Source organism: Varanus komodoensis, unplaced genomic scaffold (assembly GCF_004798865.1).
Source record: "Varanus komodoensis strain SLA01 unplaced genomic scaffold, ASM479886v1 scaffold8, whole genome shotgun sequence".
In the NCBI taxonomy this organism is placed as follows: Eukaryota; Metazoa; Chordata; class Lepidosauria; order Squamata; family Varanidae; genus Varanus; species Varanus komodoensis.
The window spans coordinates 36,064,264-36,208,302 of NW_025336481.1; the positions used below are offsets into that span (position 1 = coordinate 36,064,264).

At 43.7% G+C, this 144,039-nt stretch overlaps 3 protein-coding genes and 1 long non-coding RNA gene across 5 annotated transcripts in view; 3 read left to right on the forward strand and 1 right to left on the reverse strand.

Moving 5' to 3' along the window:
* Nucleotides 1–31,208: 31,208 nt before the first annotated feature.
* Nucleotides 31,209–96,010, forward strand: NEDD9 (neural precursor cell expressed, developmentally down-regulated 9). Its single transcript, XM_044454835.1, has 7 exons — nucleotides 31,209–31,400; nucleotides 59,768–60,214; nucleotides 84,376–84,477; nucleotides 87,632–87,733; nucleotides 88,867–90,093; nucleotides 93,650–93,739; nucleotides 94,966–96,010. Exons 1-7 carry the CDS (start codon nucleotides 31,389–31,391, stop codon nucleotides 95,473–95,475), a joined length of 2,490 nt encoding a protein of 829 aa, XP_044310770.1. The 5' UTR covers nucleotides 31,209–31,388; the 3' UTR covers nucleotides 95,476–96,010.
* LOC123036025 lies at nucleotides 73,910–81,228 on the forward strand. The gene is made up of 3 exons (XR_006417070.1): nucleotides 73,910–73,921; nucleotides 75,579–75,584; nucleotides 81,024–81,228. It is a non-coding gene; the product is annotated as an uncharacterized LOC123036025 (long non-coding RNA).
* Nucleotides 96,011–112,300: 16,290 nt separating the features above from the next.
* SMIM13 (small integral membrane protein 13) lies at nucleotides 112,301–120,553 on the reverse strand. Its single transcript, XM_044455806.1, has 2 exons — nucleotides 120,148–120,553; nucleotides 112,301–117,503 (listed from the first exon to the last, which is right to left on the reverse strand). Exons 1-2 carry the CDS (start codon nucleotides 120,221–120,223, stop codon nucleotides 117,310–117,312), a joined length of 270 nt encoding a protein of 89 aa, XP_044311741.1. The 5' UTR covers nucleotides 120,224–120,553; the 3' UTR covers nucleotides 112,301–117,309.
* An 11,307-nt stretch (nucleotides 120,554–131,860) lies between these two features.
* The window catches only part of ELOVL2 (ELOVL fatty acid elongase 2), a 44,009-nt gene continuing 31,830 nt past the window's right edge, over nucleotides 131,861–144,039 (forward strand). For both annotated transcript variants that reach the window (XM_044455811.1, XM_044455812.1), the window contains exon 1: nucleotides 131,861–132,001. Coding sequence is in view for 1 of the 2 variants with exons in the window: in XM_044455812.1 (XP_044311747.1) it covers nucleotides 131,999–132,001 (3 nt within the window). In the remaining variant the exon portion in view is untranslated. The remainder of the gene's footprint in view (nucleotides 132,002–144,039) is intronic.

Here is a 144,039-nt window from a genome sequence, read left to right on the forward strand (position 1 = left end):
GAAAGTGAAGGACAGGAGATCCTGGAGGAATGTTGTCCATGGGGTCATGATGGGTTGGGCACGACTTCGCGACTAACAACAACAATAAATGTATAACAGAACCATCTTGGCAGCAAGGTGTGATTGAAAGAGGCTAGCAGAAATAAGGGATCAAGAAAACTCCCCAGTGGTGGTGACCTGCAACAGCAGTGCAGTCTTTGTTTTCCTGCCTGAGGGCAACATGGCCTAAACATGCAACAGGTACAAGCTAGCAGCCCTGTTAGAAGAAAAGGTGAAAGCACTGAAGCAGCGAGTGTCCACCTTCAAGGTAATAAAAGATGAAGAGTTTTTAGATAGAGCAGTGGAAGTGCAACAGCTAAGAGTAGTACTGAAACTAGGAGTGCAACAGCAAGAGGCAGAAGAGGAAAATCCCAAAGGAAGGGAAAATGAGGAGGAAACTCCCTGGAAAAGGGTGACAGTTATGTGCAGAAGGGCTAGAAGACATTCTGCACTGGTGGAATCAGTGGAACTCTCAAACCTCTGAGGGCATTGGCTGTGGAAGAGCTGCAAGTCACCCAGCGCAACACTGAACAGGAGGCTAAAGGTCAACCAAGTAGCAGCAATGTTCCAAGGCTTACAAGTCCAAGAAGAGAAGGGTGTTAGTTGTGGGATGGAAATGCATGTATATCAGGAAGATCCATGGACTCATCAGGTGTGCTGTCTCCCTGGAAGACAGATTAGTGATATAACTGGAAGACTGCCAAGCCTCATACAGCCTGCTGACATATCTGCCTTCCTTCTTATACATGTAGGAACAAATGACACTGCCAAGCAGAGCTTTGAAGAAATCATGTCAGACTGAAGCCTGAGGGAGGAAAGTCAAGAAATTTGGAGCCCAGAATAGTTTTCTCTTCAACCTTCCAGAGGAATGGACAGGGAAAGAAAAATGCTCCAAGAGAATGCCTGGCTACGAAGGTGGTGCTGATGTGAGAGATTTGGATTCTGGGACCAGAGGCTACACTTCCTGGAAGATGGGCTGCTGGCAAGGTATGAGTTGCGCTCACAAGAATGGCATGAAGAAATGTATCAGAAGGGCTTCAAATGGAACAAACAGCATGAACTCTTAATACAGGAGGGTGAATATGACCCAGTAGGCATCAGTGAAATTTTGTGGGAGGACTCCCACAACTGGAATTCAACAACTGAAGAAAAAAATCTGTTTAAGAAGAGCAGAAGGAGCAGAAAGAGCAGAAAGAGAGGCAGAGTGTCACTATATGTTAAAGATACTTATATCTGCACAGAAATACAGGAGGAGGAGATTTGTAGCCCATCAAAAGCATCTGGATTCATATTAATGGAGCAAGGAATAAAAAAACACACACACAATGGTTGGAATATTTTGCTGACCACCCAGTCAAGGAGAAGACGAAGATGAAACTTTTGAAAAGCAAACTGCCAGTGTTTCAAGGAGGCATGATGTTGTCATTATGGGGGAATTCAATTTCCTGATATCTGTTGGGAGACAAATTCTGCCAAACATGGCCCTTGAAAGAGATCCCTAACATGTGTTGCTGATAACTTCCTCCAATGAAAAGTAGAGAAAAGAACACAAGGAGCAGCTCTCCTTGACTTGATACTAACCAAGAAGGGAAAACTTGTAACCAAAGTGGTAGCTATGGGAACTCCGGGGGAAAGTGACCATGCCATACTTGAATTCTTGACTCTAAAGGAAGGCAAATGTAGCAAAATGTGACAAAGCTTCTGACAGAGTGCCCCATGATATTCTGATTGGCAAACTAGCAAAAAGTGGGCTAGATAGATCAGGTGGATCTACAGTTGGCTACAGAATCAGACTCAAAGAGTGCTCATCAATGGCACCCTCTCAAACTGGGGAGAGGTAACAAGTGGGGTACCACGAGGTTCGGTCTGCGCTTTTCAACATTTTTTGAATGACCTGGATGAGGAAGTACAGGGAACAATTAAATCTGCAGATAACACAAAATGGAATGGAAAGTTAATACCCTGGAAGACAGGAAGGAGATTCAAAGTGATCTTGATAGGTTGGAGCACTGGGCCTAAAAGAACAGAATGAAATTCAAAAGAGGCAAATGCTAAGTTCTGCAACTAGGAAAAAGAAACCAAATGCTTTGCTATAGGATGAGGAACATAGAAACAGAGCGAGTCAGAAGGTACCTCCTGGGCCATCTAGTCTGACCCCCGGCTCCAGCCGGCTCCGCTCACGACATGTCCACCATGTGCATGTCCAGCCTATCTTTGAATACTCTCACCAATGGGGCCTCAACCACCTCCTGTGGAAGCCCATTCCATACCCTCGGGGTCCTAACTGTCAGGAAGTACTTCCTGGCATCTAAATTGAACCTTGGTATACCTGACTCAACAACACTGCAAGTGAGAAGGATCTTGGAATTGCTGTAAATCACTAGCTGAATATGAGTCAACAATGTGATGTGGCTGCAAAAAGGACAAATGGTATTTTAGGCTATGTTCATAGAAGTATCACTTCTATCACACTAAAACTGGAGCAGTGGCCACAACTGAGGAGCAGGTACTCCAGATCCAAAAGGATCTGGACAGACTATGGAAGTGGGCAGGAGACAACAGGATGGTGTTCAATGTGGATAAGTGCAAGGTCTTGCACTTGGGGCATAGGAATAGGTGTCATAAGTACAGGTTAGGTGACAAGTGGCTGGAGAGCAGCCCTTGTGAAAGGGACCTCAGGGTGCTGGTTGACTGCAGGCTAAACATGAGTCAGCAGTGTGATGCAGTGGTCAAGTGGGTGAATGCCACCCTTGGTTGCCTAGCCAGAAGTGTGGCTTCTAGATCAAGAGAGGTATTACTACCACTCTACACGGCTCTGGTGCGCCCGCAACTGGAGTATTGTGTTCAGTTTGGGGCCCCTCATTACAGAAGGGATATAGCCAGGTTGGAGTCAGTGCAGCATAGGGCCACAAGGTTGGTGGCCGGTTTGCAGGGGATGGGGTGTGAGGTGAGACTGAGGGAACTGGTTCTCTTCAGCCTGGAGAAGAGGAGACTCAGAGGGGATATGTTGGCGACATACAGGTATGGGAGGGGATGTCACATGGAGATGGGTAGAGACCTGTTCTCCCCTGCAGAGGAAGGCAGGACACGCTCCAACGGAGCAAAGCTCAGGGAGTCAAGGTACCATTTAGATGCCAGGAAGCACTTCCTGACAGTTAGAACCCCGAGGGTGTGGAATGGGCTTCCACGAGAGGTTGTTGAGGCCCCATCGGTGAGGGTGTTCAAAGATAGGCTGGACGTGCACAAGGTGGGCATGTCGTGAGTGGAGCTGGCTGGAGCCAGAGGTCAGACTAGATGGCCCGAGAGACCCCTTCTGACTCGCTCTGTTTCTATGTTTCTAAATCCCATGAAATACTAGTTTCCCTTTACTCAGCACTGGTTAGGCCTCACCTGGAGTCCTGTGTCCAATTCTGGGAACCACAGTTTAAGAAAGATGGAGACAAGCTGGAAAGTGTTCAGAGTAAGGCAACAAGGATGATCTGGGGACTGGACACAAAGCCCTGTGAGGAGAGATTGAAAGAACTGGGCATGGTTAGCCTCAGGAAGAGAAGGCTGAGGGGAGTGATGATAGCACTCTATGTGGCTGTCACAAAGAGGAAGGAACTCTTCTCAATCATCACAGAGTGCAGGACATGGAATAATGGGCTCAAGTTATAGTAAACCTTATTCTGGCTAGAAATCTGGAAAAATTCCCTGTTAGAGTAGTATGGGAATGGAGCCAGTGACCTAGGAAGGTTATGGGCTCTCCTGGACTAGAGGCATTCAAGATGCAATTGGACAGCCATCTGAGACAGATGGTTTAACTTGGTGTCCTGCAGTGAGCAGGGGGTGGACCTGATGGCCTTCTGACCCCTTCCATCTTTACTATTCTATGATTCTAATGCAAGAGGATATGTTTGCCAAGTGATCTGATGTTAAAGAGAATTCCACAACCACACAGCCAATACCAATAGCTGGAACATACTTCACATCAAGGGTCAGTCCCTGTGCAGCTGGACAAATTGCAAGAAGAAACAAACACCTGGCAAAGACTGCCTGGTGAGCGAGCATCCCCAGTAGATCAAGCACCTGGGCCTCTGCCATGGTTTGTGCAAATGTCTCATTAAAGGGCATAGGCAACCCTTTCTTTCTTTGGAACCATTGTCCAGAAGAAATGGACTCAAATGGATAATAGTCATTGTGTTTTCTTGCTTATTGGCTTGCTTCCTGGCATTTAGGCACTCCAAACATGGGAGAAAGACCTTGGTGGAATTGCTCCAGGCTGCAAAGGGACTATACAACAAGGTGTAGCCCCATGAAGTGTTTATGAGATTTTTTATCAGAACTCACACAACCATCTTTGCTTCTCATAAGTCATGTAAACAAAGAGGTGCTGGATGAAGGAACAGGGGAATAATATTGATTTGTTGACTACACAGGTATTTTAAATGGATGGAGACCTAATCCAGGTAGTTGACCGGATCCTTCCCAAATGTTCTCTGCTGTAGAACTCATATGGCTCCATGGTACACACTGGTGCTTAGAGTGATGAAACAAAACAGGAAACAGCTTGAGTGCAGATGGAGGAAAATTCCTAGTGGATGCAATTAATATTTGCCCGTAATCAGGTATACTTAGGGGAAGTGAGGGTGGCAGAGAAACAACATCTCACCACCTCTAAGTGTCTGTCAGCCACCCAGTGGAGCTTTTTAGGGTCTTCTGGGTCCTACTATAGACTGGGCCTAAGGACAATGTAAACTCATCTCTGGTCTGCTGTCACATACTTGTACTTCCAGAACAAGATTTCCTGCAACTACTGGGACTTAGACAGTCGTGTTATAGCAGCTGAAGGAGGTAAGGTCTTCAGAGCATCCTTGAGCTGCAGTTCATGCAGCTCAAGGATGTTAACAAGGTGCTTGGACAGGTTCATGCAACCTCCTCTATACCTCTTGGCTTACAAAAGCCAGCAGAGAGAGGATAGCAGCTTGGCCAGGGAAGTGATTAGTCCTCATGCAGTTGATTGGAGCAGACAGGCGCTGCTTTAGCACATCTGTAGCTGAATTACGATGTAAAGAAGAAACAGAGCTGTATGGCATTGTCATATTGTTAGCAGTGCATGCCTTAATTCCAGAGGCCCCCACTCAATGGTTTCATATAGATGTTAAATAGCATGGGAGACAAGACAACCCATCCCTGTGCAGAATAATTCACGAGGCCAGGCGATATTTTCCAGGAAGCTCTCTCTGGTGCTGAACAACCAAAAAGGAAAAGAACCACCTCAGGGCAGTACTCCCCACTCCCAGCCAGACAGTCAACCCAGAATGATACTGTGGTCAGTGCTATCAAAGCCACCAAGAGATGCAGGAGTATCAAGAGGATCACCTTCCTTGTCTCACTCCTGACATAGGCCATTGTACAAGGCAACCAAAGCTTGCCTGAATCCAAATTCCAGCCTGAGTCCCCTAATCGTATAATCATAGAATAGTAGAGTTGGAAGGGGCCATGAAGACCATTGGGTCCAACCCCCTGCTGTTGCAAGACACCACATTACACCATCCCAATCAAGGAATGGCCATCATGTTGGATCACTCACCTTGCATGCCAAAGGGCCCAGGTTCAGTCCCTGGCATTTCCAGGTAGGATAGGAAGAGGCTGCCATCTGAAAACCTGGACAGCCACTGCCAGTGAATATATACTACTATCTAAGGATGATGAGAGTAGTAAACCAAAGCATCTGAAATGCTTTGTTGTTACCTGATATGCTAAGTAGGCCATCATTGGTGTATAGCTATTCTTTCTGCTGCCACAATGGTGGTAGAAAAAGTTTTTGAACTTGTTCCGTGTTCCTCTCCTCTTCTCTTTCTTCTTACATTCTGGGTTCTCTTTTGCCATTGAGAACAAATTATGAGGCAAAGCCTTGGCATTGTTAACTAGCTTACATTTGGTTCACAAAAAGAATTGCCCAGCGGTGAGGTAAATAGTCTCTACTATTACTCTTATTTGGGATATTTATTTACCATTAGCCTTTAGATATCATGAGAATTGTTGAAAAAAAACCCCACAAATTATTTCTGAACCACTAGTATGGTACTCACATGATAATCATACTTGCATGAGGTAAATATATTTACCACATCATGCAAATGTAAGCTGTGACAAAATTTGCATTTGATAACTCTTTTGCTGCTTTGCTGTCAGCCAGATTCATTCCTGATACCTTTGGTGTTTGTTGGTTATTTGGTATTCTTGAATGTCCTTTCCATATAGCTGCTGCTTTAGTTTTATGCATGTTTCTACTAACAATAACAATTCTCTTCTTTCTGGGCTTTCACTGCTTTCATTCACATAAGCTCACATCCACTTTACCAAGCATTCCAGTTTATCCATTTTGTGAAGTACTCCAGTTACAGTGCCAGCCAGCTAGACATGCCCTTTTTGGGTGTGTGTCCCATTCCAGCATGGCTTTTCTTATGTCCCACGTTCCGTCCCCTGCTGGTTTTTACCTCACCTACCCCAGTGGTTTATATTCCATGGCTATGGCCATGCTCCTCTTTGGCCTGTTCTAGTTCTCTCCCTTTGTCCACCCAGCTTAAGTTTTTCTTTCCCCTAAAGATTTTTTGTACTTTTGCAAGTCCTGCCATTATGGCTAGATAAGGACCAGTACTGAGAGAATGAACTTTACCGATAGTATGAATGATTTCTACTGGACCATGTTGAAGAAGGGTGATGATCAGCATTTCACGTTATGAGGAAACAGTGTCTGTGTTTGCAAAGTGTTAAAATAAATGGGAATAGGCTTCTTGATTTTATTTTACGTTATTATTTTTGGGTCTCTCATCAACAGAACTTCAAAGGGATATAAGTTTTGGCATTCTGAAACATTCTCTTGTAAGTGTGTTTTATGGATTTTCCACTCTGTGATACTTCGAAAGTGAGATCAGGCCACCTAATAGGCTCTGGGAATTGGCAGTATTTGATGCAAGAAACAGACCAAAATGAACTTCAAAGGAGAAAGATGCTGTGGGCTTTTTTTGCTTTGTTTTTGCCTTTTTCTGTGTTTGTAAAAGGACATTGCCTGCATTGTACAGCATTAGCATTGATTTGACCCCTGCTTATAAATCAGAAATTATGCACCATCTTGATAATGGAGGAAACAGGGATGCTTTTCTTCATTTTTTAAATATCCAGAATCCACAATAAAAGGCAATATGTGTCTGTCTATCAGTTTCAGCACTTCAAGACCATGAAGCCAAAACATGTGAAACTTGGCGTGCCTACTAAGGGGACCCTAGGGGTGTGGACATCAGGGCTATTGGAATTTTAATGCCGTAATTTATTTTAATAAATTTTAATGTGAAATTTGCAGTACCTTCTCCAGTCAATAGGTAACAGGCTTCACTAACCAGAGAATAGCTTTGCAGTGGACTGTCTGAAGGGCTATATGGCTGCCCCCTCCCCTGCTGCTGCCCATGGGCAGACCCCTCCCTTGAGGGTGTTCACATTCACCTGGGCAGGTACAGGGACCATGGCTTCACTCGGCAGCCTTCACTAGAGGTGTAACAGCTGTCGCTTCATTCAGAGAGGGTGTGCACAGTGTGTCCAGCTCTGACAGCTAACTAATTTCCCTTCAGGATTTCTCAACATCAAATGAAGGGCTATTCCAGTGTGTGAATGGTAGCCCACCATAATAGGAAAGCCAAGACATTTCAATTATTTCTATACACACATAAACACTCTCAGTACATTCCGGTTTATGCACTTCAGATCAAGCAATAATCTACACATGGAAAGTCTCCCTGCTTATACTTAATCTCCTGTCTTGAGTAGGTCTCTCCCTCCCTATTTACTTCTCCAGCAGACTCAGATGAACCTTTAGAAGCACAGTGTTTTTGTTAAAACTTGACTGGTTGCAATCATTATTTGTTTTTTGGCGCCAGGCAAAGATCTTTTTATTCAAACGTTATTTTAATTGTTAATACTATTTATTTATTTATTTATTTATTTATTTATTTATTTATTTATTTATTTTAGGCCAAGTCGACTCAAATTATATTGTTTTAATATTGTGTTTATTTATTTATTATTGTGAGCCGCCCCGAGGCTTCGGCGAATGGGGCGGCATAGAATCCCCCTAAATAAATAAATAAATAAATAAAATCAAAGTAGCCTTCTCCTTGAGATTTAAGAGAAACATCTGCCCATGGAGGTGGATCTAAAACAGGAACTTTCCCTCCTTCCCCCTCTTTCAGGTAGTTTCAGACTCCACCCTCAGGGAGCTAGATGGTAGGAAGCGGAGGCACTTTGCAATTGGTCTGCTCACTTTGACAGTGTCCCTGACTGGGTCAAGGAGCTCCTTCTCCATCATCCCCTCCACCAGCCCTGAAATGTCTCCTTCCTTTTCCAAGGTGAGCTGGTTGTCCCACTCTGCCTAAGACCCCTCACTAGGTAACCTTGAAGCTGCCAAGGCATCTGCCCACCTTTGCCCACCTACCTCCTCCTCGGAACTGGACAAATCTATCTGAGCAGACTGCAATGTGCAAGAGCTGGGCTCCATCTCTACATCTCCATCACACCTCTTAAAACTTAAATCTCCTTCGATATAATTATATGATGATTCACCACTTGGCTTTGGGTCATGATTGCTTTCCAGGCCCTCAAGGATAACTTGTTGAAAATCACACTGTTTTATTTCTTGCTTTGTCTAGATTATTCACTATATGTGTACATTTTGATATATACATTTTAATGTAAGCAACAACTCTAGATATAGATGGGAAATGTCATTGTGATTGCAACAATTGTGGCATAAATGCTTGTTACTGTAAAATGGGCCTCTGTGACTAGTCTAACTTTGTTAAGAAGCTGAGTGATGAGAAGGATTCATTCTGCAGTTCTTAAAACCTTCTGCATTAGTACAGAAGTGAATCAAGGACCAGATGTGGTACCTAAGTTGCAGAAAGAAGATCAAGGACCAGATGGGAATAGCCAGCTTCTCTGTAGGCTTCCTGATCTGATGTTCTCCAGATAGGATAAATCATCACTCCCATTGACTGTGCTGACTGGGGATGATGGGGATTGCAGTCCAGTACATCAGGGAGGCACCAGGTTCCAGGAAGCTGCTCCTTTGGCTCTTGTTCTACTTGATCTCTCTGTGTGAACTGCCCCCCAGTTTTGCAGTAGTGGAGTTATATTATGTTGGTAGCAAAATATTTGAATACATATCTTGTTGATATGTATCCACAAGATCCTGGATACATGCAGTTGCTTGCTTATTCAAACAAAGGTCCATCTGAATTGGCTTCTATTTCCTGCAATTGTCAGTCAGATGCCTAAAGATAAAGGAATCTTCCTACCCTGCATTAAGAACTCAATATGTTTTTAAGTATATTCTTTCGTTGTTCTTTTACTTTCCACTGCTCTAAGAGCTCCATACCGAAACAAGGCACTATATCACCATCATGCTTTTCTATACCTTCATAATTCCAAAGAATCTCACAAGTGCCTTGTGAATGAGTACATAAATAGTCAATCCAAGGTTCCTGGATAAGGACGGTCAACTCTATGCACCAGGGAGCCTTCTAGACGTGCTCGCGAGATTCCACAGTGCTGCAGTCGGTGTTCTTCAGGAGCACTGGCACAGAATTGCTTCTTCAGATCCTGGCTTTCCCAGATATAAAGGATGCCATTGTATGTTAAGCCTCTCTGTGGGAACATGGCAGTTCTGCCCAATTCTCCTAGTTTGTTTTGAGTGGTTAAGCATCCATTCATGAATGGGTAGGAAAGCCTCAGGCTACAGATTATCGTGATGTTTTCTAATTAGGGCCAAGCAAAAATAGGTCTAAATCCCTCAAGCAGACAAAATATGTTCTCATACTTAGTGCTGGATAATAATTACGACTTCTCATAAAAGCAGCTAATGACAGCTTGCTATTCTGTGACCTCAGGCAGCATCTACTTTTATTTGTTTCATGCAGATTGTCTAAGTGTTTAAAGGAAACCACCAGAACTCTGCGCTGCCTCATGGCCCAGAAAAGTCCTCCCCACTTCTCCTGCTAGCCACTGCCATCTCTGCTTGCTGGACTCTCTTCTCCACCTTCAAATCCTTCCTCCAGTGAACCTAACGGGGTCACTTCATATGGTCCCAGAGCAGTGGAGAACACATTTCTGATCCGGAATGGATCCCAAGTCCCTTCACTGATGCCTGTAGAAAGGAGTGGCATAGATTGGATGACCAACCTGATTCCTTCTCATGCCAGCTGGGTAAGTCCAATGGGGTTTGTGGGAAGGAATCAAACCATGCTATCCACCCAGGCTGCTTGTGTCCTTCCTACAAACATTTACTGGCACAATAAGGAATTCCACTCCTAAAACCGTGGCTCACCATGTATTGTGGGATTAAGGCTTCCGGATATCTGACTATTGGTCATGCTAACTGAGGTGATGAAACTCTCATTCTATCAGCATCTGGGGACCTGAGTTTGGGGGCTGTTGCAAAGGTAGCTCTGACATGGCTCAGTTATCATATTGTTAAGCTCACGCCATTTCCCTGAGGAGGACAAAGTCTGGAGGAAGAGAGCTGTAGTGAAAAATGGCTCCGTTGCCACAAGCTTCCATGAGGGAGGGATCATGAGCATGCAATAAATACCTTGATGATGCTGCAAAGATAAAGATTAAAGGAGTCTCTCCAGGTTGCAGCTTAGCCAAGTTGCTGGTTCATGCTCAGCCCCATGCAATTTCTGTGCACAGGGCAGTTTTCAAATGCTGTGTAGGGATGTTTGTAATATCCCTTTGGCATCATCCTAGCACCAGCAAAAGTTTGAAAGAGCTAAATGTGTGGCTACAGTATCACATGACTTTATTGCCAGTTGCTGATTTATTTTAGACTTTTTTATCATTCAGGAAGCTGCACAATTTTCACTTGGGCGGCTGGGTGGGGAGATACAGTTCTCCAGTACAGTATCTTTGTGTGGGTGGATCCTGTGGCTATAAACAGAAGTAATGAAACGTCTCTTATTTTCTCTCACCAGCATGTTTATTGTCAAATCATGTAGCCGAAAAAATCAATGAGGTACAGAGGACTTTCCTGAAAATAGGAATAGTTGAACTTTGAATTAAATCATGCAAAACATGGATACCTTAACCCCTTACCTTCCCAGTAGGGATTCTGAGAGAATAGGTGAAGTTTATTGCAATGTAGTCCTGATATACTCAAAAGTGGGTCCTTGAATCATGCTGCGTCCTGACACTGCAACCTTTTCTCCCTTCTAATCCAGAATGGCACCCATGAGGTCCAATGGGCACCCTAACCTCCAACCCTGTACTGAGAACATCTCCTGTCCTTTTGCACCACTAACGTTATTCCAGCAAGCAATGCCCAAAAGCCAAAAGTAAAGGGATCAACATAACAGAAGTTTTATTCAGTGAAAGACAATTCTTCGCAGGATAGGAGACTGGCATATGTTGAACAAAAAGAATAAACAGCATTTGGTGTATTTTGGTAAGTAAATCAGTTTATCTTGGAGGGATGTGACTGTTTCTACATAGTGTATATACTTGGAGTCTTTAGATTTTGAAGTGTTCGTATCTTTGTATTATGATGAGAATCATATTTTACTGATGTGGTATATACCATTGAGCACAAGGAATATTTAATGCCAATAAATGCCATATAATGTTTTTGAGATTTCTCCAAGGAAGGATCTCCATACAGTCTGAAATACATTGGGCCCTATTTCTTTCATTGAATCAAGTGTCCTTTTGGTCTGCCCCTTTGCTTTTGGCATCCCTTGTGTGGGTCTTTTTGTTGGCATTTGATCACACAAGCAAACATCTTACAGTGGACAGTGCTGAAAGCTCAGAGTTTCCCACAAGACTCATGGTTTGCTTTTAAGAGAAAAAAAATGATTTATTCCCTAAGATGCCTTGCTTGCCCCCCTATTTACTTTGGTTTGTTTCTTCTGTAATCCCAAAGAAACCTAGATCAAAATTCTTTCTATATGATTCGAAAGTAAAACACCAGAATCAGACCGCCAAGTCCAGAGGGCATGGACTCCATTAAGCTCTGCCAAGGTCATGCTTTCATAGCATCTCTAACTTCCTTTCACAGTACAATACCAATGTAATTGGAGGGATGTTTTTGTTATTATTTTGCTATATTCCTGCCCCTCCACCTCCTGCCTCTCCCTGTGTATGTACGTTTGTAGCTACAGCATAACATAGTAAGGTATACAAACTATTTACACAAAGAAAGTTAGAAATCTGTTTCCCCCATTGCTATCTTTGAACTCTGCTTGTCCATAAAAAGAATGTACACTTCAGAAGTTCAGGGAAAGGGTCAGCAGATACTTCTAAGGCTGAACTGCTTCTTTGCCCTGAATTACTTTTTGCCTGATTTTTTTGTCTCTTGTGGGAGAGAAAAACAGGAAATTGTCTCTGTTGAAGATAAGAAAGGGCATTTTACCAGCCTTGTAATGCCTGGCTTACTGGCATGTCCCAAACCATCCTCTTCACACTATTTCTGCCATTATATTCCAGATTTCGTGAGTCTATGTGCCATGCCTTTTTGTGTGTTGTGCTTTTTTCTGGCATATATATTTCAGTGTGTGCTAAAGTGTAGTTTGTTCTAGGGGGGAAAGCATAAAAACCAGGCTTCAGTGGTCAGGTAGGCTGAGCGGGAGCAGCACAGTAAAAGAAGTGCTCCGTTGTGGTTTGGACTTTGACAAAGAAGCAGGAAATCTGAAACGGTCAGCATGGAAGACCAACCAGCCTTCCACTGCTTTCCCGCCTCCCTTGCCATTCCTCTGCCATACCTGCTCTTGCACACAGACTCTCTGATTTGCCCACTCACCTGGGGGGAAATGCAGTGCTTCTCCCCCACTCCCTCAAAAAATAACTACTTGGAAGTGAGACGTGTTGATTCACCTGTGCTAAGTCAGCCCAGGAGGAGGGCAGCATTTGCTTTTGGGAATTGCTTTGGGGAAGAAGAAAAGGGATGGTGTTTTGCCTGCCAGCATCACCCCCACCCCAGTGTAGGTTTCCTCTTGGTTGTAAGGGGGAAGTAAATTGGGAGGACACATAAGGTGCCTTGCATTAGATCACATGGACTCATAAGCAGAAGTCAGGGTAGGTTTGAGAACTGGCTAGATAAAAGTTCACATCTTCCTTCCAGTAGGATGCTCACCAAGTAACATTGGCCTAGCCACCATCTTTCAGCCTACTTTACTTTGCAAGGTTGTTGTGCAGATAAATGGAGATAAGGGGGAGGTGGAATGTAAATGTGATTCATAATAATATAAAATTTAGCAACATATGGCTTCTATTCATCTTTTTTATACTGGCCAAAAGGAGTTTACTGTGATGAACCTAATCCAACAGATGTTTATTTTGATAATGGTGATTATATAATGCTATATATACAAATGATGTGCATAACATAATTATAATACAATTATTCACTATAATAATGATGCGCTACAAAACAAAACAAAAATACCTAAGCAAATGCAATGAACATGAAACCATGTAGGAGAAGCAGTTTAAAATTCTGAAAGATGCTAAACGCAAGAGATGAGAGAAGAAGCTGCATTGCTTCAGATGTCTTCGGTTGTACTATGAAAAAGGCCGCAAGGGTAAGCCATTGGGCTACCCTTATTATTCCCTGGAACTCTTTGGTGAAGTGACTGTGATAAATAGCATAACTGGATTCCCAGACTGCATTCTGTGGGCAGTTCCCAAAGGACTCTCCTTCTACACAGTGAAACTACTGGGATGGGGGCATTATCAGACAATGGTGGAGGTCAGCCAAGGAAGCTGCAGGAGGTATTGTTTGGCAGATGAATGATTGCCACTATAAATGTATGAATGGGAAGCAAAGAGAAAGCCAAGCCTGACCCTCCAGTGAGACCTGGAAGTAGCTGCAAAAATTATAGTCACTGCAGCAAAAGCGGGGAGAAGAAATCATATCACAGACAGCATTGTTACTACCAGAACATCAAAAAGGAGAAGGAATCACTACCAAAAAAGTGCTTAAAATGACTCTTCTCTACCAAATAGAACTGGCTCAGAAAGGCAACTCCAGTAAGAACAAGGATGGGATGGCCAAGGAAGAACTTCCTGACTGTGAGATCAATATGACCATGGAACCAACTGCCTAGGCCCTCCCACACTGGAGGCATTCAACAGGCAGCTGCACAGCCATCTGGGAAGGATGGTTTACCTAGGAGTCCTGCACTGAGCCATGGGTTGGACACGATAGCCTTCTGACTCCTTCCAACTCTCCCAAGTCACATGATTCTGTGACTAAGGCTAATCATGACTGAAAATGGCTCCGCTTCTTCACCATGGCAACCTGCTTCTTCACTGGCCTCTCCATTGGCCCACATAAGGCTGGTGATGACAAGGTGGAGCAGGAGATGCCACTGGCCATTGGCCCCCTGACCCCCTGCCTGTCAGGCAAACAGGTGGCAGCCATGATGCCAAAGAGGTTGAGGAGCAAGGTCGCTGGTGGTGATGGAGGGAAGGCAGACTCACTGAGGGAGCCCATTGAGGGTGTATCACCAAGGCCCCTCAAAAACATGGAGTTGACATGGGAGGCATTCTCCTCAGGCATCTCTTATGACCTTCAAAGATGTCCCCCCAGGACATTGTTGCTGCTGTGAAAATGGAGGCATACTGGTAGCCCCGTCACATGCAAAGAACCCTAGAGGATGCCCCCAAGGTCCAGCCTGTTAGCATGCCATGATGGTATGTTCATGCCTTGTCAAAGTAAATCTTGAACTCTAGAATTGATACAGATTTTGGCATACATAGAGCAGACACACAAAAATCAATAGGGGTTAAGTTAGTTTTGACTTAAATCCAATTGATTTCAATAGGCCTGCTCTAAGCATGAATAAATCTAAATTCAACCTCTGAACAATTGCCTGCCGCACACCATTCCTGCCTTCCATGACTGTTCTGAAGACAGAGACAGAAAATGTTTACAACTTTACTATGAATTTGTTGTACAAGTCCCAATCTACAACCATGTACTATGCAAACACCTTGACCTTCTGATTCCTTCCTTCCTTCCTTCCCTTCTTAGGCTTTTCATTATAGCAGGGATGGGCAATCTGTGTATCTCCAGATGTTTTAGCCTGCAACGCCCATGAGCCCCCACCTTTGGCAATCCTGGATAGCACTGATAGAAGTTGTGGGCCAAACCACTGTAGGACTACAAGTTGCCCAGCCCTGCTTTCCAGAGTGAAACTGCTTTTCTTTTCTGTTTGCCCTTGTACTTATTCATTACTGCCTTGCAGGTATACTAAATGAATTTGGCAGAAAGTTTGCAGTTAACATGCTCAGTTACAAGATAGCTTTTGGTCAAGGTTCCTTCTGCCATGCAGTCTGCCAACTGCCACCCACATCTCATTGTCTGCAGTTCTGTTTAGGCTGCAGAGAGAGACATCATAGGGGTGTATTATATTTTGCAAAGCCTGCAGAGGAAGGACACACAGGAACATTTTATCTTTCCCTCATAATTCAAGAACAAAAGATGCTAATTTATATCAGGACCTAATTAGTTTACAGAATACAAAACTACAAGATGGGACAACAGCTAATCATTCAGGAAGCTTTTAGACGAATTAGACAAATGTATGGAGGCTGGTCTCCTAAGAGCCACTATATATGAGTGGATCTTCAATGCACCAATGTTGCCTATCTGGAGAATATGACACATTTATTCACATCCTGTTTATAAGCTCACAGATAAGTTTTGTTCATTGCTGTGAAAAACAGAGTATAACTTTTCATCTAATCCAGTAGAGAAGTTCTTGTACTTCTATTTTTACTCACTCTGCCCACAAAAAAGTCCTTGAAGCAACCACTGTTTCCAAGGTATGCATTTGTCTGTTTTTAGATAGGGAACATTGATAAAGTACCACAAGTGGAGATTTTGTGCAATGTATCAGGCAGACCGAGAAGACACAAAAGTTTGTCTTGCCTACAGACACCATTCACCTATTGTGAGAGCCTGTTAATTCCTGGACTACAGAATTTGTGGGGATTGTAGCCATTCCCAGATGGATGGCCATGTTCGTCTTTCGCAGCAAATGCAGCAGAGTCCTGTGATTTTCTTGAAAAACTAGGGCAAAACCCAGCCTCGCACAAGCAGTCTTCTGTGTGTCCTGCGGGACTTCCTTCTCCTTCCTTGTCCTCTCAGTGACACCCTCCACCATCCACTCAAATCTGCTCCAGATGGACCAGTGCAGATAGTGAGGAGCAGATGTAGGAAAGATGGAGAATCACCCCTCCCTGTCCTGCTGATGGAAGCCAAGCCTTCAGTGGGAAAGACTACTTGGACAAAATCACTATTGGATCCAAACTTAGTCATACTTTGAGCAGAGCCATTGAAATCAATGGAACTTAAGTTAGTCCTGACTTAAGTGCTACTCCAAGTTTGCACAAGCCTGGCAAACTTTTCTTGCAGCATACGTTTTCATGAACTATTGCAACAAAATTGACTCTGCAATTGTCATTTGAGAAAATTGCGGGGTTAAGAACATAGTATGTTCATCACTCTTTTTAATCACACTCTCTTTTGAAGGGAAAGCTGCTGTGCCTGATCCAGTCCAGTAGCCTTTCTGGTTTCCTGCTGATCCCTCCCAGCAATCACAATGGGGCAGACAGTTGCTGGGGTGGGTTAGGCAGGTCCCTGATCACAATCTGTGAGGCTGGATCAGGAACTCATAGAAGCTTTCCTTCAGAATAAAAGTGTCAGCATTAAACACACCTTTACAATCCATGATTGAGGTAACACACTGTTTTAGCCCTGGGGAATTATCTTTTCCAGATCCATAACTATTCTCAAAACAACAGTTCCTAGGTCTGCTGGGAAGTGATTGAATGACTATTAAACTGGCCAAAGCCTGTAATACAGCCTTAGGTTACTGTGATTATATCCTAAGAAGGAGTACATAGAAGTTATGCTCCAAGGATAATTTAACTTACTATTACATTTCTATACTATGCAATAAGCCAATGCTATTAAATGATATTAAATGTGCTTACTCAGTTTCTATTCTTTAAAGGTATCATGGATAAGAAAAGCAGTGTACAGGAGCAAAAAGTTTTAAATTTAGATTTTATAACGCTTCAGTGAGCAAGAGCTGTATTCTTGCTTTCTGCGGGGTTAGGAAAAGGAACCTCTTTTTGGCCCCATTTTTCTTATATTCCATCTTCAGTTGCTTAAGAATGCTGGAAAAGATTCAGCAATACTGAAAGCCCTGCTTTGAATAAAGATCTTAACAACCAGTTGGCAACAACTTAGGATCTTTTCTGAGGGGCAAATTCTGATTAATCCACAGTCATCACACCTAGTAAAACTTCAGAAACTTGGAAAAAACTTCTGATCCTCTCTTGGGATTTAGAAAGCTGTTCCCTTTGCTTTTGCCCTTACCAATTCCCCCAAACACCTTTTCATACTGACATTTTAGAAATGCTTAAAATGTGTTCTGACAGAAAACTAGAATCTGGGTGAATTTCTTCCAGAAATATTTTTAAGAAAAATGCAGTAGTTTAGCATTTTGAGTTTAAGCTAAGTTGTAGGACACGGTCCTACACATCTTTGCATAAGAACATAAGAAAAGCCCTGCTGGGTCAGACCAAGGGTCCAGCTAGTCCAGCACTCTGCACACACAGTGGCAAACCAGCTGCCCACGGGATCCCTCAAGCAAGATGGATGCAAGACCTCCTCCTGCACAGCTGTTCAGCAACTGGCGTGTGCAGGCAGGTCAAGGAGGTAGCACAGAGCCAGCAAGGCTAGTAGCCACTGATGAATCTGTCCCTTCCCTTTTTAAAGTAGTCAAGGTTGGAGACCATCGCTACTTCCCATGGCAAAGGATTCCATAGTTCAACCACACGTTGCTAAAGAAGTACCTCTTGTCTGTCTTAAACCTTTCCCCAGTAGGATCCCAGATTTGAGTGTCATGGGAGATGAAGAAGAATGCCTCCCTCTCCATTTTTTTTCATTCGGTGCACAATTTTAAATGTCTCTGTTGTGTCTCGTCTTACCTTTGTTGTGGCTGCTCCTCATAGGGAAGATGTTCCAACCCCCTCATCACTTCCATTGCCCTTCTCTGTACTTTTCCCAGTTCAACAACATCCTTATTCAGGTGAGACAACCAGAACTGGACACAATATTCTATGCGGTCATACCAAGGATTTGTATGAGGGTGGGGGGGGGTGAGATCTTGGAAGTTCTATTTCCTAATCCATTCCTAATTTTGTCTAGCAAGAAGTTATTCACAGCGACAGTGCACTGGGCCAACATTTTCACTGAGCTGTTCACCACTACCTCAAGATCCCTTTCATGCTCAGTCATCGCTAGCTCCGATCTTGTCAGTGTATAGTTGTAGTAGGGGCTTTTTGCTCCAACATGCATACTTTACACTTACTAATATTGAGCTTCATTTGCCATTGTGATGCACATTCTCCAAGCAGGGTGAGTTCTCTTTGGAGTGCCTCACAATCCCTTGTAGTTTTGGCCTTCCTAAATAGTTTGATGTCCACAGCAAATGGGGCCGGTTCACTGCTTACTCCTCACCCTTAAACCAGCTTCTTCTTCTGTGTGATGTCGGGGGTTGGAGTGCTTTTGTGTGATATATATTTAAGTTAGTGGTACTTCATAGCAAGCCCTTTGCTTAAATATTTGCCTTGAAAAATGTAGCCTGCACTTGAAAAAGTGGTTTGGCACGTTTTTCAATATCCGTTTACCAGATGGATCAACTTGCTCGATGCAACAGAAGAAGTTAGTAAACTGTGTGGAATGCTCTTAAAATACATTGCATTGTTTACTAGATTCCTTCCTGACTGTATGTCTTTTGGAATTTTATAATGAAGCATTCTTTTCTTTTTCTTTTTTCTTTTTAAAGCTTGCTTATAATATTTCCTAACAATAACAAAAAACGAGAGCTGCAAATGCATTTCTACAATATCATGATGGGAAAATGTGGTAAAGTATTTCCATAAATCAAATGTAGCGCTTTGGCATTAGCTGTGAGGCAGTAAATTTAGAAAATTAGGACCAGATGAGTTTAAAATAAAAACTTACATAACGTTTTGCTGAGATACTTTTCAAAAAATCTTTTGAGTGTGTGTGCGTGCGTGTGTGCATGCGTGCGTGCAAGTGTACATTTGGGTGAATTCATGTGTGCTTAGAATTAATCAAATTTTACTTTCACAAAAGTTCTTGGGTAACTGCCTAGATGCAGTTTTGATATTTAGGGAGATTGCACTAAGATTTCTTAGTTGCACTCACTCGCGAGAATATCATGCTTAAACAATTCATTTAAGATACATTTAGGTGTTGGGAAACCACCCAAAGCTGGGAGTTGTAGGTCTTATTTCTCTTGTTCAAGCCTGAAAATTTATTTTCTGAACAAATAAGAAGTGGACAAGCCTTGGAAAGAAAGAAAAATTCTCCTCTAACCTTGGCTGCTATTCTACTGTTTTCAATGGTGGAAGATTGATCTGAATGACTGAGGCATGGCCGGTCTTGACACTTGAATGCCTGCTTTTGAACTCTGCTCTGTCAGTTTCCTGGAAACATCAGGTCAAAGTGCACATCTGAATGGCTAGGGCAAGAAACAAAAACAATACTCCGTTTCCTTTTCAACACACCAAGTGGCTACCATTCCAGTTAAAGGAGATCTGAGGATCTTCAGGTTGCTGCCTGTACTTGACGAACCATGGTCTTCTAAGGCACATGCGGGAAACCTCAGACTTCCAGCATTCCCCTGAAGGACAGGCCCCCTTTCCCTGACCTAGCTCCTTCCCCTTAGCACTGATCTCTCAGCTTTTGTGGTCTCCTGGTGGTTTCCTGGATTTTGTGCAGTTTCCCCCACCATTTTATACCACTGAAATGCCTCTCCTAGGCTAAGAGCTAAAAGCTAAGGAAGGTGGGCAGGGTGGTCCCATCTACCACCAAAATGCAGCCCCGAGGGTGGAATTTGGTCCTCACGTTGAAAAGAAGTTCCCCACCAGTGCGGTAATGTGACACAACTCTATATCGTGATTTGCTTCCAGTTCTTTTGGTCTCTCACAATTTCATGACAAAGTGGACCAAGGTGACTCTCTAGTGGAAAAATAGGTAGTTGGACCCATATCCTCCTGGAAGTGATAATATGGTTCTGGACAAGGGTGGACCTCAAGACTTGCTAAAGGTGGTCAGACTAGCTACCCATGTCTGGCAGGCCATGTGTTCCTAAGCTGATGAAATAGTTTGCTAAGTGCTTTAAACATTTTATTTAATTATTAAGTAAAACTGCTGCCCAACTGGAAAATGCCCTTGGCATGGGCTAAAATCTTTTTTTTTAACCCAAAGCTCAATGAAACAACAATAAATGCAAGAAAGAAAATATTGAAACATTGAAAATATTAAAGAGCCACCAGATCACGTTAATCGTCAGAGCAACAGATTAAAAATTAAATGCTTACCGGAATAAGAAGACCATATCCAGGTGTTTAAGTGTTTACAGTGAAGATGCCAAATGGCTCTCCCTGTGGAGGGCATTCCATACATGAGGGCCACTACAGAAAGGCTTTCCTGATAGCACCTGTTCCCCCATTGTGGTCCATAGCATCCAGAGAACAGCCTTGATGTCTCCTGGTTCGGGAAGATTTGGCATCTATTTTGAGCAGGAAAACCTGTTAGAGAAGGAAGCAGGCTTCCCCGTCTTCCAGGAGGGGACACGGTTATCTAGGTGCCAGTGTTTGAAGAAAGATAAAGCTTTGACTCAGGATGAGGATGAGGAAGAGACAGAGCTGAGTCTGTGATCTGCAGACATCTTGAGGTTCTAGTCTACCTGTAGTGATATAGCGCAGGAGCAGCAGACTTCGGCCATCTGAGTGTTTAAAGCTGTGCATCTGTAGCTAAACACATAAATTCCCCAGTGAAACTCCAGGGACCTTATATCAAAGACCCCAAACCCAGGTAAATGCTGTACACCTGGTACTCCTTTCCACTTGGAGAAGTGGCTGCACATAAGAATACCCTTCAGCCTGTGCATATGTTTCAGGGAACTTTTTCTTATGGACTACTTATACATCTTCCAGACTTCAAAAATAATACTAGAAACAAGTTCCAAGTCTAGCATTTGGCTGGCGCTGATGGATCACTCTATCCCCAGCCATTAGCCAGGACAACTAAATGGGCCTTTTGCTTTCATAAATAGAGCAGCTCAGCATATCAAATTTGGGGGCAACAATGGTGATAACTGTCACACAGCTAATAAACATCTAGAACTATCTGGCTAGCAGATGATGGGTACTGGTTGCTTTTCACCTTTAGAATGCAATTCTATTCATGTTTAAATGGAAAAGTTTCCCACTGTTCCCAGCATTTTCCAGCAGGCCAGGCTGGATGGGAATACTGGGAATGGTAGGGATTTTTCATTCTAAGCATGCATAGAATTGACCATAATTGACTTTTACTGGCATTTATCCTTACATGTTGGATTTAGTTTTTCATCATTGTCATCTTTTTTATCTTAGTTTTTGGATTGCTTAAAGAATTGCATTTATAAGGAAACCAACCAATATAATAAACAAGTCTTCTAATTAATTCCTGTGTGGTGTTCTGCTTAAAAGAAAAAAAAATCCTGTGGGTGTTTTCAGAAAATGCAGAAAAAAGAAAAAGGAGGGGGCGCATTGGATAAAGCCTGAATACACCATTGAGTCTTTCCCTGCATTGTTCTCCAAGAGGACTCTGACATAGTAATGCCATTGTTCTAGCTTCAATTATTTGGGCGGATCCTGTAGAAAATCAGGAAATGACGGCAGGCAGGAGGGAAATGGCAAAGAGACTAAGAGACTTTTGGTGCATCCAAGACACCTGCCTTCGGTGACACTATGCAAGTGCCGCACATTTGCAAGGGTGTAAGCACTGGATCTCGGTGGCAAGATTACTCCAATTGCATTGCAAGCCAAAGTATTGCTGTGTCTTTGCTTTTTGGCACCAGTGGGAGGCTCAAGACGCTCCATTATATTGCTGGCACATGGCTCTGTATTAAAGTGGGCGCTGCCAAAAGAGCGGGCCTGGGTGGGGAAGGAGTTTGAAAAGAAATGAGCATTCAGTGCCGAAGAAGATGGCTGTTGGGCTTTGTTTCAGAATTGAAAGAATCTTTGAAAGCATCACAGAACCAATAAACAAGAGCACGCCACATCCGTGCATTCCATTCCTGCTGCTCTCTTCCCCACATAGCTCAGATTCTTCAGTTTGTTCCCCACCATTCTGGCTTGAGGCTGAGCGGGCCAGGCTGAGAACTGAAGTGCAGCCGTCACTGGCCTCCGTCTAGCAGAGGGTAAGAAACCTCTTGCAGCCCAGGGCCCAGATCCAATTTTGGAGATACTCCCAGGGACTGTATGTGAAGGGCAGACGGGATGGGGCCAAAAATACATTCCCATCCACCAAATACTTGCCTATGAGAGGCTAAAGCCCTTCCTGCCAATAGCAAAGTTTTAAGAGAAACATTTCTGCCTTTAAAGCAGAGAAAATAGTGTGCCGAAGCTGTGGAAGCAGGAAACAATCGGTAGTTGGAGAGAAGTCCATCTGGGGGACCCTGGTGGGCCAGGACTTTGCTGCAGGGATTTTAGTAGGAGTGCACTGGTACAGACAGAGGAGCATGGAAGGAGCAGAAGGCCACATTTCTGTTCATTCATTCCTGAACCAAATCTACTGCATCAACATTGCATCAAAAGTTTTCTTGCAGTTTTGCACACACATTTAGCCAGGCAGCCAATAAGGAGTGTGTGGACTGCATGACTGTAGCATTTCATACTTATAAACTGGCTCACTGCTAGGTACCGTTTATGGATCTCTGTGCTGCCTTGGAATAGGAATGGGAGAATCTTATGCACACATACACACACCTGCCTTCCATTCAGTAGGAGCTAAGTTAGGTTAGTAAATTGCAGTAAAAGTGTGAGTCTGCCTATTTGGTAGTCAGTTGCATTAGGTTCAACAACATTAGGTTTACTTCCTCAGTATTGTTCAGTCAGCAGCCTAAGAAGCAATTGATAAACCGTGGCTATAAGCAGGTGCAAGAAGTAATCCAGCAATGCAGTTTAACAGAGGGGTGGGCCATGTGGGCCATCCATAACAAAAGAAAGCCAGCATGGCTTTAAACTTTGTTGTTTCAGTCTGAAGCCTTAACTACTGTGAGTGGGATTGTTAACTGTGTTTAGATTATGCAACTGATTGCTTTGTGTTTTTTTTAATCAGTTTGCATTTTTAATGATCTTTCAGGATTGCCCTGAAAGGGAAACATGTCAGTACAGTGCAATCCTATGCAAATTTATGCAGAAGTAAGTACCTGGGACTAACCCCCTCTTTTACTGAGGCTTCTTTTCTGTTTTCATTACAGGAGGAAAAAAGAATCTTTTACATCAGGGGTCTCAAACTCGCGGCCCGCGGGCCAATTGCGGCCTGTGGGACGATATTTTGTGGCCCCCACTTGATATCAAAGTTTAGTGATAGTGCGGCCTGCGCGTTTTTCTCACACGCACCTGCGTGAGTCGTTACCCTGGGTGCAATGTTCCCTCTAAGCTGCGCGCCAGAACGGGGGGCATGGGAGAGGGGCCCTGCGGCCTTCAAAGCGCCGGCGGCGCCCGGGTCGGCCTCCGGGAGCGACACGGGATGAGCGGCCCACCACCACCGCTTGATGCGGCCCAGCCTCACCCAGCCTCTACTTCCAGCGGCCCCCAGGTAAGTTGAGTTTGAGACCCCTGTTTTACATGGTCCCCCTGCCCCAAGATTTTGTGTTTCTCTGCCTTTATTTATATATTCTATAAACACAAAGTGGTGCTGAGGCATAGTTATGCTATAACAGACTTGCCACTTCTCATATGGCTTTTGTTCTGGTTTAAAATCTAAAATTTAAATTTCCTTACTCAAAAATTTACTTGCTCAAAAAACAAAAGCAAAAAACAAACAAACAAAAAGCAAAAAAACAAAAACAAAAAACAAACAAAAAGCAAAAAAACAAAAACAAAGAGCAAAAAACAGAAAACAAAGAAGAACAAAACAAAACAAAAACCAGCTTGCTAAAACAGCCTGGAAAACATGGAAGAGGACAAAGATGCCATAAAAAGAGCTTGAAAACTTCTGGGAGGGATCATGAGAGCACAATAAATGCCTCTTGAAGAGAAGTCTTTATTCCCAGGAACATACATATAGCGTTGCACAGCAGTGACATAAATAACTGGAAAATCTCAGATCCCCTGGCCAGAGAATAGGAGCCATTTCATTGCATGGACCTTGAAAGACTATTGTCAGTATGCTTGAATTAAAAAGCCTAAAAAGCAGATCTGGCGGTACCAATCTACCACCCCCATTTCATGTAGCCTTTTCTTTACAGTTTTATTGCCTAGCTAAGTCAGAGAGACTTAATTTTCCGAAAGGGACCTGTAACTTAATATCAGGCTGTAAAACCATTAACATCTACAAAGTCGTTAAGAAATTTTTAGTTGTTGTATTAACCACAAATATGCCCTTTATGGAGTTTGTTTTACTTTGTCATTAATGTGTAAAGATCATAGTTTCTCATTCTCCGATGTCCCTTTCAAGCCGTTTCCAGTTTCTGATATTTTTAAAGTCTTGGGAAACATTGTGAATCCTGTAAAAGTGATTGCATTAAGCTGGAGTCTTTTATCCCAGAGGAAAGCAAAAATAATTTCAAAGACAACCTCAAGAGTAGTGTGATACTTTAAATATGGCTGGGCTTGACAAGTTGATCTCTAAATGTGCTGTGCTCCCAAGCTTAAACCATTCTATGTGATATTTAGGTGAGTTATATCTAACTAATGCTTTTACAAATACATTTATGTCAACAAGAGCCTTCTAGGAACACACTGCCAATATTATTTATTTGCAATTCTTTTCATCCATTTTTTCTTAACAACAAACTCGCATGGTCCAGAAACTCAAACAGATCAGAGAATCACTAGCAAAGAATTAGCATCCAAGTGAGAAAGTGTCCACTTAGGAATTGCCAAAAAGACAAACGAGGACATGCATTTGCATATAATTTCCATATGCTAGTGTGTGTGTGTGTGTGTGTGTGTGTGTGTGTCGATGCAAATTTGGAAATAGTTATGTTTATTGAAAATGTAAAGCAATGTCCAGGGGACTATTATTTATTTAATTTATTTAAAACTTTTATATGCCATCCCTTCTGTTGCAGAAGAAAGCAGCAATGAGCCTTGTGTTACTTTAAAGATGGACATTTTTATTCTAGGACGAGCTTCTGTGACATTGTGCAGCTCATCAGCCCCACCAGGGCAGCATTCACAGAAGCTTATGGCCAGAAAGTACATCTCACTGGGGTGTGGAAGCCGTGACCAGGTGACCAGCGCTTCAGCCTGTTCAGTCTGCCGTCCAGGTGGGAATGGATAACTTTACGGTCCCTGTACTAACGGTGCTTTGTCCTTCAACAGACTTGGACTAGACAGCCTTTCAAAGAGAGGATGGCCCCCCGAGCAAGCATGGCATGGAGGATGTCCCAGAAGACAGGATGGGCAACAATCCTGTGCCTCCTTTGTTACTGATACTGCCAGTGGCTTTTCCTTAATGCCAGCAAGGTGCGTCTCACTGCCCCACAGACCTGTGTGTGTGCAAACTATGGGAGAACCAGAGGAAACCTTAGCAAGCAAATGCATTTACCTGTTTCATTTCAGCTGGAAATGAAAAGATAGGCAGCAATCCTAACCACCTGATCCACTGGCTGGACGGATTGCGATGGGATAGACGTGCCCCTTCCTCAGTGCTGCAGAGTCCACTAGAAAAGCGAAAATGCACCAGTATGGCCCCCACAGTAACAGCTGTCAGTGGTGGGCGCTGAAACTGGGTGTTCAAAGGGCAGGTCAGAGGTGGCTTTGGAACTGCTGGATTGAATGTTTGTTTTCCTGAGAAAGCCAAGGATCAGGCCCGTTACCTTACGCTTTGTGGAATAAACCCACCCATCCTTGCTTGGGGTGACCTGCCAATCTTTGGATGTGGCAGTTTGTCCGCCACTTCACCCTTGCCAGCCAGCCTGGAGTCAGCCCCACTGTGCCCAGCAAGACCACAGAGTGGGACTGCTTCTTGTAGCAGTTAAGAAGCTAGACCCCTGTCCTCCATAGCTCCCCATGGCTATGGGGCAGAACTGCAGCACCACCTTCTTCAAACAGCCTCCTAGGAATGAGCCGAGCCCCAGCAGGACAGGCTGCGCTGCACCATCACAGATATTGTTTTTGCAAACTGCCTTGGAGGGGTGGGCTCATTACATAAATTAGTTAATAAAAATGCAGGTACCTCCTTCAGGGCCATCAAAGGTCCAGCTGCATCTGCTGTGAAATGGAATCCTCATAGAAGAACCTGGTAACAGAATGCAGCCTACTGTTCAGTTTTAGACCACTGGAAGCCATCCGAGTGCATCTGTGACTTAAAAATGCTGGTGCAGGTCCAAGTTGGTCAGAATAAGAGAAACAAATGTGGAACTCTCACCAGCAGAATGCTCGGAGACTCAGGCGGGGAGTTGTATTTTTTTTAAATTTGTCCAACTCATCTTGTCTGGCTGGAGTTCCTCCCAGTCAAGATAGAGAATGTCTGGCCAGAAATCATCTAAACCTAATAAAAGAGGCCCACTTCTAAAGTAGGGCAACAGCACTGCACATTTGATTCATCTCTGCCTTGGCCCCAAGTGAACTTAGATGGCTTTTTTTTAAAACTAGGTTATCCTTTTAAAAATGTCAGCCATCAGAGAGCAATGTAAATTTGTGCTGAGTTTTGCAGACAGTTAGATGTCATTTGTTTTCTCATCTGCTCATTGACAAAATCAATTTTTGTTTGTTTGTTACAGAATTTCATCCTGTTTGCATGCATCTGTATTAACACTAATTTAATTATAAATAAATAGTTAGTAACCCATTCAGAGAGCCTTTTTTGGCTAGTGGGTGGGATAGAAATCTAATAAATAAATAAATTGCAATCGGACTAATGCAGGCTTGCAGAAATTCACACTTGTGCTAATGCGAATTAGCACAAATCACATTTCCGTGTAATCCGGTCTGCTGAGGAATCTCCAGGTCGGATTCATGGAAACCAAAACTCATTTGAGTCCATTGAGGATTTCTTTGACATCCCTACCATGAAACATCTACATTTTAAGCCAAGTAGTCCGCCAGCGCTGAATCAATATCCAAATAAAGAGCTTTTCCCATGCAAGCAGAACCATTGACTTTTTGATTAAGAAGAGAGTGAACAAAGTGTTATGGGAACATCACACGTGTGGGGAGGGTGGGACCCCCCACTTAAGTATTGAGGCGTTAGGAGAGGGTCTAAGCTTCTTAGGGAACAATCCAGTGCCTCCTAGAAAGCATCTGAGGGCCCTCTCCTCCCCCTGCGGCCAGCATGGAGCGAACTGTCTCAGCTGCTCTCCAAGGTCAGGAACGTGACTTTGGAAAAGGAGAAAGGGGCATGTTCTTGTGGATGGCAAGGGAGGTGACTGTGGGAGGGGAGGACTGGATACAAACTAACCCAAGCCTCTCCAGCATCCTTCCCTCTCCCTCCAGGAGGTCCTGCTAGACGGACAAAAAGGGGCAGAAAGGCAAAAATTACCACTACCCTTCTTCCTGCTCTGCACAGGGGTGACTAAAGGCCTTTGAGTTCAAAGGCTTACAGGCATTGCATTAGGATGGAGCCATTACACAGGAAGGTACTTTATATCCCAGGAGATTATTTGTCAAACTAGATGCTGGGGCCAAACTGGGACCTTTGGCATGCAAAATATCTGCTACGGCCCCACCTTTTGTAGCATAAATAGATACTCAAGGAGAGCAATTAAGTCTTCAAGGGACTGGATTACAGACATCTGCTTCATTTGTTGCAAGATTCCCACAAATAATTTGTAGAAGATGAAGAATATCCATCCTATACCTGTCTCTATCTATTAGGTTTATATCCTACCTTTTTCTTTTCTAAAAAACTCAGAGGGAGTTATGCTATTCTCTTCCTGCTGCTCTCAGTCTTATTCCCAAAACAACAGCCCTGTGAGGTAGGTAGGGCTGAGAGGCCGTGACTGGCCCAAGGTCGCACAGTTGGCTCCGCAGCCGACTGGGGACTAGAACCCAGCTCGCCTGAGTCCCAGACCCGCACTCTTAACCACTGCACCACGCTGGCTCTCAGTTGGTACACACAGTTGCTGCATGTACCCATGGCGAGGAGCTGCAGTGCATGCAGCAAAAAATACCGTGGGTGCAGTCAAGAGGTATTACTAGGGAATTTATGGCCCACTCCACATGAAACGGTATCAGAGCAGGGTGTAATGAACTAAAATACTATATGCCAATAATAAAAGGAGAAACAGCAATAAAACTGTGGCTGTGATTTCATCATTCATCAGGCAGTGCTTGCCCAAAAAGATGTGTTCAGCAACTGGCAAACCCAAAGTAATGTAGGCACGTGCCCTTTCTCAGCTGGAAAGGAATTTGACAGGATGGGAGCCATCGCACCAAAGGTCCTGCTCTAAGCAGATCTCCGACCTATGTGAGACCACCAGGAGTGCCCCTGTGGACAACTCAGTGACAAGGAGAAAGGCGTGCCTCAGAAATCCAGGTTCCATGATCTTCTGGGCTCGTGGAAGAGTACAAGCCCTTCAAAGAGCTTCCAAAGGGTCTTACAGGAACAAAAAGATTTAGAGGATGGCTCCATCACACTGCTTAACATACTTCAATTCCAGTCCTTACAGGAGTCATTCTTGAACTGTGCAGTGAAGTAGCACTTTGTGCTGCCATGAAAGAGCTGCCCTACCGTGAAATGAATCCATTCTCCTACTGAGAAACAAATCCATTCAATTGATGGATGAGAGCTCGGGGTTCTGGTGAGGCCGGAGCATCTCATCTACAAAGGATGTAGGTGCCCACTGCTTCTGTCTCTGCACCATTTCCTGGTTTGGTTATTTACTTGCCGCCTTCTGATCAACTAGTTGGGTGGGCGCTGGGCAGTTCTTGCATGGAGTAATTCCTGGCACAGAGGCATAAAGTAACGACTCACCTTCTTGCCAGGAGCTGCTAAGTCTGGGACTGGGAGGACTCCAGCTCCCTTTTTTGTGGAGAACCACCAGGGCTACATTTAGCTGGATCTCCCTAGAAGTAAAGAATCCCCAAGCACTGGAGGGAGGCCACTCACCCAGGCCTGCTATGGGCTCTCTCCAACAAGAAGGAATATCAAGGCAGGAATTTCAGCTGGGCAGCAGCACCCTTTCATGCCCAGATCCCTGCTCCAGTGCTTTGCAAGTTCTTTGGATTGTGTCTGGGGCTGGGCTTAGCAGATTGGAGGCTTCCCTCCAGCTTTCCAAGAGTATCTTGTTCTTTGTGTACCTCTTCCAATGAAGGCACATTGTTGGAATTGTGCTTCTTGCAAAAAATGGAATGGGCTTCTTCGAGGCATGTTAGGTCATCAACCTCTGAGTGGTGTTTTCCACATATTTTAGACTTCAGTTCCCTTCAGCTCTGGCCAACATGGCTGGTCATCAGGTAAGCTGGGAGGTATAGTGCAAAATATCTGGAGGGCATCAGGTCCTATAGCTACCTCCCATTTGTTTCAGAGCTGAATTGCCCTTGGTTATCACAAGTTTAGGAAATAATGCAACATGAACGGGCAACACCGGAGGCTTGAGGTGGCTGCATTGCTCCCCCAAACTTTCTGGGGACCCCCACCTGGTCACAGCTGGAATGGGTTGCAGCATCACTGGAATTATCCAGCTCCAACAGCAGCCCACTGAACATTGCTTTTCTGTTGCAAAACAAGTCTCCCACGGGCCGTGTTGCCCAGCAGAACCGCTATGGCACAGCAGTTTTAATTCAACATGGCATGTGGGCAGGGTGTGCAAATGGTCTTGGGATGGGCAACAAGTAGCCCTCAAGCTTTACAGGAACCTTGTTAAGCATACACAGACAAGCCTAACTATATTCAACAGTGATATTTCTTGTTTCCAAGGGAATGACTTGTTTGAACCTATTTAATAAAAGATTGTTTAAAAAACTGAGTCAGATTTTTGAACTTCCCCCCTCCTCCTCATCCTCTTCTTCTTCTGTTTTATTTAATGGCAGGGAAAGGCCAAACATGGACCTATGATCACCACCTACTGAAAATCACAAAAACCCACAACTACACGTAATTAAAACAGCATGTGTAGAACAATGGTTAGGGTGCAGGACTAAGACTCAGGAGATCTGAGATCAGGAGTCTCTGCTCAGCTATGAAAGTACTGGCTGACTTAGGGCAGTCACTGACCCTCAGTCTAACCTACTCCATAGGGTTGTTGTTAGGATAAAATGGAGAGTAGTACAGTATGTGAGCCACCTTTGACTCCTTGCAAGAACAAAAAAAGAGGCAAGGTATAAATAGATGCACCAAGAATTCCCACAAGAGGATACACTTTAACAAAGCTCCGTAACTTTCAAGAATCACACTTCTAAGATCCTTACAAGCAGGAACAAACGCCAAAGAAAAGTCTGCAGTACCCAGGCTCTGGAATTCGGCATTCTGCATCAGGCAATATCCGAGAAGCTCATCTACAGCTTCACACGCTCCATAAACTTCACAAAGAGCTGCAGGGATCTGCTGGTTGGTATCCCTCCTTCTGTCACTATCACGGGTACGGGTCAGTGACAAGAGCGATCCTATGTATTCCGAGCGAGAGATGAGCTTGCACGGATTCCCAGAGGCAGGATGGCTCCTCTCGAAGGCCACGATAAAGCCTTCCAAGGGGATGGGGGCTTAGTGGACGGCGACTTGGAAGGCCAAAGCGCAGCCCTAACAAGAACAAGCGACGGCTGAAGCTGCAAACAGACAGCAAGAGTCCTGTTCCAAAGGTCCTGCTGCCGCAACGACCAAGAGGGAAAGGCTAAGTAACAAATCCGGTTCCAGGTCACCAAAAGGTAGGGCTTTTGCAGGGCCTTGCACCCGTTTAGAGGAGCTGATTTCAAGAAAGGCCCTTTGAATGCACGCTTTCACTCCGCGCGGTCGCAAATGTTAAGTACTCATTCCTAAGGGGCGGGGGGGGACGGTAGGACATCGCCGCCCCGCGCGTAAGGCCATGCAGCCAATAGCTGGACGCTATGCAAATGAGTCCAACAATGCGCTCAGAGCTGCTGCGAGCGGCGTAGCGCCGCCGCGGCTGCAGGAATTACGCTTCGGAAGGCTCGCTGTGCGCTGTCGCGCAGCTCGTCGGGTTGCTTTTATTTTCGGTTGAGGCGGCGATCAAATGGAGTGTAAAGCCCGCGAGGTCTCGATGCCGTCGAAGTAATTTCTCAGAGGCAGGAAAAGAGGAGCCCTCCCCGAGCCTGCCAGAATGAAGTACAAGGTAAGAAAAATGTTTGGGTGGGAAAAACGTGGGTTGGCGGAGCGAAAGAAGTGCTTGCCTTCCTCCCTGTCTCCTCGCCCGTCTGTTTGTGGTTGGGAATGCGCGCGGGGTGGCGAAGGAGTTTTATCTAGTTTCGGCTGCAGTCCAAGCCACACTCCTGTATTCAGTGGGGCTCCACTTTGCAGCGGGGGGTTACGGAGGTGCTTCACGTCCTCCTTCAAGCTAAAGGGAAGTGTCAGAGGACTTTTCCAGACATCTCCCTGCGGGTAAAGGACCCAAAGACGTTTCTGAACAACCAGAAGAACGGCCTGAAGGCCGAGATTCAGTTTTAGTGTCTTACATTCAGGCTTCGGTAGTTGATTTTTAATTCTACGCGTCCCAGCGCTCGTGGGGATGGCAAATGGGTGTTCCGTTGCTACTGTTCGGAGGCTTGCTGGCGGGGGGTGTCTTTATTTTACCCGAAGCTGGCATGAGATGTTGCCGGTACAGCTGCATCCACCTTCAGCCTTCGTGGCCGTACACGTTAATCTCCCTCCAGCCACTTGTGGAGTCGCCCGATTCCGTTTGATGACTTCGGAGTAAGGTTGCTTCTTTAGACTGCCGTCTCAGACAGAGGAAGCACATAAGGTTCCGTGCCGCAGTGTAAACACTTACCTGCGAGCAAGTCCGATTGAACTCTGAAGGATTTAGACGTGCCCAGGACAGCTGTTCGAGTTTGCGATTGTGGTTGTGATTTCCAAGTGGCATGCATTTTATTCCGCACTTATTACAACTCTTATTCCTCCTCCCGCAACCTTTTAAATTAAGAAATATGGTAAAATTACGATGAATATGCTAAGAAACCCCTCCCCTCCGTTTATTCTATCATCAGATGGATCCATAAGAATGTACAGCTCAGAAAAGGAGGTTGTCTTCAGGAATGCATAAAAATCCTATCCAACTTGCCCTCCCTAGCCTGGCACCATCCAGATGTGTTTTGACTACACACAACCCACATTCGCAGCCCACATAGCTAATGTTGGCTGTGCTGATGGGCATTGTAGTCCAACATACTTGGTGACGCCAGGTTGGGAAGGCTGGCCTACACTGAATATGGAAAGTGAGTACCACTAGTGGAATGAGACCAAAGCATTGTTTCAGTGCACCTCTTGCGCCCCCAGCAAGACAGGCTTTTCCTGCTTTAAAAGTCTGCCAGATAGAAATCCTTTGGGATGTCAGGGGGAAGTTTACTTGTTGACTTGAATGGAGCTAAGATTTCCCCCAGTTTACATGCAAATAGCTTGAAATTATCAGAGAATATTTTCTCCTACTTCCTTTTAGCATGGCTTTAATAAGATATATAATACTTTCCTTCTTTTAAATAGGCCAGTCTTAAAGTTCCTGTGTGCTGTAGTGAATAGAGGGGACTCCCTAGGGGGACCTGGCTGCAGAACGCTCCTACCTGATCACTAAGCATGCTAGATGTCTTGTGGATGCTCACCTAGTAGTTTTCCAGACTCAGAGGGTAGGTTGGACTCGCATTCCAGCCTGACTCACAGAGAAAAAGATTGAGAGGAGAATTTGTACGCTGCTTGAAAAGGCTTGAAAGGGAAAAAGGTAGTCTAAAAATATAATAGATAGATAGGAAGGAAGGAAGGAAGGAAAAGGATTATCTTCCTCATGCTACCCAGGACTCATTGGAGGTTACAGATTTAATATAGATTATAATGGTAGAGCTATACTTGGGCAAGGAGCCCACACTTGTGTTTAATATGTGATTCACACTGCAGAGCTGTTGCCTGCAGATAAAAAATTGTGCAGCCTCTGGCTTGCACACTTCAGTCTGAGTGATCTCTTACATCACGTGTGGTTATTTTCCTTTTTCTGAGTAAAATTTGATTTGCCAAATTTTGTTCCAGCTGCGTCAGCCCATGCTTAGGCTAGTCAACTGAGAAGTAGATTTCATTGAGTTCAGTGGGGCATACTGTATACATTTAACTGGAACTGGGCCCAACTGAACAGAGTAGGACTTAAGTATGCATAGCAGAGGCTCGGCCCCTGTGAAAGTGGAAAAACTGAATATTTGTAGCCCAGCACCCCTCAAACTCACCAACTTATTTATTTATTATTTATTACAGGCATTTATATCCCATCCTATTGCCAAGCGCTCAGGATGGCTTACAAAATATAAAAGTACAATATAAAACATCAATTATTAAAATAATATAGAACACATCAAAACTTAAGAAAAGGAGCGGGGAGGGGGGAAGAAAGTGCAACTGTGTAGAGAAAAATCTTAAAACATCTAAAAGCATCGGTTGTTAAAATAATGGTCGAATAAAAAGGTCTTTACCTGGCACCGGAAAGAGTATAATGTCAGCGCCAGGTGGCCCTCTCTGGGGAGCATATTCCATAGTCTGGGCGCCACTGCAGAGAAGGCCCTCCTCCAGGTAGACACCCTCCGTACTTCCTTCAGAGAGAGTTCCCAGAGCAAGGACTTCCCCACCGATCTTAAGGGGCGTGAGGGCTTGTAGGGAAGGAGGCGATTCTTCAGGTATTCTGGACCTAAGCCGCTTAGGGTTTTATAGGTCAAAACCAGCACCTTGAATTGGGCCTGGACTTCAATTGGGAGCCAGTGAAGCTGATAGAGGGCTGGGGTTATATGAGAATAACGACCAGTCCACGTCAGCAACCTGGCAGCTCTATTTTGTACCAATGCCTCCTCTTTACAGCAAAGAAATACCAGAGAGGTTTCCCTTTCTCGATGGATGAGGCAGGAGTGCTTTGGAGCCCCCCGCTCCCCTTTCCCTCTCTCTGTGGAGATGCTTTGGAGGCCCCTCCCCTCCCCTTTCACTTCCTCTCTCTATGGTGATGACAATTTTCTGCAGTATTTTAAAAAAAATAAGCTTTATGGCAGTTCATTTCTAAGTATGGATTGTTTGTTACTCAGGAACTGCCCGTACTTGTAGCGACCACAACTTCTGTACTCATTCTCCTCCTGTTTGGAGTTTGAAATTGAAATTTGCAGGTCTCATGATATTCTGCATCTGAATATATTTATGATTTGGCACTTTGGAGTCAGCCATAATTCTGTGTTGATCGAAATATGGGTACAGGAGTAACCCCTGTAGCATCAGATTAGAACATAAATCTATTGAAATCTTGTTTTGTTGGGCTCAAAAAAGGAAAGTTTATTCTCCTGCCAAGAGAAAGGAAACCTGTCAAGATCAATATAAAACCAAAAATGTTTTTGAAAAACTATTTCCTTGCAAGTGAAGTTGGTACCACTTTATAATATTGTGAGTTGATTGAACCGCAAATGATCTTTTTATTACATGTTTGAACAACGTGTCATTCAGTGCTAGCCCAGCCTATGATTATAGCATCTGGTAGCACAGCAACAAATAGAGTAAGAAATGATAATAATGATAATTCATGCCTAAAGATACACATGTTCTCAACTGTAATAGTATATGTGCACCTTGGTGGAGCTTTCAGAAGCCTGCACGCTCTACGGGAATTCAGATCCAGAAATCAATAATAATGACCCCAAGCTAAGATTACGTACAAGCTGTAATAAATGATCTTGAAAGATAACTAAAAATATCCATAGAGTTGGGGTAATGTTCACATCAGCTTTCTCTGAAAGCTCCCTGAGAGTGCTGACTCCAGGATAAGGGATAATTTCAGCCAATATGCCTTCAGAAGGAGTCTCATTCTTTGGAACTAGTCCAAGGGGTGGTGCTAGAACCTGGCTTCCTTGGGCGGCTGGCAGAGTCCGCTGCTAATTCCTGCCCATTTCCCCCCATTTGGCATTCCAGGCAGATCCAAATGGTTGATCTTGCCAGCATTTTAAGTTCCCACCATTCCTTTAACCTGACCTGGGAAATTTTAAAGGGTAGCTACTCCCAGTTGCCTTGTTCTACTTGGAGTACAACTGATGCCAGAGCCAAATATCTCTGTGAAGCTCTACTGCCAAAGAAGGGGTTTTGCTAGATGGTCCCACAAGCTCCCAGATGGAGAGCTAAGCTGCTGGCCACTTCTCCTTCCCACTGTTATCACTATGAACTTGGAGAGGACAGATAAGTGTTCCATAGTAAGAATTCTGCTGAGATGAGTCAGGTCCTATACCTTCTTTCGCCAAGCTGGTGCCCTCCAGATGTACTGGACTTTGCCTCCTCTCAGCCCCAGCCAGCATAGCCAAAGACCAAAGATTCTGGGGATTGCTTTTCATAGTATCTGAAGGATGCCATTTGGATAAGGCTGTTTTCACCTTTAGCTGAAACAATTTCGGAAGGACCATAAGTCAGCCTTCTCCATACTGGTGCCATCCAGATGTGTTAGACTGTACCTCTCTAGTTGCCAGCCATTGGCCATGCTGGCTGGTAATTGTGGGAGCTGCAGTTCAACACATCTGAAGAGTACCATGTTGGAGGTGGCTGTCATCAATGATGACTTTGTTCTGAGAATAAACAGGACTACTTATATTTTGGCCTTCAATCGATGTTGGAATAATGTATTGGCCATTCTTTATGTTTGCAAATAATCTTTCCCATCTCTCCACTTCTCTGATAGCAAAGCGGAGTGGGAGAGCATGAGGAGGGCTGGCAATCTCTGGCATACTGCTCTTTGATGACTCTCACTAATTCAACCAAGATGGGTGTGCTGATCTCTAATTTCTTCCTGAGTCTTGAAGGCATTCTGGGTGCCTGTGAATTGCAGCACAAAGTTAGAGATGGCAAGTCCAGACTCTTGACCCAGAGTTGTGCTTTGGAATCATTTGAATTGTCTGTAAAACAGACTGCAAGATCAGCAGACTGATCTTCCATTGCATCATGGAGGTTCCAATGTGCTTGCAAGAGCACTGCATACAATCACATGAAGGAAGGCAGACGTTCACTAGAATGGGGAAGAAGCAGTCACCAAGGCAATACTGGCAAGCGTATGTTTGGATCCTTGAGAGCTTGCACAGTTTTTGTGTTACATCCTGATCTGGTGTCATTGATGATGCCTGAGTTGGTTGGAGCAAAAAGAGTTCCTCATTACTGAGAGTTTTTTTAATTTCAGGGAGGAGAAGGCTACCAGTGATTACTAGTCATGATTGCTGTATGTGTCCTCCAGCATCTGAGGCAGTATGCTTCTTCATACTGGTTACTGGGGAACATGAGCAGGAGGGTGCTTCTGTGCTCATGCCCTGGTTCTGGGCTTTCTGTGTGCAGCCGATTGGTCACCTCATCAATAGAAGGTTGACTAGATCTGCCTTTGGTCTGATCTGGCAAAGTCCTTAATTTGTTAGATGTGTGATGTTCCACACTTTGTGTGAACAGGCATTGCAAAGGCATAGGATGGCTTCCTTCCTTCCTTGGTAAATTGATCAACTGGTGGAGAATGGTTCCTACGGTTTCAGGTGCTATACTGGAACCTTCCCTAGGTAAGCACCTCTTGCGCAAATTGGGCTCCTTACTTACAAAGGATCGTTACAATGTTTTTGCTGCACAGCCACAAAGAACAGAATGTAAGGAGAGAGATAGTTTGCTCTTCCTCCTGCCCTTCTCCAAAAGCAGCTGGGTGCTAGGTAAACACTCTCAGGAATGAATGCCAGGGCAAAGTGTGAATGCCAGGAATGAATGCCTGGCTTCATCCTCCCAGTCAACTCCAAACTCTAATTAAATGTTGACTGCTCTGTGATATTTTGATTTAATGCAGTAAAAGTGTTTTTTATAAGTGGTGCATCATCATCAGGCTAGTCATAGGAAGAACTTTGCTTTCAGATTTGTCACTGCTGCATCTTGTGCACTGGGACAGTGAGCAAACTTACTTGGAAGAAGCAAATACTGCTGAAATCATCATGGCTTCTAGACATGTTTAGAATAAGGATGTTAACTTGAGAGAGGGCGCCTCAGCCTAAATGGTCCATGCATCCAAACAAATCCATCATCAGTTTCAGTAAAATTTAAATAGAATATATTTCAAACAATGGAAATATTGGCACACTCCTTTGGCTTAAGTGTGCTTGGATAGTATCCCAAGCTAGCTTAAACTGAATGGCAGCCTTCCATCATTAAACTAAACTAAAAGAGAATAGACATATCCAGGATTGTTCTATAAGGCTGCAGTTCTGACTGCACAAGGATCTGGGAATAAGTTCCACTGGGCAGAGCATCATTCTTGCAGATGAGAGCTGGGTTTGGTTGTAAGGTTGCAAACACATGTACAGTGACTTAGAAGTAAGTCCACCATGGAGTATGCATTTCCCTCCAGTGAATGTACAGAGAGCTGGGCGAATGTACAGAGAGTGGCAAAGTGAAATAAGTGACCAAATGCCCATTGACCTTAATAGCTTCCAAATTTCAGGAGCCCATTCAATTCAGAAAACATGTACTTAGAAATGCATATATTCTGAACAGTAGTGTTGAGGCCCATGTACCTCTCAAATCCGTTTGCCATTGATTTCATCTAGGTACAGGGCAGCCTGCCTTGATCGCAAAATAATCCTTTTGTGGTTAGAAAGCACCTTGACATTTCTGGTCATCCTCCTTCCCCCACTGCCAACAGCAACAATCCTATTTCACACGGAGTCTCCTTCAAAACACTGAAAGCATATACGATGAATTACTTCTGTCAGCAAAAACCTTCCATGCTCTGTAATGCTCTTTCTCCATATTTAGTTAGAATTGAATCTTTTGGTTCAGGAGTTCATTATGTAATTCTAGAACGGAGCAGCCTAGACAAAGGGAAAAAGAAAGAAGCATAAAGAGCAGATTTCTTAGCTTCCACTAAACTTTCCTGACAGGCTTGTGTGCTTGCATATCCTAGTAAGACTGAAGTATTTATTTAAGCTGTTTACCCATGGCTAACATTCTTAAGCTGAAGTCTACCAATCACTTGCTCTGGAGTTGCCTTCAATGGCACTAGTCTAAAGTTAACTGCGGTCCACTTTACCTAGTTCTCAAAATTCATGCAACTTGAAGAGTTGCTTGTAGAACATTTCTTAAAAGCAAATCAACCAGTCAACCTGAAAAAGTGCATTATATATTTTAGTTTCTATCATTTTGTTTGTTTGCACAACAAAATCTCTCCTCCGTGTGTTCTAATCAATATAGTATTGGTTTGGATGTCCAAGTCCTAACGCTGGCTCAGCCATGAAGCTCAGTAAGTTGACCTGGATCAAGTCATTTTCCCTCAAGGTTGCTTCTCCAGGCTTAGACTCATCTTTAATGTGAAGTCAAATGGGGCTTTCATGTAAGGCTTTTCTTAATAGATGCACACTGCTGTGGTTGACACTGCAACTGGGTAGCTGCAATATCACATTCCTTCACCTGATTCACATAAAGTGTTCTTTACATGTGTGTTAGCAGAGATCTGGGTGCCTGTAAGCCTTATGGCTGTTGCAGGAAGATGGTAGAAGCTTTCTCTGTCTGGCACATGCAGAGGAAGCTTCTCCAGGAAGTGCACATCCTTGTGCGCCCCATTCTGATTGGCTGTGCAGGTAAGAACCACAACACACATGGCAAGGCAGAAAGGCAGAGCCAGCAGATTGTTTGCGAGCCTTGAACGGGGGCTGCAGGATGTGGCTTCTCTAGCTCAGGCATAGCAAAATTCATTGCTGCAAGGAGAGTCTGCTGAGGCAGTTTTGCAGTTGGGAGCAGCGATACTCTGGTCTTCTGCTCTGTTCTACAAGTGAGGTCATTTCCAAGGTTGCTTACCCCATAGAAGCTTCACTTTCAGCTGGAAAGTTCCCCCAAGTCTCTCCCATGGAAATAACTAGAGAGGGAAAGGTTTTTTCCGGGGGTCCAGTTGCATTTGTCTCTTCTGTTGCAATGAAAATGACCAAACTTCTCAGTGCCTTTGAAAGACTTAATGAGCTTAAGGCATCAAGCAAAACCTCCCTGACTGGGTGCTTTTGGGATGTTTTGGTCTTCAGCCCCTAGCATGGGCATTGGCCAGAAATGCTGGGAATTGTTGTCCTGAGGTTAGGCTGGCATAAGCTCTCATGTCTACAGTCCATTTGAAGAGCAACTCAAAAGGCAAGAGGTACTGGTGTGGTCTTGCAAGCCCTTTCCTTGTGTTTTCTCCATACCAAAGTCTGACGTGTACAGACACTGGCATAGACATTTTTCTTCCCCTATAATTTTTCTTATGGGAGTGACTTGTGGGAGCGATCCCAAGATGGAAAATTGTAACTTGGGAGGTGGCCGTAAGCCCCATGTTCCAGCAGCAGCTACCAGAATAGGAAGTAGCCAGAAGTGTCTGGCCAGGGAGGTGAAGATCCTTGTGCATGAACAGTCTGCACATGAGGAGAGACTCGTGGGATGGGGAGAGATGTTTTGGGTGTGCCCCCCATCCCTGACCAGAGCTGTCTCTCACTTCAAGCGAAACAACCACAAGGCCGCTTTCCCAGAGAGATCATGTTTCTTTTGGGTGCTTGGCACAACTGAACAGCAGCTCTCGTGCCTTCCAAAGATTGGCATGGCTCAGTGGGGCGCAGGCCGGGCCGTGGATAACCACAGGCAAGTAACCTCACTTGCAGAAATGCCATGGGGGACGGAGACCCAAGGGGTGTGCCTCACCTTATGACAACAATGGCAGACACAAAGTCTGATTGTTCACATGGAATTGCTAATAACAGCTAGTAATTTCTTGTTGTTGGGTTGGATCCAGAGTAAATCCCTAGAATAAATCCATGGAGAGCAATGGCACTTAAGGTAGTTATGACTGACTTGTCCAATTGATTTCACTTACTCTGCTCTGGGCATGACTAAATGTGGATGCAGCCCCTGGTTGGTTGGTCGGTTGGTTGGTTAGCTGTTTTCAAAAATTACTACTTTACATCTTGCATTTGGAAAGTAGGTCAGTGAGTACTTTCTGCTCATGCTTATGCCAGAGAGTGAGCACACACAGATCAGTGTATGTCTGAAGGTGTTTGCAGATAATGAAAGTAGGTTCTTGAAATGATTGTCAAGCTTTGCGGGCTTTTCCTTTCCCCTTTCCAAGGACCTTGAAGGGGCAGCCCTGCAATGGTAATTCACACCCCCATACTGCCAATCTGCATCCCATTCTTTGCCAGTGACTTAGGAACGGGCCTTAAGGGTGAAGCCGGAAAAAGGCTTGTGTGTGCAGAGGTCTTTCCAACTAATGACTTTACAGCCAACTGCATAACTGCTGTGCTCTTTATCAAGAGCCGGATATTCATTTACACCAGAAGGTCTGAAACTTAACCTACTGAACCAGCCTATGGCAAAGGTGAGGGTGGGGAGAGAAGTTGTTTTCAAGCTTCCCTGAATTTGACATATAAAACTGGCTCGTCTCCTAGTGCCATTTGCTGCCATGAGTCATGGCAGGTCAAGCAGAGGGAAGGAGGAAGCAACAGGGCATAATGTGCCTGTAGTTTGTTCCAAGCCAAACAGAACAATAAGAGGATGTTCTGCCATCAAGAATAAGTAGTCCATTACCAGCTGGTATCTATGCTATGTGTTAGGACAGGGGTGAAGAACTTGTAGTCCATCAGTTTTGGAGGGCCACAACTTCCATTACTCTTGAAATTGGACTTGCTGACAGGGGTCTGAAGTCCAACCAGATCTGGAAAGTAGCATGCTTCTTACTCCTGCTTTAGAGTGACCAGGTACAAAAGCAGACATGTCTTCTGTATCTCTGAATAGTTAAGTAGAACAAGAGTGAGCAGAAGGTAGTTCTCCAAATGTTTAGGCCTTCACTCCCAGAAGCCCCTGCCAGCATGGCCATGGACAGGAGATCTGGGAGATGAAGTCTGAACCATGTAGAATTCAACTCTCTATCCATCTGTGGCATGGATGAGGTATTTCTGACAGGTGCTGCTTGTCACATGGAGGTTGAAAAGTGTCTTTTTTTCTCTGGAGCCATTAAAGGTAGAGGAGTGTTGTTTTTGCCTCATCTTCTGGCCCAGTGGAAACACCGTTGCAAGATGTGGTATATGGTAGGGACTCGAGAAGAATTCAAAGAGGGTTCTTTCCTTCCATGACATCTGTCGGATTATTCCAATATAGAAAAATGTTAGCAATATGGATGCTCATAGCTCAGTCTTCCCCACTTGGTCCCTTCCAAATGTGTTGGATGTACTCTCAAAATCCCCCAGCCTTGTAGTCCAACTCCTCTGCAGGGTATTGGGTTGGGAAGGGCTGTCATAGATCAAGAAGCATTCAGTGTTGACTTGTATGAGATGGCTCCTAGTTGAGCTGGCTCATCAGAACCATATGATGTGGCAGGAATTTGGAATTTTTGTTCACTGAGATTTATGAAAGCAAGCCATTCTCCTCGGCTATGCTTTGGAATGTGGCAAGATGCTATGGAAGGTTTCTGAAGGTTTGCATTGTGCAGTTAACATTTAACCTGCTCAAAGATAAGAAAGGGAGGTGGCTAGTTGTAAAACTGTGCCATGATAAGTCTGATTTTCGTTTTTGTCCATGTAGCCTGGCATTGTCTGTGATGAGTCACAGCACCCTTCGATTTCTTATGGAGAGATCCTGCCCCACCCAGCCACCTGGGATCCCTTCAACAGGACATTCCAGGGAGGAATCGTAGGACTCTCTGTAGGCAAAAAGTGGACCTCTGTCACTCTAAGACAGCATTCCCAATCCGATGCCCTCCATATGTTTTCAACTTCAGCGTCACCCCAGCCAGCATGGCCAACCTTCAGGAATCTTAGGAGTTGCCCGTTATTGCAAAACATCTGGAGGACATCCGTCGAGGGTACTCCACTCTGATCTATGCCCCTGCAGCGAACAGACCCTGTTTTCATCGGCCCACTTTAAAAAACAAATCCAGATTTGCTTTCTTGAGACAGTTTGCATTTGCAGGGTGCCCATGCATCGCTTTATCCTTGGATTTTCCATAGATAAATATGGGTGATTAACCTTGTCCATGAAGCCGCTGATAGTTGCACGTGCCTTCACAGGTATGTGCGCATGGGCCTTGCATGCAGATCTGCTTTCAAGTTTAAGGGGCTCTCTGGCACCCATGGTTCGCTACCAGATTATGAGTGAGAAGCAAACCTTACTACGAATGTAGTGGGTAGGTCACAGTATGTGAGGTGTGGGTTATTACCACAGAAAGAATGAGGTATTGATTATCTATTTTTAGATAATTTGTAGGGAAGGCAAGAAACTCAGCAAATTGGTTTGTAATGCCTGCTGTTTGGACTTGCTGCCTGGCCTTAAATATGACGTCTACATGCCAAGGCAAACAAAAACAGTGTCGCTGGGAAAATAGCTGTATTTCTGACCATAAGTGCTTGCAAAAAGCTGTCCGTAACCAGGGTAATGAAAGAGCTGAAACATTTTGCCCTGTGGAAAAGGAAAAGGAATGGCATGTACTCTGTTGACCAAAACCCCAGAGTTGTGCTTTTTCCTAACATTCCGGACGTCAGCCTCTGATTGTCAAGCTACAAAGTTTGTGAAATAGTATCAGTAAAATAATAATAATTGTAAATACAATAGTAGTGGTAGCTGTAGTAATGCACCATGGTAGCCATTTTGGCAAGAAGGAAAACATTCTGGATCCATATTTGTGTAATATTTTTATTTAGTCAATTCAGTTTTCACAAACAAGTGGAAGCTTTTGCAATTTGAAGGTCTCCTTACCAGGGAAAATGTTACAAAAAGCAAGATACCTCTGTGTGTGTCTGTGTGTGTGTGTGAGAGAGAAGGGTGGTCCGGGTATAGATGATGGAAAGGCTGATTTAATGTTATTTATTCATTATTAGATTTATATCCCACATTTCTTCTTTCTTAAAGAACTGAAAGTGACTTACATCATTCTCTTCCTGTTGCTCTCAATCTTATCCTCACAACAGCACGCCTGTGAAGTAGGCAGGACTGAGAGTCTGTGACTGGCCCAAAGTCACTCAGATGGCTCCATGGCCGAGCAGGGACTAGAACCCAGATCATCTGAGTCCCAGTCTCAATCTCTAAAACAGTCCTGTTGAAGTCATGAAGTGCTCACGGTCTGCGTCTTAAGATGAAATGTGGCAGGAGGGCGTTGCAGAAGTGTACTTAAACTCTGCCAGGTGATGCATAGATTTCAGGTTGCGGCTGGGATGGACCCTAGGATTAAAGTCAGGAGCCCTTTTCCATTCAAGGGCCTAATTCCAATCTAGGAAAGATCTCAGGTCTGCATTCTGTCTGTGGATGGAGACAAAGGCAAAGTGGGCAAAGCCAAAAGCAGATTAGCCAGAGCTAAATGTGATTCATGAATCCACTATCTAGGCAGCCTTTAAAAAACTTTTCTGTGTTTTGTAACATTTGACCAACAAATAGTAATGGAGATCTTGAAGGATTGCAAATGTGGCCTAGTGAAGGTATTACATGAATTTGGGATTTTGCGATGATGATGATGTTGATATGATATATCCTGATCTGGGAAAGTATGGGAAATAACAGCCTTTACCTTACTCTTGTCATGGGATCTTTTAAAGGGTGCATCGTGTGCATTGGCTCAAGGACAGGACAGATTAATGAAGCAATCAGTCACTTTTTGTATTCTGCAGAAAGTTTTGAATGTTCTGCTTCTTCTTTGACAGCCTTGATGATCTGAATGCAAGAGGAATTTGGAGACAGTTTTAGCATGAGTGAGCAGTACTTATGCAAACTAAAGTGATTCTGAGAGGCATTTTAAATTAGAATTACAGGGCATTCTGCTTGTACTGGATGCTCTGGAGAACATGAAAACAGTTTGGCGAGGCAGGAGCTCGGGTTGCATGAAGATACAGTCACATGGGGGACCTGAATGCATTTGGGCTCCCTTGTACTGTTAGGTGAGTAGTTTTGTTTGTGACCTGCTCTTTTGTTGTTTTTACCCTGAACTGACTTACTTTGGAGTAGACACATATAAGTTTGTGCTGTCTGAATGGAATATTATACTGTTTGAAGTGAACAGTAGTCAGTCTTACGGGTCTTGTAAAATATTCATAGATTTCCTGTTTTGTACTTTCAGCAGGGATGCAATGGAAACATCCTTTTCCAGTGGCAATTCTGTTTCATTTTTACTTTTTGATTACTTCTCCGATACTGAAGAGCCAAGAAAGCAGCTATCCATTAGCCTCCCAGCAAAGCAAACATGTGAGGCACGAGAGATGTGATTAACTCCAGTGAGCCCGTGTACCCTGCGTTGACAGGGTGAGAATGGGAGCTGTCACTCTAAAAATGATCTTGGTATAAATTGGGTTTCTGAGGTGAGAAGCGGCTTCTACCATGACCAACCACAGCCTTCCTCATCCTGGTACACTCCAAAGCTGTTGGGCCACAGCTCCCATAATGCTCAACCAGCATAGATGGGCTAGCTGTGGTTGATGTGAGTTGGTGTACCCCAGCACACACGCATACCCCATTGGAGGCAGCCAGGTTGGACACACGTCCCCACTGGAGGCAGCCAGGACTTTCTGCATAATCCAAGCCTTCTAAACCCACCTGGTCATGTGATGAGTGCCAATCATTACTCTTCTCAGAACTGTGCTGAAAATGGGTGTGCAAGAATTACAGTGGTGGGAGCCATATGTTAACTGTGTTCTCAAGGCACTGGGAAGCACGCCATCAGACCTTCCTGGTGACATTGTCGATATGAGCAAACCGCTGGCCTGCGTGTGGCAGCACAACCTGTTCCAGGGCACGGCCTTTCCAGACCTTAAGGGCAAAGGAGACATTACAGTTAAATATGTATGAAGTTACAGCTTCTTCGGCATTCTTACTGTTAAGCCCCTGGTTTGGATTTGCACTGGGGTGGAGAGGGTAGAAACATGGATTGGGAATGCCGTGGGCAAGGGCAAGTGCAAATCCTTAATACAAATGTCCAAGTGTGAATAGTGTATGCCTCTACACCTAGGACTTCCACTGACGTGGATTTGGGTTGTGCACAGGTGGCTCAGGGCGAGACAGAAGGGATGGCAGAGGGAAAAAGTGTAAATTTTTGTCTGCACTGCACAAAAGCCTGACAATAACAACAGCAACAAAAGATCAGGTCTGGTACCCACAAAGAGTGATTCCCCTGCTACCGTCACAGGTCTGCACTTTTCCATCTATTTCAAAAGCAGTATATAAACTGATTATAAACTATTATCACCTTGATTTATTCTGTATATTTGGAGGGGCTTTTTTAGTTGCATGTGTGTTTGTAGTACAGGTTGTGATGTATCAAGTGAGAAACTCTGAGATGGCGCATCGCATGCTGTGCCGTTGCTGCTGACCACAAAGGCAAATTTGTGCATGCTAGGCCAAGATTTGAAGTCCGTTATCTTGTGACAATATTTGAAAGAAATTTGTAGAACTCAAAGCTGTTTCCTTTCCGTCCCTCAGTTTCGAACACCCGTAGAAATTTAGGTGTTAAAGGTTTGTTCTGCCTCGGTTATAAAACTGGATGTCTCTTACAAATGCGAGGAACCGAGTTGCTAAAGTTTTAGTTGAGGAACATGGTTTGTGTGGGATGATGAAAATAGTCTCCCTTTTTAGTCCCTAGGGGAAGATGCCAACCCCTGCTGTTTGAAGTTTATGTTTTACACCCATTCATCCGTTCATTCATTCAGCCAGGCTGGATTAGTATGCTCCCCAAAGAAGTAGCAAACTAAGAATGGATTTAGCCTACGTGAATGTAGTCAGCATATTAAGAGGCCTGTTTTAAGATGTGCCCCTTTGACTGGGAAGTTGAATTTCAGCAGGGAAACTCTGTGACACATACAGAAACAATAGCCTTTGAGGAATGCTTAAAAATCGTGGGAATAAAGTCTTGCCTCCCAATGAGAGCAATCTAGTTTACTTAAAAAGGAGAAAATGACAACAATGACCACCATGGAGAATTAAGGAACAAAACACTTAATCCATAAATCCAAACAAACTATGTATACAGAAAAATTCTGACATTGTCAGTTGTAATACTAGGGACTGAGTTGTGCTTTCATTGTTTCCCTTATAAAATCTGTTGCCTGAGTAGTCACATTTTGGCAGAGTATTCTCCATGCTGAAGGAATATTGTTCAGCATCCCCACTCTAGGTGGGAGTGTCACATTTAAGTGATCAAACTGCACGATTTGCCCTTCTCACTAGGGAGGGAAAAAGCTATAAAATGAGCTTTTCCGTTCCCATTTTTCCACTCTTTTAAGTTTGTTTCAACCTGAACATTGAGGATTTCTTAAATAGGCATGCAGAGAAATGTTGTGCATTTTTGTGCACATTTCTCCCAATGCATGCGTTTGAGTATGCACATTTTCCTAATTGGATTTTTGCAAGTAATTTCTTTAATGCATCTCTAATGTTATTTTCACTGATAAATACATTTTTGTGTGCAAATATAAATATTCGCATAGCATTTTTAAACTGGAGGAATCAATTGTGAATATTGGAGAAGTAGAAATTTCAATGGATAACAGTTTCAGTGTGCATATTGGTGAAAAATGAAAATGAAAAGTGAAAAATATAGTTGCATAAAAATGTGAACCAAATTAGTTGTGAACCGAATTAGTTTCTTTCCTATCCCTGTGTTTCACAGACATAATGGAGCTGAGAACTGGAATCTCTTCCTATCAGATAAAAGCTTTCTCTGCAGCATTGCTCACCACAGTGCTGGATGAAATGCTGTACAAGTTAATGGGCAGGATAAAGTTATGTCTCAGCCCCTTTCCATCTGAGTCACATTTCAAGCAATCTCATTGTCTCAATTTCAGCTCAGATATATTGTATTTCCATTCTTCAATATATGATGACATTTGATATGCTCTTTTACACTAATGGCTCATCATACGTACAATATGTTCTTTCTCTGCATAAGCAGACCCTTTTGAAAAAATGTACTGATTGAGGTCACAAATAGAGTTGGCCGCAGCAAATACAAACATATCATTCATTTAAAACACTTGTACCCTGATCTTCCACCGTAAGATCTTCAAATATTGTCAGATAAAATCCACATAAATTAAAACAAAATCCATAAGATAACAAAGGATATCATGTTACAACTTGCCAAAAGTTTAAATAAACAATATGCCTGACAGCTAGAACTTAGTGACAAATTAGTGCCTCTGGTAGCACAAAATTTGGTGTTACCACAACAAAGGTCCTCTCAGGGCCCCAGTATGTGACCTCAATGAATCAGTCTAGAAAATGGTTCTTTGAATATTGTGATATTGTGGGAAAAATTTTTCTTCGCTTCTCTCTCTAATCGGTTGCCTCCAACGTATATCATGCTCAATTTTTTTTTAGCAGATTGCTCATTTGGAAAAATACTTTTTGAGTGTAGATGGTTTCAATAGCAACAACCCATCTTGGTGTTTTATATTACTTGTCTCTTCCCCACATATGTTTTTTTTAGTGCCAAACATCCAGTCTCCTTTCTCCAGGAACTTTGCTGCTGGCTTGAGGGAGTGAAATTAGGTTTTCCACAACACCCTTCTCTTTCTTTTGGGTAGCGGCATTTAAATCATAGTGAGATCATAGTTTGCTGGGTCCCTTCTTCTGTTGCCTTTTCTGGATTTGTTTTCTTTTGTCCACTGTATGAAATGCACACAGACGATGGTAGGGTTTTCAAAGAAGTCCCGTTTTGCTTTCAGATTATTGAAAAGGTCTAGAAAAGAGGTGTGGGGAAGTAGCTTAATATCTGAGGATGCAATGCTGTGAGTCTGTAGTTTCTAAAGCTTCGATCAGGCAGAACTGTGGGGTTTGCATCTTTACCAGAATGTGTAAAGCCACATCACTGCAGCTAATGTTCCACTGGAAAACCCCACGAGGTTCTGGAAATGTGATCAGAGAGCTTGGATGCCTCTCCCTTTTGCTATAACCACTTCATCTAAGAGTTGCACTTACATGTGTTGTTCCCAGATCATGCTGGCTGTGTGCCTCTGAGGGCTTATTTCTACTACATCACAACAAGGGTATGTGGAATCAGTTGCCTGGAAGACCTTGCACATTCCTCCAGTCCACAGTGGTGTCTCCTCCACGCAAGGCCGTTTTGACACACTAACATACCTAAAACAGAGCACAGAGTTCCGAAAACAAAAGGAAGGAGCAGATGGCTCCAACTGCCTATGATATCACAGGTAGAGTCTAGGGCCACTGTTTTTACCATGGCCTTGTTTTTCTCACGCCGTAACACGTGGACGTTTTCTTAGACATCTGGGATCTCTTAACCCATTCAGGAATGGGTGTGGTAAGTGTGATGTATTGGTTCTGAAAGAAGTGTGAGAAAACAAGAAACAAGCAAACAAAACAAAACAAAAACCCTCCTCCACCCTGAAATCTGTTTTGAGTTTTCAAACATTTGTTCACAGGCATTTTAAATGAATTTTAATTCTGTAAGCAAATGGACAAGCCAAAATTCCAGCCCTTGCTCAGACTAGCATCACTAAAAATGTGGTATTAATTAATTAGCATTCTTCAGAACCATGACCCTTGATGAGAATTCACATGATTCTGGCTCCTGACTCCTTGCTGAGCAGATCAGAGGAAGCTGCCCCAGCTGATCTAGGGCCTCTGGGGTGCAGGCATCGAAGCTGCCAGGGAACAAGCATCCAGAGTTGGGCAGCAGGGTTGTAGTGGAAGAGGAGATGAAGGCAGAGGCAAAGGGGTGAGGGGCCTGGGCTAGCCCAGCAAGGGTCCCTTCCAGGAGGCCACATGCTCCTGAGAGTTACAGCTGAAGGGGACGTGTCCTGAGGGCTGAACTGAAAGGAGGTGGCCTGCTTACTAGCAGCAGCTGTGGGGGTGGAGAGAGTCATTCTAGCCCCTGACTCCTAGCCGAGCCGATCAGAGGAAGCTGCTCCAGCTGGTCCAGGGACTCTGGATATAAGCAGCCAAGCTCCCATGGAGCCAGTGAACAGAAAGAGCAAATGGGAATTTGGTGGCAGAGTTTGGTGGGGGAGGTCCTAAGAACCTTCTCCTTCTCCTTCTCCTTGATTTCTTCCTTACAACACACTCCCATTTACTGATAGAACTGTTGTTAATCTTTTGTGAAGACAGGAGAGCGCACTGGTTGTTGCCACAGGCCCAACAAAGCTAGCAGAAAGCATGGACTGAGGAGGCACACCAGTGGTGGTGACCTGAAACATCTGTGACGTCTTGGTTTCCCTGTCTGAGGGCAACTTGGCCTACTTGTGCAACAAGTGCAAGCTCATAGTCCTATTAAAAGAAAAGGTGAGGGTGCTAGAGCAGCAAGTGTCCACCTCAAGGTAATACAAGATGGAAAAAAACTTAGGCAGAGTGGTGGAAGTGCAACAGCTAAGAGTAGCACAGAAGCTAGAAGTGCAACAGCAAGAGAAGGCAGAAGAAGAGAATCCCAAGGGAAGGGAAAATGAGAAGGAAACTTCCTGGAAAAGGGTGAGGCTGAAGGTCGGCCAAGTAGTAGCAATGATACCAAAGCTTGCAATGTGGGAGCACATTATAAAGCAGTCAGTCTGCAAACACCTTGAAAACAATGCAGTTACTAGAAGCCAACATTGATTCTTTGAGAACAAATCTGCTAGAATTAATCTGATTTCCTGTTTTGTTTGGGTAACCACCCTGATGGATGGTGGGAATGCTGTGGACATAATCTATCTTGACTTTGTCAAAGCTTTTGACAAAATGCCGTGTGATGTCCTTCTTAGCAAACTAGCAAAAAGTGGGCTAGATAGAACAATGATCAGGTTGATCTACAGTTGGCTACAGAATCAGACTCAAAGAGTGCTCATCAATGGCACCTTCTCATACTAGGGAGAGGTAACAAGTGGGGTACCACAGGGTTTGGTCTGTGCTTTTCAACATTTTTTGAATGACCTGGATGAGGAAGTACAGGGAACAATGATCCAATTTGCAGATAACACAAAACGGGGTGGAAAGCTAATACCCTGGAAGATGGAAAGGAGATTCAAGGTGATCTTGATAGGTTGGAACACTGGGCCTAAAAGAGCAGAATAAAATTCAACAGGGGCAAGTGCTGAGTTCTACAACTAGGAAAAAGAAACCAAATGCATCGCTATAGGATGAGGAATAGCTGGGTCAACAACACTGTAGGTGAGAAGGATCTTGGAATTGTTGTAGCTCACAGGCTGAATATGAGTCAACAATGTGATGTGGCTGCAAAAAGGACAAATGGTATCTTAGGGTACATTAATAGAAGTACCACTTCCAAATCCCATGAAATACTAGTTTCCCTTTACTCAGCACTGTTAGGCCTTATCTGGAGTACAAAGGATGTGTCCACCAGGAGAGTGCAGAAGTATCATTAGCAAGAGGGGATGGGAACACATGGGGCTGTTTGGAAATGTGTGGGCATAATATCCCACTTTTATTAAAAGGAGATTGAGGTGTGGGGTTGTGGGAAGATGTAAAGCATGTTTCATCTGCAAAGATATAGGATCTAAGTTGTACAGTGGGATCTTGTACTAGTTCTATAGAACACCTTCCTTTGTGGCTCCAGAGATGCATATATTTGGGTCATCATGCAAAAGAAAAAAAAAATAAACTTGAAACATTTTCCCTACAGCAAAGTCCTTAAGTACCCTACTTTAAAATCCATACCTCTGGGTTAAGAATTCATTTAAAAGTTGCTTTGTTTTGATTTTTACATCTTTGACCGCTGCATTTTGGGATCCTTGCACAGTTTGTAACACTCAGTGAAGCAGGTGACCCAGACAGCTCCCTGGCACAGGGAACCGAAATTCTTGCTATTCCCCTCTATAGGCCAAAATCTTTTCACACTCTGTTGCCTCCAGACAAACTTGGCAGTGCCGGTGTAGACTGTGCCTGGCCGCCTGTGCCCTTGCAGCACACAGGAATGAAGTAGCAACACATTCGGGAATCGGCCCCAAAGCTTGGAAGCCTTTGCATTGTGTTTGCATTAAAAATGTATCTTCATCTTCCAATATTTGGATTGCAGAGAAGGGGAGAATACCGAATGGTCAAGTGATATGCACAGCTCAGACAATTTTTTGCTGAAAACCCAACCATCTCCGTTTGGGTTTTCAGATCTGCTTTTCCAAGTACCTTTTCTCCTTGGCTGTGGATGCACTCAGTGGGTCAGAGAGAAAGGGCAGCCTGTCTGTGGGCATGGTCTCATTTCTTCTTTATATTTATTAATTTATTTCTAGCATTTTGCCCTGGTATTTGACCTGAAAGAGCTACCAGGGGAAGGCATGTTCAAAGGTGATGGTTCCGGCCTGTGAGTTTACAACCTAAAAGGGATAAGACAAAAGAAAAGGTGAATGGTGCAGAAGCCAGAAAAAAACGGGGTATTTTTTAACACTACCAACTTTATATGGAAAAGGTTGAGGGACGGGAGGGGACAATTGATGCTGGTTGCTCAGCGTTGCTGATGGAGAGACAGTAGAGCCCCGTTCCTCCCTTGGCTGCATCCTGGACCTGCAGTGTGTTGGGAAGGTCCTTCTGCAGAGTCCCTGCAGTCCTGCATTGGATAAACAGCAGGGACCAAACAAATGACCTGCTGCAGCCAATACCACTCTCATGGCTCTGCACAGGGTGAGCTGTGCCCTTTTCACTGAACCCTCTCTTCTAAGTGGGCCTGCACTCCTTGTAAAAGGGCAGATGTCCAGGGGGAGGTTGGGGGGTGCATCCGCCAGGATTGCCTTTGCCCAGCTGTGGCTGCCGTTCCAGCTGCAACCGTCCCTGAAGGAGATGGATCTGACTGTAACAGCACATGCCTTAGCCATCTCTCAGCTGGACCTCTGCAGCATCGTCTGTGGGGCTCCCCTTGAAGACTGTGAGGAAGCGACAGCTGGTGCAAAATATGGCAACCAGGCTAGGTCTCTTCCCTATATGCCCTCCTGCCCCTTGAGATCTGAGGCAGAGGCCCCTCTTCGGGAACCCTCCTTGAAAGAGATTAGGAGGGAGAGAACCCAGAGCAGGGCCTTCTCTGCTATGGCACCCCGTCTATGGAATACGCTCCCCAGAGAGCTTCACCTGGTGTCAACACTTCTTTCTTTTCGGCATCAGGTAAAAACCTTTTCATTCTTCCGTTATGTTAATGTTTAATTGGTTTTAATTGTGATTTTATTGTGAATTGCTGGATGCTGTGCCATTTTTTATCTGTGCTTGTTGTAAACCTTCCCAAGACGCCAGTAATGGAACAATCTATGAAAGCAACCACCCATCCAACCAATCAAGCAAGCAAGCAAGCAAGCAAGCAAACAATCAGGTCTGGGGCATATTATTTGGAGCATGTTACACCAGCTGTATGGCTCCAGGTATCTGCCAGTTTGTTTCCAGACTCCATTCAAGGTGCTAGTTCTTGCCTGCAAAGCCCTGAACAGCTTGCTCTTGGGATGTCAAGGGGCACCTGCTTCCAAAAGAGCCCAGCTGCCCTCTGGGAGGGGCACATGAGGTCCAACTCTACATCCTGCTGCCAAAGGAGGTTAGCTTGGTGGGAGCAAGGGACAGAGGCCTCTGTGTGGTGGCACTGCCTCTGTGGAGCTCTGTTCCTAAGGAAATTGGATTGCTTGCTTGCTGGTGAGTGGTGACGCCATTTTTATTTGGCCTAACTTTCCATTGACCAGAAAGTTGATGAACACCCTTGTTCCTGTTACATTGTGTTGCTCCAGGTCAAGACACAAAGGTTCTATGCTGCATTGTGTGGTCGAGGAGTGTTTTGCAACTGTTCACAGTTTTAAGAGTCAACAAACAAAAAAGCAGTATGGAAACTTTTAAATGAATTAAAGGAATTGTTGTGATACACCACTTTCCAAGTATGATTCCTTTTTTTAAAAAAGCAAATAAGTTTTGTCAGGAGTGAAAAGAGCCACCTAATGGGAGTACACAAGGAGTGCACAGTCAAAGGAACATTTACAGTTATTTCAGACATACAGGAAAATGCATGCAAATGTAGGCAGCCCCCAGAGGGACTGCAGAGATGGAGTCTGCACAAGAAGCTTTTATAACCTACCAGCTCCATACACATTTGGAGGAGGGGTGGGGGAATCAGGTAGGCACTTTGCTAGAGGTGTATCAGGGTAAAATGTCAGGGCTAAACACAACACAAAGAGAAGACCTTCAGAACAGGTAAGCCACTAGCATCTCTAAGAGGGCACCTCCAGAGGAAACTGGCAAATAAGCCATTAGCATTGCTAAGGATTACAGTGGGGAGCAAGACTTGCAAAATGGATTTCTGGTGAGATTAGAATCCCACCTTAAGTCTAAAGCTGTTCCTACAGCATCAGGCTTTCTGCAGCCATTTTATGGTAGAGCTTTTGCTCATTTTGTCCTGACAGTTTGCAAACAATGCCCATAACCCTCTTGCTTAATCACTGTTTTGATGGCCAAGGCAACCTGATGACATCTTAACAACATGCTTAACAACATGTCTCCATCTGTATTTTATTGTATTAATTATATTTATTTATTTGTAAGGCGCCCCGAGGCTTAGGCGAATGGGGCGGCATATAAGTTTGCTAAATAAATAAATAATACTTGCATGGTTTGAATACTACTGGTTGCATTTATTACTGTTACAATTTTTGCATGACAGCTATGCATCCTTCAAACATCCATCAACAAAGCACATTAAATAGCCTTCAACCTGGCACCCTCCAGGTGGGTTAACTACAGTTCCCATCATCCCAGGCTAGCAGGCCCCTGCAGTCTGGGCATTATGGGAACTGTAGCCAAACTCATGGAGGTGATACCAGTCTGAGGAAGATGTTCTCAAGCTATCATATTGCTTTCTGTGGCGGGATCTAGACAATCCAAGTTCTCATAGGAGCTCTGCCTTCTGCAGATGGATTTGTGACATGCAATGCTTCTATAGTTTTTCCCCTGGAGGGTATAATAGAATAGATGCTTTATCCCAGGATTGAGGGATAAAGGCCGTTGGAGGGGTGGTTGAAGATAAAAGAATGAGCACAAAACTTCCTGCCAGCTTTCAGAGTGGAGATGTACTTTGTCAAGAGACACCACAAAGTGCTTCTCTTTGTTTGTACCCTGGACTTGATACTTTTCAGTATTTCTTTTAGGACACAGGGCAAGTTCCACTTCTTGTGGGAAATAAGTCTGTGCAATTTACTAACCCAGAGAGTTTAACAGCTTGCCTGAGCAAAGGCACCACTGTTAGATTTTGTGACACCCTGGTGGCTTGGTATGGGCAGGTGGGTACACCTGCTCACCTGGAGTCTATTTTTACTCACCACTCCAAAAATCACCCCATGGTCCTTGAAGCTCAGCTGGCAATATTGTACTGGTGATTTTCTTGTTGCTTAACCAGCCTCACAGGGTTGTAGTGAGGATAAAAATAGGACAGAAGGCAGTACATACCACCCTGGGCAACTTGAAAGAGAGCAGAGAAGCATAAAAATAAACCACAGCCGTTCTGAGACCGGCTTATGTCATGCAATTCACAATGATGGCAACCATTCAGAATTACTGCCACTTCACTTACTTGGAGTAAATGGAAGGTAAACAGGGAGAGAAAAAATCTTGGCAAATTCTAGTTGCTTGCTTAAGGCACTTACATCATTCTTTTTGTTTAAGTTCCTTCTCCTCCCCCTCTCCTTTTTCCTGTTACTGTCTAAACATTAGCTGAGAGGGCAACTGTTCTGGTAGTCTGAAATGGCTCATAATGGAAATGAGCAGACGTTTCTGCTTTACTCAGAAAAGGTGATAGCTACCAAGGAAACGATAATAAACTCCCAGTGTGCGTAGGAGGTGGCAGTAAATGGGAAAAAGTTAATCATTCTGGTATATGGCTCCATGAACACAAGGGTACATGTCTCAGTGCATTTTTCTCCTTCCCACAGCTGTGGCAAGAGATCCTGGCAAAGAATGGATTGTTAAGGCTGCTTTCTTCTTAATTATTGTAGTCTGGTGAAGATTGAAATTAAAGGTCGTCTCTTTTGTCGCGTCCGTAGCAGAGGCTGTGAGCTTTTGAAGAAGTCATTGTGCTTAATTCTCTGGGAGCATTAGTTATCATCTCACTGTTTGTTTCAAGGTTGCGTGCATCTCCAAGCCTCTTGCATCTACGTCATTCCCCCTGTTTACTTTATTAGACAGGATGGATCCTCCCAGCGTTCCCACCCTGGCGCTCTTTCAAGCTGTTGGTCCATATCTCTTCTGAACATTTCTTTCATCTCCTTGTTCTGATCTTTTTAAAGAAACAACAGTGACCCATTCCATAAGAATGTTCTCCTTTTTCTGCCCTTGTGGCCTGGTGCCCACAGTTGTGTCATTCTGTGGATGAAGGTTTTTCTAATTGAAGCGAGATTGGTACAAGTTTGTCTCGGAAGAGGTAAGAAAAATCTTACAGTTGTGGCACCCGCTACCTATACCTCAGGAGGCGAGCACTTTTGAGAACATCCCCAGCAACGAGCCTTAATGCATATTTCTGAAAAGTGCTCCCTTCTTGCAAAAACCCTTGAGCTTCCAGTTGCTTTTGACAGCACTAGGTGGGGCCCACTGGCACATAAGCTGCGTTGCGAACTGCCCCAGTACAGGATGGCAGGCATGTTTGTGATCAATCTAAGACACCACTTCCACCGAGGAAATGTGGGAAGCAGCTGTACTGCTTCTGCTTTTTTCCTTGTAATAATCTGGTGCTGTTTCCCTGGTTGTGGGGAGGGGGAGGCCCTCTTCAATAGCATTCAGATTTCTTGCTGCTGACCCCCAAAAGGATTGTGGATGTTATGTCACTCAGATTTTTCTTTGGCTGGATGCAAAGTGTTTGTCCAAAATCTGGATGGTTCTGCTTGACTTCTCAAACTAAATGGGTGCCTTCTACCCACCCAACTGTAAAGCACATTGCTTTGGGCAAGTCAAAGGCAGTTACTTGGTGTGTTCCGGCTCAGACACCACCCTGTAAACACAGAGAAACTGATGTGCTTCATCCACAACTGACCAAGGAAGAAGGCACAGCGCTCAGAAAGAGGAGGAGTGGATGGCTTAACCCAGGTTCCCCAAACTGGACTTGTTCAGATCTCCTGGCCTGCAGGAGTTGTAGGTCAAGACTTCTGGATGGTACCAGTTTGGGGGAGACTGGCTCAATTAGTAGGCTTTGGTCTCAAATGAAAAAACTTCCCTTTTTTATCCAAGAGCAGAGAGGTTCTTTTAACTTTGGGAGAAGGTCAATGCATGGGGTGAGGCTATGATATTGTGGCACTCTTCTGGAGTAGGCCATTTCCACCTATTAGAATAGGAAAAACAAACAGGTAGCGTTTGGAAAGCCTCCAAAGAATTGGTGGCCAGGAGAAAGCAGTGTGATCAGGAAATGAGGCATAGTTATCTGGAGAATATTGGAAGCTGGATTTGGCTCCCAGGAGGGCACAGATTTCACACATGGGACTTAAGTTCCCCATCCCTACTTTATGCTATACAGTATATCAAGCATGACCCATAATTTGATATTTCATTGTAATATGGAATGTTAACATTAGTCTGAAACATGACCTTCCCTTTGACATCTTTTGTTTATTCAGTTGCATATTCTCTTATATTGCTTTGAAATATCAAAAAGATAACTGTGTTCCTATTTGCATAATATGCAAATCTATTTTAATATACCAAAAGGAAGATGATTTTAAAAAAATTGACAGCCCTGCTCAAAATAGATTCTTCCATTTGTGCAACCACTCCAAAGCAATTCTCTCTTCTTCTTAATTCAAGTCAACCATGTTGTATTTTAATTTAATATTTATATTTTTAATTTATATTATAATTATTTTAACTTAATGATGTGAGCCGCCCCGAGGCTTCGGCGAATGGGGCGGCATAAAAATGTTTAAATAAATAAATAAATAAATAAATAAAATAAAACCACTCAGTACACAGTAATTGTTGACTGATTTTTCCATGCTGAAAACTAATCAGATAAGTAAGTGTGTACATTATCTTATTTTGGTGGATTTTATGGATTCAACTAAAGTAGCAGGAATACTACAGGATATAGTTTATAGGGCTGTATTGAGGCCTTCAAGTTTAGGATAGGGTACCATTCTGCCTTGGCAAGAGGTGTGGCAAGACGTTTTAGCTTCTCCTTCAGTCAAGGCTGCCACACACAGCTGAGTAACTCAGTGTAAATGCTCATCACCTTGCAAAGTGCACTAAAAACCAATTATTTTGCAAGTATCCCATTTTCGGTTAGTCAAAAACAGGTCATTGCGGAACGGAAGCAAATGAGGGACTGTTGAACTAATTTGCATTAGCGGGAAAAAGGAGACTGGAGTTTCATAATATACTATCAAAATTTGACTTTTACAGGCAGACCTTTGTGTGCCTGCTCAGATGTGAGTCCCAATGAGTTTAATGGAGTTTTCTCTTGGGTGGAGGATTGCAGCCTTCAAACAAACAAGCAAAGGCATTTGTATTCTAAGTACCCATGTGGAATAAAGTGAATGGTTGAAAGAATCCCAGCCATTGAGCTTTAATTTGAGGAGCATGGCTGTTTCTGTATGCACCATTTCTGTGGGGTTTTTTGTTCTTTGGAAATGTTTCCTTCTTCGTTTTTGGGAGCTTTCCATTCATCTAGAGTTATCTGCCTTCTCTAGAATGCAAGAATGAACACGCTAATGGCTTCTGGCGTTCCTTGCTCTATCCACTTGAGCCAAGAAGTGAAGTGTTCCAGGCCTTTGTGAAGGCCTCCGAGAATGACGACCCTTATGGCTTGTCTGCCTTCCCCTGAACGCCTCACTTGGCTGAGAGCCTCAGGACTGCGTCTGCCATGCAGCCTTGTACAAAAAGAAAGCAGTGGGGAGAAGCATGCTTTGTCTGCAAACAGATGCAGTGCATTTTTTAGATAGGTCTGGGCTAATTTTCCATTGCAAATCTACATAGCACAGTGCGCTATAATTGCTGCGAAGTGAAGCCCAGTGCACCATGTCATGTTCTCCTCCAGACTCCGCAGTACTGCTTTTTCTCTCATCAAATAAGGTGAGGCAGGTATCTACTGGGGAGAGCCTTTTCAGTGCTGGCACCCACCCCAGTTGGGAATTATTGGGAGATGAACAATTTTGAGTTTGACTACATGATTAATGTGCCTAAGAATATGGTTAAAGCATAGGTTCCAATTCTGGGCTGTTCTTTCCCCAGACAAACCATTTTATTTATTTATAAATTTATTTATTTGTGACACTTGGCTCTCTAGCCACTCACAGAACACTGATATACAGAATAAAATCAGCAGTTTTAAAAACTAATAATCCAACATCTTAAAACAAAAATTAACATGGCAGCAGGAGGCGTTGTACATGACAAATAAAAGCAAGCAGGAAGAAAAGTACCGTAATTATATGAAAAACAAATGCAATATAAAAATGCCTTCACCTGGCAATGGCAGCTGAACAACGAGGTCGCCACTTGTGCCTCCTTAGGAAGGGCATTCCAAAGACGAGGCATGATGACAGAAAAAGCCCTTGTTTCCCCCATTGCTCTGTATGTCATGCTAAAAACCCTGTCCCTGGTTGTTGAGTTCTGATGAGCCAGAGAGTATTGGCTATCAGTAGCATGGAAATCAATGAATATATCAGTGATGCCGATCTGTGCTGCCAGGTTGTGTGGTTTGCCCAGGATCCTGTGCTGAGGCCTGTTCTCATGCCATTCTCCTGATTCTTGATACAGCTGGAGAAGAGAGCCGCAGTGTATTGTCCAGGCCTTTTGGAAGGAGTGCAATGGGTCCTGTTCTCATGGTCATGCCCCTGGAGGTGTATTTGTGGCAAAGGTTTAAATCCAAACTCAAAGGTTCCCCAGACAGCTAAGACAGGTTATTATGCGGGCGAGTGTAAGGTAGAGGTTAGGACTGGACTAAGATTGAAGAGATGTGGGTTCTAGCCCTAGAACCCACAGCCCTAAAGCTCAATGGGTAACTTTGAGCCACTCACTGACTCTCTACCTAACCTACCTCCTAGGGTTGTTATGAAGATAAATTGGAAAGGAGGAGGGCCACACAAGCCACCTTGCTTTCCTGTCAAGAAGGGAAAAATTGTACATTGAAAATAGAAGAATGAAATAGAATATGAACAGGTATAAAGGCCTGGGAGAAAACCTGGGGGAAATGTGTGCAAGAATAAGTTGGGAGGAAACTAGAAAGAATTTAAAACATTATTCCCTTGAATTTTCCCAGGTCATCTTTTTTCCTAAAATTTTATGTGGGTTTTCCAATTCCCCCCCCCCCACGAAACTTGCACATCTCTAGTTATATGTCTTCTCTGTTTTGTTTTGTTTTGTTTTGTTTTGTTTTGTTTTGTTTTGTTTTTTTAATTGATTTAGTCAGCAGATTCTGAAGTGGTTTGTTTTTGCTACATCCACAGAAATGTTTGGGTGGAGGGTGCGATTTCAACTTTTTGCTTCAGGAACGATGATGCTTGAGACTATTGCTAAATGTCTGCTCACATTTACCCTCTCCTTTAAACAATCCAAGCGCATCGAACTTGGACATATTAAGTTCTCCCCTGCTCTCTGTTTTCCCTACAGAATCTTATGGCAAGAGCACTCTATGACAATGTCCCAGAATGTGCAGAAGAGCTGGCCTTCCGCAAAGGGGACATTTTGACAGTGATCGAACAGAATACCGAAGGACTGGAAGGATGGTGGCTCTGCTCCTTACATGGGCGGCAAGGCATTGTCCCTGGCAACCGTGTGAAACTTCTGATAGGCCCTGTTCAGGAGACACCCTCTTCCCAAGACACACCAAATTCAGGATCTGGACATCAGCCCTTTAACCAGCAGAAGATCTACCAAGTGCCAAGTGCACATGCTTCTCCTCGGGATCCAGTCTACCAAGTGCCACCTTCTTACCTGAGTCAGGGAATCTACCAAGTACCTACAGGCCATAGTTTTCAGGGGCAAGATGTCTACCAGGTGCCTCCATCTGGGCAGAGAAGTTTTGGCGGAATGGATGGCTCTCCTGTAAGCTGCAAGGTGGGTACAATTTACCTTGAGGCATGCACTTCATTTCAAATTATTTTTCTCAAACTGGATAATTATGGGGTCTTTCTCAGTTTGGTGAACACAAAATGGATGAAGGTACAGTTTGTCCATTGCTTTCCTACCACCAGTGCTGCAGATATGTACGCTCTGCATTCACCTGGCACGGTTAGTAACCAAGAGGGATGACCAACCACTGCAGGACAAGATTTTCCCCCACAGAAGATAATGGAACCAGTTGACCCAAGAGCATTGCACTTAGAGGTTCAAGTCTAGACCATGGCCAGTAGCTGGGCTAATGTCTGGTCAATCTGGCCATTTGTTCCACATTGGCATGGCTCCCAATGGGTGTTGACAGCCCCCCCCCCCCCCCCCAGCATTCCCTTCCTTACTCTGGTGCAGAAGAAATTCATTCCACCCTGGACATTTCTTAGAAAGCAGCACACGAATCATCACCCATTAGTTACTAGTAGGGTTGAAAGTGTCAGTTCGTTGCTTCTTCCACTCAGGCTTTGGTTACTTGTTCTGTCAGACCCTGACGGACATGGGAAATGCTGTAGGTTCCCATGTTTGGTAGCAGCCTAGATTTTTGTGTACAGGAAACCCAAAACATCGTATTGAGAGTGGCTCTTGTCGCCGCCATAGATCTCTGGTATCCCACTCCGTGATGGTCAGTCTTCATTTGTTCATTTTAATAATTGTGCAACTTTCTGGAAAAACACTACTTTATTTAAATGGTTCGTGTTGCAAGATTTATTTTTAAGAGATGATGCAATATGTGACAAGATGTGTACCATGAAGAACAGGAAGTCTAGATTATCTTAATTAAATGGGTGACTCTAGCTAAAGTCTAGCCCACATAAAGCGACACTTGGCATTCCTCTCCTGGGTTAGGTGCCCATCTCATGAGTCAAGACAATTACCTCTTGAAAGTTAAACGAAGGATTGTTTTGTAAAGATCCATTGCGTTTCATCTGATATGGAGCAGCTGGAAGGCAGGCCTATCAGTAAATCCTCCAGAATATTTCAAGCTTGTTACTTAGCCCTTATAAATGTGCCTCGGTGACGTACAGCAGACAGGGATACTCAGCCAGGAAGTGCATGTCTGGAAGGTGCCACGGTTTAATCTTTCATTGCAGTTGATGTTGGCAGGAATTCTGCATCTTTCCTTTTTAAACTTAAAGCCACAATCCTTCCATGATTCATGCCCCATTCGCTTTAAGGTAGTCGAAGCAAACAGGAGCTTCTGAGAAGCAGATTTTTCCATTTGAGCACTATAGGAACCCTTTCCTGAGGTTCTGACTGCTGGCTTGTTGCCCACCTGCCCACAGATTCCTATTGTGATAGTCACACATAACCCAAAAGTTTGTAAAAGTTCCCTCGTGCAGTCATCTGGAGGCAATGTTTAGGTGCCACATTTAAGTGTCTGGCAAGTGGCTGTTTGCAAGCTTGCTCTAAACGGGTTTCATTTGTTTGGAATCTTCCTCTTTATAAGAAAACAGAGATCAGGTGAGCAGCTGAGATGCTACAAGTGTTACCAAAACTAGGGAAATCACAGCAGAACATGCAGGACGCAGCTCACTAGCCGTCCAGCATGACCTGTTGGGTGCTATTTATGTATGTGATTTATATCCCACCTTTCCTCACAAAAAGGCTCAGGGCAGCGAACAGGCTGCGTAAAACACAGTACCTCACATAAGCAATGGTAAAAGTATGGCTTTAAAATCACAAACATATAATAAAATATGATAAAAACATCAGCACAGTTAGTCAGAAATCACAGTCACAGAACACTTGCCTACTTCGCCAAAAGCCAGTGCAAACAAATAGTCTTTTAACCAGCATCAAAGTAGCAACTTTGTGGGGACCCTTCAGCCCCTACAAGAAGAGAGTTTCATGGCTCTTCCCACAGGCCGCATTCCCCAGGGCACCATCACCAAAGCCACTTTGACTGAGCTTAATTCCCGGATGGTTGGTGTTGGGAAGGCAGCCCTTCATTACAGGCCTCTGAAGCAACTGCTGTGTGGGTGTCCCATCCTCACATTCCCCCAGAGTTCACTTGGCAGAGTTGTGACCTCCCCAGCTTGATTCCACAGTTCCCCATCTGGTTGTGGTCTGCCCTGAAGGGAGAGTGGATTAGACAAGCTTTCTAACCAAGCTGCCCAGCCAGTGAAAGATTGCCCATAGGATTTCATGGGTTGTATCCATTCTTAGCCCTACGTAGAGTATACCAATTGAAGTGAATGGGACCAAACTGACCCATGGCTCAATTTAACTCTCAGTCATTCTTATGAGTCTGCTCTAAGAAGGATGGAACATTGGATACAACCTCGTATGGTCAAACTACAGAAGATTCTTCAGATCAGTGCAGAAAACTTTTCCTGTCTTGGTAACAAATACTAGTTATTGGAATATTGGAAAGCAGTTGTTTAACAATTGAACAATAATTGAGTATGTAATGCAAGCTAGACTGGGACAAATCAGCTGAGAAAATGTGGTTATTAACTGGTTATATCTAAAATTTCCCACTTTTGGAATTGTATAAGATTTTTGCATTAAGTGAAAGTGTTAATAGCAGATTTCTTAATGTTAAAAAGATTTCCCAGAGCAGATTGGGCAATTGAGGAAGCCAATTGATAGGCTCCAACATCCTTGTGGAGGAGCCTATCCATCTGCTCGGAGCCCTCTTCTTTCACAGGGTGGCAAGGGAGACAAGAGATTATCTCCTCTCTAAATGGCCCAGTGAATGGTCTGTAAAGCAATTGCTGATGACTTCCAGGAGTAAGATGTTTCTGAATAAAAAGATACTGTTTTATATGCCAGAATGTCTGTCTCTGTGTCTTCTCTCCAATGTTGAATCTGTGTGTGGAGGCCCACTCCAATCACAGATCTCACATACCTTCTTTTTTCCAGTCTTGGCAAGCTGCAGAAGATCCTGGAGGTTTATTCAGTCCATTGTGGGCTACCAAACATGACTGTTGAGCTGTGCTCAGTTCAGCAAGTTATAGAAGGGGATGGGCAGAAGATACATTGCTAGATGTTTGGAACTTCAGCTCCCGGAAGCCCCTGCCAGCATGGTCAATGGTCCGAGATGCTGGGAGTTGAAGTCCAAACATCTGGAGTTGTACCTTCTACTCACCTCTGAGTCACAGAATGTGCAGGCCTGATTTTAAAAGGTGAAAATAAATTAGAAAATTAATTTAGTTGCCTGTGCTACCATTTTCTATGCCTGGAGAACAGACTGCAAGAAACATTGAGTGGGCATCAGCGCCTGGCTACCTTGTCAGCTCACAAATAATGTCCTCTGACCTCATGGAATCACTGGTCCTTGACTGAGTCATGAGTCCAGCTTCATCTTCAGTTCTTTCATTGTCTGCAGTTATGAGGGGCAAGAAAAAATTAAGATGTTATATTTTCCCTTGGAGAAAATTTCTATACCATTCATACCTGCATTTATTCCTGCTGTTCTGGGCTGTTGTGCTGTAATCAATCCTATTAGATGGGTATATTTAGGAGATGAATGCCTATAAGTTATTCTTCTAAGGCAAGCATTGAGAAGCCCTACATGTGCATAGGATTGAAGCCCAACTTTCATGACATTTGCTTCAGAACATCTTGGAAATGTGCAAACAGCATCGTACTCCATCTGTCTGTCTCCAAGACCAGCTCTGCAGGGGGAGGTGGAGGATTGGAGCCCCCGTGCCTATAAGCAGCTTCCTCCTGACTTGGGGCCTCTGCATAGACCAGGAGTAGAGCTCCTGCTTGCACACTTTATCCCCCACAAAATGGTGTGTGTTGTTGAGGGTGGAGGAAGAAATGGACTGGCTGGTGGGGTTATCCCTGCATGCAGCTTACATGGAACGTGATGTGCGTATGTGGAGAGGCAGAGGGGAACGGCGGCTGCCACCTCTTCCCTGCACTGGCTCACCCCTAATGAATGTATGGCCTGGGACAAGGCCCTGAAGGCAGAGAGGCACTGAGCTTCAGACAGACCCCTGGGGACCTGCAGTGCTCACTGATGCTCCTCTGTGGCTGTCCACTTTCCACCTGGCCTTCCTGCCAGTCTTCTCTGAAGCATCTCATCTATTAAAAAAATCCTGGATCCTTTAATGAAGAATTAGTTAATTGAAATATCCCCCCCTCCCAAACAGCTCTGGCTTCCCTCCTCATCTAAACAAGGCAGTCTCTCATCTTAAATCCCCATCCTCAGGAGATCAGTAAAACAATCTTTAAGTATTTAAGGGGGCTTGGAGCTGCAAGCAGTTGAGCTCAAGGTTTCTTGCCTTGACGTCTGAAATGATGAATATCTTTCCTTCCACTGGCAACACCTGTCCCCAGCAGATTAAGTGAACCACTGTGCCTGCTTTGCTTAATACAGGCGCTGCTTGCAAGTATTCTGTGTGTCTTGGCAAGGCTCGGGAGTTAAAAATATTCCATCTAGTATGATCTCAAAGAGCCTTATTAATAGCCGGGGGTCAAAATATCTGCAAGGCTGCAGCCTCCATGCAAATGGCTGACTCCTGCTTTTCTGAGCCAGGACCTGTTCCAGCAATCCGCTTGTGGTGCAAATGAAAGTTCATTCTAGTGCTTGTTTTATTGATCTTTTGCACCCAATATAGATATCCTTTTTGCAGGGTGTGGGGAGGCCTCATTTTTCTAGCAGTGAGGAGGCATTTGATTTTTGCTTCTAGGAACATGCAGTACTCATCTAAAGCACATGGAATTGTGGTCACCTAAATCTCACAGCCTCACCCCCCCCCCCAAGAAAAAAAAAATAAAAGACAGGTCTTCACAATTATACTGTCTCTTTACTCATCCAGGATATTATTATGTATTATTTATACAACACTATCAGTGTGTATGGTCAGTAACAAAATGACAGGCATAAGCAAAAATAAAGAGAAACTGCAGACCCGTCACTGTGCTCTAAATTTCAGCAGTGAAGAAGGCAACAGCGGGAGCCTGGGGACTTGGGTGACCATGCCGTGGTACCGAAATAGGGATAGATTACCTGTGGCCCTCCTGCTGTTTGGCCTTCAACTCCCTTCAGCCCTGGCCAGCATAACCAGTGTGAGGAATCATGAAAGCTGTAGGATGAGGGCCATGGGTTGCCCACCCCATAACAAATGCAGCCTGGCCTGCAGTAGATCCATGTACAAATGAGGGGGCAGAATTCTGCAGAGGCAAAATTAGAGCTACAGGTAGGAAATCTTTGTGCAAATAGAGAACTAGCTTGTCAGATGATGAGAACTGCTCATCTAGAACTGCTCTCTCTGATTTGTACTTTGGATTGGTTTGTTTCTTGGATGAAGTAGTTTTTCCCATGGGGGGCATTCCAAACTTGTGACCCTACCTATAGTCTGAAATGTTAGCATCCACAGTACCAACCTCATTCTGCTGCAAGTTTCAGCCAGCTCCTGGATCTAGTTTTGTTTCAGTTTTGGAATGAGAACCGTGGCTTCAAGTACAATCGCCTCTTGCCACAGAGATCTGCACTTTAATGCACACTGTACTTTGCTCCTGTTTTGCATCCCGTTTCCTGAAAACAACAAGAGAAGGAGGCACAAACATGTCTCTGAACAGAAGACAAAACAAACGCTCTGGTGCCTGAAGAAAAACATGTTTATTAAAACATGCCCCGCACATTTTGGAAATGCTGTATTTCAAGATATAATAAATGCTGGAAGGATTCTTTTTGTATATATAGAGAAATATAAGAGAACCCAAAGGAAGGAAAATATTTGTTCTCCGAACCTCATTGGGCAAAATCAACATCTTTTTGCTCAGGCACCTGAGAATTTTTTCCCTCTCTTTGGTTGGGTGACACCCCTTTTCCTGCCAGGAAATTTCCAATGAACAAAAATTGGAATAGTGATGAAGTGCTGGGCTAAAAACCAGCGTGCAGGCTGGGATTTGTAGGACTTATTGCTACCTAGACATGCATAGGATGGTCTACTCAGACCCTTGCCAGTTTTCATGTGGTTTGGAAATAAGTTTGAGAACTGTTGGAACAACTAGTAATGTGACAAGAAAATTGCTTTGATGTGATATCTCATGCAGGCTAATCAGAACCAACTAATTTTCTCACTTGAACAAAAACTGAACCACTTTTTAAAGCAATGCTGGCCGAATCAAAATATTGTCGCTCACAGATGAATCAAGTCAGCAGTAAATCGGGAAATGTAATGGGTTGAGTCCCTGGTATAGTTAGCATAGCATAATGTAGTACTATGTTTGTCCTACAGTATAGCGTCAATTATCTTTGCTGACATCCTAAAACAATCTTGCCATTATCCTTAGTGTGCCATCGATGCTTGCAGCTAGAAACAGAGATTAATGCTAACAGCTGTTTTTCTGTTAGATGGAGCAGGACATGACAGGCACACAGATGCATATCCTAGAAATACTTTGTGCCATCAAGAGCAAGCAGCTGCTTTCATAAAAGCAGAGAATAGTAGAGATGGGAGAGGACAAGAAGGCCATTGGGTCCAAGCCCTGGCTGTTGCAGGTCACCAATTTATGCCATTCCACTTCGATTCGCTTTTAGGTGCAAGGGCTCAAATGGTTAGGAATCATGGGTGTTGTCTGGGAAGCTGCTGTTTTATCCCAAGTGAAGGGGTAGATTTGGGTATAGTTACTCAATGGAGATCAGGGCATACTCTCTCCACATACAATATTTATTCTGATGTTGCATGTCCCAAGCTGATTCCCAGCCTAGAAAAATGCTTCTTAGATGAAGCCCTAGCTCATAATTATATGGTGGTCACAAGTATTGCAAAGAGATTGTGTATTGTCATAATTCCAAGACTTGTGTGTTACTAACATTTATGTACAAGCATTCTGCCCTACCAAGTATTCTAAGCATCAAATAACAGTATAAAAACACAGTAATATGTCCTGAAGCACTCATAATATCATATAAACAATGAATATTTAAAGTAGAGTGAAGAATTTGCAGTGACATTTTCCATGAAACTTCAACTGCCTTCAAACCCCTTTGAAAGCAGAAACATTCCCTCCCATGCAGGGCTGTCAAAGGCTCATACAGTAATGAGTCTGTTCACCATGTCATTTATGTTCCCATGTCCTGCCTTCCAATTAAGCTGCAATCTGACTGAAGAAAAACAACAATAGCAAACAAGAACTGTTCCAAAAATATTCTCCCTGGCTTATTATTATTTTGCTGCTATTCTATTCTGTTTAAAAGCCAGAAGCCTCAGATATGGTGGAAATGGCTTGGGTTTGTTTGTGTGTGTGTGCGCGTGCGTGCGTGTGTGTTGTTATTTTGCTTTTCTTTGCACAAGTCAATTTAGCATCAAAAGGAAGAGAAACTTCTGCACTCTTGAAGTTTTTTCCCCTCACTTTGAGGAGGTTCTTGTGCCGTCAGTTCACCCTTGGTTCCACAATGCCCCAATTTCTTGCTTTTCAGAACCAAAAGTTGTTTTGGAAAAGCCAGCCTAGATAGCAACTCATCTGTTTCAGTTGTAATTGCACCCATGTTACAAAACTAATAAGGAGGGTACCTTGGTTCAGAGTGTACCTCTCATTTTGTTTAAAGAGGGTGTAAAGCCATCAAAATATTCCTCAATGAAGATAAACAAATTTAAGTTTCCTAGTTCACAGTAACAGCCTCCAAAAAACAAACAAACCCTAATCGAATGAATAGGGGGCGTATATTATCATTTAATGGATCATTCCAGAGGTAGAGAACTAGGGACTTGGTTCTGTGACTAATTCCACTGTTTGTCTGTTTCTTACATTTGTATTCTATCTTTCCACTGCTGCTGCATCAGCCCAGCCATCACTGGTTTGGTAGTTTACCTGCTTTTGTGCAATGTCTTTCCCACTCTAAAGTCTGAGATGCCTTTGTATTGGCAGCTGGAGCTTAAAAATAAAAACACGTGAGAGGTTGTTCTGAATTCTGGCACCACCCCTTTTGCCCTTGCTCAAGCTGGTTCTGCAGCCAATATAACAGGAATGAACCACTGTCTACACGATCCTGGGTTTGCTGTAGCAGAAATGCATACCTATAACTGACCATACTTCATAGCTGAGAACAATCACGTACTGCAGACATCTGCTGTTATATCTGCAGTTACTCATCACTTCAGAGGTCTCCTCAGAAACTATTAATTGAAGAGTTCTTCAGCAACAAATATGCAGTAGTAAGAAATGATTCACCAGTATGACTGATGACCATCTGTGTAAATATTATTCTAATGTAAAGCCCAGATATTTTATAAGATGTCCCTGTGGGAGTAAGTGAATGTTAACACCCAATGGAGTGTCATTCGCTTTCGTCTTCATGTCGGAGAAAACCATTTTAAAGGAGTGAGCTGTTTTCAGCCATTGCCTATTTTAGGAGTACTGAATGCTTGTCATTCTAAGGGCCAAATTCCACTTGACAGCTCTTGCAGGCATATTCTAAAGGTAGGTGGGCCTGCAGGCAAAAGGGGCAAGATCAAAATACAAGAAATGCCAACATATGCAACTCTTATAGACAGTCTCCAAGCACAGGATACAGAATAGTATGCACTCTCTTGGAAGTAACTCCCATTGATTTCATGGGATATCTAAAAATAACTGACAGCCGTTCTCCTGTTCAACATGGATACTAAATCCATAGTTTCCTAGGTGCCAGTATTCTGGAATTTGCTAATGTTTGCTATGGGCACAACAGCCTAGCTGCAGACCCTGCTACGGCATCTGAACAACGGTATTTACATTACAAGAGCATCGGTTTGCAAATTCCATTGAAATTAATGGAATTATTATCACATAAGCCCCTGTTTGCCTCTGCTATGTTCGATACCCAAATCCATCAAATTAGTTTATGAGAATCAAACCTTGATATCCTGTGTTTGCTATTTTAAAGGGACTTTGAGGATTAAGTCACAGCAGTGGGTTATTTTTTTAATATTGGATGTAGTTGAGAGCACACTATTTATTATTTATATTGCGATTTATATCCTGCCTTTTTTCTACAATGGGCTCAAGGCAGCTTTCATTATCTCTCCTCCATCTTATCCCCACAACAACAACCCTGTGAGGTAGGTTGGGCTGAGAGTCTGTGACTGGCCCAAAGTCACTCAGTTGGCTCCATGGTTGAGCGGGGACTAGAACCCAGATCCTCTGAGTCCCAGTCCCATGCGCTTAACCACTACACCACACTGGCTCTCTAATACTAAAGCATTCTATACTAAAGCACTAATGTTACTTTAGTATAAAATGCAAATAATCTGTGATCAGAACCCAGAGTTATTCTTTGCTTGTTTTCAGGCATTTTTCCAGTTTGCTGTTGTTTTGCACTACACAGCGTTTCAAATCTTACATGTGAGTGTTAGGATACAGTTAGTAATTCCCAAGCATTGCTAAATCTTTAAGTCAGAAAAGGTAAGGAGGTATCCATCCATGAGAAGTCAGAGTAGCCAGATTTGAGCAGTTAAATAATATAAGGGTTTAAATGCTTTGACTCCCTCCCTTTCATCTTGCCAATTATTTGTGGAGTTGGATTTTTTTAAGGGACTGTATTTCTTACACTTGCTACTTTGCCGCACGATTGCCTAAATCCAGTTTTCTTTCTGTAGTATATACAGGATATTTACACAGCACTGCATGTGTCTTTATGGGAAGGAACTGGTTTGTTCACCCACACCAACTCTGCTACTTGTGCTTGTGCTCCCCTTTCAGAGCAATGGCACATAGATTTGCTCCCAAACAATTAACTCTGATTTACATTAAGCAGTTACCCTAGCAGACCCACAATTTTTACCATGCACTTTTCTGTGTTTAGAAATGTGTCAAAGCTCTGTACTTTTTGCACTGAGTCACTTTCATGGAAAGAAGTGGCAAAAATCCCTCTCAGGGTCTGCTGTGGGTGAATTGACTCTTCTGAGAAACTTTCTCATTCCACCTACATCTGTTTTACCATACACTGGTAGATAGCAATAGTGATAATTAAATGTGGTTTCCAGAAATAATCTCCTACCCATGTACTGAAGTCCAGCTAGGCTAGGAGACCAGTAAGTGTACCACTATGTGCTTTTTAATTTATTTGATTTATTAGATTTATATCCTGCTTTTTTCCTTTTTTAAAGAACTCAAAGCAGCTTTCATCATTCTCCCCCCCCCCACTCCTCTCAGTCCTATCCCCACAACAACCCAGTGAGGTAGGCTGGACTGAGAGTCTCTTGACTGGCCCAAAGTCACCCAGATGGCTGCATGCCTGAGCAAGGACTAGAACCCAGACCGCCTGAGCCACAGTCCTGTGCTCTTACCCACTACACCACACTGATAATTTTTTTCATGTATCATAAAACTTGAGGATGGCTGAGGATGGATTCATCTGACTAGGCTGTGGACTGGCTTATACTGTAAATCCACTGGAGATTTTTTTAATGGATTGTGTTCACATCCTGACTTTTTTTTTCTTCAAGGAACAAAAGGTGGCTTACATTTTTATCCTCACAACAACCTCAGTGACTGATTCTCCTGCTTACCCAGAGAGTTTATGGCCAGGTGGGACCTATAACCCAAATCTCCCAGATTCCATTCCAACAGTCTAAACCACTGCATTCACTGGAGCTAAAATTCTGAATGGAATTGGGTGCCAGTAGCATCTAGCCACGTCCTGAAGTATATTTGGCTATCACTTCAGAGCCAACCAACCCTTTTCAACACAAATTCAGATTGGATGGATGCCAGATGTATAGTCTATTGCAGCTGGGGTTTTGTTTCAAGAAGCCTAGAACTGAGTGCAGATGGACAGGCATGTTGGCTCCGTGGTCTAGTCCTATTTTTCAGCTTGTGCATACTGTTGCTTCTTATTACTATATTGCATTTGTATCCCATCTTTTTCCTTTTGTAGGGAACGCAAAGCAGCTTGCATAGTTCTCCTCTACTTCATTTTTATTCCTGCAACAACATCTCTGCGAGGTTGGTTAGGCTGAGAGTGAGTGACCAGCCCAAAGTCACCTGGAGAGCTTCATGGTCAAATAGGCTTGGAGAAAGCTAAAAGCTGGCAGAAATATATAAAAATGGGAAATACAATTCCTAAAGAGAAGGGGAATTCAGGGATGACTGAACTTACTCAATGACTGACTGACCTTGGGCAGGATGGAGGCAGGACTGGAAAACTATAGTGTGGTGTTTTTATGCCACAGAAGCAATGATTTTTTGCTGTTGTGGAGGGGAGACACAGCTGTTTAAAGTGGGAAGACAGAATGACCAGAACAAACAAGCAGAACTCTGTATCAACTGTACCTTTAAAGTGTATTGGCATTTTGGCATGGAATGTCTAAGTAAAAGAATATTGTTTTTCATGTGGAGAAGCATAAGTAATCCTTCAGCTTCATGTAAAAATCAAGTTTATCCTTTATTCTAGTTTATAGAGCTTGATTTTATGGTGCCCCTAAAGGCCTTCATAGTCATATACTAGCAGGGGAAAATTAGCACAACTTGCCAGGATGTTACTAATGCATTGATGAAAAGAATGCATGGAGACAAGAGAACTCACAGAGAGGTATTGTTTATTCAGAGACACCCAGTGAATCAACCTTTGTTTGCCTCTGTTGCTTCAGTCTAGGACCACAGGCTGGTTGGGACGGCTTAAGGCAGTTGCTTGTTAATACCAAAGCAGGAGCCAATCAGTAGTTAAACAGTGTTATCTTTAAAATAATTAATTGCTGTGGTTTACCTAGTCAGATAACTTTTGTAAACCTTATTTCTGTTTTTTAATGCAAGTTAAAACATGGTTTCTGTCAGCATTATCACGTTCATTTGAAATAAGCTCATAATGTTCAGCCTGAACTTTGTACCTCTTGGCCAGACCTAGCTTGCCTGTTTCCAATACCTTCTTCCTTTACCCACCAACCTGTTGTTTGTTGTTTTCCTGGCATTTGCACAGTTTTTTCCCCGTGTGAAAGGAGAACTCTCTATCTTAAATCTTAATTACTGGCAGTAAGAGCTTTAAAATATGTTGGTAATTTTGGCATTTCTGGTATTATTTGGCACTGTTTTCCCTGCAGCCTTGCCTATGACTCAAATACACCCCTAGAGATTTTCTCCACCACTGAATGTAGTCCTTGAGCTGAAAGGGGTTCAGTGTGGTTACTGTAAAATATTAAGCAAGCTGGAATGATGCTAACTAGTCATTTTTGGAAATAAAATAGCAGAGGCCCCTCTGAATCAAAAACAGGGGCACTTCGGACTTTATATTAAAAGAACAAAAATGCCTGAAATGTGCTAGAAAAGATGTTATATGTGGGGATGTTACAGAGCTGCTTGAAAATAGGGCTATCTGGGGATTATGAGATTTGTAGTCCAACACATTGGAAAAAGCTGCAGTGCAAGTGGATAGTTTTAAGGAGAACCATTAATACAAATAACCCTCATTATACCCTTTCACAGCTCCTCAGCCTGAAAGGGAAATGTCTAACTTGGAATGACAGAAAGACCAGTTATGAATTCACCCCATTCCTTGTCTTGCAGCTTTTATTCATGTTTGTCTGTCAGACCTGTCACATTCTGGGCATTTAAATGTTGGCCAATTCTTCCAGCATTGGGTGATCATTTTGTGAAGTAATTTCTTTAACAAGCTGAAAAGGATCTTTTTACAAAGTAAGTTCACTAAGACTGACTTTTTCTCCACTTTAGTGAACATGGATTTCTAACCTAGGTTTCATAATCAGTTTCACTTAATACATGCTTCAGTGTGACAGCATTCCTGCAAGACTGGAGAGAACAGGGGGCTCCTTTGTTCAGAACAATCGGTTTTAATTAGATTCTTTTTGTGAGTGCATTGTCTTTGGAAACTGCTATTCAGCAGGTCTATCTTAGTCAACTGCTGGATGAGGAGGAGCCCTCATCTGAAAATTTTTAATCCAGTGCACCTGCCTCTGACATTCTTATTCGAAAGGTGGAGGCAGGGGGAGAGGTCACCCATATTTACTCTCAGATATGACCCCTCTTGTTACATCATTTCCTCTGTTTGATCTTTAGATAGCCATAAAAAGGTCGCAAAGAGTGTAAGGGAGCAGAATCAGTTTTTAAAGCATTGAGGAGAAAGAGATGGTCCCTCACACTCTTCTTGAAACAAGAAGGCCAAGCAGGCATTAAAGGATTCTCAGAAGAGGTTAAGCAAACAAATACCTCTGCAGCTTTAGTAGCCAGTGGGTTCAGACACTGTGAGAACCCACTGAGCGTGGGTTGAGCGTGGGTTGTCATTGGACCATGGGTTGTTGTGACATGTGAGTTATCCTGTCATCAAGCCTTATCTTGCTAATCATGAGCATCTGTAAAGAGAACTTATGATTTGTCACTAGTTTGTTATCTCAGCTACATTCAGGCAAGATGATAACCCAGTTCAAGGATAACCCAGGCTCAAGAGGCAAGCTATTATGTTGTCTGTACCAAGTTACTGTGATGTGATAAGTGGAGGTCCCGTGAACAAGCAGAACCAGGTTCCAGGATCACCTCTGAAGCACACCTGTGGCGCTTTAGGCAAGTTCCCACCTGTTAACTGAAGCCCTTGTAGGACTGAGCAGCTGTCTGTGTTGACTCACAGGTTGGCCTGCCCTTTGAAAGGTGTACAAGTAGCCACACTACTCCTGTGTCTTGGAGATGTAACCTGCAAAATGGGGGGTCTGGACCCTTACTGTTTTAAATTTTAAACACATGCCTATATTTATATCATGCCTTACTGTGCCAAAGGCAGACTCAAGATGTGGTACAGGATAGCATGTTTCACACAGACAGCAGTTCTATACAACACCCATGGACCTAGAATCAGTAGAATAAGTAATACTTGCTTCCCTTTTCCATTAAACATGAGGAAGTCCTTGCCATAAAAGTAGCATGAAAGTTCTATACACATTCTGATATATACTGTTTAAAGAGAATGTGTCATATTCTTAGCTGATCCACTGTTGATGTGATTCTATGCTGATCATTCAGTTGCAAGTCCATTGGGGGAAAACTAGGACTACCCTTAAAATAACAATAAGACTAGCTCTTTATTTATTTAAAGTGTAGCAGTAACCCATAAAGCTCCTTAGTGGCCACTGCTGAAAGACTGCTGGTCTGGATATATTTCTCTATTATTCATGTATACATGTATGAATTCCTCTTGCCCTAAATAGGCCCCAAGGTAACTTACAATTAAAGCTTAAAAGAATTTAGGCTACAATCCTAGACGTGTTTAAGCAGGAAAAGTCGTACAATTCCCCACGTGGCTAGCTGGAGGTATACTGGGCATTGTTGGAATATTTTTCTGCCTAAACATGCATATGCTAGTATCCTTAGAAACTTTTTAATTTTTTTAAAAAACTTTAACACAATTGGAAAACTTTTTTTTAAACCCCAAATTTAAAACTTGAAAACATCACCAATAACAGAATTAAGAGCAAGACAGAATCTGGATCAGGGGGTCTCTAGCATGTACTTCCAATATCACTGACACTGTCTTTCATTACCTGCTCCCTTCAAAAATGTATTTTTAATTTTAAAGAACCCCAGGAAAGGTTGGGGCAGCAAGGGTTCCTTTTGCCTCTGAGCATCTGCTCATCCCCTGTTGCAGGGCAGCGAGAGAAAAGCAGAAAGAACAGCAGAGTTGCTTCCTGGCACCTCGAAGTCATCTTTCACGCTGGCAGACTCCCTTGGCTCTCCTGATTTCCACCCCCACCATGCGTGTGCCTGCCTGCCTGTGTACACAGCCACGTGTGAATGGGATGAACAATTTTACATAGGCCTGCTCAGAAGTCATTCCCATGAGGTCCATATTAGCACAACCAGGAGTGCGAGCTTAAGTGGAGTCAGGCAGGTGGATTGGCTTTGGACTTCAGACCCGTTCTTTGCTTGCACTCCGTTTCTTGGGTGAGTTACTTGCCTCCAACCAGCCATGCCTTCTGTGGCAGCCATTAGACGGCAGGTTACCTCATCTGCGGGAGCCATTTTGTGGTGATGCCTGCAGCAGTTTCTCAGATTCCCATATATGTCCATGGAGATTGGAGACTCCTTGATCTAGATGGACTAATCTATCAAGGCCATTTTTCATATGTTCTTAAGGATTCTTCTGTTTTTCTATGTTAGGTAATGAATAGGAAGGATTCCCCCCACCCCCGTTTTGTGTAAGGAAAAGGGATTTAATGAACCGCAGAGCTGGAAGCTTGACAGAGTACATGCACACGCAGCACTTTTCTTGGTAAAAGAACACAGAGTTGGCATGAAGAAAGCCCAAGTCACCCCTCTTGCAGGGCTAAGAGCTCCAGCAGACATTTGGCCAGCCTGCCTTTCCTCCTCCTCCAAAGTGCTTTTCTTTTATGTTCCAGGTTTGACACACATGCTTTGTTTATTTCACCAGAGCCAGGTCTTGTTACCTTTGTTGCCTCGTTCTGCATCAACACAATTGTCGTAGCATTTGGCAGTTGTCAGGCACGAGAGCGGTCTTTTGTGCACAGTCTGGTTCTGTTAATGTATAAACAAGTACAAAAAATTCTCCTCAAGATGCAGTGTTTTCAAGAACCAGATGACCACAGGCATTCTTCTCAAAGAAAAGAAAGACAAACGACGGACTTGCAGTTCATTGACATGTCTCCGGAAGCAAATTCCTTCATACCAGAACGTCAAGAGCAGAGAGAGCAAAGAAGGGGCTGAGCAGCAAAGGAATGTTTCATTTTCCTCTGTTTCCTTTATATGGAAGCTCATTATTTTAAACACTAAATTGTACAATGTGCCTTTTAGATTTTGGCTGTTTTCAGCGTATAGCCTGGCCTCAAGATGTTTTGAATTACAGTGCCCATAATCTCCCAGGGCATTTGTGGAGTTGTAGTCCTACCTGGACGGTCCCAGGCTGGGGAAGAAAAGCGTATTGCATTGCCCTCTGAAGAACAGAAGGATGATATTATGATTAAAACTGGGCCAGAAGGGAACATACGAGAATGCCCCATCCGCAGATCCATGCCCAACCACCAGGCAGGTCCAAAGAAAGCTTACCAGAACGTGGAAACTCTGCTGCAACTCGTCCATCAAGTTCCTGGAGCTGTCTCCATGTGGCTGGAACCACAGTTATGGCCACATCTGGTGGGAAGGATCTGTGTAGGTTGCAGGAATGATGTGGCTCCTTCCCACCCCAGCATTCTTTAGGCCCCCAGGGAGGAAAATACTGGCATGGGAATGCACTGTGACATTTGCCCAACCCACACAATTTCTTCCCAACAGGTCTTGAAAATCACTTAGCTGCTTTGTAGAGTCCTCCTCCTCCTGCATTTATTGTTGCTTTCTCCTGCATGATGAATTGGATTGCATTTGGTAAGTTGCACAAAGCCCTGGAATGAGAGATGGAGGGTAGCACAGAAATTTGCAGCAGAGGAGCAAGGAAACAGGTATTGTTGGAGTAACAGATATGGAGTTAACAGCCTATGGTGTTCTGGTAAAGACGGACTCTGCCCTGGTTATTCTGCAGAGGAGGCAGGTTTGATTAAGGTTACCACAGAGCCAGATCATGGCTTTCTACTGCCTCAGGTGAAGGGAACCCCTTCCATTCAATGAGCCGAAGTCAGCTGGAGAGGCAGTTGACTCTCACTTCAGCCACTGCAAGAGGACATGGCCCTCCATCACTCCTGAGGCCCCATTACCCAATGACAAGTCTCTTGTGTCCTGGTGACCATGGAAAACACCTCTGTGTGAGGCCTTGTTGCATGAATAGTTGTGTGGATTATGCAGCCACGGAAGTACCATCTGTTGACTTGAGGAGATGTGTGGGAGACCCAAATGTCTTGCAGTGCAAGCCTACGTGCAGCTTACTCTGAACTATGGCCCTTTGAGCCAGCTGGGACTTACTCCTGGGGAGTTGTTTGTGGCAGCCTCAGTCTGGGGACATAAATACCCAAATCTAAACCTGGAGGGATCTGGAGTTCAATACAAGGGATCTGGAGTTCAGGAGATCTGGAGGTCCCTTGAAATAAATAGCTGGAGTTAGTAGCTTAAACTGGTGTCTGAGTAAGGCCCAGAGGCTGAAGTGCAGCAGGCAGAAAGAATCTTTGTAAGCCGCCCCGAGGCTTTTTGTTCGCGAAGGGGGTGGCATAAAAATGCTCTAAATGCTCTAAATAAATAAATAAAACCTCCCTTCTTGCAGAGGGCAGAAGGACCATCTAGCAGCAGCTGTAGCCAGACTGGCTAATCCAGAGGCTTCATGCCGGCTACCCAGCCTTCTTATGGATGCTGTGTATCCTCTTCCCCTTTTAAGCTTAAGGAAGGCTCTGTGACCAGTGAGCATTTACATCTTGTGGAAAGGGTAAGGGCTGGGCTCCAAACTTGGGTTCTAGCCTCCAAGCTTCCAAGCCTTGAATTCCTAACAATTTGGATGCTGTGTCCTAAGCCCCCTCAAGTAGGGGTGCGAAGGTTTTAAACAAACCAGGCAAGGCTTTTATTGTGCCATGGCCTCACTTCATTCATGGTACTTTATGTCTGCCAGAGTCACCTTCCATCTGTAATCCATGCCTTCCCAACCCTTCTCCAGTCTCTTTTCTTGTCCTAGGAAGTCCATCAGGGAGGGGGAAGTTGGAATAGCTCCACAAGATACTTCTGGGAGCCTTCCATTTGGAGGCACCCCAGTATGTATTTTTCTCTTTCACTGCAGCAAAAGGTGTGTTTAGGGGACATAAAACAAGCTCTATCAGATGTTTGTTCTTCCTTAAGGGAAAAAAGTAGCACTATGTGGGCCAGGATGAGGACTGTAAGATTAATTTAGATCAGCCTTATCCAACATGATGCCTTCCAGATGTGCTCTACTATAGCTCCCAGAATCCCTCAACCACCTATGGGAGTTGTGTTCCAACACATCTGGAGGTCACCTGGTTGGGGATGGCTGAGTTAGATACATACAGTTCATCTCCCTCACGTGGTCTATAGCTTTGGATGCATCCTTCTACAGATGTTGGAGACAGACAAAAGTCAGCTTGTTTCATAATCCATACACTGCAGAACAAAGAGTCATCTAAAGTGATACGTAATCACTGTAAGTAATCTCAGAAATATGAGATGGTAAAATGTGCTGGGGAAACAAGCTAATTACTAAAACGTAGGGATTAGAAACAAGATTTATGCCCTCCAGGGAAGACAATTGCATTCATGTCTATGAGTTCTCTGTCTGAAGAATCATGGATTTGGAAAGCCTCCACTGTCAAATTGACTTGGCTGTCATAGGCTTGTTTTGCAGGAATGCCCTGCACTTGTGACTCCGAGCAATGCCAAGCAGACGGGCAGATTCCTTGCACCTCTAATAAAATAAAAATCCATAGCTCAGTTGCAATGACCTACTTTAGGCGTACGCCTTGGTTGACAGTCTCCCAGTGCAGTTTCTGACTTGTCATCTTCCAAAAACAAGCTCCTGTGCCATTTTGTAAGTAGCTTTTGAAACTGTCCCTTGTTTCAAAAGTTCTTTGCCATCCTGCATGGGAAGTGGATGAATTTTTATTCTGGAAAAATACATACAAATCCCACAGGGCAGATTCTGGGATAAGTCTTTTGGGGTAATCTCTCGCATGACACACAGGCCCTGGATCAGTCCCTGGTTCAGTCTCTTGCTTGCAAAAGTGTACAAGTTGAGTTGTACCTGCTTGTGACCATGTCATATGCACCCCTCCTCAAAAAATTGGCATTGGATGTTTATGTAAACTTCCAAGTGCCACTGAAGTGTTGGAAAGCAGCATGAGTGTATCTCTGATGGCTGCAGTGGCCAGAGCCTGATCCTGCACTCTTAAGATGCTGATTGTGTGCAATGGGTCATAGTATTAAGTCCGAAGTTCATAGCATCCATCAGAAGTGAACAGCAAACATGCATTTGTCTCTCTGCATATGCTCCTGGTATTGCCCTGGGGCGAGAACAGCACCTCCCGTCGCTGGTGCTGACTCCCCTGCTGCCCCCTGAAGCTCCACATGTCCCACTGAAGCTCTTGCTCTGCTCTGGCAGGAGAGGGCAAGCACACACCTTGCACCCCACTCTATGGGGTCTTTTGCCCCTACAAGAGTCGAACACGTCACTGTACTGCTGCACTGGAGAGTTTCCAAATAGCAGCTGTTCTCCTCCTCCTCCCTGCGACTAAAATCATGCTTGAACTGGTATTTTGTTCTGCAGCCCAGCCTAAGCTGACTACATTGGACACATATCTCATGCAAGAATATAGCGCCATGGATGGTGCTGAACTGGATCCAGCAATTAAGAGGTGCAGCAGCACTTTTTATTAATTAGCAGGGTCATCTGCCCCCCTGCCAGTCAGAATTCCCCGTTACTCCTGAGCTTAACAGCAACCCTCACAGTAGCTGGGGGGAATTACATTTCCCAGCACCCATGTAATGTTCCTTGTTGCACATTAAATATTTTAGGGTGGCTTGGTCTTGAATGGGTCTTTAAGACCCATTAGCTTTACAAAGACCTGCTTCTAGCAGATTAAAAAGTCCTAGGACCAATTTGTTGATAGGAATCAACACAGCTGCCTGCAGGTTTGGATATTCCTTGGGGAGGTGGCTTTGGGCACTATCCGGAGGAGTGCTTGTACTTCAGAATGTACCACTATATCACTGGCACTCTTGCACAAGGACACCCTTCTGTGAAAGTGCACGGACAAGCATGCATTTCTGCAAATGAACGTGCACACCTATGCAGAATGTACAAATCTCCCCCAAATCTGCCTTTCCCACCTTACGCTATGGGGGTAATGTGCATTTTCATCCAGGAAAATGTTTGCAAATATGTGCAATTTATAAAAGGTGAGGAGAAAAAGATGCTCATGTTTGGGAATACAAAACACCCTGCATTTTGAAGAATTTGGAAAACTCAAACTGGCTCAGATATCAAATATCTGACCATCACTTTTCTGTACTGAACTGTCTGTAGCAGTGTTCTGCATATGTTGTTCTGTGTATATTGATATGCAGAAGGAGAAACATGTAGCTTCTGTAAAGGCCATCTGTGTTACAGTCCCATCCTGTTGAGCTAACTAACATGGGCGACAGGAGATTCTCATTCTAGAATTTCTGTGGACATGCATGATTTGGCCAGGCTCCAGAGGCACACGTTGCAGCTTTGCCATGGCGGAGATTTTTTTCTCCGTGCTTTATATAAGCAGCCTGACGCCAGCATTTTTAACATTAGAGGCAGGATGAAGATTTAAGGTTGCCTGGGGAAAGGATTTTTGTTTCTAATTTGCCATATCTGCTCTCCTATTTGCAACAACATAGGGACTTGTTATTTATGTAAAACAGAATTACTGCAAATGAAGAGTCCCTTGGGGAATAAGTAATAAAACGTGTTCTTTCTTCACTCTTTTTCAAGTAACTTTGTTCCACACCACTTCTGCAACAAGTATGCTTAACAGGGCAATGCTAGGTTCTGAAAAGATCAAGCATGCAGGCACATTGGAAAAAATGAATTAGAAAATGAAATAATAAGAAAATGAAAGAGAATAGACAGTGGTTCTGAGAGTTCTTCCGCCTGCTCCGTTATGACTCTAGAATGGAATTCATCAGGTCCTGGAGACTTTAACTCATTCAACCCAATTAGACGAACCTTGACCATTTGCCTATCAATCGTGAGCTGCCATCCTGCTCCTTCAGTTTGTTCTTCCCCTTCTCCAAGAAGGTCATCGATCTTCTTCTGGGAGAAGACTGAGCCAAAGCAGGAGAAGGCACTTCTGCCTTTTGTCATCTGATATCATTTTGCCAATCACACTGAGTAGCTGAACCCGCATTTCTTTCCTCTGCCTTTTACTTTGGACATATCTGAAGAAGGCTTTTTGGTTGCTTTTAGCATCCCTCGCTAGCCTCAGTTCTTTCCTGGCTTTAGCCTTCCTGATGCCTTCCCTGCAATTCCATGCTACCTGCCTGTATTCTTCCTTTGGAGCCTGGTCCTCCTATTTCCTGTGCATGTCCTTTTTGTTTTCAGATCATCTCTTAGCTTTTTGTGAAGCCACCTGGGCTTCCTTTGTTGTTTTCTACAATTCTTCCCTGTTGGAATTGTATGTAGTTGTGCCTTTAGAATTTCATTTTTTAAGATTTCCCACCCATCTTGGACATCTTTTCCTATTAGAATTACTTGCCATGGGACTTTGCTCATCATGGTTCTGAATTTGTTAAAATTAGCTTTCTTGAAATCTGAAGTACGTGCTTGGCTACATTTGGCTTTTGCTTCCTTTATAATTAAGAATTCAAGTAAGGCATGGCCACTTTCTGGATTAATATAAATGGAGAAGGAATCAAAGGAGCACAGTGGCTGGAGTCTATTGCCAAGCACCCAGTCAAGGAGAAGATAAGAACAAAACTTTTGAAAAGCAGATTGTCAGTGTTTCGAGGAGGCATGATGTTGTCATTATGGGGGACTTCAATTTCCCTGATAGCTGTTTGGGGGCAAATTCTGCCAAACATGTCCCCTGCGAGAGATTCCTAACATGTGTTGCTGTTAACTTCCTCCAACAGAAAGTGGAGGAGGGAATAAGAGGCACAGCTATCCTTGACTTGATGCTAACCAACAGGGAAGAGTTAGTGGACAAAGTGGCAGCTACGGGAACTCTGGGGGAAAGTGGCCGTGCCACAAATCCAACTCCCATAAATAAATAGGTATACAGGAACCAGGAGCATCAAAGCCATCTTTTCCAGGCCCGAGGTCTCTTCCTGGTGCTATTGTGCTTGTTGGTGATGAGGGGTGGGGAGAAGGACAAGAGGATTTTCTCAGAAGTATCCCACTTTCTCACTGTGTTTCGTGTGGGCAACTCCTTAGTAATCATGCATGTTTGCAGCCTAAGATCATGAAAACAGACTTCAGTACATTCACAGTCTTCCTTGCCAATGTGCCATGTTCAGTTTTCAATTAATTGCCAAATGCTTGAGGTGCTTTGCATCTCTTTGCAGGTCATAAGCATGCCATCCTCTCTGGATGTGGGCTTCAAAGAGAAAGCAAAAATATCCTAGGCACCTTTCTTAATCTTAAAAGCACTCCCTCCCATGCACATTAGGATTTCAGTCCAGATTAAGGGCTTTATGCTTACCCTAGAGCAAAAGTGGGGGGAAGCCATCACTGATAGACACACATTTAAATCGATGTCTGTTTTGTCGCTCAGACTCCTATTTTTTTGTCTGGCATGCATGAGGAAAATAAAGCAGTTCCTATTCCAGGTCATCCTCTGTTGAACTATGCAAAGCTTCTTAGCAACCCATCCTCTGGCATCATTTGATTCTGCGCCTGGATTTTTAAAAACGATTAGGCTAAATAACATTTATTATTTAGGGAATATCAGTTTCCTCTATAAACTTTCTTTATAGATGGTTTTATAATCATTTTTAAAGTCAGCCTGAACTGAAATTTTGCTATGCAAATCTTCATTCCAGATGTAAAGTATTTGTTTGTTAATCCAGATTCATGGAGGCAGTTTGTTAGACCATATCCAAGCTGAGGCAAGGAATGGGAATTCCTCTTTCACAGATAAAGGAAATTTAACTGTTGAAATCAGAGAGCCCAAGGTATAATATATAAATAGATATAATTTCACGTGGATAGAAATTGCATGAATGGCTTTTAAAAAGGGAAAATGCAGGTGTGGTGGACTATTTTCTTCATTTATTTGTTACTGTGAATTTCACCAAAACTTAATCTAGATCAAGAATAACTAACAAAACCTTGCTTTTATTTAACTATCCATATAGCAGCATAAAACCAGATGCACCCATTACACATAAGTTTCAAAAAAGGCACCTCCAATATCTGTATATATGTCCATTTGAGATTGGTGTTCTAAGTCATACATTCAAATATTGAGTACATTGTTAGGTCTTCAATCTACTGTACTATAGGGGGTGAGTGTTTATATTTCCAGTGTTGTGGTATCAGTCTTTTAATTGTCAAAAGGTTGTAGAAAATCCATTTGTGTCCACCATGCTTTAACTTCCAAGGAACAGAGAGATAAGTTAAAGAAAGAAACATGTACATCAGAAAATATCAAAGAATGCTTTAACACAAAGTTTAGTCTTATGATATAATTTCTACCCAAAAAGAAGCAACTCCTGGACACTGGCAAAACATATGATTAAAAGAAGCATTAACAGTATTTCATTTCCAGAACTTAGCCAACTTCGACTAAACCGTATTAATGACACATTTTGCCATTCAATACACAGTAAACACAAGCTTTTGTTGAATAAAATATAACTTGAGGTCCACTGAAATGTCAGCTCCATCAACTGTTTGGACTGAATGGGAAACTGCAGTTCCCTTTTCAATTCCTCTTTTAGTCTCAGTATGTCCTATTTTTTTCACCAATAGCAGAAATACATGTCTTGATATAACATGAGTTGTAATTGTTAATTATCATAAACAACGCAGGAAGAGAACCTATGTTTCCTAGTTGGTTGGGGGATCTGGCGGTTTATGGTTAAGAGCCCATACCGAAACCATAATAGAGGGTTCACATGTGATGGCAAGCCCATGATTCAGCAACCTACACTCTGGGTTGTCATTACCTGCAAACCAAGTCAGTGAAGGTCCATTTACAATACATATTTTCTAGTGTACACATCTTTCTCACACATCGCTTCTAAGGTATATATTTAAAACATCGAGTGCACAAAGCAGCCCATAGGTAGCCAAACACAGGAATCTCTCCCACTGCCACACGCTCGTGGGCACACACACCTTGAATTTAAGCCCAGTCCCCAGTCCCAGACATCTCACCAGAAACGTCAGCGCCAGGCAAAATCCGGGAGCCCATAAGATCTGTGGGTCTGACCTGTAGCATCCGATTTCCACATACAGACATTGAATAGTTGGAGGCAAGTAATGATTGAGCAGTTTAGAGCACAATCCCACATATCCTTAGTCAGAAAAAAAGTCCCCAGTATTCCCTAGCCATTCATGTCTAAATATTCACAGGATTATGCCCTTAATATGAAGACAGCTGGAAAAGATCTTTGTTAGCCATGCATTTTCAGAAACACATTTTAGTATCAACATGTATGATGGGGGGAGGGGAGTTTTCACCATTAAAACTGTCAGGGAAGGTACATCAATCAGAGAGATAAATGCTTGCATGGAGATTCTTAATGCGTTCAGCCTGAGACTGACTAAGTGTTTCAGTATTTATGTTTTCCTGTCTTTCTCTTTCAACCCATAGGTAGTAACTCCAGTCAGGTCAGGACAAGGTTATGTTTACGAGTTCCCTACGAAATACCAGAAGGATACCTACGATATCCCACCAACCCGTCCTCTCCAAGGGGTATGTACTAAATAAAACTGTCAGTAGCACTGAAATTAATCTGCAGCTGAGGTCTCGGCATGTTATCTGTTTCCTAAGCATGGATCAGGTTCTCTTGTTCCAAATCAGAAATATTTTTTGATCTTCAACAAGGTGGCATTTTCTTCTTTATAGATGGCCAGAGAGTTTTACTAATACGCTAGAAGCTTAAAAATAGATTGCCTCTGTCTCTTTACTAAGGGATATTTTTCTTTCACAAGGGCATACAGAACACCTGAAGCCCATGAGCATTCTGCACTTTACACATCCACTTCCACTGCCCTGATGCTGTTTCTCAGTTAAAACACCTTTCCCCATAATCTCATTTAAAATAACTTGTCTTACCTGAATGCCCATACCTTATAAATAGGGTGCAAAACTATATTTGGTTGGAAAATAGAACAGCTTCCGCTTGCCACCAGACTCTCTGCAGGTTCCCCACCCCATTTTTTCCCTTATTCCTGGAAGAACCGAAGGACACGAAGTGGAGAGTCTCTCCATAAGTTTCAGCGTGCAGCTCAGAGTTTCCCTGTTCCTGCTTTGTGCAGAACTGGCTCAAGGTTTCTCCTCCCACTTCCTTGATGTGGGGAAGGTATCCTAACAAAGAGAGCGTGGACCCCAGTATCCCTCTGAGCATCTCAGGGGATTCTGGAAAGCATGTGATAAATACAGCATGACGGGGGCCCTTCGAATGGCATTGCACTCCAGCAGCGTATTTTGTACGACAGAGCCAGCCCCTGCTGCATGTCCCAACCACGTCCCCCATAAGCATTTGTGGAAGCTGCTTTTGGGCATGCCCTATTTGCTGGGGACTGAAAAGCAAACAGGAAGGCATGGCTCTTACATGTTTCAGGAGCCTGTGCATGCACAACAGAGAGGCACGGGCCTCCTAATTTCTAGCACAGATAGAAAAGGCCCTGAGAGGAAGGAGCTGGTCTGCTTCTCCTTTGTTGCGCTGTCAACATAGGGGAGAGAGTGTAGCTCAGTGAGCAGAGCCCCTGGTTTGTTTGCAGAAGGCCCTGGCTGCAGCGTCTGGGGTCTCAAGGTAGGGTTCAGAAGGGATCCTGCCTGAGAGCTGCAGCTATTTAGTGTTGACAATGCTGGCTCGGATGCAGCAGTGGCCTGCTTCAGGATAGGGCATCCTGGCCTCTTCCTAGCATCAGATCGCCTTATCCATGCCAAACTCCACCTGAACTCTCCTCCTGCCTGAATTTATTGCGGTGTCCTGCACTGGCAAGAGCAAAACCCCCAATGGCCCATCCAGCTCTACTTCGTAAGGGCCTGGGGACCAGCCATGAGCCACAGACATGCTGATCTCAGTGGAATTGCACGAGGATGACAGTGGAAGGGCAGCTGATTCACACCTCATGAAAATTGTTGGGGATTAGGCGTCAATTACCATCAGCAGCTGCGCTCGTACTTCAGGGGAGATGGGGCAGGAGGCCACCATGCTGAAGCGGATCATGAGCATCAAAGCCTCCATCAGAGGATCAGGGGCCCCTTTGGATTTCTTTGCAAAGCTGTCCCAGGCCAAGGGCATGTTTGGGGCGTGATAAAAGGCCTGGCCTGAAGATAATTTTATCTTCGGGACAAACCCAGTGAGGCGATTTGGCCTGAACCACAATTAACTTGCCCAAGGTCATCCAGTGAACATTATAGCTGACAAAACTGGAACCCCTTCATAGACATATTGCATCTCCACTATAAATCAGAAATGATTTAAGCCCATGCGCAAAATGTGAATAGCCTTCTAGTGCCCTCCATAGCTAATTTATCTATTTATTTTCCTGCAAAAGGCTCATGGGAGGAGAATAGGGTGCAGGAAAGTGCATCAAATCTTTGCTTCAGTTTTTACTGCGTGAAGATTCTCACACCTGAACTGTTCCCCACTCCACCCCAGGGAAGGCGTTTGAAGAACCAAAGGGCAAGCTACATGAAACGTTATTCACACTTCTAAAAAAGAAGAAGCGTGCTTGAACAAGCTCTGCACCAGGGTCTGGTAGAAAATAGCTCCTGCTTTGCAGTAAACAGCACCTGCATGGAGGGAATTTTCAACAGGAAACCGGTGCACAATGACCCCAGTCTAGCTTGTGGTCATTCTAGGTCAGGGCCCAAGGGATGCTTTTTTCTGGAATAACAGTGGCCAGTTCAAGTAGGTGGTTGTTTTTCTAAAGCTTGACTTACATAACATGTAGTTTGGCTCTAAGATCAAAGGAAATTATACTCAACTGCTAAGGTACATCTTAAATTTGTTGAGTCACTCCAGCTTTTTACAAGTCAAATCAAATGGAAAATAGTTGAATTGAAAATGAAAATATTCTTCTGTATAACAATAGCTCTATTTACAGATCCATTCCAAATCTGTTCCACAGACTGATACATATTGTAAGATGATTATATGCTTTTGTTACTGTTAAGGCTTGTCAAAAAATAAAAAAGGGAAATTAAAAACAAAAGCAAAAATATTCCAGTTGTCTCTGCAACTGTGCTCCTTACTGGAAGACAGGAATGCAGACACAACACCAATTGTTTCAAAAGGATCCAGGGGGAAGCTGAGATATTAAAGTCTCTGATTCACATTTGATGGCTTCACCGGGATGTAGGGATACCCATGGAGGATAGGTCTACCACACGGCCATTAGCTATTATAACTAACAGTCCAACCCTGTTCAATATGTACTGAGAAATCAGGCCCATTAGATTCTTTTCGAAGTAAATGGGTTTAGGATTGTCCATGTTTAGGAGAACTACATAACCAAAGCCCAGGAGCTGAGGAGAAGAAAGGGGAAGGCTTGGTGGCTTTCTGCTGATTGTACAGCTGGCCACCCCTCATGTTCACATGAGTCCAGTTGCTACCCAAATGCACCACTCATTTTCCAGGAATAAAGGAAGAGAGATCTAGTCCTGCATTTCTTTCCTAGGCATGCATGAGTGGTCTGGTCTGGAAAAATCTTGAGATGTTTGTGTGTATTTAGAAAACTATGCAATAGAGAATAAAACCCCAAACCTCATCCTGTTTGTAGCAGGGATTACTGAGTGAATGCATGTCCACTGGCAAGCAAAGGATAATGAGCACTGGAGGATTGATTTGAAATGGAATGGCAGTTAATCAAATGTTTCTCCTTTGCATACTTAGATCTACGATGTCCCTCCTGCGTCGCTGAAAGGTGCTGCACAAGCACCTCAGGTGGCTGATGTGAAATTCCAAGGAGTATATGATGTTCCCCCTGCAAAAGGAGTAAGCATCTTGCTGTTCCATTTAAAGCAAACATGTAATTTCATGCTGGGTTGAAGGCATGTTTAAACAAAAAGCACATTTTGCATTGAAAAGGAGGTGGGAGAAGAGCGAGGAGTGCTTTGAACTCTGGCCCTTTAAACATTCCCTCCAGCTTGTAGCTCATTTATTTTATTTTTTTTAATGATGATAAAGTTAAACTTTGGAGCATAATTGCTATCCTTACACAAGATATTCTTGTAATTAGAGTTTAAAAAATACACACATGCCATAAGCCGATTGTGTCTGTCTCTTTCACCTAAGACAGGGATGGAGAATGTGTAGCCCTATGCATGATGCTGGATTGCAGCTCCCATCTTCCGTCTCCCTTGCCCATGCTGACTAGCACAGATGCGAATTGCAGTGCTGAAGGGCCAGGCATTCCCCATCCCTGATCTAAGAGGGGTTCATCCAGGTTCCTTCACTGGCCCCATGCAAGCTGTAGTTTCTCTGAGCACTTGAAAGCAAACCCATTTGGAAGTTTGGCATCAGTGCATGCACGTCTGTGCAACCAGTTCCCTGCACAGGTGGGCATAACAGTCATTCCACCACTGAGGGATAGGCACACCTTACATCCACCCCATGTGGTTTTTGCATGGAGGTTGGGATGGCACAGGACATGGCCACACCAAGCCAAAGATCACTCCACAGTAGCAAAGTCTGCGTCTGCCTCCTTTGAGAATAGCCTGACCACTTACGCTGATGAGTCCATGTGTTCGGTGCCTTCACTCTGCTTCGTACCCAGCAGAGCCACTGTGTTCCCACTCATTCCTCTCCTAGATCCACCACTAGTGCAACAAGGAGCTAGCAGTTCCAAAAGCAACCTCAGGGACGAGCAGAAAGACTTGTTTCCAGACCAGAACAGGGCAGTGCAGATCCCTTCTGCAACCTCCACTGACCTGCCCCATTCCAGAAACTAGCGTTTCTACTCATTTTGAGTGGTTTTTAGAACCACTAGCTCCTCTTGGTGCTGGATGAGGGTCCTGCTAGTACACAGGCAGCAAAGAGACTGCTCTAAGACATTACTTAGCACTGGAACCCCCATTTTATGGGGCCAATGACCTTCAGTAGCTCACGGTGCTGGATTTATGTTCCAGATCTATGCCATTCCTCCTTCTGCGTACAGAGATGACACAGATTCCCAAGAACGTTTGGCCACTGATTCGGCTGCTTGCCTAAAGCATGAGAAGAGACCAGAAGGCGTCTATGATGTCCCTCCTCCCATGGCCAAAGCAGCCGGGAATGAATTCAGACAGAAGTGCCTTAGTGAGCTGGCTGCCTCCTCGGACCCAACACCACACCCACAGGGCCTGTATGATGTGCCTGTGAGCCACCAAACCCAGTTGCTCGGGCAGCAGATGGCTCCTCAGACAGACGTCTATGATACCCCCCGAGGAATCCCGTTCCCTGGGCAGCAGCTGGGATTTGGTGACAGCCTAAGCCCAGAAGGAAAGGAGGGCGTGTATGATGTGCCTCCCCAGGTCACTCAGGACACTAAAAGGTTGCAGGACGCGACTGACCGGATGAACAGGTTGTCTTTCTCCAGCACGGGAAGCACCAGAAGCAACATGTCCACCTCTTCCACAACTTCAAAGGAATCTTCTTTTTCAGCCCCTCCATCTCAGGACAAGAGGCTCATGCTGGACCCTGACACAGCCATTGAGAGGCTCTACTGTCATCAGAGCACCGTGGAGTCCACTGTCTCCAGCTTAATGGCCTTCGTCGGCCCTGACTGGAGGTCCTACGAATATATGGAAAAGCACATCAACAAGGTCCGCGCTGCCGTCGACAAGGTGGAGCAATCCCTGGTCGACTACCTACATTTTGCGAAAGGGGCAACAGCCAACGCGTCCTTCCTCTCTGAACTCAGCCTCTACAATAAAATGAGGAGGGAGCTGCAGAGGTTGGACGATTCCCATCAGATTTTAACCCAGACTAGCCATGACCTGAACAATTGTAACTGGTCCTTGAACATCCTGGCACTCAACAAACCCCAGAATAAGTGCGATGACCTGGATAGGTTTGTTATGGTGGCCAGGACGATCCCAGATGATGCTAAACAGCTGACCACCAGCATCAGCGTCAATGCTGAGATGCTCTTCAAGCAAGGACCCTACATGAAAAATGTCTCGGAGGGGATTATGCCAGCCACAGATTATGTGTATGACTGTCCTCAGGCCCTGAGCTTGCATCCTGGAGATAAAAGCCAGGATTCCTGCACGTCTTCACCACCGCTTCTGTCTAAAGACCAGCACTATCAGTGCAACAGCAGCAACGGCTCAGAGAAAAGCTGGATGGATGATTACGATTACGTTCACTTGCAGGTGAGTTCTGCAGGAGAACTGCTTTTCTGGATTGAGCCAAATGCATCCAGACAAACACACAGAGAGAGAGAGAGAGAGAGAGCGAGCGAGCGAGCGCTGGCCCAATTTTATTTAAAGTATTCATCCCTTATTACTATAGCTAATACCACTTAAGCTATTAAAAACCCCAAGTGGCTCACAATAGAATACTATCTGGTAATACAAAAACAAGAATATACTGAGGGTGCCAAAAATGTATACACATTTTAAGAAAGGAAAAACTGTATGAAAATTGTAATACTCAATATATACTGAGAACAAAAGATGAATACAAGTAACAATTGACTTCTGCAATTCCAAGAGGTACTCAGAGTGGTGACCATCAGAGTCCAGACACTTCTTATTATGGCAAACTACTGTTGAGCAATGCTGTGTCCACCTGTATCGCTGCGCATGCGGTTCCGATATCTTCCTGAAGTACCACCAGTGTAGCCAGTTTTCTATGGTACACCACATTCTTTAAGGTCCCCCATAGGCAGAAGTCAAGGAGTGTTAAGTCCAGAGAATTTCAAATACCACTTCAAAATGGTCTTCCGCTCCTCGAATGATAACTGTGCTTCCACCATTTTCTTTGTCCTGCCTATCACATGGTAATGCTAGCATTAATTTGATTAATCTTTTGAGTGCATGTCATACTACACATTGCTCCTGCAATTCAATTCAACTTTGAAAAGTAATATAATACATAGATAACATCTCTTAAAATGTGTATACCTTTTTGGCACTCCTGGTATATATACAGATAGTCCCCAAGTTACGAACGTCCAAGTTACAGACAACTCATACTTACAAACAAACTGCCATAAAGTCAATAAATTTTTAAAAATTGCTGCAGAAAATGTTAATCACCCTAGAGAGAGAGAATGCAAAAGGGGAGCAAGGGAGAACCTCCAAAGCATCACCATGGGGGGTGGGGGGGGGGTGGAAGGGAACAGAATGAGGTGTCCAAAGCATGCCTTCCTGCCCTGGCCAACTAGAAAGGGATATCCCTCCGGCTTTTCCTTGCTGCAAAGAGCACTGATGAGTTGTGAGTGGGGGATTTTTGTTTTTTCCACATTCATGGGAGTCCTGCACCCCCAACCCCCACTCATGTGGAGGGCCAACTGTGCGTGGTCCGACTTGCATACAAATTTGACTTAAAGACGAATTTCCATTTTCTCAGAAATGGAATTCGTTTGTAATCTGGAGACTGCCTGTATAATATGTACATGCATTACAGCACTGCAGGCAAGAAATGGTGTTGCAGAAGTGGGGTCTGTGTCCTTCTATGTTTGCCAGAGGCATTTAAAACAAGCCACCCACTCTTTGCCCCTCCAGCTGCATGCAGGAGAGCATCCCCATGCGTCTGGGATGTTTGCAGTCAGGACACGGAGGCAAAGCCTTTGCCTCCAGCCACTCCCTGACATTTCTCTGCAGCAAATAAACACTGCAGAACGAGCCATTTGCCCTGAATGTGGGTATTTGTCCTTTAACTACTGGCTGTCCCCATACCTTGGAGAAAAAGAGTGTGACACTGAATTGCTTCATTGCATTTACCACCTGGTATTCTCTTTGTCTGGCTCTGGTGCCTTTCTCTGTACTTCTTACCTTGGAAACGTGTATTCAGCATTTGCAAAAGTGGGCCTGCTAACAATGCATGCTTTTTGGTGCTGGGTGAAAATCTTTTCATTTGCACAGGCCTTTGAAATCTAACATTTTCAGATTGGTGTTTTGATCATTTCAGCCAGTTGTAATAGCAGTATGCCTGACTGTGTTAGATTTTGATACTTAGATTTATGGTTGTTTTGATTGTACTGTATCTTACTGTTTTTAGGCCCTTTTAATGTATATCACCCTGAAATCCTTTCTAGAATGAAGTTGCGGTTTATCAATCTTTCAAATAAATAATATCAGGAGAGAGAAAATTCAATAAATAAGGATATATTATATTTATATTATGTTATGGAGAAAAATGCTTGTCTAATGAAGACCTGTACCATAGGAATAATGCCTGCTTACAGTTTATTTAACTCCTGGTTGTTAAATTCTGGGTTAATAGGATGTACAAACCCAGCTACTGTATGCTAACAGACAATTATTGGTAATCCACATACAACCCAGAAAGATAAAACATGATTGTGAATTCTGGATTCTTTAAACAGTAGAGCACTACTTCAAGTGAACCCAGAACTGTGGGTTGTTTTGCCAGATTACAGATATGCCAGGCAAGAGTGATCCAAACCCCCAGCTATTCTTGGCTCCCTGCCAAGTAGGGAGCAGGTAGAAGGACAAGGACATGAAAAAAACAAACAAAAATAACAGTTCATTTTTGGAGAAATGGGAAACATACACATTATGTTTGATCATCTGCCAGGCAAATGCTGGGTGGGGCAACAAACCATGGGTTAAATAACCTCAATACCTACAAACTAGGTCATAGGCTCCTCTGTACCGTTTCTATCTGAAGAAACCTCTAGCAAGTCCTTCCTTTTTTCTAAATTGGAAAAGGCCCAAGCACATAGTTTGCCTTTCAGAGTTATTTTCATGCCTGCTTAGATGTATAACATCAGGGCCCCTATTCCAGAACTGGCCCTGCCATTAGTTAAAGTGGCTATCTTAGGCCACAGACAGTGTTGGGCCTCCCTTTATGGGGATGTTGACAGCAGAAGCAGCCTCCCAGGTGTCCTCAGCCACTCTGACTGTTCCCCTGCGAGGGAACAGAGCAATGTCTGGTGCACCTCCCATCCTGGAGCCTTTAAACCAGCCTGCCTTTGGGGGAGAATGCGACTCATTCACCAGTTCTGGAACAAGATCTAACTGCAGTCCAGGTGGCACCTGTATATGGCCTGGGGATGGGGAATGATTTTGGCCCTTTGTTCCACGCAGCAAAGTGTCCTGGACTGGCCTGCCCCAGTCCTGCTTGTTCTCTTCATTTCCTAGCCAGGAGTTGCGGCTCCCTCCTGACCTTCCTCACTTGAGAGTCTAGCTCTGTAAGGGAGGGCAGAAATCCTGTACCAGGAGCTCCTGTGGTCATGACCTCCTTCCCCAGTATCTTCCAGACATTCTAGACTATAGCTCCCACCATTCCTGACCATTGGCTGTGCTGCCTGGAAACACTGGGGGCTGTAGTCCAAAACATTTGGAGAGCGCGACAATGGAGAAGGGTGCTGAATGACAAACAGTAGCAGGCAGTTCTCTCTTTTTCCATATCCTGCTAAACTGCTCAACAGAAGCCAAAATGGAAACCCTCCGGCAAATCACAGAAGAGTCAATTTTTTTCCCCCCTCATCCTCTCCTCCACTCCCCCTGCTTTGCTTGTTTGTCATGTGGAAGAATCACTCTGAGCAGCTCCTTTTGTTTGGATCATCTCAAACCACGGGTTCTAATTGTTCCCGCATACTTTCTCCTTGCTGGTAATAAAAACTGGAGTGAGAACAGAATAAACTACCTACTGTGTAATAAATAGCTAAAAGGCTGCTTGTTACCTGGAGAGATGTATTTGTGTGATGTGGGGTTTTTTTGTTTCTTACATGTTCAGGGCAAGGAAGAGTTTGAAAGGCAACAGAAGGAGCTATTAGAGAAAGAAAATATCGTCAAACAGCACAAGATGCAGCTGGAGCATCACCAGGTAAGGGCTGTAGGGGCAGCTCCCAAAATGGCAGGCGAGTGAAAGAAGTGGCAAAGGGCTGAAGGGAAAATGTATAGGACTGTCCCTTCAGAGAACTGCACCCCTGAATGAATTCTGTTGAAATCAGGAGATGCACAGAAAGGGTGACCTACGAAGAAGGCAAATTGTCAGAATGTGCTGGTAGCTTTTAGTTCTTAAGTCAAAGGTGGGGAACCATATTGGTGCCAGGGGCTGAATTCCCCCCGCCCCTTTCACAAGCCATATGATGTTCGAGAATGGCAGCCCTGAAAGTTTTGTTTATTTATTTATTTATTTTTCGATTTATATCCTGCCTTTTTCCTCAAAGGACTCAAGGCAGCTTACATCATTCTCCTCCTCCATCTTATCCCCACAACAACAACCCTGTGAGGTAGGTTGGGCTGAGAGTCTGTGACTGTTTCAGCCTACTGGAAAGTTGCTTCCAGCTTTGCTTCTCTTTCACGTGGGGCAGATGAAGGATAAGCAGAGTACAACCCGACTTGAATCCCTTAGTTGTTGCCAATTGGATATGATGAGGGGATTCTTCTTCACGTTGCATACAGTTAGGAAGGGGGCAATGTGACAGAGGGGCAGCAGCCATGGCAACAGGGCTGGGCCCACCAGAGCTCCTCACAGGAGTTCAGTGTCCCAGTCAACTGATAATGGTCTCCTCCGGCAGAATACCAGAAGTTAAAGGTATTCAAGCAAGCCAGTTCACTGTTCCCCTCCAATTTGTAGGTGTCTGTCTTCCTGTCTTTCTTTTCCAAAGAACTGTCAGCATTCCAAAGTTGTTGGAGACCACAAAACACTCTCAGTCTCCTTGTTATTGGACCTAGATTGCATGAGGCAAAGATTAAAAACATGGCAGTGCCCGGCTACAGACTTACAGCCAGGAAGGCTGACTAAAAGCATTTTTAAATGGCATCCTACTTCTGTGTACCTCAGGATTCTCCTGAGCATGGCCCTTGTCTTTCAGTGGCCTCATTTTGGCCCCAGTCATAGAAACATAGAAATAGAGTGAGTCAGAAGGGGTTTCCCGGGCCATCTAGTCTGACCCTGGCTCCAGACAGCTCTGCTCATGACATGCCCACCATGTGCATGTCCAGTCCTCTCCACTCAACCACCTGAGCTCACGATTAAAGGACAAATGATGCTGTGTTGGGTACCGCAAGCAGCATGTGGCATTGACTCTCCTCCTTGCCTTTCAGCTCCATCAGTTCCAGTGGCTGGAGCAAGAAATCACAAAGCCAGTGGAAAATGACATCTCAAAATGGAAGCCACCTCAAGGCCTTTACCCTGTGAACAGTCTGATAGCCTCCCAAGAGAGGCAGCTGCTTTTGTTTTACTCGGACCAGTGCGAGACCCATTTTGTGTCCCTCTTAAATGCCATTGATGCCTTTTTCAGTTGCATCAGTGCTGCGCAGCCCCCTCGGATCTTCGTTGCTCATAGCAAGTTCGTCATCCTGAGTGCTCACAAACTGGTGTTCATCGGGGATACCCTGACAAGGCAGTTGACAACTCAGGAAATACGGAATAGTATAATGAACTCCAGCAACCAGCTCTGCGAGCTGCTCAAAAGCATCGTCATGTCAACCAAGATGGCAGCCTTGAATTATCCCAGCACAGCATCCTTGCAAGACATGGTGGACCGAGTGACAGACCTCTCTCACTATGCACAGTTGTTCAAACGCTCTTTGGTACAAATGGCATCTTACTGAGGTGCACAAAATAGACTCCAACCAGTGCGGAAGGGTTCGTTCATAAGAACTGGAAATGTTTTCTATATTGTTTTTTAAAATCCATAAAATGTAAACAGAATAATTTCGTAGATGTTTTATATTAAATATTTTAAATTCATTTTTATGGATTAGAAATTATAAAGGGTTTCAGCAATCTCAACCAGTTCCTTTTATCAGTTCAAATATGCATATATAAATATGAAATGATACTCTGTGTATGTGTATATGTATATATTGCAACATTCCATAAGTCCACTAAGTAATAAGCACCTTAACAAAAGCATCAGTCAATTTTGTGGTGTAGATATGGTCTAGATTGTTCAGGTTATGCATTAACCAGATACCTTACTTCTGCCTTTTGAGGGTTATAATGTATATTTTATTTTAGCTTAATTATGTTAATACAAACAATGTTGAAAAGGCTCTGGCAATTCCTAAAGAAAATATTATTGTTTCCTTCCCCACACAAGCCCTACTTGGCACATGTTGCTACTAAATAAACTGTACCCTCTTACACTGAAGTCCTGCAAATTTATTGGGAAGCAAAGCTCATTTCTTTCAATGTAGTCTTGGGCTGCAATTCATTGGCTCACTGCAACCATAGAAAATACAGAATCCCCCCTTGGAGGTTGGAGGCAGAGCTGAACGGCCCCAAAATGTAACTGCCCTTGAGCTGTCCTAAGTTCCCTTCCAGTCCTCGCAACATCAGGAAAAGGTTGTGGAAACAAGAACACAACAGCCTTGGAGGAGGAACGGCCTCCACCGCTCCTTCAGTTCTGCCAGCATGAGCCTGGCAGGTGCTGGGTAAGTCAGAGCACTCCAACAGAACTGCGGGATTACCCAGCCCATTTCCCTTTATACTCAGGAGACTCCCATTTTGAATAGCAGCAATTGTCTCTCACCAGAAACAGCTGGTTAAGAGCACAGTGGGATGGTGGTAATGCAAATTCCAAGTGACCTGGGAAACAGGATTCTCTCATGTCCCAAATCTGTTCAAGAGTCATTTGTTAGCTCCTCAGAACTGGACAAATTCCCACAAATATCCTATACAACTATCTCATTTAGGTGCATGTATAGTTGCCAAGCTGCAGTGACAAATGTGGCCTTCGGGTACTTGCCAAATGCCTGTGAGGCATCGAGACAAGTATTTCCACCAAGGAACCTTATACTCAAATTATATTGTTTTTTATATTGTGATTATTTATTTATTATTGTGAGCTGCCCCGAGGCTTTGGCGAATGGGGCGGCATAGAAGCTTCCTAAATACATACATACATACATACATACATACATACATACATACATACTAAATGGCAGAGAGATTCAGATATGCTTACTGGTACAGCCTTGATCCTCTTTGTGCACACACTCGCTCTTCGTCAAAGCTGATGTAGAGCTGGCAAAGCCTAAAAACTTTTTATGGGGCAATGCTTGCCCTTACAGACCTCTTTCGGTGCGTGCACCACTTCCTTTGGATTGTAAAGAATCTCTGGATCCCCCCTATTAGAAATGTCCGCCTCCTTGCCATAGGGGCAGCTCAGACAATGAACTGGGTGAGCGGGTCACTAGGGCTATGATCAAATGCTTTGGATGTTAACAGGAGAAATGGCCAAAGGGGCATTTTGTTAGAAAATCGGAGCCATGCAAGAATCACTTAAAAGCATCCCACATCATACCCAGAATGGCTGGCCTGTGCCCTCCCCCACCAGGCTTCTGTGAAAAGGGAAAGGTGGCCTCAGCCCTTGTGGCAGAGCTTTCCTCTTGCAGTAACAACTCCCATGTAATACATGATAATGGAGGAGGATTAAAGGACAGGTGTGCCGGCAGGGCTCAATCATGACTTGGAGTCGGATGGCTTTTCTGTCTCCGCTGCTCTGTGATCATCCGGTCTTAGCCGCTCCTGTGTCTGCAAGACTCGCACCGTCTGCTTAGGCAGCAGGCTGCTGCTAGCTAAATGTTACCTGCAGCCTTGTGATGTAGCTGGTCAACTTAAATAAGGTCTTTTCTGCATCCCTCTGCATGCTTTATTTGTCATCGTCGTCTCTGTCTTTACATGTTCTTTCATGCTAAGGGGCTTGTGCCTTGCACTGCAATCCTCAGAGAGTTCAGTGGGAGTTGTGTGGTGGGAAGAGTGTTGGACTGGGGATCTGCGGATCTGGGTTCTTGTCCCTGCTCAGCCATGACGCTCACACAGCGACTTTGGGCCAGTCACAGACTCTCTGTTCAACCTACCTCACAGGGTTGTTGTGAGGATAAGATTGAGAGCAGCAGCAGAAGAATGGTTTAAGCTGTTTTGAGTTCTTGGTAAGGAAAAAAAATGTAGAATAGAAATCAAATAAATAAATTTATCTATTTGTGAATCTTTTTAAAAAAATGCAGCTAAGAATTATGATGCACTAAATGAAAATGTAAAGCATAGCTTGTGAAGTGGGGAGCGGAGGAGGACTTCAGTGCCTGCTTGTTCTCCTAAAATTAACACAAGTAGGCTTTATCCCTCAAGCGATGTATGTGACAATTCTCCTAGTCTTGCTGAGTGGGGACTAGAACCCAGGTTGCCTTCATCCCAGTCCTGTGCTCTTAACCACAACATCGCACCTCTCTCTTGACATGATATATGAAGTTCAAAACAAAAGCCATTAATAGAAGAGCTTTCACCGTTTTTGAAACATTATGGTTAGCAAAACCAGATTAATCATAGATTAACATGACCTATGTTGAATTGTCATAGATGTGGCATCCACAAGACTGGGCTCTTGCATTCATGCTGAGAGATGTTGAGTTCCCCAGGAACAGTGCCAAGCCCTAAGGTTGCCTCTAGCAAGGCCTCATTCACAACAAAATGCTTATGCCACAAGCAACATGTGTTGGGCTCATCTTTTGTTACAGCAACAACATTCTGTAAAAATACCAGCAGCAAGTATGTTTGATGCACTTCTATGCTTCACAGGAAGATGGGCTTTTCTTTGGATCCTGTGGTCCATGTTTCATTCATGAAGTGTGTCTTGAGCACTTTTCAGCTAGCACCTCCCAAATGCCTGGCACTAGCTCTCATCATTTTCAGCTAATACGCTCTTTTCCTGTGCAGGCTAGAGATGATGGAAGTTGTAGCTAAACCATGTTAAGGAAGGCTGGGCTTGAGTGGCAGTGCTATAAAATACAATTAAAGGACCCCAATCTAGTGAACACTAATTATAAAGTTAACTATATAGAAAAAAAGGGAATTTAAAGGATTGTATCCAATATAAGGGACTGCAGGTGGTGCAGTGGTTTAAACCGCTGTGCTGCTGGGCTGGTTGAACGAAAGGTCGCCGGTTTGAATCTGCACAACGGAGTGAGTTCCCGTTGCTCTGTCCCAGCTCCTGCCAACCTTGCAGTTCGAAAGCATGCAAATGCAAGTAGATAAAAAGGTACCCCTTCGGTGGGCAGGTAACAGCGTTCCGTGCACTTCAGTGTTTAGTCATGCCGGTCACATGACCACGGAGACTGTCTGCAGACAAACGCTGGCCCCCTCAGCTAGGAAACGGAGATGAGCACCGCCTCCTAGAGTCAGGCATGACTGGACTTAATGTCAAGGGGAAACCTTTACTTTTACCTTTACCCAATATTAGTCAAACTTCTATTAATTCCAATGGGTCTGCTCTAAGTAGGACTACGAGCATGAGATACAGGCCTTTTTTGTTTTAATGCCAAGGGGACCCAGTAGCACCCATGGCCACCATCAGGAGCCTGTGAATCCTGCGTGAGTCTTGCATGTGAAGGCATGCATTCCACATCCATTGTTGTTGTTTTGTGCCATCAAGTAGTCTGTGACTTCTGGTGACTCTATGAACGAATGAATCCAGTGCAAAACGTCCTGTCTTTCGGAGCCCTACTGAGCTCTTGTAAATTCAAGGTGATGGAGTCTGTCCATCTCATATTTGGTGTTTCTTTTCTTCTTCTGCCTTCTACTTTCCCTCGCATGGTTGTCTTCTCACGTGACTCTTGCCTTCCCGTGATTTGCTCAATGAACAACAGCTTCAGTCTTGTCATTTTTGCTTTCAGGGAACCTTCTGCCTTGATTTCACCTAGGACCCTCCTGTTTGTCTTTCTGGCAGTCCAGGGTATTTGCATCCACAAACTGCTTACAAACTCTGTCCAGGCCCTAGTTAGACACATCTATCCCAGCAGTGCAACAACTGTTGGCTCCAAGTGGAGATAACCACCCATCTGTGCTCAAAGGCAAATCCAGATGAGCACCATCCCAATATAAATGGCGGACACACATTCAGATGTTCCACATGGGATTGTGCTTTCACGTTGGAGGTTTCTGGCTAGGTTAGGAAAATGATCTGGGAGAAGAGAAAAAGAATAAAAGGGAGGGGAAAAGGCTAATAAGGGACACATAGGTTAATTTAGCTGAATAATTATTGGTTTCTGAGTTTCCCATGGGTAAATAGAAGTAACATTTACCTTAACAACCCACACAGAGGTTAACACTGAAAATTTCTGTTCATCTGCATCTTTGCTACAACAGCCATGCACTTGTCCTAATAGACTGAATGATGTTCAAGATGAACATGTTCTATGACTCTGTGGTCATGTCATACAAATGTAGGAAGTGAAGTTCATTGCAGAATTCATCATCTTGAGAATATCAGGTTTCCCTTAAAAGAAGAAAATGGCTTTCTAGATCTCAAATCTGCAAAGACAGGCATGGAAATATGGCTAATGCTGGGGGGGAAAGGGTGCCTATTTTTCAGAGGGTTGGGTGACCTACATTAGCATCTTGCCCTATTTCATATAAATTATGCAAAATAATCAAACACATGCAAATGTGCTTAATTTCAGTAGGTTACACTTATACACTTCTTATACACGGCTTGCAGAGGAATGCTGGGAGATTCAGGACTTCTTTCTGTCTAAATACACTGACAGAATATGCTGTTCTCCCTCCCCTCTCCATTTTGCCAGTGTTTAATGGGCCAGAATTTGGACTGCAACATCTTTGCATGATGGAAAAGATCTCCAGACTGCAACTTTCCTCCATCATTTTATAGCAAAGCTTTCTTGTGAACTCGTCCACTGCAGTGCAGTCAGGATTCTTGACTGGGCTGCAGCTCCCCAGCATTGGACCACAGATGCCCAGTGGGCAGTATACATACTTTTTTTCCTTAAAGTCAACATCAGACTTTAGGTGTCACCCGTTTCCACATATCTAGGCATCGGATTCAACTTTGTAAGCATTTGTGCAATCCTCTAGTTCATATACACTTTTAGTCCCTGTACTTCAAGGTACAGAAGTTCTTTCAACCCAAACAGACTAAATTCCATTTCAGAAAACTTTGAGAAGCTTCATTCCAGAGGTGTGTGAAAGGCAGCAGAAGTTGCCAAAAGGCAAAGGGGCAGGACCAAAATACAAATAAACCATCCCCATCCCCAGCATATTTGAGCTTAAATCTCTTACTGTCACCAAGCCTTAGAAGAACCATTTCAGCCTTTCAGAATGATAGAAAAATACGCAGCAGCCAGGAAACCACCCAGTGTTCAACGGGTGAGGGGAACGAGATGGGGCTGCTGAGGAAAGTAGTCTGGAGAATGTTGGAGAATGGATTTGGCCCTGACATGAAGTTCTGCGCCGCTGCTATTCATCATTGTATTAACCAAAATCAATTCATCTTGGACTGCCTCAGAAAAGGAATACTTTCAGAATATGCAAACCAACGTTTTCTGCTTCACCTTTTAATATCAGAGAATTTTTTTAAAAAAGCATTGACAGAGGATGCCTTGTGAAAGCCCAAAAGAAAAAAGCATATATTCTGCACTCCATAAAGAGAGGTCAGGAATGATGTTATTGCAGTTTGTGGGTTCTGGATAATCTATTCTGGGCGCTTTTCCGAGTCAAAGCTGAAATCTCTGCCTCCAGCTATGTGGAAATGGAAAAACCCAGGAGGATGAGTGGATAGGGACATGAAAGAGAGAGATGGATTTTTGCTGCCTTTTCATCCTGCTAGACTTTGTTTCTTTTTGAAAGATGATAAAATTCCTAAAAGCAGTCTACACACATGCTTTTATCTTTTAGGCAGATTTGAGCTGGCCATCAATAGCTGTGTAATTAATGTGCCTTCAAATGGGAATTTAAAATAACCAGTGTGGTTTGTTTTGTGCTGGCTTTTAAAGGGAACAGGACAACTTACAGAAAAACAAAGAAGGGTTTTCAGAGCTACATATGGACAATTTCACTGAACTCTGCTGCAGAGATAGGCACAAGACTTAGGCCTTGGAGCACCTCTTGGAACTGCTTTTAGGAAGAACTCAGTGGTCTGTTGGGTGGCAACCTTGGTTGGATCTCCAGGCTGAGGGAAACTCTCCCTGTTGGTTCCTCCATTTCCTTCATTCATCACTAGCTTACTCGAACGAGGCATCTGCAGCCTGCTGGAGAGAGAATTAAGAAGACCTTGGCAGATGGCCAAGAAAACAGAGGCTTGGTCTCTTGCTGATCATTGAACAACAACAGGTGGGCGAAGGGCATCTGTGCCCTAAAGTTGTGTGAGACAGACACAGCTTCTCCCAACCCTGTTCTGCACAAATGTAGGGTGGGGAGGTGACAAAATGTACAGAAAGCTTCTTGACTCCCCAGCTTGTACAGACCCAAAAATTCGGTCCAGAGGTAAGATGGCAGTACAAGAATTTGCAAGCAAAAAGCTGAGACTGGTTCAGGATATCATGGAGAAGCCGTTTCTGCTAGGTCAGTTCATAATTCCACATGGAAGGGGTTTTGGTTTCGATTTTGCTGTGATGAGGGATGCGAAGTACAAAAGTCAGCGGGTCATATTTTCGAAACCATACTTGGAGCTGGTTTTTCTGCTTTTATTAAATCTAAATGAATTACAGTCATCTAGCTACATTCTGGTGTAGTTTATTTTCAGTGTGGCACATTAAAAACAGGGCTTAGGCATTGTGGCATCTGAACATTATTGCTTCCTTAAACATCTTTCTTGGCACCTGTGAGATGTCCTCCTCCTATTCCTTACTTTCTTTTTTTAAACAACACATTTCTTACTGGCAACTGGGATCACTTCAAAGTAAAGTGAAGGCCCCGAGTTGTTGTTGTTAGTCGCAAAGTCATACCCGACCCATCACGACCCCATGGATAACATTCCTCCAGGCTCTCTCATCTTCCACTATCCCGCGGAGTCCACCCAAGCTCACACCCACTGCCTCAGTGACTCCATCTAGCCACCTCATCCTCTGCCATCCCCTTCTCCTTTTGCCATCAATTCTTCCCAGCATCAGAGTCTTCTCCAGTGAGTTATTCCTTCTCATTAGGTGGCCAAAGTATTTGAGTTTCATCTTCAGTATCTGGCCTTCTAAAGAGCAGTCAGGGTTGATTTCCTTTAGGATTGACTGGTTTGATCTTCTTGCAGTCCAAGGGACTCGCAGGAATCTTCTCCAGCACCACAGTTCAAAGGCCTCAATTCTTTGGCAACTTTATTCTTCGGCAATTCTTCGGCAACCTTATGGTCCAACTTTCACAGCCATACATTGCAACTGGGAAAAACATAGCTCTGACTATACAAACTTTTGTCGGCAGGGTGATGTCTCTGCTTTTTAGTGTGCTGTCTAGATTTGCCAAAGCTTTCCTCCAAAGGAGCAAGTCTCTTTTAATTTCTTGGCTGCAGTCCCCATCTGCGGTGATCTTGAAGCCCAGGAAAATAAAATCTGTCACTACCTCCATTTCTTCCCCATCTATTTGCCAGGAAGTGAGAGGACCAGATGCCATGACCTTAGTTTTCTTAATGTTGAGTTTCAAGCCAACTTTTGCGCTCTCCTCCTTCACCCGCATCAAGAGGCTCTTTAGTTCCTCTTCACTTTCTGCCATTAGAGTGGTATCCTTTGCACATCTGAGGTTGTTGATATTTCTCCCAGCAGTCTTAATTCCAACTGGTGATTCATCTAGCCCCGCCTTTCTCATGATGTGCTCTGCATATTAGTTAAATAGGCAGGGGGACAATATATAGCCTTGTCGTATCCCTTTCCCAATATTGAGTCAGTCTGTAGTTCTGAGTTGCTTCCATTTTATTTTCACATGAATGCACCTGTGCTGGGCCACACACTGGTCTCCAAGAAATCCTTAGGAAAGAAAGATGACAGGTGATGCATTCACCTGCAATGTGTCATTTTTGTGGTGGCACATCTTTGGATGGGAGAACTTTCTGAACGCTTCTTTGCTTCCTCTTCCAAGTTAGAGGGGCAGCAAAGGTTCTGCTAGCAAGCCAAGGAATATTGTAAAAAGGAGTAGCTCAAGGAGGCAATCAGAAGCTGCTGTTGATTTTGAGGGCATGGGTTACTTGCAGCTTCTTCCATCACATTGGACCTCTGCACTGTCCAGAACATGGACAGATCTTTTGGCAATATATGTAGCTTTCAAGCCCTGATGGCTTAGGAGACTGGCAGGGCCTTGCCTCGTTTGTGGGGAGCTTTAGATAAGGGCAGAAAGAGTAAGTGGAATGAGCTAGTCCCTTGTTACCCAGCTGATTTAAGCACTTCTTATTCTAATTCCTGCAACAGGGACATGCTTTAATAATTGTCCTTAAGACGCACTCAGTATTTCCCTACAGTGTTCCTATCCCACAAACCATTTTACGGGCCCATAATTAGCAGCACAGAAATGTTAAAAATTTCCTTCTGGTCACCTGGAAGTGCTTTTCGCTTGACACAGGAGACCAGGTAAGAAGCTATCTGCAAGTGAGTTGTGACCACCATGATGACATTGTTTAAGGTCTGTCACTTTTGGCATCCACTGCCCCTGTTGTGGAAGCCAAGCCAAAGCCTGACCCCACCTCATACAGTTATAAAACCCTGCATTTCTCTTTAAGCTTAGTTTTTCCCCCTTTCCAGTCTCAAATTCCACACTATGCTTATAAGAGGCCTGTGTGGGTATAGTTCCCTTTGGCTAGGATGATGAGATCACTACTGGCCAGAGTTAGTGGGCAAGCCCAAGAAAAACATTGGGAACTACCCTTGTTTTGAAGATTTTAAACAATCCCCTTCTAGACACGTCCCACTGAAGTCATCATGAAAGACATGCCGATTTTATTACAATGTAAACCACTTCACATGGCCCAGAGCTGTGAGATGCCTTTATGTCTGAGATCAAGCTAAAAATAATATTTCTTCAGGTTGACATTTACAGTACATTTCCCTCTTTAGTATAATGTCACTTTTTTGTTACAGACTTCTTTAAACAGTGGGTGAATGGGGTGTTACAATGCTCAGGATCAGAGTATAGTGGATTGTGAGAGGGAATAATGGATAAAACTACAGGGATTGTAGTGAGGATAAAATAAAGAAGATGCCTATTGCCTTGGGCACCTTAGAGGAAAATGAGCAAACAGTAACAAACAATGAGCAAACAATATGCTTCAATCCAGGGTGACAGCGACCACTGGATCTAATTCCACAGATGAATAAAATAAGCGCTTTCTAGAATGTGCCACCCCATGCTCAAGGGAAGATACTTCTAGATTCACCCCATCCGTGATTAAGGAAAAGGCACAAAAGCAAGGAGAAGGGGAAAAGGCTGCACAGATCAACTGGGTGCTTGGCAAGAGGACAGAAATAGCTCCAACCCACCATGGAGTGTGTGTAATATTTTTCCTCTGTGCCAATAGCTCATACCTCAGTGAACCTCAAAGCATTGCTTCTTTGGCCAAGGACATCAATTGAGGTGTTTTTGCAGGTCTTTGCTACAGGTGTATTACTTCAGAAATTTCTGCAAAGGAGCATCCCCACCTCATGAAGACAAAACTGGTGCCCTCTGATGTTCTTAAGCTGTACATGTAGTTTTAATTTGCAAGCAAGAAATCTCTCACCCCCCCCCCCATTCTCTCTGCACGCACACACATTCCCACCTGTAAACTCTGCAGTGATTGCCTTATTCACCAATTCCGTATGAGGCTATGTTAAGTGGCTAACAGCCAAATTTTGCGTTAAATTCCAAGTGGGGGGTCCAAACAGTGGAATTTTCAAATTGGGTTGACAGTTAGATAGTTTTTCTTTGGTATGTCCAAAGACTGAGGAATGTCTTCTGCCTATGTAGTACTGATGGACAGAGCAAGGAAAGTTGCCGAAACTAACATTCATATTTTAAAAATGATATTTCATATTCATTGCAAATGTAATGGATATTAGCTCTCCAGACAGAAAACTTTAAAACTGGGTACACTGAATTTTGGTGCTCTATTCCTTTATTTCGGTTCGAATCCAAGGCAAACCATTCAACATCACAGTAGTCCAAGTCTATGCCCCAACCACTAGTGCTGAAGAGGCTGAAGTTGACCAGTTCTGTGAAGGCCTACAACACCTTCTAGAATTAACACCCAAAAATGATGTCCGTATCATCCTGGGGGATTGGAATGCTAAAGCAGGAAGCCAAAAGATAACTGGAATAACAGGCAAGTTTGGCCTTGGAGTACAAAATGAAGCAGGGCACAGGCTGGTAGAATTTTGTCAAGAGAATACGATGGTCATAGCAAACACTCTTTTCCAACAACCCAAGAGACAACTCTACACATGGACATCACCAGACGGTCAACACAGAAATCAGATTGACTATGTGCTCTGCAGCCAAAGATGGAGAAGCTCTGTTAGTCAGTAAAAACTAGACCAGGAGCTGACTGTGGCTCAGATCATGAGCTTCTGGTTGCAAAATTTAGGCTTAAATTGAAGAAAGTAGGAAAAGCACTAGGCTACTCAGGTATGACCTAAATCTTATCCCTGATGAATATACAGTAGAGGTGACACATAGATTTCAGGAATTAGATCTGATAGAGTGCCTGAAGAACTATGGACGGAGGTTTGCAACATTGTACAAGAGGTAGCAACTAAAGCCATCCCAAAGAAAAAGAAATGCAAGAAAGCAAAATGGCTGTCTGAGGAAGCTTTACACATAGCTGAGGAAAGAAGGGAAGCGAAAGGCAAGGGAGAAAGAGAAAGATACACCCAATTGAATACAGAATTCCAGAGAATAGTTAGAAGAGATAAGAATGCCTTCTTAAATGAACAGTGCAAAGAAATATAAGAGAACAACAGAATAGGGAGAACCAGAAGAGAATCATATCTCTTCAAGAAAATTGGAAATATGAAGGGAACGTTTCATGCAAAGATGGGCATGATAAAGGACCAAAATGGCAGGGACCTAACAGAGGCAGAAGAGATTAAGAAGAGGTGGCAAGATTACACAGAAGAGCTATACAAGAAAGAGCTTAACGTCCCTGATAACCACAATGGGGTGGTCACTGACCTCGAGCCAGACATCCTGGAATGTGAAGTCAAATGGGCCTTAGGAAGTCTGAGCAACAACAAAGCTAGTGGAGGCAACAGTATTCCAGCTGAGCTATTCAAAATCTTAAAAGATGATGCAGTAAAAGTGCTACACTCAATATGCCAGCAAATTTGGAAAACTCAGCAGTGGCCACAGGATTGGAAAAGGTCAGTTTACATTCCCATCCCAAAGAAGGGCAATGCCAAAGAATGTTCAGACTACCACACCATTGCACTCATTTCACATGCTAGCAAAGTTATGCTCAAAATCCTACAAGCTAGGCTCCAGCAGTATGTGGACCGGGAACTACCAGAAGTACAGGCAGGATTTCGAAGAGGGAGAGGAACTAGAGATCAAATTGCCAACATGTGCTGGATCATGGAGAAAGCTAGGGAGTTCCAGAAAAACATCTACTTCTGCTTCATTGACTATGCTAAAGCCTTTGATTCATTGACTATGCTAAAGCCTTTGATTAATGCCTTCTAAAATGAACAGTGCAAAGAAATAGAAGAAAACAATAGAATAGGGAGGACCAGAGATCTCTTCAAGAAAATTGGAGATATGAAGGGAACGTTTCATGCAAAGATGGGCATGTTAAAGGACCAAAATGGCAGGGACCTGACAGAGGCAGAAGAGATTAAGAAGGGGTGGCAAGATTACACAGAAGAACTATACAAGAAAGAGCTTAACGTCCCTGATAACCATTCTTGGCTGGGGACTGCAGCCAAGAAATTAAAAGATGCTTGCTCCTGGGGAGGAAAGCTATGGCAAATCTAGATAGCATACTAAAAAGCAGAGACATCACCCTGCCAACAAAAGTGCATATAGTCAAGGCTATGGTTTTCTCAGTTGCAATGCATGGCTGTGAAAACTGGACCATAAGGAAGGCCGAGCGCCAAAGGATTGAGGCCTTTGAATTGTGGTGCTGGAGGAGACTCCTGTGAGTCCCTTGGACCGCAAGGCGATCAAACTGGTCAGTCCTAGAGGAGATCAACCCTGACTGCTCTTTAGAAGGCCAGATACTGAAGGTGAAACTCAAATACTTTGGCCACCTAATGAGAAGGAAGGACTCCCTGGAGAAGAGCCTAATGCTGGAAACAATAGATGGCAAAAGAAGAAGGGGACGGCAGAGAATGAGGTGGCTGGATGGGGTCACTGAAGCAGTCGGTGTGAACTTGAGTAGACTCCAGGGGATGGTGGAGGACAGGAAGGCCTGGAGGAATGTTGTCCATGGAGTCGTGATGGGTTGGACACGACTTCACGACTAACAACAACAACATTCCTTTATTTCTTCAATTAATATAATCCTTTTTTTGACAAGGTACCCAGGTTAGTTTACAAAGTTAAAATCTTAAAACAAAAAATGACATAAAACAGCTTCTCCTGATTTAGGAACTTGTCATAATGATTCAGGGATGTGGCTCTCTATGTCCCTGAATCAGCTGTAGGAAAATAAATTCAGTTTTGATTAGAGTTAATGGGTGTGAAGAAAAGTACAGTCGTTTGGGATCCTAAAGTCTGTGAGTCTATGATCCACTATGGATCACAGCTTTCCCGCCTCCTTCCCACTGTATCCTCTTTCACACCACCACAGGGCCAGAACTATCTTTCCATAGAAAGCCTCCACAGGCAGATACAGTGGGATGCAAGGGAAGAAAGCAACCTGGGCAAGGCACAGTGCCCTGCTCTCCTTAAACAACTGGCTGCCCTCAAATACAGTCAAGCACAGTCATCCACCTAAGAGCCAACTTCCAATCTGGTTGGCTTCTGTGCATGGAATGGGCAATGGGGAAACACCATCTTTAAAGTGCCTTGGGTTGCCCTGTTGGAGGAACGTCTGGAATGCCATGGCATGTGGCACAGAGCTGTGTAACAAGTATGGGGCAGAAGACCCCCCCCCCCATCTTGGGTCCATGAGCAAGCACTTTTTAAGCTGAAGCCAAATTTTCATTCTTCATTTTGAACCTGATCCATGTTTTTGCTGTTCAGCCCATGACATTTTGATTCTGGAAAGATCACACCACTCCAAGAAGTGTTTCCAGTAGTCTGAGATTGCTTTTCCCTTCACAACTGCCATAAATGCTAAGTCCAAAGGCTATGAGAGCATGAAGTTTAAAAAATCTTGATACATCCTTAGCAGTGATCTTCTCTATTGCAAGAACAGCTGAAAAAGAATTCCCATTTTGCTTGAAAAATTGTATTCCTTCTTTAACTACAGATGTTGGATGGGTGCCTCATCAGTGGCCGAAGTAATCGAAGGCCTTCTGAGGAAGCAAATATGGAGTTCACTTTCAAATCCCTTCGTGGTGTTGTCTTCCGTTCTCTTAGCCCAAAAGAGATATGCTGTACCTATAATTAGCACAGTGTCGATTTTTAATAGATGGCAGAAATGTTGACAACAGCATTTTCTGGGTTTAAAAAAAGCACTACATTTTTGAGAGCTGGCATCCCTCACAGTAGGGCTAAACTTGGTTGAAAGATGCCACCTTGTGGTGAACCACTGGCACAAAAGTTCTTGTCATTAGAACAGCTCTGGTATGAAACAAGAAATTCAAAACTAAATTGTACTTTGAATGGACTTTCTCCTTGCCCCCAGGAAAGGAGGGCTTTTCCCTCAGAACACTGCCTTCCACGCCAAGGCACTTCACAGCTTGCCTGCTTGGAGGCATTATGTTAATCCTCCAATGTTATGTTATGCTAATTATGTTAATTTTTGTACCTCTTAGTATATGGAAGCATTATGTTAGAGGATTAACAGGTTCTGTTGCTGAAATTTGGGGGTTAAATCTGTTTTTTTAATTTTTGTGGTTACCTGTATTTTATGTTGTATTCATTATGAGCTGCTGTAAATTGCCCAGAACACTTATTATTATTATTATTATTATTATTATTATTATTATTATTATTATTACTACTACTACTACTACTACTACTACTACTACTACTACTACTACTACATTTCTATGCTGCCCCTTGCCAAAGCCTCGGGGCGGCTTACAACACAATAAAATACAATACTTTGGCTTTAGGGAGGTACAAAAATAAACAAAAAAGCATCCATTGTGGCTGAATGGGGACTTCTACCTTCTTGAATTTTGTTTTACACAGTTGCCACTTATCAGTTCACAACTCCTTACTGAAGTTTCTAAAATACAGACACATTGTTAATGGGGGTATATCTCAAATTAAATTCAATTAAATTTTTGATATCTCAATAAAACTCAGATTAAACTTACCTTTGTTCCAAGCTGTCAAGTCTATCTATCTAAGGGTGGTTTTGTGGTTGTAATGTCCCTTTTGTCAAGAAAAATCATGGGAGGGCCCTGAGCTCTTGTGGGGTGGGGGAGGCATAAGATACCTACTTGCTGGGTTGCTTTATAAGCCATGATAGTCTCCTTTCATTTATCCTCACCGTTATGCCCACTTCCTCCCAAAGTCTAGGGCTGCACAAGGCTTCTAAACCACACATTCCAGTTCAGCATTAGAGAAATCTAGACTGCGAAACCAAACCAATCTGCTCCACAAATAATGTTTCAGAGTTAACAGAGGAACAGTACGCATACTTTAAAGCAGCATTCAGTGGCTCTTGCACGGGTAAGATCCAGATATAGTACTGCTCAGACCAAACCCCCTGAAATGACTAACCAAAGTTTCATGGATTTCAGTGGGTCTACTCATCAAGCAATTAAGGACCTAATACATGACATTATTTTTCCTGGCTGTAACTATAGAAGATAAATTTAATCAACTATGCAAAATTGCACTTTTTTTGTATTAAGGTATAACTCTCAAAGTTTGTATCATCCAGGTTGCTTTCCTACTAAAATGGTTGGGGCTTGTTAGTAGTAAACCTTCTGGAAGGATTCTGTTAAAATCTACTCATAGAAAAGGCTTGAGACAGCATTGGGTTAATAACGGACAATTGAAAGGAGTGATAATTGAGATTTGTTTTCCTTTAGTGCTTCAGAATTGCGCTTTTTGGATAGTAGGATAGAGTGATAATGGTGAAGATGGTGATTTGAAGGCGGCTGGTTGGAGGGGATATTTAGTACTGATTTGGCCTATGGAAAAATTGGGTCAGGAACATGGAAGGCTACCTTACACTGGGTCAGATCCTTGCTCCATCTAGTCCAGTATTGTCAGCACTGACTGACAGCAGCTCTGCAGGGCTTCAGGCAAGAGTTTTTCCAGCCCTACCTGAGCATGCTGGGATTGAGCCAGGCACCTTCAGCATGGCAAGGCTGAGATGCAGCCCTCCCGCCTGTCTTTGTCAAAGTTTTTCAAGCCGTGGGTCTGACCAAGGTGGTGCTTTCACAAGTTCCGATTCCTGGTCTTCAATACCTCTTGGGATGCAAATTGTTCTTTTCCGCTACCTCACCCTGTTGGCCAGCAGTATATTCACCAACACCTCAAGAAAGGAATGTATAGTCCCAATTTCCAGGACTAACCCCCAACCCCACCGTATAAAGAGATGCTGCTTCTGTTACACTATGAATTCAGTTCTTACTGTGAAGCAAAGTCATTGCTCAGGAAAGCAGACCGCTGCACCTAACCTCTGTTTTTGTTTTGTTTTTAAAGGCCAGATGTTGACCAAAACTGGGTGAGCCAAATGTATTACACTTGTCTTAAAACAGCAGCACGAGCTCTTGATGTTTTAAGCACTTCCAATGTTTAATGTTTTTGCATGTTGGTGTTATTTGTTGTTTGGCTTTATGCTTGTAAACTGTCCTGAGGAAATTTGCCAGTTGGGTGTGATACAAATGTAACACATGCATGAAAACCATGAACTTAAATCAATATTATAAATAAATAAATAATAAACTGTCTGGGGAAAAAATCAACATGCTAGTTTAAGTTCTAGCCCCCTTGGACTAAAGATATATAATGTACTGGCCTTCCTGATGCTTTAAATTTCCAACTTCCATCTGGAACGGCTGGCATGACTAATGTCAAGGAAAGCCAAGAACTGTAGCCCAAAACATCTGGAAAGCACTGTTTGGGCAAGGTTGATAAGACACCTTAGATCGCAGTTCAATGTACTACAAAGTAGATGTGTTGTGGAATGACCACTTTGTCAACAGCGGCCTTCCTTAACTTCAGGCCCTTTAGAAGTCTGGGAGTACAACTCTCAGTCTTCCAGTCCCTTGGCTCTGTTGGCTGAGGATGATAGGAACTGAAATCCAAATCATCTGCTGGCACTAGGTGGCCTACCCCCAATCTAGGCTGCTGTTATTTTATATCCGAAACATGCTTTAACTTCCACTTCAGAACAAAATTTGTAAGCATTGCTAAAACAAACTAGCTGTGTGCTCAGACTTAAAAAGTCAACATGAGGGAGTAAATTTTTCATCCCTTAACAAAACCACAACTGATTTTATCCTGTTTGCTAGAGATTTTTGTTACACAATCTACACTTTCAGAACTGGGCATGCTATAAATTAAACACACACATGTACCAAACATTCAGATACAAGATAAACAATATAGCCACCTGCATCAAGCTGAATTATTTACATTTTATTTGCCAAGTTGTTAGTGTTGGCTTGAGTGGAGAATGGACAGAAACAATTGTAAACATGATGAATACCAAAGTTACAGAGGCATTTGGTACAGTATTTCTTTAAACCACTGAACACAGATGAAGAGCAGAAGTTTCATTCAATGCAGTTGTCAGTTATGGACACGGCTAGACATGACCAATATATGAGCACATGTAGGCATACAATAAGCTCACTTTAAACCCCACATTATGTAGTGTGCTGCACCTCATATATGTGCCTGCAAGGACAGTGCTCTGCGAATGAATGGTCAAGAATGTGTCACTGATTTGAAAATGCCACTCAGTAGTTCTCTGGTACAACTTCCCCTGGGTCACCTGCAGCAGAAATATCAGTGCATGTGCAAGCAAATGGATCTAAAACGTGATCTTCACAGAAAAAGAAATCTACAAGAATACACCATCCCAATCTTTCTCCCAGTTTTAAATGTAGTTGACTGGATTATGTGCTTGTTCTTGTATACGCAGCAGCTTTTCTCTCTCACTTCATATTCAGTGGGCAACTGCATGGCTCGCTTTGTTTTTCCAAACAGCTAGCAGGTAAATCTATGCAAGCCCACATTCACTAAAATGATTGCAATGCCACAAGGGAAAACAAATGCAAAAACAAAGAACTCGACTTTTTCTATAGGATGGATTCGGATTTTACCATAGACAGAAAAGAGATTTTAGGGCACAATTAGTCAGAAAAAAGTGCTACAACTCCCAGTGCAGACTTGCTAGGAGCTGTAGGTCTTTTTCTCCCTCTATACATGTGCAGGATTGCACTCTTAGTCATACTTTGAGCAGGCCCACTGAAAACATTCAATTTTATTGATTTCATTTCATCTAAGTCTGCGTCCTATCTACCCATATTTTAAAGTTTGAAGTGCTTAGCAACTACTAAAGCATTTCAGAGACATGGTCATTTGTTTCAGAAAGGTTCCAAATGGAATAGCCTGTGGCTAAAAGCAATCCCTAGAATGGCAAAACTCCAACTTGCAAAACAGAAAACATGCAACCTGCACTTGACCAAGACAGGCATTGTCTGCACAAACTTCTTTCACACCATACATTCGGTCAAACACCTGGCACCACCGTTGCAAGTGGCAATCTACACACAGATTCCATCCGGTTCCTGCATAAAAACATTTTGCATTAAGATACTTTGTCTTAGCCCAGGGCTGCGATCCTATCCACTCTTACCTAAGAGCATCACTGAACACAGTGGGGCAGGGGGTGGTGCTGCATACTACAACTTGGAGGTATAACTTGTTCAAAGATAAACATTTCTCCTTGGAACATCAGACCAACAACCACCTTTTAACCAAACTGTACAACAGTCTGTCTTAACCAACCTTGCAACTATGAGCTGCCCTCACTGCATACATTACATGATTGGTCCAACCCCAAGTAGTCTTTCAGCAAAAAAAAAAAAAAAATAGCTGCATCTCACCACCATCATCCTTTGGACCCGTTATTTGGTCAGTTCTGCTTTTCAAGGTAAACTGTGACACATTTGTAGAAGTACATAAGCAACTACTTTTTTTGAGAATTAGACATAGGAGGGGTGAGAGTTTTACTAAATGCAAGATTGTATTAAAGAGGAATTCCTTGCATCTGGATCAAACTGCCACTATTTTAGTTTGGTACCAAGATGTTATCTTAGTATTTCAGAAGCTAAATAGCTCACACCAGTTCCTCTACTTCAATTCACCATCCTTGCAAACTGTTCTCTTCTGTCATGGGCTATTTATGGGACAGAGGAAACAAGAATCAGTGAGAAAACAGCTATCCATTTAAAGCTTAGCCTTCTCAAGGCATGATACAATAGGACGACAAGGGTACTCTGTGCATGCCCCCCCCCCGAATTCTTTTGTCAAGAAAGAAAGCCTTTGGCCCAAGGACCAGCACCCCAGAACCAGTGCAGAGAAAGCCCTGAGGAGCTTCTCTCTGCTTTTTCCATAGCTCCAGCCAAAAGTTCAGTTCTGATTTTTTATTGCAGGATAAATCTATAAAATTGATAGGTGGCGTGGCTCGCATACTCTCTTGCAAACTGTTCATAATGTTGAAGGAGGACTGGGAGACATGTAAGTGGGACAAGAGTTTTCCACTGGTAACTGAGGGTGGGTGCAGTTCTATCAGCCACCCCTTTAATGATTGGAAACCTATGGACTTGGGGACTTCTGAAAATCCAATGAAGGATGGCAGAAATGGCCGAGGGATCTTTGCCCCCACATCCTTCCACCCTGAATATTTTGCTAAATGAGCTTTTTAGCCCATCTAACAGTAATACTTTGGAGTGGGAGGGAGGCAGGCTAGAACTGGGTCAGGGCAGCTCATATCCTGGCCTCCCAGGTCTCCTCCCTTCCCTGCACACTAAAGTCCTCCCTCTTCCCCTCTCCTGGGTTATTTTCCAGTGTTAGAAGGCATCCAACATGGACTTTTCCAAGCTGGCTGTGAAGGGGCGGAGGTCAGATCTCTAATTCTCCAAAACTCCGATCTCAGAGCACTTTCTCCAGCCTTAGAGAGGGGAATCCCTCGTAACCCCTTGTCCCTCGATGTCTAGCAGCCATAGGATTGCTCCCTGACTGACTTTATAATACAGAAGCAATTTGTTGCTAGACCAAGCATACAGCATGAAAACATACCTGTAAGTGTGCTATGCTGTTTGCAGATGTAGCGTTCTTGGTACCAAAATGACAACATACTCATGGGACCACATTGGCTGGGGGTTTTTTTAAGCAATGTCAGGAAGAAGCGACTTTCTGGCTTCCCTTCTCAAGGACCAGTTAATTGCACAAAGGAAGGAAAACAATTTGGCCCTCTATCCACCTTGCTGAATGGTACATTCAGAAAACCTCCCCCCTTAAAGAGTTCTATTTAGGTTTCCCCTAAGCCTGCCTGCCTGCCTTAAATTTCTTAGCTGAAATGGCTCTGTGGGCAGGTTACAAAATATTCTTTAATGCAAACCTGAGCTTCTTTGCTTTAAATGTTACCTCCCTGCAGTGCTAAGATTTCGGCTTTCTCACTCCCACAAAAAGATTTTGAAACTAGATCTTCGAGACAACTAAACAACTAGTAGTTTTCCAATAGCACAGATTATTTGATATGGACATTTCACCCAGCTGCAGCAGGTTGCATGAAGCCCCTCTGTTTCTTTAGCAGAATATATTTTGTGCCTTCTGTAATTAAGACCATACCAGGAAACCTATTAAGAAAAATCATAAGTCAGAAATTGGATTAGGATTTCAAAAATCAGCAGGGGCAGCTGAAATGTCCAGTGAAACATCACTGGTTTTCATGAACACAAATGGCACTCAAAAAAGCGTTGCATTATATTGTATTAAAAATATCCCTGACATTATCAAGTAGACAATTATTACATAAATTCTATAAGGCAAACATTTATGTATGTGTGCTATGTGGGGGAGAAATGAAGCCAAATAATCTGAAAACAATTTGTATTATTTACTTTCAAGTATTTCCCTCTAGCACATCCACCTACAAGAACCCTGCAGTAGGTATCTTATAAATCCAGAAGGCTTTCCATTCATGGCGTCTTCGGATTTAGGGACTAAGAGCCACTGTACAAATTAGTTTTTAAGTGTGCAACCCCAGGTATGTTGTTGTGTAACACAGAAAACAGACCTTACATGCCATGTTCACTACATGCTCCATTAATTAAAAACAAAAAGCAGCTTTCAAGCAAATACCATGTGAATCTGAATGCCCAAACATCAGAAAAGGCAGAATATAAGCCATTTATGAGTTTGTAAATACTGTATCTTCAAATCCACAGAAGCCATTCAGCTTTTTTCTTTCTAAAAGTTTCCAGAGAGAAAAAGAACAAAAACCAAACAAAAGGCTCTTCAGCCATACAGAAGACTCTAAAGCTTATTCTAATAAGTTGCAGTCCAAAATGGCTAATCTATAGATGTAGTCATCTGGACAGCTTGCTTTGCACTGCTATGAAGAGTTATAACAGTTTTTTGTAGTCCGTGCCAAACAAAAGTGCAAGGCAGGGAGTCAAACAAAGACATCACAGCGAAATTCAACAAGATACCTCCTGGAGTCCACAAATAAATCAGCCACTTGAATGTCTGGAAGGTGTTGTCCTCGATCCTTACTTATCACTAGTCTGAAGTCATTAGCGGGTTCTCAGCTTAGTTCAATGCTACTTTCAGTATTGCTTGAGACAGAAAACAAAGTAAAAGAATTTGCTAAACATAGAGTTTAAGCTAGGAACCCCACGGACAACATCTCAACACTGCATGCTGCAATATGGTGAGACTGTAACTGGGCTGAACTGGTTTTTGGTGCAAAGAATGCAAATAAGAAAACAAAATAAAAATCCAGTTCCTGTTAAAGGACCCTGGATAAGGGTTTGTAACAAATGTTCCTTCTTCTCGAGTCTGTTAGGAAAAACCGGATTTGATGTTTAACCCACTAGTCTGGCAAGATGTTTAGGTTTTTTAAACATCTAGAAGCTGTTGTGTCTTGAAGTCAAGTACTCGAATATGCTTTGATTCAGTTGTTAAAGCCTTCACAAGAGTCTAACAGTGATTTTCGGCTGCAGGAGAGGTACCTTTATAGAGCATTTCCCTAGAATATTACTGCATCCATAGATAAGGCTCAAGCAATACATGTCTGCAGTTGGTTGCAGTTTCGTCAAGGCAGTAACCACTTCAGCACTGAAAAGCTGATCATGTTTCCACTGGAGCAAAAGCGAGGCCAAATCTTCAAAGAAAAGATAACGCAGCACAATTCTCTGCAAACTCCAAGCAGAACATGGAGGAAGCATTTCCTTCTGCCAGTGGTCTTTTTCCTGGTCCCACTTTGTTCCCCAGGAAAAGGGGCCCAAACCTTTCAGAAGTCGCCTGGTTTTCCTCATTTGGCATATCAGTGGAACCAAGCCATTTGACCACAGAGGTGTTGCCCACCAGTCGTGTGAGGATTATCCTTTGATTCCATCCTAAGTCGCTTCCTCAGCAGGTGTCCGACGCTGCCGTATTGATTTCTGCCTGCTCCTCTGTGGAGTGGGTGGCACATCTTGTTCCCCATCAGGTTCAGCGACTTCATTATCCCCCTGTTGGGATCCTGTGTCTCCTATCAGCTCACGTAAGAACTTGAACTTGGACAAGAAGAGATGCCAGACCACGTACCAACCTACAGAAAGTACCAGAGAGGTTGGGGTTACTCTGACCATAAATGGTGAGGCCCAAGCCTACAAAGATTACAGACAAGCAGAGGTTGTGCCAGTACAATTGACAGACAGAGAAAGCTTAAGGATTGCAGTATGTTTAAAGCAGGGTTTTTTCCCAAAATTGCTGGGGTGATACTTTGATCAACTGATATTGGATGGAGTTGCTAACTGAAAGACCAAGTCAGTAGTTTGGGGGTCCTTTGGGGTTCATAGCTGACTAAGCACAGGTGGAGGCAGTAACCAGTAGTACTCTCACCAATTTTTGCTGCTGCTGCAGAGACCCAACTGGGTTAGGCCTGCTCTAATTGCATCCAGACAGGACTACTGCAGTACACTGCACATCGGCTGGATTTCAAAGACACAGTGTGCAGTATTCAGTCAAGAGGACCCGTTTTAATTCTAGAGCTTTCGTCCAGAACTCACAGAAGAGCAACATGTCTGTGCATGGCGGGGAGGCAAGTGATGTGGGGTGTCAGTGCAGTGAACCAAAGCAGTTGCCAGCAGGAAACAGTCTGGCAAGGAAGCCCCAAACAGAAGGGGGGCGGGCAATAGCTCTCTTTTCTGGAGTGGTTCAACATTTGGGAAGTGCCAAAGAGGTAGAAACCATAGAGAAGTATCGATTCAGCACTTAAAATCACAGTAATACATTGCTAAGAGGGTGATATTGTCCCAATTCCCCTTTTGATACATCTATTTTTGTGCTCCCACCACTTTATCAGTACTTTTCAACTGATGACTTTGCAATTATGTGCATATTAGCCTATGAGCAGGATTGTCTTGTCAATTTCCATGCATGTTACCTGCTCCACATGCTATTCTCTTTGATAATTGCAACATACAAGAAAATTGACCGGCCAAAACTACATATATCTGAGAGCCACAAAGCACTCCTGCACACCTGAGAAAGACTATCCCCCTTGCAAAACAAAACAAAACAAAAAACACCCCCCACTCCAGATTTATGCAATTTTCTGGAACTGAAACAATAATGAAAAAATACGGCCCCAAATGAGTATTTTTGAGGCTCTGAAACCTCCCAAAAAAGCAGCAATGGACAAAAGGGAGTAGCAAACAGAGTCATTAAGGGGAGATGAGTTCTGCCAAAAGCACACTGAGATGCTACCTGAGGGACAAAGGGGAAGGAGGGGGAAAATCCCACGGTGAGCCCAATTGTCTATCCAGTGTACTGTGGGTTGTTCTGCTAAGAGTCCACACTGCACAGCTTATTGGGCAGATGCCAGGGGGTTCATGCAGAGGATCTTCCCTTCAACCTGGTCCTCTAACTGCAGGAGCATGGGACCGGATGGGAACTTTCTGCTGCTGAGCTACAGCTGCAAAGGTGCTGTATACACCATGCGGTGCTTCAAACCAGCTTGGCCGGAGATGAGTAGCAGAACGAAATAAATAAATGTTCATGCCACTTGGCCAGGATGCCAGTCATCACAACACCTTCAACTTCCTTTCTTAAGAACCATCACTTGCTTCCAGGCTGAGACTTTTAAGTTTCAGATCACTTTCTCGAACTGGGTTTCCTCCAGAGACTTTGGACTGCCCCAGCTGGCATGGCCAATGGTTAGGAGGCTAGGAGTTGTAGTCCAAAACATCCAAAGAGTACACCAGATTGCAGAAGCTTGTGTGCTAAAAAAAATCACAGTGGCAAGTACAGACATTAAAGAATTTGATTTTATTCCAATTGTGTGCTGCCTTTAAATCAAGTGCAACCACGAACAGAAATGCCTTATGGCTGTTGCCTGGAGACTAAAAAGCTAGCACCTGAACTTTAGAACAGCTTTTGCTTTGCACCCTTCTTAGCAGTTTTGGACCTCAGAATGGAAATTTAGCTGACTTCCACGGCATCTTAAAATCTCATCCCTCTCTTCCAGACTTCCTAGCACTTATTCCATCAGCTTAAGAGTATGGAGTAGCAGCAAGATCTTAAACATATTTACTTGCTAATTTTGATTTTCTGCCTGATGTAAACTGAAACCAGTTTATTAGCTAAATACCAAAGTACAAAGAGAGGGACAGACAAGAAGAAAAAAATCTACCAAAAAGCCTTTTCCGCACTATCCCGCTTTTTCAGCATTGCCTCTCTAGGTTTCTTGTGCAACAGTGATCTTTCCACAAGGAGTTAGATTTTCATCTTTAGATAATTTTTTTTTAAAGAGGAAGCTGCTTTATATACTTCCCTCATCAAACAAATGTAACGGGTTTCCAACCATCTCCCCCCTCCACAGCCTGTTAAAGCAACAGGTGTAAATATATATATCTATTTGTGGACCTCTTCTTGATGCACTTGTCCCTAACAGGTAAAGTAGTTTGGGTGCAGCTTTATGTTAGGCCACGCAAGTCCTGCAAAGCTAGCTTTGCAAAACCTGGAAGTTGTCAGGTGCATGCATAGGACTGGAAAACAGCATGATAACAATAAAATAATAATCACAGCATCATAATAAACTATAAGGTAATTGCTGCCTAGAAGCCTCTCCAAGAGAAGGGGCCAAAACTAAAGCTAACAGCACCACGGTTTTGCTAGGACGCAGGGAGGGGGTCAAGTAAAAGCAGAAAAGAGAAGCCCAAGGTTTGGCCTTGGCAGCGGAGCGGACTCACCACAAAGCATGAACAACAGGACGCAAACCAGCGTGGCCACAATGACCAGCAGCGTCAGACCAATGCTTTGCCACATTTTCGCAGTCACGATCAGGGCTTGCTTCGGTCTTCGCGGCTCGATGCGGTTAACCGCAGGGTGAAGGACGAGGGTGGAGGAAACGACAACATCGCGGTTCGCCACGAGAGAGTGAACGGGCCGGCCGGCTGGCTGGCCGGCGGGCGGACGGAGAGGGTAATTCGGCGCAAGTGGTAAGCGGCTCGACTGGAGCAGGCAGGAAGGCGAAGCGACGCCGATCCGCCGTGTCCCGACGGTGCCTGCTTCGCTTGCTCTCCCTGCCGAGGGCTTCAGCCTTGCAATCACGAGGCGGGGAGTTCCGAAGGCTATTCCAGACCAGAGAAGCTCAACCGATCAAAAGAAAAGGCGAGAGCGGGAGGGGAAAAACCGAAGAGAGAGCAATACTAAAGAAGGGCAGGCCCAGTTTGCAGGGCGTAGTGGGCTGAAAAAGCGGAGAGGGAAGCGAGCCAATGCAAGGGAGGCTGCGGCTGAAGCTCGGCGAGAAGCCCCGCACGTCGCCGCTTCCATCAGTTCCTGCGCGGGAGGGAAAGGAAGCCGAAAGCACCCCCTCTCCTCAATCCACCGGGTGGTTTCTCCCCCGCCCGGACCATACGGTCGCCACAAAAAGAGCCGGGGACCGGCAGAGAGGAAGGGCTCAACTTCCCATCACCCGGACATGCCTCTCCTTTTTCTCCCGGCGGCAGCGAACTCGCTTATGGGAAACGTAGTTTAGTTTCGGAACATAGTCCGGCAAGCTCCAGGAAAAAAGACCGACAGGACTTCAATTCCCATCATGCTCCACGAACGAACGCCTGCCCACCCTCTCTAAATCCAATCCGATTGATGCAAAACAGATTCACACTCTGAAGTCATTCAGATTGCACTATCGCTTGCGGTGTAAAATACATGCACGCATATTGCCCGTTTCTCCTTCATTAAAACTGTCACACCGATCCTCAATTCAGAGGCTCGGAAATCAGTTTCTTGTCAGGGCAAATAGGTTTGTTTACAATTGAATGCATGGATCCATGGGTGCCTAAGTAGGAACACCCCATGTTAATTTCCTTAGGGTTGTATAGAATACACAAAAGGGGAGTGAATACAATACACAGGAAGGTGATTGGATACTTTGTATGGATAGGAAAATGAATGGATTCACATCACAGCACCATTAAGAAAAGTTACATTTCACTCTAATTAGATGCCTTTGGCAGGCCTTCTAAACTAAAGTTACCTTGAACAGGCTGGCCAAGTTATGTAAACAAAAAGGTTACATGTGTGAACTTACAGGGTTAGGGAGGCACTTTAGCAAGCCTATACAACACAGAGATTACACTTTGACAGTTACCCACCAATGGAGTGGGGTCACCTGGTCTTCACCACCAGACACCGAGGCATCTTTTGATGTGTTTATGGCAAGGCAGTGAGGTGGGATGGTAAGAATTGTTTTTCTGAGTACAAAACACACATTAAAACACACAATACGCTGTACTGGTGCTTGAAAGACTTGGCATATTTAGAGTGCAATCCTATAGGTGTCTACTCAGAATTAAGTTCACTGGAATTACTCCTAGATAAATAAGTACGAGATGCAATTTTACTGTGGCCATTCGGACTGTTGGAAGGTTTCAGGGGTACCTTTGGGGCAAGGGTTGGGGACGGAGTCCGTTATCCCTCCAAACACAGCAAAGAAGGAGCCTCTCATAAGACTATTAGGACACAATCCTACACACAGAATCATGGAGTTGGAAGGGGCCAAGTAGGCCATCGGGTCCAACCCCGTGCTGTTGCGGGTCACCAATTTACACCATCCCACTCAGATGACAGTCCAGATGACTACATGTTTGAACAGGAAAAAATGTTCTACGTAACCATCCTGAACGACTTTTTCTTTAGTGTCCAAACATGCATAAGTCCTTAAGAATTTGTGCTGTTAAGTCTAGAAAGTAAGGGCAAAGACCCTTAAATACAGAGCCTGTAAAATTACTTTTGTACTTCTGGAAAGGTCATATTGTCCCCGTTTATTGGGCTGAAATGCACATTCCGTTTAGACCAAGAGTTCTCAACCTTTTTACTTCCACCGTCCACTTGAGAGAGAAGCCCACCACTTTCACCAAGTGGTGCTGCACGGTTGGAGCCAGGGACAAAAGGGGTGGCAGTTGGAGGCAGTGTTTGACACAGTCTCCTGACAATTGCTGATAACGTGGTACAGTGATATTGAACCCCTCTCCGGAAAGGACTAAACTCTTTGCTGCAGCTACTTGCTTGTAGTAAGGCGTTCCACAGTGCAGTTTTTCTGTGCCATGCGCAGACGCAGGGAGGTACATGCGTGCGGTCTTGTTACAGGCAGCGAGAGAGCTTGTGCTTAAGCTCCCCTCTCCAGATTGTTTAGCGAAGGAAGCAGCCCTATATGAAGCAGCTCTATATGATTAGCCAAGTGATCAATATTTTATCAATTTGTAAATGCAGACGCAGCAAAGGACTACAGTATGATCCCACTACAGGACACTAGTGAAATCAGCATCACTTTTCTTTTGGGATTCATCCTGTGGAAAGGGAGTGCCTCTGGAAAAATGCGCACAAATGTTGGAAAGGATTTGCTTTATCACCAGAAGAAGCCTCTTTTCCCACCCTGTGTCAGGGTGGGCAGTTTGTCTAATTACCCTCACGGAGTGCATTTGCTGTGTCACCCAAACCCTTGGCTCCAAACTCCAGGCTGCAACATCCTTTATGGAACTGACCCATCCCATAGATGGTCTTTCTTTTCTTCTTCTGCCTTCAACTTTCCCTGACATGACTGTCTTCTCCGACAAGTCTTGCCTTCTCATGATGTGCCCAAAGTGCGCCAGTTCAGTTTCGTCATTTTTTGTTCCAAGAAAAGCTCTGCCTTGATTTGATCTAGGACCTACTTCTTTATCTCTTGTCACTCCACAGCATATATGCAAAGCTCTTCTTCAGTACCATGTTTCAAAGTATCAACTTTCTTCCTGTCAGCTTTTTTCACTGTCCCCTTTCACACCCAGCTTTCTCTTTGCCTCAATATTATATTTCCATTTAAATTGGGGAAATTCTAAATGCACACATATACATTAGCATATACTGTACATTATGCAAACATTTATTCTCTATTTCTTTAGGTTGGGCAATTCCTTCTTTTGTTCTGTTAACAGCTTTATGTTGTTTAGTGAGCAACTACACATTCTCCCTAGGAACTCTGCTGTGATTTTTTTTCCTGGAGTAACTAAGGACAGCAGAGGCCTTGTTTCTGATTAATAATTTTCCACTGACTTGCCCTGGTCCTCCACCTCAGTGCCCTGTGTTTGTCTAGTATATAGCATGGAAACGGGCTCAAACCTGTGACCTTAGGCTCTCATTTCTGCACTTGGAGAGAACATGAATTCAACTCTGTCATCGTATTTGCACTTTGGCTTGTGCCGATTTTTGACAGGTGGTAAGACTGTTGGGACTTAGAAGTGGACTGGATCCTAGGAAAACTGGCTTCTAGACCCCACTCAGTCATCAAGTTCATTGGGTGACTTAGGCCAGTCACTGACTCTCAGCCTAACCTACCTTGCAGGATTGTTGTGAGGAAAATGTGGAAAGGAGGAAGATGCCACCTTAGGTCATACCAAGTTATAAATGTTACAAGGAAGGAAAGAAGGGAGAACATGTAGACAGCTATCTTACAAGAGGTAGCAACTAAAACCATCCCAAAGAAAAAGAAATGTAAGAAAGCAAAATGGCTGTCTGAGGAAGCTTTACAAATAGCTGAGGAAAGAAGGGAAGCGAAAGGCAAGGGAGAAAAGGAAAGATACACCCAATTGAATGCAGAATTCCAGAGAATAGTTAGAAGAGATAAGAATGCCTTCTTAAATGAACAGTGCAAAGAAATATAAGAGAACAACAGAATAGGGAGAACCAGAAGAGAATCATATCTCTTCAAGAAAATTGGAGATATGAAGGGAATGTTTCATGCAAAGATGGGCATGATAAAGGACCAAAATGGCAGGGACCTAACAGAGGCAGAAGAGATTAAGAAGAGGTGGCAAGATTACACAGAAGAACTATACAAGAAAGAGCTTAACATCCCTGATAACCATGATGGGGTGGTCACTGACCTCGAGCCAGACATCCTGGAATGTGAAGTCAAATGGGCCTTAGGAAGTCTGAGCAACAACAAAGCTAGTGGAGGCAACAGTATTCCAGCTGAGCTATTCAAAATCTTAAAAGACGATGCAGTAAAAGTGCTACACTCAATATGCCAGCAAATTTGGAAAACTCAGCAGTGGCCACAGGATTGGAAAAGGTCAGTTTACATTCCAATCCCAAAGAAGGGCAATGCCAAAGAATGTTCAGACTACCACACCACTGCACTCATTTCACATGCTAGCAAAGTTATGCTCAAAATCCTACAAGCTAGGCTCCTGCAGTATGTGGACCAGGAACTACCAGAAGTACAGGCAGGATTTCGAAGAGGGAGAGGAACTAGAGATCAAATTGCCAACTTACGCTGGATCATGGAGAAAGCTAGGGAGTTCCAGAAAAACATCTACTTCTGCTTCATTGACTATGCTAAAGCCTTTGATTGTGTGGATCACAACAATCTGTGGCAAGTTCTTAAAGAGATGGGAGTACCAGACCATCTTATTTGTCTCTTCTCATCTTATTTGAAAAACCTATATGTGGGTCAAGAAGCATCAGTGAGAACCGGACACGGAACCACTGATTGGTTCAAAACTGAGAAAGGAGTTTGGCAAGGCTGTATACTGTCACCCTGCCTATTTAACTAATATGCAGAGCACATCATGAGAAAGGCAGGCCTAGATGAATCACCTGTTGGAATTAAGATTGCTGGAAGAAATATCAACAACCTCAGATATGCAGATGATACCACTCTCATGGCAGAAAGTGAAGAGGAACTAAAGAGCCTCTTGATGCGGGTGAAGGAGGAGAGCGCAAAAGTTGGCTTGAAACTCAACATTAAGAAAACTAAGATCATGGCATTCGGTCCTCTCACTTCTGGGCAAAGAGATGGGGAAGAAATGGAGGTAGTGACAGATGTTATTTTCCTGGGCTCCAAGATCACCACAGATGGGGACTGCAGCCAAGAAATTAAAAGATGCTTGCTCCTGGGGAGGAAAGCTATGGCAAATCTAGACAGCATACTAAAAAGCAGAGACATCACCCTGCCAACAAAAGTGCATATAGTCAAGGCTATTGTTTTCCCAGTTGCAAGGTATGGCTGTGAAAGCTGAACCATAAGGAAGGCTGAGCGCCGAAGGATTGAGGCCTTTGAATTGTGGTGCTGGAGGAGACTCCTGTGAGTCCCTTGGACCGCAAGGCGATCAAACCAGTCAGTCCTAGAGGAGATCAACCCTGACTGCTCTTTAGAAGGCCAGATACTGAAGATGAAACTCAAATATTTTGGCCACCTAATGAGAAGGAAGGACTCCCTGGAGAAGAGCCTAATGCTGGGAACAATTGATAGCAAAAGAAGGGGACGGCAGAGGATGAGGTGGCTAGAGGAGTCACTGAAGCAGTCGGTGTGAGCTTGAGTGGACTCTGGGGGATGGTGGAGGGCAGGAAGGCCTGGAGGAATGTTGTCCATGGGTCGCAATGGGTTGGACACGACTTTGCGCCTAAGAACAACAACAACAACCTTCAAGAAGCCACTATAACTTGCTATTTAACCTGCTGTTTCTTGCCTCTGAAACTCTCATTAGTAATAATTCCAGACAGAGTTTGTATGTTTGTGTGTGGAAAGAAATGATACAAATGAAACAATGCTTTAAAGGGCGAGAGGGAAATTTACTAATTACTGCAGGCATAGTAATTTCCTCAAAGCGACTAACTTATCACACAAAGAGACATTCGTAAGGAAATTCTGTAACAATCTCAGATGAAAGCATTTAGTACAACTCTATATGTTTGTCTCCTTTTCTTAACCTCATCCTAACCTTGCAAAAAGTCAGGCAAATGTCACACCAGTCAATTTCAACTCAGCTACAATTATTTCACTGGATGTGGATTAAACCACGCATTGCTTTTGAAAAGCAAGCTACACAAATTTGGCAGCTGCTGGTCTTTGGAAGCCCTTTGGGGCAGTCTGGTCATCTGGAACACCTCAGGAATGGGGGCTGTGTTTTTCCGGGGGTCCTGAGCCACATTTTTGGTCAGTGATATAGAGGAAATACAGCTCACAGGATCATTGTGCAGGGAAGTTTTGATGATCAGGGCACTGATGGCATCTCTTCCCCTCACCCCACCCCAACGTGTACCTCAGGCTTCACTGCGTATTCTGAGTTTGGCTGCCATCTTCACACTAACTGGGACAGGAGGAATTTTCCTGGAGACAATATTATTGTGAGCTCTCCCATGCACACAGATATGACATCCACACATATGGATTGACGTACTTACCTGCATTTTGAGCCTTTTGGGAGCATGGCTGTAGGGATTGTCAAAATTAGGGCCTAAATAATGGGCAGAATCCAATGGAGGGTTTACTTCCTAGATTATTCCTTCCTGCCAAATCCATGGCACAAGCAGGACCCACTGCTTATGCAAAGCTTTTCCCTATTATTACACATTGCCCTGAAAGCATAGAATGGTTGTTGTACAAGGAGTGGGGATATAATGCAGTTGGTGGGCACAATGCAGCTGTTGCGGCTTAAGAGAATTTGCAGAGGCATAGGCACCGTCTTGCAGAGGCATTCCTCAAGCCACAAAGATTTGTGGCTCAGGACCACAGGACAGAAAATATACAGATGCTAATTTGTGTGTGTAACAGTGTGTAATTCCACCTGGCTCTAAAGTGTGTAAAACCAGCCCTTAAAGGCACAGGTCTGCACTTGGTTACAGGTATCCATTGTTGGAGTTGCCCTTATACAAGTTATATGTTTTGTACTTTAGAATATAGAAAACTGCCTGTTTCCCTTCCACTCCCCACCCCCAGTCCATTCTGCAGGGTTTTCCCATTCAAGTTCCTTCTATGGGAAAAGGAGCCCCACATTTGATATGGAATGATAGACAATTTGCTCTCAAATGTTGAGCACAGCCAGCAAGGCAACTAGTTTGAACATTCAAATACTGGGCCAGCTCATCATTGTCTTCCTGCAGTGTTCTACCTCTGACTATAAAAAGCAAACATTGAAGCCTGTTAAATTCTGTAACTTCTCCTTGTTTTATCTTGATGCATCCGGGTGTTTTTCCTGTCTGTAATGGTTTCTCAATGTTTCTGTATCTTCCCTTTGTGCTTCATTGCTCTTGCATATTGCTCATTCAAGGTTTCATTACCCTCCCTGCAGAAAACCTTACATAAAACACTCTGCACATGCCTTGTTTCCTCATAGCATTTCCTTAACTGCTACCCTTCAACACCATAAATAAAACTGTTGAGTGCTTGATTGTATGCTTGCACTGAAGCTGAGTATTTGTTCCAAACAGGTCTGGAATCCTGACACCACCAACCTAAAATTATACTCATCAGCAACATCTGACCTCACAACAAAGATGCAGTCACAGGACTCAGACCTTGCAGCAGACACATATGTCAATCTTCTCTCTCTATCTTCTCTGACAATGTTGTTGCTGGACCAGATCATGCCATCCACAATATTAGGGATACATACAGCTGCTCACCTTCCAATGTGATATATAACGTAATTTACCAGCAGTGTCCTACTGTGTTCTCCATGGGACAGGTTGCTATTCTTGTTGAGTGGCTCACTAGTTGCTTCCCTTGTCAGACAATGAGTTTGGATGATGCAACAACTCATTGTTGGTTCAACAAACCGTACAACATGCCAATGATCGTCAGGGTGGCTTGTCACTCAAAGTTCACATGACATGACAGCCTGCTGTGACTTGCCATTCTTGAACAAAAGAATTTCAAAGATAGATACAAATGCAGAATTGCTGAAATACAATTCATGAAGAGATGTGACTCTATTTTCCTGTGGTATGAAGAAAGACAAAGGTCCTTGCCTTGCCTTGCCTTGCCTTGCCTTGCCTTGCCTTGTTTAAATCACGGAACACATTCGGTGGCTCATGCTTGCAATGACACCTGTGCTATCATCCATGGCTTTGTGAATGGCACCCATTAAAATAATCACTGCCTGTAGTTTGCATTTTAATCCCCTGTGGTGATACCATTAAATTTCCTGCTTTGCCACATCCCCTATATAAAACTGCCAATTTGAAGTTAACACTTCATGCATGTGATGAAATGGACAGTGTCCCCAAATGTTATGCTGATATTAGGAAGTTATTTGTTCTAACAAAGTTTGGTGTACATGGAGATATGAGTCTAAGCAACTTTGGGTGGATGGAAGAGGTGCCAAACATCCACCCAACAGAATTCAAATAAGCACCATACAGTGGTTGTTCAGTGGGATAAAATGCTCTGGCAAGAATCGGGTCTAATATCTCATTGAGTGTCCCCATGGCATGTGGTCAAATGTGAATTGAGTAAGGTTTTTGAAATATGGTTAAAATATGCTGGGAATATCTAAATTAGGGCCATAGTCATTGACCAAGGCTACAGGTAGCTCAAGGCAAGTGTGCTGCTTTGGCCTGCCCCATATGGGTCTTCCATATAGCTTGAAGTGCCTTATCCTGTTTAATCTTGGAAGCTAAACAGGGTCGGGTACGGTTGCAATCTGGATGGGTGACTTAAATGGATGGGTGTGAACTGCCCAAGGAGCTTCCACAACGTGTGGTATAGAAATGTAATGTAATAATTATAATAATATGGGACTGAATAAGACATTATCACAATGCAGTGGGCCACTGAGTGGCAGTAGAGAGCCAATCACATTGAATTAAGAATTAAGAAGGTGGAAGTGGCCGAAAAGAAGCTTGCATGCAGACGGATCCCTTTTGCCCTCTTGCTACCAAAATATAAGCATAAGTCCACCCAGATGACGGATGGCTTCATCATTTGGGAAGGAGACAAACTAGGAAAAGAAAAAGAAAGGAGAGAGGAAGCAGAGGAAAAAGGCAATAGGCTCTGCAAGTGGCAGGAGAAAAAGGGGGGATGACGGCATTTAGACAGGTATATAGGTATATAATTGAAGTTCATTATTCCATGCTGAATTGAAGAGAGGGCTAAACTATGGCTGCCTAGATAGCAACTCCTGTCCTAAGCTGTTGGCCAGTCTAGGGTACTTAAGGTATTCAGAATCTAATGAGTATTTCAGACTGTGCTTTGGAAGAGTCATTGTCTACTTTCTACCTTGCAGGGTTCTTGTGAGGATAACATGGAGCTAAGAATTATGGAAACTCCCTGGGTTTCCTTATCTTTCCTAAAAGGTAGGATGTGCATATAATAAATGAACAGTTGTCCTCATACTGATTCCCTGTTTTAAATCACTTCTGTGGAGTTCTTGCAGAGGGGGATCACCAAAAGACACAGTCTTTGGGCCTGTTTGTTTTCCCTTGCGCAGCTAAAAGCAGTTCAGGGCAGGAATGATTTGGATTAAGACAACAAAGAAGGGAGAAAGGCTAACTTGACAGTCCCCCCACCCCAATCCCAATTTAAGTCCACCCTCTGCATAGCCAGGGTTTTTATTTTTGAAGATAAAATAATTGGGAGTTCAAGTAGTGCAGAAATAGGCAACCTTGCACCATCCATGTGCTGTGCATCCCCAAGCAAGGCTGAGGTGATGGAAGTTGTAGCCCAGAATATCTGGAGAGTGCCAGGGCCTGCAGCACAGTATACAGTTTTGCTCTTAGATTCTTTCCTAATTGAGATCTTATCAATGGCAAAAACAACGGTTCTGAAGCCACTTTGCAGCTCATCTGGCTGATGCAGTTAAGGTACACCTGCGTTTCATGCTGTTCATGGCAGGTGCTTGCAGCTGGAAGAATCTATCAGTTGCCAGGGTCCAGATGTACTTAGATGACTACCCACCAGGTTCCAGCACCTACCATCTTGATTCTTATCTGGGGCAATGACTGGTCAGGCTAGAGATGAGAAAATGAGCCTGAATTCAACTTCTGAATTCTAGTAGGGAATGTATATTTAGCCAGTGACTCACTGACCTGCATCAGCTAACACAAAGAATAGTTTGAAATGGGCACAGGCATCACCTTACTTGAGTTTCATTTAATATTAATAAAATGTTTCAACCATACTGTACCAAAAGCTCTCTGTTTGCAGAACAGAATGTTACTCTGGAAAAGGGCAAATGCTACTACTAAATATTTAACCATTTTACTGCAAATATGTGTGGAGTAAATCTCTCTTCAGCACTGTGCTCAGTCTATCAGAGTTGCCACATAATTCTTGGCGCTATTTTTTGGGTCATGACATCTTCCCTGACTTTGTCCCTTCTGACTGGCATTAAGGTCAGTGGTGGACCAGGTGCAAATCTGTGCTGTTCAGTTTCTGCATGTGGAATGGGGAATGAGTGCCATTTCCCCCTCACCTTAGAAAGCAGAATGATGGGTATCCCTGTCTCTGGTTATCCTTGGCTTATCTTCGACACTCACAGAGTTACCTTTTCTGCAGCAAGCATACCCTTATTATTATTTATTTTCTAAACTGCCCAATAGCCAAAGCTCTGGGGAGGGGTGTCACAACAATTCATAAAAAACACAGAAACCACAATCCAATAAAGAAGAATAATCTTCCTGATATGCACAATTTAAAACAATGTAAGCATTCAAATGTTTTTTTTTTCTCTACTAGATTGACATCAAAACCTTCTCCCATTAAATGCCTCCTGCTGCCTCAAATAAAAGAATGGCATTAGCTGGGTGCAGAAAAGATAGCAAAACTGGCCTTAGTGGGGAAACGATTCTGCAGTGTGAGGGCACCACTAACAAGGCGCATACCCCCCTTTGCCACTCTCCCAACTTTTAGGGATCTCCTCATGCAGTGGACTGCAGTTTCCCAACCAGAACATACTGACTGGGGATGATGAGAGTTGTATTCCAGTGCATCTGGAGGGCACCCACTTGGGGAGGTCGTTTTATGCTTTATGCAAGGTGAAGGGCTCCAATGACAACAGCCTCTCTTATTTTCCCAGTGCAATCCTACGCACACCCATTCGGACGTACGCCCCCCCCCCCCCCCAGCACGTGTGTATAAAGGATCACCGCCTTCTCTGGCGCATGTTCCGGATTTTCATCCCGCGTGCTCTTCCAACCCCTGGGCATATCTTGCAAAGCTGCTGAGGCCCTTTGGGGAGCCGATTAGGGCAACGGGTGAGGTGGGGCAAGCGCTGGGACCCCCCAAGGGCGCTCGCTCAGCCAGGCCCGCAGGAAAGGAAGAGCGGCATGCTCTTCCGCACACACGCCCCCTCCCCGCAGGCCTCTCCGTGCCTCCAGTCTGGAGCAAGCCCCGCGGAGTCCTGCGCGCGTCGAGCTGCAGCCTGACGGTGCCTCTTCCAGCTGGGGAGCCCCCCTACGCACGCGTGGCGCGCCCCCCGCGGCGGCCGGGCGGCTCTGGGGACCTCCCCTCCGGCCCCGGCCCTCCTTCGCCCCGCCCCGCCCCGCCTCGCCTCGCAAGACACCGTCGCCTCCGCGCCGTGCACGAGGGGAGGGGACCGAGGGGGCCGGCGCTCGCCTTAAGCCGCAGAAAGAGAGGAGGAGGCGGCGGCGGCGGCGGCGGAGGAGGAGGAGGAGGAGGAGGAGGAGGGAGCAGGAGAGCCGGCGAGCTGCTGCCCGGCCGCCCGCCCGGGCCCGAGCGCCTCCATCACCCGGCGAGCCCAGCCAGCGCGGCGATACCCTGGACAGCGCCCCGCGTCCTCCGCAGCGAGCAGAGCGCGCCCTCCCAGCGCCCCCTGCAAGATGGTGAGTGGAGGGCCAGACTGTCGCTGGCGCGCCTGGCGACAGCCGCTTCTCTTTCGACGAGGACGAGGCGCTACATCCCTGCGGGCGCGGGGAGGCGGCGGCGGCGGCCAGGGAGCACTTCGGTCAGGGCTGCCGCCTTCCATTGTGCGCGGTGCGGGAAGGAGAGGAAGCGAGGCGAGCCCTCTGTGTCCAGCCCTCCCCTCACTTGCGCCCACCCACATGGGGGTCTTTTCCCCTTCCCTTCCACTGCCACAGCGTTTACTCTGTGCGTGCACACACGCGCGCGCACCCGCACACACGCACGCACGCACGGAGCGCTCATTCCTCCCTAGACGTGACCTTAGCGCAAAAGACGAGCGCTCTCGCTGTCAAACACACACACGGACACCATATTCGCTTTCACACGCCCACCCCGCGCCGGCCCCTTATTTGCATTCACACACGATCCCCTGCTCTCAGATGCACACAAATCCTTTCCCCACATTCCTGTGCAAGACTCCCCACCTCACGCCCATGTGTTCTCCCTCGTACACTGTAGCACGTTATAGGATCATCACATACCAGAATCTTATTCACACAAGGATGGACTCCCGCATACTAGCTCTCACACACACCTGTGCAAATACCACAGGTTTTTCACTCAGAGTTGCACAAAACGAGCCTCTTCCTACGCAGACACCTGATTCCATTCTTTCCCTGTCACAAACACACTGCCATACCTACTATGTCCGGCTTTCCCAAACTACTGCCTTCCAGATGTTTGGATTACAGCTCCCAGCATTCTTGGCATTAGCCATGCTGGCTGGAACTGATGGGAGTGAAGTCCAAAGCATGTGCAGAGCACTGCTGTGTCTTTACACACTTGTACAAAGCCAGTTAGGATGCTTACCTGGGCAAGGTGTTTATCCTTCCATTGCCTTGCCTTTGTCACAGAATGGGGTTTTTTTTTGGGGGGGGGTGTCTGTCTAATGTTATTGTCTACTGTTTGTCACCATGCCATGCCTCCCCAATGCTTCTTCCATCCTCTTTTGACCACGCACAGACCCAAACAAACAGTTAAGGAGAAAGAGATGCAATAGCTACACAAGACCCTCTGATAATTGGTAGTGCTAGGAAGGTCCAACTCCTTTACACACAAACGCCGCTCTCTTTCATACACAAAATTTCCAGAGGCAGATTTCTGTTAGTCCTTTTCAACAAAAGGGGAAAAAACCCAAACCACAAAACCTTAAAGACAAAAGCCTTTATTCAGGCATTAACTTGCTTGGACTAAAGTCCACTTGTGTCTGATGCATGAAGTATTAACTTCGTATTGGCAGATTTATGTGAACAGGCTTGGGGTAAGGGGGGGTTGCCAATGAGATGGTCAGAGGGAACTGAAATGCAAAAAGTACAGTGAGAATTATGTTGTTGGATGATAACACCACATCCATTATAATCACACCCTTCTCATTAATGCACCTGCACAGTCCTTCCCTCCAGCACACCCACAAATGCCACATGGTTGGTGCTTGCTCTCTGTATAGCTAACAAATGCTCCACACATACCGACATTATTTTATCATCTCTTCAATAACCAAGGCTTCCATGCACACACCAAAATACATGCCCTATTCTTATCCATATATAGGGATTTAAAAAATAGATCCAGAGATTCACAATGGTTTCTTTCGCAGACAGGCCATCACTAAGAGAGCCAGTGTGGCACAGTGGTTAAGAGGACTCAGCTGGGACTCAGGAAAGACCTGGGTTCCAGTTCCATCCCAGCCATAAAGCCCACTTGGTAACTTTGGGCCAGTCACTGTCAGATAGCCTAACCTCCCTCACAGGGTTGTTGTTGCTGTGTGAATGAAATGGAGATAAGGAGAACCTTGTAAACCTTTTTGGGTTTCTCTGAAGAGGAAGAAATATGGAATAATATTAAGAAGAAGAAGAAACAGAAGTTCCTGATTCTGAGATGAGCATAAAGAATTTATTGTTTCTGGATACATTGTTGACAATTAGTATTCCAGTTTCATGACCATTGTTCAGATTGTATGAGGCATCTCCTGCCTGTGCAGAAATGTTTAAAAATGCTTAATAGAATACCCTTCAGCATTGCAAGCAATACTTACACCATATAAATAAAAAAGAATAATCCAACATATTAACCTTTTGGTACAAATGCGGGGTTTACTTTTGAAAAGCCATTATCTGATATGTCAGACTGGAATAAAGCCGAGACTACTTACTGAGCTTTTCTCCTTTGACAGTAACAAAATTTATCTTGGATTTAGATTTCTTTGCTAGTTATTGAAAGGAACAGTAACCTGCACATAATGAGAGAAACCTGCAAAATCTATTATCCACAATTAATTAAATTAATCAGTATTGCAACTGTCATATCATATATGCAATCAGAACAGAGGGGGAAGAGGAAAAATAAAATACAGGTTGTACAGAAAGAAAGGAGGAAAGAAAGATTTTATTGCTTAGGTAGAATGAGATGAAGCAAGAGACAATCAGTTAGGTTTTGGAATCACCCAAGATAGGCTGGAGGAAACCACTTTTGCAAGGAAGAGCCCCCCTTCATCAAGCAGCTACTCTCCAGGGGGCATATTCTTATGCATGAATGCAGGGGTTTGATTTTTGTTTTTTAATAGGTGGCTGTTGCTTTCATGAAAAATTCAAACTTGCAGAATATTTTAGTTTGTTTGCCCATAGCCTGTGAGGTTGTGAATGAAAAACTTTGTCAAGCATATTCCTTTGGGTTTTATAAATAAAAAAATAAATGTATCTGTGTGAGAAAACAAAAAAGGGAAATGATGGGAGAGTTTTAGCTAGGACTATCAGTCAGTTTACAGATGAGAAAGTGAGGAGCACGGTGTCTTAGTCACTAACCCAAATCTCAGTAAAGTGTTTGTGGGCATGTTGGTAGTAACAGCTAGTGAGGCTGGCTGTCCCATAGGTTCCCAAGGCGTGCACTAATGGAAGCGTGCAGTTAATTATGTGTGATATAATTAACACCCAGATGAACATAATCAGGGAACAGAACTGCTACTGAGAAATTCTTGTTAAGCCGTAATGAAACCTCTGACTTGCTGCACTTAGTCTGACTTCAATGCATATATGAGGTACTCTTGGGGAAATTATACTGTATTTTGAGCAACACGTATATTTTTCAACATTTGTGACTTATCTGAAGAGTGTACTTATACTCTGTTACTTATGTACAAATGAAATAATACATAAAAGTATAATTTCATGCTCAGAGTATCAGTTCACATTTGAACAATATTTGGATGTTTCCTTGAATAGCTGGCTATAGTTTCCAGGTAATGTGGAAATAAAATAAAATCAGACATCCCATCTTTAAAAAATGACCCAAACATAATTATATAAAACTAAAAATGTTGTGTGAAGTTTAGGTCATGCTGTCTGAAGTTGGGCAAAGTTCTAATTAGATTACCAAGGCAAATTTCATAAAGTATTTTGAATTGCAGGTATTTGTGTTTAAAATTATTTTTAAATTGACTTAAGCTCTAACATTAACCTTACATCCAAATCATATCTATATGTAACAGCATGGTTTTTGTTCACATGTTTTGATCTGAGTTTTTAAAAATGGGGTAGGGGAACCTGCATTCTCCTGCTCTTCTGGACCACAACTTCCATCATTCCTGACCATTGCCACAATGGCTGGGGCTCATAGGAGTTGCAGTCAAAAATAACTGGCAGGTACCTGTATAACCCATTTGAGAAAATCATTGCAGAAACTGACACAAACCTACTTTTACACTGAGACATGTATGTCTCCTAACTGCTAATTAAATGACAAGTGAGTTCCTAGGAGCTGTAATTCTGTGACAGATACCAGATTTCAATGCAGCGGAATGTGACACAGATAGAAATATAAATAAAAATGTATGCTTTGGAATGTGGGCCATCCCACATACTGATCCATGTCTACTGGAAGAAGTAAGGAGACAGTCTTTGAGTTTCTTCCTTACACATCCGTTCCCTGTATCTCTTGAATAGTTGTTTTGGGGCCCCAAGGGACCCTTCAGAGCAGAATGAGAGGAGATGCAGGGAGAGAGCAAATGGGGAAAGGTTGACTCCCTGCCCCTACTGCTTCTGGTGAGGAGCCTTCCAGGAATGGAAGACGTTCTTCCTTTCATGAAATAGCTAACCTGTATTTCACCCAGTGGAGTAGGCTATTGAAATCAGTGAAACAAGTTAAATTAAATTTATTCTATTTATTTATTGTAAGCCATTCCAAGATGTTCTGGAGGGGATGGGATAGAAAGGCTTTTAATAAATTAATTAAAATTAATCATACACTTTTGTTAGTCACCAAAATTGGTGGGGTATGTTAATCATGGATAACATAACTCTCATGTGATAGTAGTGAGTCTGAGCTATACTTATTTGTTTATTATATTTCTACACCACCAATCATCCAGAGGCTCCCTGGATGGTTCACATTACTAAGTCTGGAACTAACCCTTTGGAAAGCTAATGCTGTTACTTAAAATGGTAGTTATGCCTTTAGGGTCAAGGATCCAGTAAATGTATCCTATTGGAAATAACCCAAAATAATTGGAAAGTTAGGTACACTTTCTGCACTAAATAGCTGTCACATATATGGATTGTGTTGTAATTGCACAGTAAGATTAGTAATGTTTTCACACCATTTATTTTTTATATATAGTACTACAAGGCATTTGTGGCAATTCCAGTTTGTTTTTCAGTCCTGTCCTACCATGCAAATCATTTAGAAGGAATAGGATTTTGTTATGTTTGCAGAATATGCTCCTTCTTAATAATTCAAGTTCTCAGCTGCAGATAAGATTTATTGTTTGTTCTGAGCCATGAGTCTGATTTGGAAAGCTTTGCACCAGCCTTGCCTCTTTTTAAGATCAAATTATCGATTTAGAACAGTGGTTTTCAAGCACCGGTCCACAGACTGGCATGGGTCCACAGGAGATTTCCTGCTGGTCCATGAGAAGGGACCTGTTTGCCAAGGACCAGCACAGGGGTAGGCTGTGCTCCACCACCTCTTTCTCAGTTGGCATCGTGCTTGTGGGGGTGTGCCAGTTCTGGGAGGGGGGCAGGGAGAGATGACAGGGAGAGATGACTCAGTGGGAGCTGGCTGGGACCCACACTGTGCCAATTTCAACATTTTTACATGTCTGACAGTTTTTCCAAAAGTAATGGAAAAGTCAATATATATGCTTCCATAAAAGAAACCTTAGATCTTTCTTTTTTGACTGGTTTCTTTTCAGATATTTTCCCCCCTTTATTTTTTCCCTTAAAATTGTACAAATTGTTCTCAGGAAAGGGTTCAGCCTTATGCCTGCTGAATAGTTCTAGAGAAGTCAGACACTGGTTTGCTATTTTGTGATGTTCTGGTTAGTCCTTTTGAATGTTTTTCTACAACCAACACTATAGTAGCAAAAGTGTGCAAAGTTCTTTACATTGTAAAGTTGACAGATACAATCTAAACATTGCCACAGGGAAATAAAAGCAGCAGAAGACTTTGCACTTGTTGCAGTTAAACATACTTTGCTTAGTTTGAAAAGCTGAGCATGTGAGTTGCCTCCGAAGGTTACACTTTCCATTTTAATGAAATAGTTTTGTTAAGCTGTGACTTAACTATGCTACTTATGGACTTTCCTGAGAACATTTTTAAGTCAAATTTTATGTAAGTCAAATCACATATATAAATACATATGTTGTATTTAACATGAGTAACCCAAATGTTTGTCTTCATATCTGTAAATAGTTTATTTTTATGTGCATATAAAACACTTTAACACTTGCATATACAGTTGGCCCTTGTGGGGGTTAGGTGTGCATGAGAGTGGAAAAAGTGGGAATATCTGTAGCTCCTCCCCGGCATCTTAACTCTTAATACTGTTAACCATACATGTACTGGATTGCTTCTTTCTCATACCTTGGTCTTCATTAAGCAGGGCTTCTCTTCTTCATTCTTATATTCTTATTCCCCAGACTCCCTTTAACTTACAATTGCCTCCTCCTTGCACCAAGGAAATTCAGAAGATATTTCTCTGTCCTGATTGGTGGGTCAAGAAGACATATGTGGAAAGCCCTCCTTCACTCCCCTTTCACTTCCTCTCTCTATGGTGAGGAAAATTTTCTGCAGTAAGTTGCAAAACTCCAAAAGTTACTGGAAACCATTTGTCTTTAATTTGAATTTTTAAATTAATAAGCTTTATGGCAGTTCCTTCATAAGTACAGATGTTCATCATTTGGAAGTTCATAACCTGGGGACTGCCTGTATTTCTTTATCTCCTCTGTCCTCTTTTTCTCTTCACAAGTTTTCACAGGGCCATTTTGTAAATGTTTTCAACAGCCTATGCAACTGTGCTTGCAAATGTGGGCTTAAGTAAGCAAATTTAGGCTCAACTAGCTTTAATTGATGAAGAATGGGTTACTTTTCCAGAATTAATTTTATCTACTCAAGAAGCACTTGATATCTGATCCTCTGCCACCAACACCTTTCCCACACATGCATTTTTCATGGCCAGAATTAAATAGATAGAACGACTTTGTTTCCTACAATCTCTGCTGCAAAGCCTGAACAAAATCCTTGCAGGGAGCATTATACTGGCAGCTAGTGAATGACTGGCACAAACCTTAAAATGGGGGGTGGAAAAAATACTGCTTCGGGGAATTAGCATTCCCTTCATCATCAGAATGCAAATTCCAAATAATGGAACTCACACCAGGTTTGCTTTCTAGTTACATGTTAAGTAATGATTTGATTAGTTGTGTAGGAAGTCAAATACATTTTTCTACTACATTAAAAAAAGGTTTGATTGTCATTAATGACCTTGCATTGATGCAAAACTATATTTTATTAAGCCAAATATTTTGTACAAAGGAAGAAGTATTTTAAAGGTTACAAGACTGATATGCTGTTTTTACGCAAATACAATCCTATCAAACTTGCTGAATTTCCATATTTAGATAGATTGTGACCTTGGGTCATAGTTCACAACACATGAATTAAATTGAAAAGCCACATTACCTTCTACAATACCCCCCCTTGCTTCATGTGTTTCCCCCCTCCTACTGGATGGAGCTCCACACCAGTTTCTTGGCCAAACATAGCCCCTGCTACGATCCCCAAAGATACTGTTTTATGATAACAACACCTCCAAGTGCAAATAGGTGAAAGAGGCATGATTTTCAGCAGGAGATCTGTGTAAGGTCCTGATCCAGATGCCAGTTTATGCATGATTATTGCAATATTAGTTTGGCCCCCAGGAACTACTTTATTTTATTTTATTTTATTTTATTTTATTTTATTTTATTTTATTTTATTTTAATTTAATTTAATTTAATTTAATTTAATTTAATTTAATTTAATTTAATTTAATTTAATTTAATTTTATTTATTTATTTATTTATTTATTTATTTATTTATTTATTTATTTATTTATTTATTTATTTAGGGGACTTCTATGCCGCCCCATTCGGCAAAGCCTCGGGGCGGCTCACAAACCATAAATAAATAGAATCCAATAAAACAATATAAATTAAGTTGCCCTGGCCAAAGAATAAAATGAATAAATAATATTAACAATTAAAATAACATTTGAATAAAAAGGTCTTTGCCTGGCGCCGAAAAACAAATAACGACGGTGCCAGGCGGACCTCTCTGGGGAGCGCATTCCATAGTTTAGGAAACACATATTAATGCAAATTAACGCAAATTAACATTCCAGTTACACTAATGCAATAGGTAGTGTCTCAGCATGACGGAAGCTCTTAATGATGTGATGGAAGCGTTTGCAAGACTCTCCTAACTTTCTAGGGCTGCAAGTCTGCTGGGTCCGAACAGCATGGGAGGCTCGCCGTTGCTGAAGAAGGGAACTGGAAAGCTCTGGCATGTGCACACGGAGTTTCTTGGATCCCCCCTGCCCCCACTCCCCCACCCCCGATTTTGGACCAGTCCTCTATTTGATGAATTTTAGCCAAACGTTTACATCTGTTAGGCAAGCAACAAATTACATTTGTGCATAGAGCAAGCTCTGCAATGTGGTGATACAGTATAATATAAGAGGACTGGAACTAGGGGAAGAAAATCCTTTAAGATCCTTCCTAGCAATAACAGGAGGAACAGTTCCCGATACATTAATCCCGGGCTTGGGGACACATTGTTACACTGCAGGCAACTGGGATTGCAACCAAGAAACTTACTCCTTAAACAAAGAGTCGCCTTTGTATTAAGGCCAGACTGGGAACTGCTGAAAGACTGAAGGCATTCTATCCTTTCTCCTCTCCTCTGTTCTTAAAAGGTCCATTTCCAAACTAGTGCTGATATTCTGTGCACACACTGTGTTTCCTGGAGTGTCTGAAGTGCGTTAAAATGAAAGGGGGCCAGGGGAATCCTCTGGTGTCACATGCTTCCCTGCTTCTGCTTTCATTCAGCTGAAGACGAAATGAGTGGGCACATTCATGCACAACTCCAGCCCACCCGGTTTATAGCCAGGTTGGCTGGCTGTTCCCTAAACAAGCCACAATGCACCCAACAGGTAAGCGGGCTCTTCCTTCCCCTTGAGGACTCCCGCAGGTACCCCAGTGACGTTGCTGCAAAACCACTTTGTGTCCCCCCTCCCCTCATGATCCAGTTTCCACTCACCACAGCTTGGCACCTTAACTTTTTATTTTTCTGAGGATGGCAAAAGCCGGCGTGAGATCCAACTTGTGAAAACCCTGTTCTGACAGCCACTTTGGATTGCCCGGGCAACACATTAAAGGGCTGTCAGTGGTTGGGAAACCATTATTTAATCCCCTTCTTTGCTACCCTTGCACAAGTGGGGAGGCGAGCTGTTCTGCAAGACCAAAATTGAACCCTTGTCCTAGCACAGCAGATGCCAAACATGAAACTGACCCAAAGAAGTTCCTAATTTGCTTTTCTTTCTTGGTTTCTCTTTCCAGCTGTTAAAAGATGAGCTGTCAGGGACAGCAAAGGCATGACTGAAATTTGGTCATGAAAAGAAGGTGGTGGGATTTACCCTCCCTTGCAGCAAGATCATCCTAATTCTTTTTCTTATTGCACTAACCTGGTCTAAGAATGAGCTCATTTTTCCAGTTGTTCTTTAGACTTGAGGTACTTGGAAACAGGGATGAGTGAGAACCACACCTTTTTAAAAAGGAGCTGCCAGTCTTGTCAAATAGCTGCTGAAATTCTGGTTCCTTTGAGGGGGGGGGGTGTCTTGACAGGGATGTGTGCATTTTTAGCTGCATACATTCTGCAGGGGGTGGGGGTCATGGGGAGACCTTTCCAGGGCTATTACAGCACATACCCTGCAAGACATTCAACAGGTGAGGCTTCCAGTTGGTGGACCCTTGAAACTGCTTCCCTCTGCAGTTGCTCCAATGCAACATTTAAAAAAAGAAACTATTTTAAAATATGTTTTCCAATCACTAACAGGCACTATGGTGCCCCACTTGGGCCCCTGTAGGGATTGCCTTGCCAGTGTGTGTCAAAATGAGGTTCACAAAAGCAGCTGGCTTGGCCAGCTGAAAAAAAAAGTGGGGGATAAGGCTACGGTTTGGGAGCAAAAAAGCAAGCGGTGAAAGGCTTTTGCTTCTCATGCCGCATGAGTCACTGGCTGGGTCAGAGGACACAACAACCCATTTTGGGTACACCAAGCCCTGCTGCAGCCCATGGGTTGTCGGGGTGATTTGCTGGCCTTGGTCTGGGTTCACAGGACCGAGCAACCTATCTGGGTGATGGATTGCCATGTTGTGCAAACCCAATCAGTGCATGCATTCACATGTCACACCAGCCTGAGCACACAGTGGGATGTTCTTTCCCTCTCCCCTCCTCTTTAACCCTTGATCCTTCTATGGGTATCTCAGGGACTCCATGGTAGGACCAGTTTGTCTCCTGCTTTTCAGCCTGCTGCAGCTTTGTTATCACTTTTAACTTTCTTCTTCTTGGGTTCTCACATGCCAACTTGGCAGGTGGCTTCTGCATTCCTTGTTTTGACAAATAGCACATAAGATAATTTGTCAGTGATCGGGAACTCTCTTCTTTCATTTATCCTCCTCGCTCACTCTTGACCAGCTTTGAGGGTGTGCAGTTCATGAAGTGTGGCTCCTTTTAAAAGTGACTTTCCCCTCTTTAGGCAGGGTCACCCATATGTTCTCAACAGGGACAGTGATATTCATGATTGAATAATAAGTGAACCCTACCCAGAGAACCACAGCTGTCAACATACCTATTTCTTTTTAAAGGATGCCTCACACTTTTCCATGTTCCCAGGCACCTGGACTCTTGGAAAGAACTGACAAAATCCCGGCCATACGCATTCATGCCTGCATTCACTGGATGCTTTTATATAGCTATTTTTCTTCCCTCCAGCTTCAACCAGTGCATTCTCAGGATCGCACAGGCCCTGGACTGCCTGAGGCTACAAGACTGGTCTGAATCCAGAGGTTGTTTAATAAGGGAGCGGGGGGGGGGGGGGGGAGGATAATTATTTTTAGTCATTTCCCAGGAATATCTTTAGGTACTCTCTCCCAGATAAATCTTCTTTAATTACAAGTTAAGCTGATGTTCCACTATGAAGTAGGTAGAATAGAGTAGGATTACTTTTAAATGGATTTTGTCGATCTGCTTCCCAGGCAGGTTCATTTTGCAACTCTGTATATTTAGTAGGTAGATTCTGGAGAGAAACAACATGTCTCATGCTCAGAAAAGACAGGTGCATGCAAAGGCAAGTTTGGTGGGCGAAAGAAGCAGCTTCTAAGTAGAATGACATGCAAGCCCTTTCTCCAGGGTGTGAGAGTAATAGCTCCCAGGATGCTGGTTAGGATACTGGGCATCCAAAGATAGTGAGTACAGTGAGCCCAAACCCACCTTGTGCATGGCCAGTATGGCTGAACATGCACATGGAAAGATTTCATATAGACTCCAGAGGAAAAGAGATTTCTTTGTGTTTGGTTTTACTTGTTTTTTGAGTTTGTTTTAAGAAGCTGCAGTGTTGCTATTTTGATTCAGCTAAGAGATACTAATAGGCAATAATACCTTAGGATTTTGCCCTGGGTTTTGTTTCTTATATTCCTGCTAATGAATTTTTGTAATGGTATGAATTCTAATCTGTTCTCCTCTGTCCACCAGACAGAGATGATGTGCTTGATGCTTTTGTGAAATAGCTGATAGCTGTGGTTACCCTTCCATTTGTGTTTCCTAGGTGCATTCCATCACTGATAAAACTATGGACAAGATTTATTACTAGAAGATTCATAAGATATACCATCTGGGCCAGAAGTAGTGTCAGTAGAACCTTTTCTATGCGCTAATACAAAAGGACAAACAAGTAGTTCCCATTTTCAGTTCCTCGATCTTCAACTGAAATTGGATTCTGGATTTGGGTCAGAATAGGGTTAGAATTCAAATATGCCTCCTCATATGGGCAAGCAAAAGAATCAGTCCTTAAGAATCACAGATTTTTTGGTCCTTTCCAATGAACTTGGCTGAGGATATTACTATCCAAAACCAAACTTTAACTTTCTGTTATATGGAAAATGGTTCATTAATGCTGCGTTGAGTAAGACCCATAGGGCGCAATGGAGTTTAGTGTTGAGCAGTGCTTCAAAAGGATAGGATGGGCTGAAATGCCATCTCACTTCTTTATCAGGCAAACATTACCAAATATGGCCTAATCATCCTATTTCCTTTTCCCTTCCTCCCACTCTGAAACCATCCTAGACTGGGCAGTATTCTGAGTAAACTTGCACAGGATTGTCCTGCAAAAGCAGTTGGTTAGTTTTAGGCATCTTTTATTAATGTCAGGTTTGCCTCTGTAAGCCTTTCTAGTTCTTGAGCTAGTTCACACCATGTAAAAACCACAGGCTAGTGCAATGTAAAAGATCCAGCGTCGACAATAACTTAGCTAAAGCCAATAAAATCAGTGTTTGGTGTTTAGTTTGCTTGAGGCCTGAATGAACAAGACAATGTTGATGAAGAACATTCTCTATCATCCCATAGTGGGTGGAAGCATGCAGATTTGGACTTC

Bases quoted from the DNA above. Each gene is read 5' to 3' on its own strand.
- NEDD9 (XM_044454835.1), top strand. The intron at 60,215-84,375 runs GTGGGTACAATT...TTCAACCCATAG, and splicing joins GCTCTCCTGTAAGCTGCAAG to GTAGTAACTCCAGTCAGGTC. The intron at 93,740-94,965 runs GTAAGGGCTGTA...CTTGCCTTTCAG, and splicing joins TGCAGCTGGAGCATCACCAG to CTCCATCAGTTCCAGTGGCT.
- SMIM13 (XM_044455806.1), bottom strand. From the start codon at position 120,223: ATGTGGCAAAGCATTGGTCTGACGCTGCTGGTCATTGTGGCCACGCTG. The intron at 117,504-120,147 runs GTGAGTCCGCTC...TACTTTCTGTAG, and splicing joins CCTGTTGTTCATGCTTTGTG to GTTGGTACGTGGTCTGGCAT.